A 137,789-nucleotide genomic window follows, 5' to 3' on the forward strand; every position below is an offset into this window, starting at 1 on the left:
AAGGGGAGCCAGGCGGCTAAGTCATCCAGGAAGCGGGGTATGGATCCGGGGGGCCTGTAGATCACTGCGATCCTTAGGGGGGTGGGTGAGAAGAGTCGGATGCAGTGCGCCTCAAAGGAGGGGAAGGATAGAGAGGGTGGGTTAGGGAGGACCTGGAAGGTGCTCAGCGGTGAAAGGAGCAGGCCGACACCACCACCTCTGCGATCGCTCAGTCTTGGCGAATGGGTCCAGATGAGACCTCCATGGGTGAGTGCCGCGGGGGAAGTGGAGTCGGTGGCCTGTACCCAAGTTTCGGTGATTGCTAGGAGGTTGAGGGAGCGGGAGATGAAGAGGTCGTGGATGGCGGTAAGTTTGTTGCAACTCGAACGAGCATTCAGGAGTGCAAACAAGAGATGGGGAGGAGGGGTGCATGTATGAGGTTGAGGCGGTTGCGTCGGCTGGCGTGAGCAGGGGGGGCTCTAGGGGGGGGTGAGGTGGTGAGGGGCCAGGGTTCGGGGAGATGTCTCCAGCTGATATGAGAAGGAGGAGGGTGAGGAAGGTGGCATGGGAACGGGAGGTGTAGGAGCGTGTGGGTCTGGACGTGGTGGCAAGTGGGTCAGCGGGGAAGTGGAGTAGCAGGAGGAGGTGGTGGGTGCCGTAATGAGGAGAGGGGAGAAGCGAGGGGGCGATATAGAGCTGCTTAGTGGGGGTGGGCGGGTAGAGGGAGGCGGTTTTAAGGATGGAGGAGAGGAGGACGAGGAGGAGGAGCGCGGGCGGCATGTTGGGGTGAGCGGGGTGCTGGAAAGGTCAGGGGGGTGAAGGGGTGCTGGTCAGGGATGGCAAAGTGAAGTGTCCGAAATGCCGTGGGAGGTGAGGGGGTGCAAGTCCGGGATGGTGAAGCAGAGCGTCTGAAGCGCTGTGGAGGAGACTATTGAGTTCTTCTGGGAGGGGAGAGGGAGAGTGGAGGGCAGCAAGGATAGCAGCTGGTTGGTAGTAGTCTGCGGGTGAAGTAGGTTGGTGTCCGTGGGTGCGGCAGCACGTCATCAGTGGATGTGGTGGTTCGTTGAGCGGAGGGGTCGTAGGGCGCGACGTCTGGGGTGCAGTAGGCGCGGCATCTGGTGATGCTGGCGGCTTGGAGACCGGAGAAGTTGAGGCCAGGTGTTGAGGGCTCGGTGTCGGGAGGCGCTGAGGGTGCTGAAGGGCCCGGCGTCGGGAGGAGTGGAAGGGTCGTCATCAGGAGGTGGTATGGATCGACGTCTGGAGGTGGAGTAGGCTAGGCGTTGGCAGCTGTAGTAGGGTCAGCGTCCGTGAACGAAGTGAGCCGGCGCAGGCGGATGTTGAGGGCCAGGCGCTGAGGACTCAGCGTCGGGAGGCACTGATGGTGCTGAAGGGCCCGGCATCAGGTGGTGTATGAAGGAACCGGCGTTAGGCGGTGTAGAGGGGCCGTTGGCAGGAGGTGGTGAGGACCGACGTCTGGAGGTGGAGTGGGTTAGTCGCAGTCTGGCTCAGCGTCCGTGGGTGAGGTGAGCAGCGCAGGTGGATGTTGTGGGCCAGTGACTGGGGGTGCTGGGGGACCTGCGTCGGTGGGAGCGGTAAGGCCACGTGGTAGGCTTGGCTCCGCCGAATTGGATAGGGTTTGGGCAGTTCAGTGGTAGGTGCCCCAAAGGGGAGGCTTACCCTTTCGGTGCAGGTAGCGGAGGTGCAGCGGCATCCTGGAAAGGTCCCTGGTCTGGGGCCGGCTGGTGCAGGGCAGCCCGCAGGGTACTGGGAGGCCCAAAGCAGTTCCCAGGCAGGGCCGCTGGGTGTTGGATGCTGGGTGCCCCGAGGTGGCGGCAGGGTGTCAGCAGCTGGAAGCGGGCGGTCTGGGGTGGTCCCTGAGCTAGCAGGGAGGGCTCCAGGGAGACCGTGAGGCCGTGCCGGTTCCTGGTGGTCCAGGGTAGTCAACGAGGACCCAGGGCTGATGGGGAGGGCCCTGGGCAGGCAGGCAGGTCGGTGGGACCCGGTGGGCAGAGCGGAGACAGTCCGGGTGGATGTCCGGCGATGCGGTCCGGTCGCGGCTCGGCCGCGGCAAAAATTGAGGCCCCGGCTTCAGGTGCGCGGGTAGGCCACGATTCCCAGAGCTCCGGGAAAAGGTCCAGAAGCCTTCCCTGGTGGTCGGGCTGGGCCGGGAGTGTCTTAGGGGCCCCGCTGGGGTCCGCTGCGGCCCGGATGGCAGCGGATTGGGGCTAGGAGTGCAGGAGCTCCTAACGCATGTCTGCTCCCGCCGCCATCTTGAATAAATATATTCAGGAGGAATGGATTTAGTGTTCATGACCCACCTGTGCTGATCTCTGTAGGAGTGTCCTCCTCTATAAATGTCCCCGTTATTCCATCCTCCTCCATAGACTGCTGATCATCCCTCACATACGCCTCTTCTTCTTCTGCTTTCACCTCAAATTCTATATCGATTGGATCTCCACTCTAAATCAAGGAAATGAGAGAAAATATCATCTGTAAGATATAAGGTCACAGAAAATACCCACACATTGTCTCCATGAATTCATGTTCTAGATGCTCCATCCCACCAACCTTGTAATAGTGAGGGATGGTGTGACCTTCCTGTGTGGAATCCCGGGAATACAGAGGACGGGGACATCTCTCTGGTGGGTTCCTGGTATTAGGTGGCTCCATCATATCCTTGTGTCCTTCTGAAAACTCCTCCATCACTCCATACTCCTCATCCTCCTCTTTATACTCTTCTTTAACATCAATATTATCATCCCCGAGGATTCCACTCTGAAAGATATAATAAAACATTCATTGTAACAAACATGCTGTGTATAAATCACAACTACCAATAATTGTCATCATCTACCTGATGATGGTGAGGGATGGTGTGACCTTCCTGTGTGGAATCCCGGGAATACAGAGGACGGGGACATCTCTCTGGTGGGTTCCTGTAGCTGGATGACTCCACCATGGTGTCCTGGTACAGATCTTTGTGTTCTTTTAGAAGCTCTGACTCCTCCATCCCCCCATCCTCATCCTCCTCCTCTTTTATCTCTTCTTTAACCTCAACTTTAGGATCTCTCAGGTTTCCACTCTGAATATATAATAAAAATGCCATCAATGGTAACAATGCAGATAATGTACAGATCCTAATGATACTATCAGTGATTGTTCCTCATCTACCTGATGATGGTGAGGGATGGTGTGACCTTCCTGTGTGGAATCCCGGGAATACAGAGGACGGGGACATCTCTCTGGTGGGTTCCCATGACTGGATCCATCTGTAGGAAACACACACACTGACTGAATCCATTGTTTCTATGTGTTTATCAGATGATGGGGGATCTAGGTGGATCCTCCGTACTGCTCTCTCCTTTACAATAAAGTCTCCTCTTACCCGGTGATGTGAGGGGCGGCTGATTGTCCATCATGACGTCCTTGTAGAGATCCTTGTGTCCTTCTAAATACTCCCACTCCTCCATGGAGAAATAGACAGTGACACCCTGACACCTTATAGGAACCTGACACACACAATGATACAGTCACCATCCAGACACATCCCTTGTCTGTTACTGGAGAATGTCCCAGAATTCCCGGCACCGCTCACCTCTCCTGTCAGCAGCTCAGTGATCTCTCTGGTGACTTCTAGAATCTTCTTCTTCTTTCTCTCTTCTATCAGGGAGGGAGGTGGAGGCAATGTGATGTCATATGATCTCCAGACTTCACAGGAGGAAAACTCTACATCTGAACACAAATAGTCACATCAAATGATATTCCCAGAATCCTCCTCACCTCTCCATTCAGGTCTCCATTTTATTAAAGCCCCACTTCAGGCTGAGGTATAATTCCCCCCACAGGACCCCCACACTACGCAGGGTATAGGCTTGTTGCAGCATTCTGATGTCATTACATACAACGCAGGACCAACAGTCCCACTTTACATGTGAGGATACCAAGGGGCCCCACATCCTAAGAGGAACAGGGAAAAAGACAAGATGGAGGGACATTGGGAGGAGGAGCTGTGAGGTCAGTGTGATGTCATAGGATTCTCTGACTCTGGATGGAGGGACATTGGGAGGAGGAGCTGTGAGGTCAGTGTGATGTCATAGGATTCTCTGACTCTGGATGGAAGGACATTGGGAGGAGGGGCTGTGAGGTCAGTGTGATGTCATAGGATTCTCTGACTCTGGATGGAGGGACATTGGGAGGAGGAGCTGTGAGGTCAGTCTGATGTCATAGGGTTCTCTGACTCTGGATGGGGGGACATTGGGAGGAGGGGCTGTGAGGTCATTGTGATGTCATAGGATTCTCTGACTCTGGATGGAGGGACATTGGGAGGAGGAGCTGTGAGGTCGGTGTGATGTCATAGGATTCTCTGACTCTGGATGAAGGGACATTGGGGGGAGGAGCTGTGAGGTCAGTGTGATGTCATAGGACATATAGACTCCGGATGGAGGGACATTTGGATGGGGAGATTTGAGGGGTCCTCTATATGAGACTCCCATGCAAACCAAATCATAGTTCCTGGGTGCGTCCTACCTCTCCTAAACTGAAGAGTGAACTTTGACCTTTACCATCCAGAAATCTGTCCGGAATCTGTGGCAGTAAGCGGTCATGTGATCAGGTGACGTGCGGAGGAACGGAGTGTAAATAGCAGACAATTGTCTCCAGAGCCCCTAATGGTGGGGATGGATTTGGCGGCGTGCTGGTGCCAAGTTTCCTCCCCCCAGGGTCACTGCAGGTGTGGAGAAAAGCTGTGTAAGAGGATATGGAGGAGAGATGAGGAGGAGGTCCAGGAATCAGGAGAAAGGTCAGGGCAAGCAACAGACGAGCGCATCCAAGAGACCAAGCCGGGGTCACTACACAGAAAATCAATCCAAGGAAACAACAGGCAGGACGAGGAATAGCAAGAAGGAGCTGAGAGACAAATGAGAATATTGCTCAGCCAATGGGAGATGATCTCAGCATGACTTCCATCATGAAGAAGATGAGGGGGAGGGGAGGAAGTCACTGAAGGTGACCATAGATCCATGGAAATTCAGCTGGTTCAGCAGGGATCGCTCACATTTCCATCCATGTGTGGCCACTGCCGGATAAAAGCCACTCCCCCAGCGGCTGCAGCCAATAGCTTCAGTGCTGATCTGTGTATTCTGAGAGCGGAGGAGTCCCCCCATTGTCAGAATACAAGAGTGCAGCGGGGAGGATTCCCCCATCCACCTACAATGTGTGGATGGGGGAATCACTTCAGTTTTTATGGTCATCCCGCTGGCTGAACGATAAAACTGAACCATGTAGGCCAGCTTTGGGGGCAAATATATTATCATCAACTCCTCCCCCTGAAGGGGTTCATCTACGTATTACCTCCTCTGCCGCCAGATCCAGGAATGTCTCCTCTTTGCTTCCTCCTGATTTACCTCTCCCCTAAAATGTCCTGTCTGTATCTGACATCACTTCCTGTCTTTACCTGACATCACTTCCTGTCTGACATCACTTGTTTGTCTTCCATAGAGACTTCCTCTCTGTACCTGACATCACTTCCTGTCTTCCATAGAGACCTCCTGTCTGGGTAGAAGTGAGATCCCCACCTTGTGGAGCTCAGAGGAACTGCAGCCCCGAGAAGCGTCTGGTAGTGTGACCCCGGCCTTGTGCTGGGTGTGTATGGACTGTAGATCCTTATAGAGGGGTCACCTCCAATCCCACCAAGGGGGACAGAAATATATGACTGCTCGGGGGAGGGGTTTTGGCCCCTTTGATTTTGCAGTAACATTGATTGTAGATTTAGTCCTGTAGAACATCTGGTATATGGATACAAAGCCCCCCAGCTGGGAGTAAAGGGTGGAAATGGCTGGTGACCCCCAGATTTGGGCAATGATGTCATCACTATAAATGGATAAAACCCGCGCTATGTGTAACAACTCCAAACCTACAAAAACCTTCTAGCGGACTGCTGCTGTAACAAAGGGAAGGATTCCCTGTCATCTAGAAGAGCATTATGTGTCACAGCGCTGTCCTATTGTGTGTGCACAGAAATCATCACAAATACACTACAAATATGTGGAGACATTCAGAGATAAAGAGCTCGGGGCTCCAAATCCTATTCTCTGCACATCCACTGCTTCCACTTTACACCCACTTCATTGGTCTTATGGGGTTTATCAATAAATGAAGGAAACTGAACCGTGTGCAAATCCATCCACAACATAAAGTGCTTTGTGCTCAAGATGCTGCTCCATGCAGATCCACTGCTTCCACTTTACACCCACTTCATTCATCTCATCAGATTTGCTGCTATAGGAAATCATTTAAAATGATGGTAAAAACAATTCTGCAGCTAATTGGCCACTAGGATTACTTTTACATGAAAGCCGCCCACCAGCTAAGAAACCAGCACTAGAATGATGCCTGTAGCTGCAAGCATCCTCCCGGTATAACCACTCCAAGTCCAGCGACGTTCCAGTACATTGCTGGTCCATGTTGGACATATATGTACCAGCAGAGAACACGGACATACGATGAATCGGGTCTGCGGACCAATATGACTGCAATTCATTCTTTTCTGTAATGTCCATGTTGGGGGTTCATCCCAAAAAAGTTTTAATTTCATAAACGGTGATAGAGTTCCATGTGAATTGTGTGACAAGAGCTGAATTTGGGTGTCGCCATGTATTGTGGTGTATAAATTGCCTTGGCCCACAATTGGTACAAATCTTCTGTGAAGAACAGTGGAGGGGCTGAACACTAGTGCTGGCAGTGACCGGGCCGATCCGGCTAACACTGAGTATTGGGGACACTATACAAGGCCGGCACTTCTACACATGAATTGGTTTCACTGTATATAATTCTATGATGATCACTCATTAGTATATGTTTGTATATTCAGTATTTCTATTCACTTATTATTTATATATTAGGTAGCGCTGCATCAATTTATTATGTTTTTGGTTGTTTCCCTGTCATAAGGTATATGATAGATGGCAGCAGCTTCCTCTTATTAGGAGTTTTATGTCATCAGTATTGAGTTAGGAGTGCAGGAGGTTCACACCATTAAATTCTAGGAGCAGACCTCCTCCGTACTCCATACTGATGACCTAGAAGGGGCTATAAATGTGTCCCCTATAGATAATACCGGGGACTAAAGGTTGTCACCATTTCAGCACACACAACTTAAGGTTTGACATGTTGGATATCTATTTACTCGCTGCAACCTCGGCTTTTATATTTTTACACATAAATGGGTCATTTATTGCTTTTTTGTGCCATGAAATTAACTTAAGTGTATTTTTTACTGAAATTTGGCATTTCCTAGACTTTGTGATAATATTTTCTGACATAAAACATTAGAACTGCCACTATTTTATTCTCTAAAGTCTCTACTTTCAGAAAATCAATATTTTGGGGGTTTCGTGTCATCTTTAGGGCTAAAATGATTTTTTAAATGTTTGCAAAAAGGGCTCCGGAAGTGAAAGGGAGGAAGGATAAGCCGGATACTCCCCTTTCCTGAGGAGCAGCCAATCGGTTCTCATTACACTGCAAGGTCTCTCCCCTCCCTGCTAGTCCCCGGGTGCGGTGCTGGAGACAGGCGGGGGAGGGGAGGAGGAGATAAACAGAACAATGTTACACATATTAAATGTTTTAGTCGCTATAAAGTCCCTTTCATTTTTGAAACCCCCCGGACATTCCTTAAAGAGCCTCAGATTTATATACATTTTCTGTTAAAAAGGAATGTTTCCTTCCTCCTGAGCAGCAATGTAAGGGGCTCTATGCTCCATACTCCTGACCCCGGCACTCCATCATTGTGTTGGCTGCATAGTGTAATGATTGCCCATTGGCTGCCTGTGTAGTGTCATCATTGCCCTTTGTAGGCCATGTATGGTCAGGATGGTCCTTGTCTTGTCTATTTATTGTCAGTGCTGTTTGTTTAGAGGACCATATTACTAGAATTTATCTCCACAATGAGGAGAATGTTCCGGCCCCGGAAGTGGGGGAATGTTCTGCCCCTGAAGGGGGTAATCTGGGTTCCCACACTATATATGTGTGTATCATCATCTGCTGGAGATAAAAGACGTCACAGCGACTATGGAGGAAGAGGACGGACATGACTATGGAGGAAGAGGACGGACATGACTATGGAGGAAGAGGATGGACGTGACTATGAAGGAAGAGGACGGACATGATGATGGAGGAAGAGGATGAACATGACTATGGAGGAAGAGGACGAACATGACGGGGGTTACTGGGTGTAAATAGGAAATAACATCTTATTACCTCCTCTGCTGCCAAGTGCAGCAAAATATCTCTGATCTGCTTCCTCCCAACTCACCTCTCGGAATGGCCTGTCTGTACCTGACATCACTTCCTGTCTGTACCTGACATCACTTCCTGTCTGTATCCCATAAAGAAGTCCTGTCTGGGGAGAAATGAGATCCCCATCTTGTGGATTTCAGAGAAACAGCAGCCCCAAGAAACTTCCCCTAAAGACCATTCCAGCATTGTATCTACCTTACAGGGATACCAGAGAAGATCAAAAAGAACTAAAAAACAGTAAGAAACAATAAACCTAACTCTTATGCAACCAACTGTTTAAAAAAGATATTTTACTACAGATAGAAAAGTCTTAAAGACACAGAACACAAGATAAAAACAAAATACATAATAAAACAGAGACCTCCAAAACAGATCTTTTTGGGTAAAAAAAATGCAAAAATAAATCCAAAGGCATAAAAATATGTATCAATCCACTCATAATGAAGATGTTAGACATAAATGACAAGGATGTAATGGTCACAGAGGAATGGTGGTGGAGATCTCTCACAGTAAGAACACTTCCTTGAATGGTTCTATAAATAAAGAATGAATCCTGGAGGGAATAAAGCTGTAAAGCAATAAATAATATATAAACTGGGCCATCCACTTCATCCATAAAGACATTGTGATTGAAGATCTTCTAGATCACATAGAAGGAGGACTCATCCATGATTTCATACATTTGTTTGGAAGGATAGAACAATCCTCAGAAGGGAACATGTAGGATGACAGGAAAGGCTCCTGACTGGTGAGATCCTCCAAACATAATGATGACATCCATGAACTGGAGCGAGCTCGTTGGGGTGATAAAGCCAATCTGGAAACACTGTGTAGACGTTCTCCAAGAACTCAGCACACTCCAGGTGTGGAGAAAGTCTCCAGGTGGGTTTAGCCTGTCATTTATCATAGGTAGGAATGTCCACACATGGACTTCCACAGGGGCCCCCAGACTACATATAGAACCTGTACAGTGTCCCCTGTAATGAACTGCTTCCCCCCAGGCCTATAGTAGAATGACAGCTGAGCGGGATCTCTCCCATCCTGGGTGGACATCATATGAAGTCCTCCAAGTCTAGCGACTCTGCTGTATCTTGATATGTCACCTGCTGTGTCCACTAGATGACAGATCATTGTACCAGGCCAGCCCAGTACCATGTGATTGCTATGACCAATCACAGTGATCACATGACAGTTGTACACAATAAATGTCTTTCATTCATAGCCATCCATTGTGTACTATTGTGATGATCTCTGTGATTTGTCACTGGCTCACTACCTCTACTGGAAATGTATTCCCGGCATCAACTACTCTTTCAGTAAAATAATACTTTCTGAGATTAGTTGTGAACTTTCCTCCAGTTAGTTGGAGGTCATGTCCTCATGTTCTTCATTTTGGTTTCATATTGAAAATCCTGCCCTCCTGAACCTTATTCACTCCCTTGTTGTATGTAAAGGTTTCAGTCATGTCTCCCCTTTCCCTTCTCTCCTCCAGACTGGACATGTTACGTTCCTGAAGTCTCTCCTGATATCACTATTTGTATTCCCCGTCTCTGGACTCGTTCTATCTTATCAATACCTTTATGTAAGTGAGGTCTCCAGAACTGGACACAGTATTCTACATGAGGTTGCTGGTGACCCCTCTAGTGATAGAAAGATCTATATAGAGGAATCAGGACCTCCTTCCTCCTGCCAGTGACCCCTCTAGCGATATAAAGATCTATATAGAGGAATCAGGACCTCCTTCCTCCTGCCGGAAACCCCACTAGTGATATATAGATCTATATGGAGGAATCAGGACCTCCTTCCTCCTGCCGGTGACCCCTCTAGTGATATAAAGATCTATATAGAGGAATTGGGACCTCCATCGTCTCGCCAGTGACCCCTCTAGTGATATATAGATCTATATGGAGGAATTGGGACCTACTTTCTCCTCCTGGTGACCCCTCCAGTGATATAAAGATCTATATGGAGGAATCGGGACCTCCTTCCTCCTGCTGGTGACCCCTCTAGTGATAGAAAGATCTATATGGAGGAATCAGGACCTCCTTCCTCCTGCCGGTGACCCCTCTAGTGATAGAAAGATCTATATGGAGGAATCAGGACCTCCTTCCTCCTGCCGGTGACCCCTCTAGTGATATATAGATCTATATGGAGGAATTGGGACCTCCTTCCTCCTGCCGGTGACCCCTCTAGTGATATATAGATCTATATGGAGGAATTGGGACCTCCTTCCTCCTGCCGGTGACCCCTCTAGTGATAGAAAGATCTATATAGAGGAATCGGGACCTTCTTCCTCCTGCTGGTGACCCCTCTAGTGATAGAAAGATCTATATAGAGGAATCAGGACCTCCTTCCTCCTGCCGGTGACCCCTCTAGTGATATAAAGATCTATATAGGGGAATCAGGACCTCCTTCCTCCTGCCGGTGACCCCTCTAGTGATATAAAGATCTATATAGATGAATCGGGACCTCCTTCCTCCTGACAGTGACCCACCTAGAAATGTAAAGATTTATTTAGAGGAATTAAAACCTCCTTCCTCCTGCCGGTGACCCCTCTAGTGATATAAAGATCTATATAGAGGAATCGGGAACTCCTTCCTCCTGCCGGTGACCCCTCTAGTGATAGAAAGATTTCTATAGAGGAATCAGGACCTCCTTCCTCCTGCTGGTGACCCCTCTAGTGATATAAAGATCTATATCTATAGGTGCATTATGTTACATTTAGAAACATTGAACTGCAATTTTCACTTCTCTGATCAATCATCCAGAAATGCCAAATCCTGTTCCATGTTACAGACACCTCCAGGGATATCCTCCCTATTACACATGTTTGTGTCATCAGCAAAGAGACATCCCCTTACCCAACAACCCTTTAGTTATATCCCTTACATATAGATTACATAGAACAGCTCCCAGTACAGAACCTTGGGGTACACCACTAGTGACTGCTCTCTGTTCTGAGTGATCCGCATTTACAACCACACTCTGGTATCTATAATTTAGCCAGCTGCACATCCACTGAACCCCCCAAGGGCTAAGTCCTAGCTTGTCCAACTTCTGTATTAGATCATTATGTGGAACTGTATCACATGCCTTGCTGAAATCAAGATATTCTATGTCCACAGCACCACCCTGGTCCAAATCATTGGTGATATAGTCAAAAAGTCCAATCAGATGAGTCTGCCATGATCTGCCCCCAGTAAAGCCATGCTGCTTTGGATCCAGCAAGTTGTGTGTTTTTAGGTGATCAGTGATCCTTCCTTTCAGGAGTGATTCCATTAACTTGACTACCACCGATGTTAGACTCACTGGCCTGTAATTGCCGGCTTCTACCTTGCTGCCCTTCTTGGATGGAACACACTGTGCACTCCATTACATGAACAACATTGGGAGTTCTGTAATCATCATCTGATCAGGATACACAGGGATATGAGCCAATAGTAGATCAGCAGGTGCCTACAGGTTATCACCCCACAGGGATATGAGCCAATCGTAGATCAGCAGGTGCCTACAGGTTACCACCCCACAGGGTTATGAGCCAATCGTAGATCAGCAGGTGCCTACAGGTTACCACCCCACAGGGTTATGAGCCAATCGTAGATCACCAGGTGCCTACAGGTTACCACCCCACAGGGTTATGAGCCAATCGTAGATCAGCAGGTGCCTACAGGTTACCACCCCACAGGGTTATGAGCCAATCGTAGATCAGCAGGTGCCTACAGGTTACCACCCCACAGGGTTATGAGCCAATCATAGATCACCAGGTTGTCGGAACTGTTCTGGGCTCACAGAATGAAACAGGAAGGCCTGAACTTATCATCTCTACATGGACATGCTGGAAGCCATTTTGTTCTGTATATTCTATTTCATGGTTTCTGAACACAGATTCTAAGAGCATTCCAAGGTGGTTACAGCTTATGTTCCCAGGTTATAAATCTGGGGGGGGGTATGGTGGGATCAGACGGCTACAAGATGAAGACTAGACATGACACCAAGTGGTAAGATAAATGGATGAGTCCATGTCTAGATTGAACAAAGGACACAAGAACTGGTCACAATGATTATTTCCCATGATCCTCTGGAAAGAGTGCATATTATACCTTACATTGTATATGGTGTTATTATTATGTGACAGGAATATCTGATCCAAAAATGTCACTTGTATTATTATCAGTATTACATGAAGTGAATGCTTGCTTACTTATGTCCTCCAGGTTTATATTACTAGATTCCATTTCCACATACATATATTTATATGAAATGGTTTAACAATGAATACATATTGATATATTGGGGATATTCTGTTTGTAACATTATAAAGTATCAGTTTGAGTTCATTGTATGACAACGTTGTTATGTTACAGAAGACGTGAGATAAGAAGTCTCAGTATAATGACCTCATCTTTTTGTAGGATATAAAGGTAGATTTATTTTCTTTTCTAGGATCACTTAATTAATACATTACTTGATATATATTACTAGATTTGTTTTTTCCAGAATCACTTAAAGTGGTTGTAAACCCCAAATATTTAAAAAAAATGTACTTTTTTCCATAAATGAATACATTTTAATGTAAACATACATACAGCTGTGAGCGTACCTCAGAAAAATGCTCCTTTAGCTTGTCTCAGCCCTCCAAACTGCTGGTCTGTGGGCGTGGCTTAGGACCAGAGAATAGTAGGCGGAGATATGATGTCACACAATCCCCCAGTTATACCCCCCTCCATCCTCGGCTCAAGAACAATCACTGGTGATGATGAGTGCTGAGTTGTGGATCTTGTGAAGGCAGAGACCAGCATGGAGAGGACACCCCCTCCCCCACCCCCTGCAGTGTATTACATGGAGGCTCATACTGGTCTCCTCCTCAGCACAGCCTGTCACTCACAGGAGAAGGGGAGTGGTGACACCATATTTCTGCTGGTGTCAGATTTATTCTGCTCAGAAGATCAGGTGGGATTTCTGGAGAAAGGGATTGCTTCAAGATACCAGACTAAGCTGAATGGCTCAGTAAAGGTAAAATCTACCCAACTGCAGGATTAGACGGATTTGTGTTTTTTAGGGTTACAACCACTTTCAGTAATACATTATTAGCAGTGACATGGGTACCAGTCTGTGTGACACCAAACCTGGCAGAAAAGCAGTTCTCTCTAAATGTAGTCATGTCCTTACCAGCCGAGGTTAAAGGTCAACCCTTGTCATGTTCCAGAAGACATGTCAGAGAATTCCTCATCCTATACTGCCCCCTTCAGGTCACTGAAATCAATTAGTAGAGAAAATAGCACCTAGTCTGACGTCATTGTGAGAAGAGAGAAGCTTTGCCCGCCTAGGTTTTATTTGGAGGGATAAAAGTAAGAGACGGACAGAGAAGAGGACACACATCACAAAACAAGACCTCACAAGACGGGAGACAAGGGACAACAGATGGACACAGACACCCCCTGAAGTGAGCGCACTGAAAGCTGACATCACTGACACCATACAGTCCATATTGGGAACTAGAACTTTCATTTTCCTCAGATAACTTGTACTCCCCTTATATCTCCAGATACATTGTTTAGTCCGATAACGGTTCTGGTGAGCACAGGAGGGGATGTGACGTCATTTTACCTGCAGTATAAATTATTATCATTTCCCTCCTCTGGGGAAGATTGATTTTACATATCCCTGAAGCTGATTCTGGCTTCTAGTCAATGGTTTATCCGGATGTATACAGTATATATATGACAAGGCAGACTACTTCATGTAACATTACATCTTCATCTCAGATTGTAAGCGGATTGGATTGGCCTGTGTATGGGATTCCAGATCAAGTCATGGCAAGGTACACGTTGAGCGTTGAATATCTGGCTGTAGAGAGATCACGGGGGGGATTTGTATATCTGTTGTCACATGTTGCTGAGTTACTGATTTCTTACACGACATTTCCAGACAGTTGGATGTAATTCATTAATATTTGGCAGTAATTGCTGGCTTGTATTTCTCCCCATTATTGTGGATTAGATCATTGTACTGTTATCTTGTATTGTTTATTATTTATCATCACCTATTAGATTTCATCCCCATTTTGTACTGATTTATATTATTAATAAATATATATTTTTGCACATTATTGTGTTTTATTTTGTCTTCCAATTATCACAAATACAGAACTGGGATGTCGGTTACTTTGTGAGAATTAGTAGGGAATCTCCTTCATTCCAGATCGCGCCTGTTTCCATGAATTCTATACGGATTATTTCCTCACAGATAAAGTTCTGACAATTTGTACCGTTCTGGTGTTTGTGATCCTCAGAAATGAGATCTGCCGTCATCAGACATGATGGATTTTCAGACATCTATCCCATAGTTTGTAGACGCTATAACTCTCCTACACACTGAATCATAGACACTGATTGGGGTTATTGTACCCAAGAAATGGCGCAGAATACACCTTTGTCTACATTTATAAAGAAAGACGATTTGTAAAAACAAGAAACAAGCAAAAATGGTAAAAAGTGTTTAAATACCACCAAAATAAATATCTATTTGTGTGAAAAACAATGACAAAAATATAATTTGGGTACAATGTTGCATGACTGTGTAATTGTCATTCAAAGTGTGAAAGCGCTGATAGTTACCAGTCGGCCTGGGCAGGAAGGGGGGGGGGGGGGAGTGTCCGGTATACAGGAGGTAGAAATATTTATTTTTATACAGACCTCCAAGTGTTTGTGAAATCTCCCACCACAAAACGTACTTAGCCAATCACAGGGCAGGACTCCATTTTTATTCTTCTCCTGCTATCAATGGCCAACCCGGTCCCACACTTCATCCATGTCTTTGGGGAACTCTGATCTCCTTATGGACTGTTCCTTCCATGATGAAGATCAGCCATGGAGTATATCTGAGGTGTATATCAGGGTGTGCTTCTTCCCCACATGAGAACTGGGATGTCCAGCAACATTCATCTAGAAGACATTTCCCGCACTCAAGGCACCAATACACCTCCAGGGTTGTGTGGGACCCCTGATGTACAGGAAGACAGGACTTCAGTGAGGAATATTTCCCTCACTCAGGACAGGAATATGACTTTTCTCTGTTTGAGATCTCTGATGTCTGTAAAGATCCGACTTCTGTAAAAAAAACATTTCCCACACTTAGGACAGAAATATGGCTTCTCCCCCGTGTGAGATCTCTGATGTGTGCAAAGACTGGACTTATCTGAAAAACATTTCCGGCACTCAGAACAGGAATATGGCTTTTCCCGTGTGACATCTCTGATGTGTGTAAAGATTGGACTTCCGTGAAAAACATTTCCCACACTCAGGACAGGAATACGGCTTCTCCCCCGTGTGACATCTCTGATGTGTGTAAAGATTGGACTTCTGTGAAAAACATTTCCCGCACTCAGGACAGGAATACGGCTTCTCCCCCGTGTGAGATCTATTATGCACATTAAGATGGTATTTATAATAGAACCACTTCCCACACTCAGTACAGGAGAAGCTCTTCCCTGTTGGAAGGCCGGCCCGGTCCCGCACAGTCTGAGGTTCCTCAGGATACGAGGAATCCGATGGTCCATCTACACTGGGTGGTGCCGGATGGACATTGGAGGGAGCCGGGTTTTCTCCTGGACTATACTGTGTGATGTCCTCATCTTCTACTTTCCAGTCTGGAGACAAAGTGAGACAATCCTCGGAGGTTTTCCTCATCTCCCGGCCATGGACTAAAATACAAAGACAAAGAGGATTACTAGACAGGAGCTGATTGGTTCCCCCAAACCAGGACTCCGCCCACATCAGGCAGCTTGGTCTCTGAGGATCTTACAATTCCACCCTCAAGGGAACTAGAAAATGGCTCCTCTGATCTCCTACCAGATCATTTCTTTATTCATGGACCTTAGTCAGAGAGTGAGGAAACAACCAGAACTGTCTTTTATAGGAGGGACAGTGATGAGGGGATTATAGGACGAGGGTCCCCACCCCCTCTATCACTCATCGCCATCTTCCCAACACAAGAAGTACTGCACTTCCTTATTTAGTCCATGATTTAGTCATGAAGAACAGCGGGGCTGAGCCCCACCAGAGGTCAGAGAGTGAGGATGGGGAGAACAACCAAGATGAAGACTGGACTGATCCTGAAGACCACCATCATTGGGGTATTGACTCCTCCCTCATTATCACTTTCTGTTTAAGGGTCCAAATTTGGAGGATGTTATCACATTATTATCACCATGTAAAAGTCTGTGCTCCAATCACATCATCCGATATAAAATGTCCAGCTGGGAGGAAATGGGTGCAAAATAATTAAGGCCGATGTAATGTACAACTTACCATATAGGATACAAAAGTTAGGACTATACAGTATTAGTTTTCTTGTTTAGGATTTCTTCTATATTCATCTGGTGATCTAGCCATTAAATCTGTTTTATAAAAACTCTGCAGCAGAATGTATCAGTTCCAGGGATGAGGCAGACCATTTCCCACTGACAGGGGGCTTACAATGATCAGCTTTTATTTATTAATGCAAAACCTTTATCCCAAAAGGAAAGAAATGTTTGATGTAACTGATTATGAAGTGTGATCTGGAGTTTGGCTTCAATTAGTTACTGTTTTTATATCTGCTAATACATCTAACACTCCCCTCCCCCCAGACTGACCATGCTGCTGTCTCCACAGTGGGGGCGCTCTAATACAGAAGGTGTGTTACTGGCCAGATCACCAGGTGAAAACAGGGAAAAAAGCCAAAGAAAAGGAATGCAGCCGCCACACCCAATGATTGGTAAGCTGCAATATGGGACATTTGTGGTCTAATATCCCTTTAGTTTGGTTGGTGAAATCTCATCCTATGTCCAGTGATAGCAGTGACATCTACTGGCCACAGTGAGACATCACAGGACAACCTAAACTTAGGGAGAAACCAAGTGAAGAACTATACAATCAGCCTGAGCCAAGTACAGCCCAGCCACAAACTAAACCCACATAGTACCTCTATTCAGGACAAGGGGGCCACACTAATACATAGTGTAAGGATCACATCAAATTGGTGTTTAGTAATCAGAGATCACTTACAGTGGTTGTAACCCTCAGACATGGAATATGAACAAAGCATATCCCTCTACAGTGTGTACTTGTCTCAGTCCAGAGCAATAAGAGCCATTTCTGTCTGCTGTCTCCTTCCTCTGTGATCAGCAGTTGAGTCCCTTCTGACAAGTCTTCCTGACACCAAAAGAAAAAAAGATGACGGGGAGGGAGTTCCAGCACACAGCCTGTGATTGACAGCCTCAGCTCTGTTCCTGTGTGAAAGGGGTGTGTCCATACCAACCAATCATCTCTCAGAGATCACTTCACTGAACTGAAGAGAGTGACTTCAACTCTCTTCCCCCTTTTTCTCTGACTTCTTAAAGAAGCTGTATAAATTCTGTACTTTGAACAAATATAGAGAAGAGAGTGCCACAGATAAACAGGTACAACGTATGTAGGAGGATTTGTTTTATCTCTGTGTATCACCTGAGGCCAGTCATTGCACTGGGTATATGGAGGGTTTACAACCACTTTAAATGTCTACACGAGACAAGTTGCAGAGATCCCACACCGCTGCCTCCCATCTCCTGAGACTGCACTCAGTGACTTGGGGCTGAGACACTACAGACATATCCCTCCACCCGGCACAGCCAGCAGACAACAGAGCAAGGAACCCTGGGAGAAATGTTCTGTCAGAGATCTTACTAGACCCGGGAATGGGGAAAAATGTCCAAGTCTCATACGCCAAATGCCAAGTTGAGCAACATCTATAGTAAACATCAACATTTTGCCTCCAGCTGAACCCCAGAACCTCCATAAATCCAGTCTAGAGACATAAATTGTGTCTGCAGCACAGAGAAGGAAGATTATCCGAGAGAAATCCAGGAATACAGGACGGGGAACACAGCTCAGGAAAGTGACCAGGGGATTACAGGCTGATATCACCCAGTCCCCGCCCTACTCTGGACCAATCAGTGAGCAGTATGGGTGGAGGAATGGATTTAGTGTTCATGACCCACCTGTGCTGATCTCTGTAGGAGTGTCCTCCTCTATAAATGTCCCCGTTATTCCATCCTCCTCCATAGACTGCTGATCATCCCTCACATACGCCTCTTCTTCTTCTGCTTTCACCTCAAATTCTATATCGATTGGATCTCCACTCTAAATCAAGGAAATGAGAGAAAATATCATCTGTAAAATGTAAGGTCACATAAACATCCACACATTGTCTCTATGAGTTCATGTTCTAGATGCTCCATCCCACCAACCTTGCAATGATGAGGGATGGTGTGATCTTCCTGTGTTGAATCCCGGGAATACAGAGGACGGGGACATCTCTCTGGTGGGTTCCTGGTATTAGGTGGCTCCATCATATCCTTGTGTCCTTCTGAAAACTCCTCCATCACTCCATACTCCTCATCCTCCTCTTTATACTCTTCTTTAACATCAATATTATCATCCCCGAGGATTCCACTCTGAAAGATATAATAAAACATTCATTGTAACAAACATGCTGTGTATAAATCACAACTACCAATAATTGTCATCATCTACCTGATGATGGTGAGGGATGGTGTGACCTTCCTGTGTGGAATCCCGGGAATACAGAGGACGGGGACATCTCTCTGGTGGGTTCCCATGACTGGATCCATCTGTAGGAAACACACACACTGACTGAATCCATTGTTTCTATGTGTTTATCAGATGATGGGGGATCTAGGTGGATCCTCCGTACTGCTCTCTCCTTTACAATAAAGTCTCCTCTTACCCGGTGATGTGAGGGGCGGCTGATTGTCCATCATGACGTCCTTGTAGAGATCCTTGTGTCCTTCTAAATACTCCCACTCCTCCATGGAGAAATAGACAGTGACACCCTGACACCTTATAGGAACCTGACACACACAATGATACAGTCACCATCCAGACACATCCCTTGTCTGTTACTGGAGAATGTCCCAGAATTCCCGGCACCGCTCACCTCTCCTGTCAGCAGCTCAGTGATCTCTCTGGTGACTTCTAGAATCTTCTTCTTCTTTCTCTCTTCTATCAGGGAGGGAGGTGGAGGCAATGTGATGTCATATGATCTCCAGACTTCACAGGAGGAAAACTCTACATCTGAACACAAATAGTCACATCAAATGATATTCCCAGAATCCTCCTCACCTCTCCATTCAGGTCTCCATTTTATTAAAGCCCCACTTCAGGCTGAGGTATAATTCCCCCCACAGGACCCCCACACTACGCAGGGTATAGGCTTGTTGCAGCATTCTGATGTCATTACATACAACGCAGGACCAACAGTCCCACTTTACATGTGAGGATACCAAGGGGCCCCACATCCTAAGAGCATCAGAGAAAATCAGATGGAGGGACATTGGGGGGGAGGAGCTGTGAGGTCAGTGTGATGTCATAGGATTCTCTGACTCTGGATGGAGGGACATTGGGAGGAGGAGCTGTGAGGTCAGTGTGATGTCATAGGATTATCTGACTCTGGATGGAGGGACATTGGTAGGAGGAGCTGTGAGGTCAGTGTGATGTCATAGGATTCTCTGACTCCAGATGGAGGGACATTGGGGGGAGGAGCTGTGAGGTCAGTGTGATGTCATAGGACATATAGACTCTGGATGGAGGGACATTTGGATGGGGAGATTTGAGGGGTCCTCTATATGAGGCTCCCATGCAAACCAAATCATAGTTCCTGGGTGCGTCCTACCTCTCCCAAACTGAAGAGTGACCTTTGACCTTTACCATCCAGAAATCTGTCCGGAATCTGTGGAAGTAAGCTGTCATGTGATCAGGTGACGGGCGGAGGAACAGAGTGTAAATAGCAGACAATTGTCTCCAGAGCCCCTAATGGTGGGGATGGATTTGGCGGCGTGCTGGTGCCAAGTTTCCTCCCCCCAGGGTCACTGCAGGTGTGGAGAAAAGCTGTGTAAGAGGATATGGAGGAGAGATGAGGAGGAGGTCCAGGAATCAGGAGAAAGGTCAGGGCAAGCAACAGACGAGCGCATCCAAGAGACCAAGCCGGGGTCACTACACAGAAAATCAATCCAAGGAAACAACAGGCAGGACGAGGAATAGCAAGAAGGAGCTGAGAGACAAATGAGAATATTGCTCAGCCAATGGGAGATGATCTCAGCATGACTTCCATCATGAAGGAGATGAGGGGGAGGGGAGGAAGTCACTGAAGGTGACCATAGATCCATGGAAATTCAGCTGGTTCAGCAGGGATCGCTCACATTTCCATCCATGTGTGGCCACTGCCGGATAAAAGCTACTCCCCCAGCGGCTGCAGCCAATAGCTTCAGTGCTGATCTGTGTATTCTGAGAGCGGAGGAGTCCCCCCATTGTCATAATACAAGAGTGCAGCGGGGAGGATTCCCCCATCCACCTCCAATGTGTGGATGGGGGAATCACTTCAGTTTTTATGGTCATCACGCTGGCTGAACGATGAAACTGAACCATGTAGGCCAGCTTTGGGAGCAAATATATTATCATCAACTCCTCCCCCTGAAGGGGTTCATCTACGTATTACCTCCTCCGCTGCCAGATCCAGGAATGTCTCCTCTCTACTTCCTCATTCATGGAACTTCCTGTCTGTTCCTGACATCACTTCCTGTCTGTTCCTGACATCACTTCCTGTCTGAACCTGACATCACTTTCTGTCTTCCATACAGACTTCCTGTCTGGGTAGAAGTGAGATCCCCACCTTGTGGAGCTCAGAGGAACTGCAGCCCCGAGAAGCGTCTGGTAGTGTGACCCCGGCCTTGTGCTGGGTGTGTATGGACTGTAGATCCTTATAGAGGGGTCACCTCTACTCCCACCAAGGGGGACAGAAATATATGACTCCTCGGGGGAGGGGTTTTGGCCCCTTTGATTTTGCAGTAACATTGATTGCAGATTTAGTCCTGTAGAACATCTGGTATATGGATACAAAGCCCCCCAGCTGGGAGTAAAGGGTGGAAATGGCTGGTGACCCCCAGATTTGGGCAATGATGTCATCACTATAAATGGATAAAACCCGCGCTATGTGTAACAACTCCAAACCTACAAAAACCTTCTAGCGGACTGCTGCTGTAACAAAGGGAAGGATTCCCTGTCATCTAGAAGAGCATTATGTGTCACAGCGCTGTCCTATTGTGTGTGCACAGAAATCATCACAAATACACTACAAATATGTGGAGACATTCAGAGATAAAGAGCTCGGGGCTCCAAATCCTATTCTCTGCACATCCACTGCTTCCACTTTACACCCACTTCATTGGTCTTATGGGGTTTATCAATAAATGAAGGAAACTGAACCGTGTGCAAATCCATCCACAACATAAAGTGCTTTGTGCTCAAGATGCTGCTCCCTGCACATCCACTGCTTCCACTTTACACCCACTTCATTCATCTCATCAGATTTGCTGCTATAGGAAATCTTCTCAAATCCTGTGCAAATCCATGGAGACAGACAATATTGTATGCTCAGTATAGTGTTCTCTGCAAGTCCACCGCTTCCACTTTGCATCTACTTCAATCCACTTATTTTACTCCAAAATCCACCAATCAGTGAAAAGTTGATGAGGTGTGAAAGTGCTCCGCCCTCCAAACTGTGTCAGCTGTAGTGTTGCCACGCCTTCTTCCACCTCTTGTACACGGGATGGTGAGGGCGCCCCCTAGTAGTGCTTCCCCCTCACCACACCAATAGGACTCCCAGCTTTTCAGCTCCCAGAGTCAGAAACATCCTTCACACTCTCCTCATCTCCGATGGTAAAGGAACCGGATCCTCCTCGCTCACTCCTGCAAGTCTGCTGCGGGTTCTGTCAGTCTCCCTCCTAGACTCCGCCTCCAACCGCCATTCCAGCAGGAGCTCCGCCTCTAAATACACACTCAGGGAGGAGAGAAAGGGGAACCCGACATCATGTGACACCTTTTATTACATGGAAATACGAAAATCAACGGGACTAATGCAATCACATTTACTGCAAAATCAAAGGGGCCAAAATGTGTCCCCCGAGCAGTCAGGCTGCAGGAGATCTGCTGAGACATAGAGAGGGAAATGGGTGCTAATAGGCTGCAGGAGATCCGCTGAGACATAGAGAGGGAAATGGGAGCTAATAGGCTGCAGGAGATCCGCTGAGACATAGAAAGGAAATGGGCGCTACTAGGCTGCGGGAGATCCGCTGAGACATAGAGAGGGAAATGGGTGCTAATAGGCTGCAGAAGATCTGCTGAGATATAGAGAGGGAAATGGGTGCTAATAGGCTGCGGGAGATCCGCTGAGACATAGAGAGGGAAATGGGAGCTAATAGGCTGCAGGAGATCCACGGAGACATAGAGAGGGAAATGGGAGCTAATAGGCTGCAGGAGATCCGCCGAGACATAGAGAGGGAAATGGGTGCTAATAGGCTGCAGGAGATCTGCTGAGACATAGAGAGGGAAATGGGTGCTAATAGGCTGCAGGAGATCTGCTGAGACATAGAGAGGGAAATGGGAGCTAATAGGCTGCAGGAGATCTGCTGAGACATAGAGAGGGAAATGGGAGCTAATAGGCTGCAGGGGATCTGCTGAGACATAGAAAGGGAAATGGGAGCTAACAGGCTGCAGGAGATCCGCTGAGACATAGAGAGGGAAATGGGAGCTAATAGGCTGCAGGGGATCCGCTGAGACGTAGAAAGGGAAATGGGCGCTAATAGGCTGCAGGCGATCTGCTGAGACATAGAGAGGGAAATGGGCGCTAATAGGCTGCAGGCGATCTGCTGAGACATAGAGAGGGAAATGGGAGCTAATAGGCTGCAGGAGATCTACTGAGACATAGAGAGGGAAATGGGAGCTAATAGGCTGCAGGAGATCTGCTGAGACGTAGAGAGGGAAATGGGTGCTAATAGGCTGCAGGAGATCCGCTGAGACATAGAAAGGGAATTGGGAGCTAATAGGCTGCAGGAGATCCACTGAGACATAGAGAGGGAAATGGGAGCTAATAGGCTGCAGGAGATCTGCTGAGACATAGAGAGGGAAATGGGTGCTAATAGGCTGCAGGAGATTCACTGAGACATAGAGAGGGAAATGGGAGCTAATAGGCTGCAGGAGATCCACTGAGACATAGAGAGGGAAATGGGAGCTAATAGGCTGCAGGAGATCTGCCGAGATATAGAGAGGGAAATGGGTGCTAATAGGCTGCAGGAGATCCGCTGAGACATGAAATGTGTATGAAATGGATGGATGTGCAGACACTCCCAGAAGATGATGTCATTATGAGTGGATTGATATATATTTTTGCATTGTCCCCCCCAGAAGGATCAGGTTTGGCGGGATCGCTCTCATTAGCTATACATTTGTATTTTGTGTTCTGTGTTTGTAAGACTTTTCTATATGTAATAAGAGATGTTTGTTGAACAGTTGGTTACATAAGAGTTACATTTATTTCTTCTTCCTTTATTCAGTAATGTTTCATCTCCCGTAGTATCCCTGTAAGGTACATATTATACAGGAAGGGGGATTATGGGATGGATCTCGGGGCTGCAGTTCCTCTGATCTCCACAAGGTGCTGATCTCACCTATACTAACACAGGAAGTCTCTATGGAATGCAGACAGGAAGTGATGTCAGGTACAGACAGGAAGTGATGTCAGACAGGCAGGAAGTGATGTCAGGTACAGACAGGAAGTTCCAGATGAGAGGTGAGGCGGGAAGAAGTATAGAGGAGACGGTGGTGGAAGTGGCAGCAGAGGAGGTAATAAGATGTAATTTCCTATTTACAACAAATGTATATAAATCTGAGGCTCTTTTAGGAATGTTGGGGGATTTAAGCAATGAAAGGGGCTTTATAGAAACTTAAATGTGTAATATGTGTAACATTGTTCTGTTTATCTCCTCCTCCCCTCTCCCGCCTGTCTCCAGCACCGCACCCGGGGACTAGCAGGGACAGAAGAGACCTTGCAGGATAATTAGCACCGATTGGCTGCTCCTCAGGAAAGGGGAGTGTCCTGCTTATTTTTCTCCCTTTCACTCCCAGAGACGTTTTGGCATTTTTTGCACATTTAAAAAATCATTTTATCCTGAAGATGACACAAAACCCCCAAAATATCGATTTTCTGAAAGTAGAGACTTTAGAGAATAAAATAGCGGCAGTTCTAATTTTTATGTCACAAAATATTATCACAAAGTCTAGGAAATGCCAAATTTCAGTAATAAACTATTATTATTATTACATGGAGTTTATATAGCACCAAAGGGTTTGCTCAGCGCTGTACAATAGAGGGGGGGGCAATACATGAAACATTACAGCAACTACAAACAGCACATGAGGGGTAAGAGGGCCCTACTCTTAGGAGCTTACAATCTAGGAGGGAGGGGGTAGTGGTACAGGAGGAAGTGGCTGTGGGGGATGGAGTGGTAGGAGGAATGAAGAACGGCTGTTAGGTGAGGGTGGGGTAGGCTTCCCTGAAGAGGTGGGTTTTCAGAGAGCGCCTGAAGGTGAAGAGGGAAGGTGACAGTCTGATGGATTGGGGTAGTGAGTTCCAGAGGATGGGGGAGGACCTGGAGAAGTCTTGCAGACGTGTGTGGGAGGAATTCTGAAGGACCCTCTGCACACTGGTATATACTTCAGAATTTCTAGAGTTAATGTGGTTACACCCCTTTAGCACCTGATGGATAAATGCATGCACTAGCTGTATGGATTTGAGCACAGGGATCTCTTGTTTGGTGTGTGGGAGGAGGAGACCAGGGGGCAAGACAGAAGGAGATCCTGTGAAGAGCGAAGGGTACGGGTAGGGTGGTACCTGGGAATCAGGTTGGTTAGGTAGTTAGGGGCAGTGTTGTGAATGGCTTTGTAGGTCAGAGTGAGTAGTTTGAATTTGATGCGTTGGGCAACCGGGAGCCAGTGGAGGGATAGGCAGAGGGGGGTGGCAGAGGTGGAGCGGGTGGTGAGGTGGATGAGTCTAGCCCAGCAATGGGCAAACTACGGCCCGCGGGCCGTATACAGCCCGGCGGACCTTTTAATCCTGCCCGCGGATGTGGCTGTCAGGATGTGTGTAGGCGGGGCAGCGTGACGAACGTGAGGGGAGCTAGGCTCCTCTCACAGTCCGCCCTGAAGACCGGAACAGCACGGGAACACGGCGAGAGGAACGCACGGAGCAAAGGTAAGTGAATTGACACAGGGGGGACTTGGCTTACTACTTGGGGGGGAATAGTACTGTAAGGGATAAATTACTATGGGGGATGAATTACTATATGGGGGATGAATTACTATGGGGGATAAAATAATATGGGGGATGAATTACTATATGGGGGGTGAATTACTATATGGGGGATGAAATAATATGGGGAATGAATTACTATGGGGGATGAATTACTATATGGGGGATGAATTACTATATGGGGGATGAATTACTATATGGGGGATGAATTACTATGGGGGATGAAATACTATATGGGGGATGAATTACTATATGGGGGATGAATTACTATATGGGGGGATGAAATAATATGGGGAATGAATTACTATAGGGGGGATGAATTACTATATGGGGGATGAATTACTATATGGGGAATGAATTACTATGGGGGATGAAATAATATGGGGAATGAATTACTATAGGGGGGATGAATTACTATATGGGGGATGAATTACTATGGAGGGTGAATTACTCTGGGGGATGAATTACTATGGGGGATGAATTACTATAGGGGGGATGAATTACTATGGGGGATGAATTACTATATGGGGGATGAATTACTATGGGGGATGAATTACTATATGGGGGGTGAATTACTATGGGGGATGAATTACTATAGGGGGGATGAATTACTATGGGGGATGAATTACTATATGGGGGATGAATTACTATGGGGGATGAAATAATATGGGGAATGAATTACTATAGGGGGGATGAATTACTATATGGGGGATGAATTACTATGGAGGGTGAATTACTCTGGGGGATGAATTACTATGGGGGATGAATTACTATGGGGGATGAATTACTATAGGGGGGATGAATTACTATGGGGGATGAATTACTATATGGGGGATTAGTTACTATGGGGGAATATTACTATACTTACTATGGATGACACATACACATCATTCATCTACTCTTGGTCCGGCCCCCGGGTCCAATATATGAACCCATTGCGGCCTTCAAGTCAAAAAGTTTGCCCAACCCTGGTCTAGACGCTGAGTTCAGGATGGTCTGAAGCGGGGAGAGCCTGCACTGGGGTAGGCCGGTGAGGAGGGAGTTGCAGTAGTCGAGGCGTGAGATGATGAGGGAGTGTACGAGTAGTTTGGTGGTGTCTGGGGTAAGGAAGGTACGTATCTTGGCGATGTTGCGGCGGTGGAGCCTGCATGTGTTTGTAAGTGATTTGACATGAGGTTGGAAGGAAAGGTTTGAGTCCAGAATGACGCCAAGGACTTTGGCTTGCGGGGTGGGATTGATGGTGGTGTTGTTGGTGATGATGGATAGGATGGGGGGGGGTGAGGGCAGGGGGGAAGACGAGGAGCTCGGTTCTGGAGAGGTTAATCTTGAGGAAATGGAGCGACATCCAGTCTGAGATGTCATTTAGGAGGTGATTGATGCGGGCAGAGAATGTGGGGGTGAGGTGGGGGGGTTGAGAGGTAAATTTGAGTGTCATCAGCGTGGAGGTGGTAGTTTAAGCCGTGTAAGTGTATGAGTTTGCCAAGGGAGGAGGTGTAGATGGAGAATAGAAGGGGTCCAAGGACAGAGTCTTGGGGGACCCCAACAGAGAGGGAGGGGGAGGTGGCACTGTTGTAGGAAACGCTGAAGGAGCGTCGGGATAGGTAAGAGGAGAACCAGGAGAGAGCGGTGTCTCTGATGCCAAGGGAGAGTAGTTTATTAAGGAGGAGGGGGTGGTCAACTGTGTCGAAGGCCGCGGAGAGGTCCAGGAGAAGGAGGACAGAGCAGTTGGCTTTGGCGGTTAGCAGGTCGTTAGTGATTTTGAGGAGGGCGGTTTTGGTGGAGTGTAGGGGACGGAAGCCAGACTGTAGTGGATCAAGGAGGTTGTTGTCAGTAGACTAGGCGCTCAAGGAGCTTGGAGGTGAGTGGCAGCAGGGAGATGGGTCTGAGGTTGTTTGGGTCAGTGGGGTCCAGGGAGGGCTTTTTGAGTATGGGGGTGATGTGCGCATGCTTTAGGGGGGAGGGGAATGTGCCAGTAGAGAGGGAGAGATTGAAGATGTGGGTAAGGGAGCGGATGAGGGAAGAGGGGGGTGACCGGAGGAGTTGAGAGGGGATAGGGTCCAGGGGGCAGGTAGTGAGGTGGGCTTCTGAGAAGACCCTGGTGACTTCCTCAGTGGTAGCAGGGCTGTAGGAGTGCAGTGCTGGGGGGGTTACGGTAAGCGGGGCCTTGGGTGTGGTGGGGGGCAGTGTGGTTGCGAGGTCAGGGGAGGGGAGAGAAGAGGGGGTGATGGGGGGGAGGCTAGGTGGGGAGGTAGGTTGCGAGTTGACTATGTCCTTACGGATTGCGTCAATCTTGTTGTGGAAATGAGTGGCAATCTCGTTGGCGGTGAGTGAGGTACTGAGTGGAGGAGGGGGGGAGAGAGTAGGGAGTTGAAGGTGGAGAAGAGTCAGCGAGGACAGGAGGAGAGAGTGTTGATCAGGTTTACGAAGTAGGCCTCCTTGGCGGCGTGGAGGGAGGAGGTGTAAGTGAGGAAGGCAGATTTGTAGAGGGAGAATGCATGAGGGGACCTGGTTTTGCGCCATAGTCTCTCCAGCACACGACTGCGACATTTGAGGCGTTTAGTGCTGTCATTCTGCCAGGGTTGGAGCGGTCTGGGTTTGATGTTGCGTGTGGTTAGGGGTGCCAGAGAGTCTAGGGCAGCTGACAGTGAGTCGTTGTATGTGGTGGTGGCTAGGTCAGTACATGACAGTGGAAAGATGCTGCCGTGTAGGTGGTCGGCAGCCAAGTGGAGGGGGGCCGGGTTCAGGTTGCGGCTGGTGATGGTTTGCCGCTTTTGGGGGGGAGTTGGGGGAAGGGGAGACGGAGAACATGAGGAGGTGGTAGTCGGAGAGAGGGAAGGGGGTGTTAGGGAACTGGTTGAGGGTACAGAGGTGGGAGAAGATGAGGACCAGGGTCTTCCCATCGATGTGGGTGGAGGATTGAGTGTATTGTGTGAGTGCGAAGGAGGATACACTTAAGTTAATTTCAGGGCACAAAAAAGCAATAAATGACCCATTTATTTGTAAAAATATAAAAGCCGAGGTTGCAGCGAGTAAATAGATATCCAACATGTCAAACCTTAAGTTGACATGTTGGATACCTTTTGCCATGCATATATGTGGGGGTGGGGGGTCTTAAAATTTTTCAAGGGGAGGAGTTATGTACTTGGGTGTAACTTTAATTCTTTACAATGAAAGAAAAACATTTTACTTAAGAGGACAAAGTCATCTATGTGATGACTTTTGATGAGAGGTTCTCTTTATTGAGACATCCAGGGTCTAAAAGACCCCCAATGTTTCCCCTGTACTCCATTGGATGTAATGTAGTGCACATCGCACCGCATTACATTCTTTGCCATCCTCGGTGGTCGGGAAATCTGTCATAACATCACTTCTGGGTCAGGACAAGAAGGGAGTGAACATCTCCTCCGTCCCCTCTACCCTCCGGGACCCACTGAACCGGGTCCACAAATGGGCAAGCAGAGTCAGGGAAGCATAGTAGGTACAGGGGAGGTTCACACACACGGGGTGGCAGAAGCTGGCACCTGAAAGGAGAGCCCTGCAGCTTGCCCACAGCAGGGGTAAAGATTAAAAACAATACTTGCCAGGTGGGGCTACAATACCTCTGGTGGGGCTCAGCCTCGCTGTTCTTCATGACTAAATCATGGACTAAATAAGGAAGTGCAGTACTTCTTGTGTTGGGAAGATGGCGATGAGTGATAGAGGGGGTGGGGACCCTCGTCCTATAATCCCCTCATCACTGTCCCTCCTATAAAAGACAGTTCTGGTTGTTTCCTCACTCTCTGACCTCTGGTGGGGCTCAGCCCCGCTGTTCTTCATGACTAAATCATGGACTAAATAAGGAAGTGCAGTACTTCTTGTGTTGGGAAGATGGCGATGAGTGATAGAGGGGGTGGGGACCCTCATCCTATAATTCCCTCATCACTGTCCCTCCTATAAAAGACAGTTCTGGTTGTTTCCTCACTCTCTGACCTCTGGTGGGGCTCAGCCCCGCTGTTCTTCATGACTAAATCATGGACTAAATAAGGAAGTGCAGTACTTCTTGTGTTGGGAAGATGGTGATGAGTGATAGAGGGGGTGGGGACCCTCGTCCTATAATCCCCTCATCACTGTCCCTCCTATAAAAGACAGTTCTGGTTGTTTCCTCACTCTCTGACCTCAGTACTTCTTGTGTTGGGAAGATGGCAATGAGTGATAGAGGGGGTGGCAGCTCCCTCAGGCCTCTGCAAAGCCTTCTCTGCCCTCCGGCACAGTGAGTACCTGCTCTCCTATTCCCCACTCTGACAGCCATGCAGAGGTTCCTGAACCCCCAGAACCATCGCTGAAAGAGACATTAACAGCAGTCCACACTCATGGCACATCGCTCACACAGCTTACTGTGGAATATAAATGCATGAAAGAGGACATTTTATTTATCCGCCATGATATGCACAAGATGACAGAGAGGGCGACCACCATTGAAGGCAGGGTGAGCACATTGGAGGATGAACTCCCTCCATTGTAACAAGATGTACATTCTAACACCATGAAAACATCTGAGCACCTGGCCAGATCAGAGGACATGGAGAATCACCTACGTAGGAGCAACCTTCGCCTGGTAGGCTTGCCTGAGAAAGCTGAGGGAAAGAATCCTGTGGGATTTATTGAGACTTGGTTACTGAATACATTCGGCAAAGATGACCTAACACCTTTTTTCTCAGTGGAAAGAGCCTATAGGGTCCCACCCCGTCCTCCTCCATCGGGGGCCCCTGACAGACCTTGTCTACTGAAACATTTACATTACAAGGATAGAGATGTCATCCTCCATCTTGCTAGACAACCACCTGCCATGGAAATACAAGGTGCAAAAATATCTATATTTCCAGATTTCTCAGCTGAAATCCAGCGTAAGTGAGCCAGATCTACTGATGTTAAATGCCGCCTACGTGTGATCCAAGTGTCTTACTCCATGATTTATCCTGAGAAGCTACGAGTCATAACAGATGGCTCCGTACAATTCTATGACTCCCCTGCAGCAGCAGCTACCTGGCTGGATAGGAATGAAAGGCTCTTATGTCCAGCTCCAGTATGACTTATCCATTGCCCAGCGTTCCCAACTCAAATTTCTCCTTGTCTCTCCCTTAGTATGAAAGCGGAGTTCAGGGATGAGTAGATTGCCTGTTTTGCTTTAGTAACAGATGACTCTCATGGCTACACCCTTTGGAATGTCACATATAGTCCCTTTGCTTCCCCCTTCTGCTACCCTGCAGGGCGTTTTTGAGTTGACTCAGGTTTGCCCATGTTTTGGCCTAAGCTGGTATTTTTTTATATTTTTTTTCACTTGCCATGCTGTCTCTGGACTGGAAAACATCCTACGCCAATTATCACCTACTGGAGTGTGAGAGGAGATCCATCATCTCTGGGTGTTCCCTATAATTGTATATATCGTGCTGACGATATCCCACCAAACACTTCCTTGGGACACGGAACACTACCCCGGAGGAATCACACTCCTAGTCTTCATAACCTCCTTCATAACTATGAGTAATCAAAAGGATATTGTCCTTTCTTGGAATGTCCGTGGCCTGCATGACCCAAAGAAGAGAACGTCTGTCTCCACATTCCTCAGCCATCAAGACCCTTCCATTGTATGCCTTCAGGAGACTCACATGACTTTGGATGCTCTTCATCTTTTGAAACGCTCTGAGTTCCCCCTTCAGTTCCATGCTGCACACTCTCAGTACTCTAGGGGCATGAGTATCATGGTTGTCAGAGGAGTACCTTTCATGGTTATCTCATCCAAAATAGATCCGTTGGGTCGTTATATATTTCTGTTATACAGTTGGGACTCTCATTTATGTGTTCTTGCAAATATGTATGTACCTCCACCATTTCATATGGAGACGGTGAGATGTCTGTTTCAATTTATAGCCACCCATCCACAAACACCATTATTGGTAATGGGGGACATTAACACAGTTTTGGATACTTCCTTAGATCTCTTAAAAAATTCTCCCCACTTGGCCCTACAGGAGGCTAAAGATATGGGAGGCCCTGAGGTTCCCAATCCTTCTCTTTATTATATTGTGGCCCAGTTACAACACTTTCCAGCCTGGCAGGACAATCCACACCCAGACCCGGTCAGTTCACTTCTTCTAGGGATTGTGTCCACAGATCATTTAGTGGAATGCCTGGAAGCAGGTGAGTTCAAAGCCCTAGCACAGTTCCCCACTCTAGCACTGATTGAAAGAATTTGGAGCAAGGCCAAATATTATTTCCAATCTCAAGGTTTTACCACATTCATACGTATCCTTAATAACCAGAACTACCCGGAGCTTCTTAACCCCTTCCATACCGGGCACATTACCCCCTTCCTGCCCAGGCCAATTTTCAGGTTTCAGCGCTCTCACACTTTGAATGACAATTGCACGGTCATACAACATTGTACCCAAACTAAAATATTATCATTTTCTTCACATAACTAGAACTTTCTTTTGGTGGTATTTAATCACCGCTGGGGTTTTTAATTTTTGCTAAATTAACAAAAAAAGACTGAAAATTTTGAAAAAAAAACATGTTTTTTTGTTTATGTTATAAAAGTTTGCAAATAAATAATTGTTCTTCATAAATTTAGGCCGAGATGTATTCTGCTACATGTCTTTGGTGAAAATAACCCAAATTAGTATTTACGATTTATTCTGTAGGAAAGTTATAGAGTTCACAAACTATGGGAGATATCTGAATATTGATCAATCCTGAAGTACTGACAGCCAATCTATTTTCTTGAGGTCCAAGAATGTCAGAACAGTACAGATATCCCCCAAATGTCAGGACAGTACAGATATCCCCCAAAGTCAGAACGGTACAGATATCCCCCAAATGTTCAGATGGTACAGATATCCCCCAAATGTTGGGACGGTACAGACATCCCCCAAATGTCAGGACGGTACAGATATCTTCCAAATGTTGGGACGGTACAGCTATCCCACAAATGTCAGGACAGTACAGATATCCCCCAAATGTCAGGACAGTACAGATATCCCACAAATGTCAGGACAGTACAGATATCCCCCAAATGTCAGGACAGTACAGCTATCCCACAAATGTCAGGACAGTACAGCTATCCCCCAAATGTCAGGATGGTACAGATATCCCCCAAATGTCAGGACAGTACAGATATCCCCCAAATGTCAGGACGGTACAGATATCCCCCAAATGTCAGGACGGTACAGATATCCCCCAAATGTCAGCACGGTACAGATATCCCCCAAATGTCAGGACAGTACAGATATCCCCCCCAAATGTCAGGACAGTACAGATATCCCCCAAATGTCAGGACAGTACAGATATCCCCCAAATGTCAGCACAGTACAGATATCCCCCAAATGTCAGGACAGTACAGATATCCCCCCCAAATGTCAGAACCGTACAGATATCCCCCAAATGTCAGGACAGTACAGATATCCCCCAAATGTCAGGACGGTACAGATATCCCCCAAATTTCAGGACAGTACAGATATCCCCCAAATGTCAGGACAGTACAGATCCCCCAAATGTCAGGACGGTACAGATATCCCCCAAATGTCAGGACGGTACAGATATCCCCCAAATGTAAGGACGGTACAGATATCCCGCAAATTACCTCTTTTTGCAAAGTAGACAGTCCGACGTATTTCATAAGAGGCATGGCGAGTTCTTTGAAGTTGTAACTTTTTTGTCATAAATTTCTGGAAAATGAAGAAATTAAAAAAAATGATTTTCACTATTTTTTTCACATCCTGTCACCAGTGCAGTACAGCGTCATCATATAACTGGCATGGTGGGGATCAGGGACACTGACTGGTGACAGCACAAAAAAAAAAATTAAAATTTTTTAAATTTTTTTTATTTTTGCCATATGACATCCACCTGGAGGCACGAGCTGTTCGCCTGACCGCCATCTGGCTATAGGCCGGGTGGCAATGTGTTAAACTGGAGGGGATGATCTCAGTGGAAAGAGTGTCTTGAGTGGGGGAGGGGTGACAACACTAGGGGAGATAGTGTCCTCATAAGGGGAGGGGGAAGGGTGTCCCCAGTGCAGGAAAGGAGGGGGAGGGGTGTCTTAAGAGGAGGAAAAGAGGGGAATGGAGTATCTTCAGTGGAGAGGGTGTCTTTAGTGGGGGAGGGGTGCCCTCTGTGGAGGAGGGGAACAGGGTTTTTTTTTTGTAAATTACATCAAGTTCCTAAAAAGATAACTGTCTTGTCTATGTAAAAAGATAACTTTAGCTGAATCTTAGAAAACAGCGTATTCTGAGGGGTCTAGGAGGTAAACTGACCCCAGCTTAGTTTGTGGACAGGGAGGAGTCCAGTGGTCTGTTTGTGGACAGGGAGGAGTCCAATGGTCTGTTTGTGGACAGGGAGGAGTCCAGTGGTCTGTTTGTGGACAGGGAGGAGTCCAGTGGTCTGTTTGTGGACAGGGAGGAGTCCAGTGGTCTGTTTGTGGACAGGGAGAAGTCCAGTGGTCTGTTTGTGGACAGGAAGGAGTCCAGTGGTCTGTTTACACAAGTCCTAAACAAAAGCTCCATTTTTCTCCCAGTTTCATTTCTCCAGAAGGAAGAACCTGTTCTGGCTGTACAGATCACACAGGTGGAGTCTACACTACAGTCTGCATTGTCAGCCGAGCAGCTGAAGGAGTCCAACATCTAACCATCTACTAATCAGGCGTACTCTTGGAGCACCACCTACACAAGACTCACCTCGTCCATCTAGACTGCTCACTAGAGCTTCTTCTACAGCCTCTGACCCATCACTTCCCTCCTCTGCTGGAGGCACTTTATTAGGATCTATAGAGGGACAACACTGGCTTCGTATTGTCCATCAGAATCAAGGAAACAGCAAAGATCCGGCCACAGGGGAGGTAGGAAACATCAACGCTGCAACAAGGGATCTCCCACTCATCCAACCATCCCAACAGATGATTCATCATCAACAGAAATAGACGGAATTCTCACCTTCTCCTCAGCTGGACTGACATCGGGTAAGATGGACCTTCTGGGGAAAGGTTTGGGCTTCAGCCCTAAAGGTATCATGAAGAAGTTGTTGTTGGCACAGGACTTGTATAGATGTCTCAGGAATATTAGATTGAAGGGACATTATTCTTGGAGAGGCGATATTGAGGGATCATCTGTAGTCACACCACTGAGTAGGTCTGTCTGAGGTTTACAGACAAAATGGAATTTTCCACCACCCACTACATATGCAGCAGCAGAAATGTTTCTTCATTTGGATGATAAAGATGGTGACGTATGACAGTCTATAATCAGGAACTCTGGGGTCATATCCTAATAATGGGACCATTGAGGAGAAAGGTGCATTGCCATCATTAGCAGCAAGGGGAGATATAACATTGAACCCAGCTAATAAGGGGGGATGGGTGGTCATTATGGACACAGCATATGATGACAATGAGACACTGGAGAGTGCAAAGTCTGGTGCAGCTCTGCATAGGAACCAATCACCTTCCAGGTTTATGGTCAAAACTTAATTGAACAAGCTAAAGTTAGAACCTTATTTGTCCCCCATGCACAGCTGCCCCAGATTTTGCACACTCCAGTTTTAGTAAATCAAACCCATTGTGTCCATCTGAGATGGTTTGTGCCAGATCCCGGGTTGTGAGTTCCATTCAGTACAATGTCTTTGGGTTCTCTTGCTAGTTGACTGCCCCCTTGTTAGTTGAGGTGTTTGTAGTCATAGAGGTGTTGGGTCATGATGGAATGATGTTGTGTCAGGTGAATGGTAGGCTCTGACCTGGATTTATCTGTTTGTTATGTCCATCCTTGGAATTAGGGAGGACAGTATGATGTTGGAGTGAGGACATTTTTGTTGTGCGGTCTCTGTTGGTTGTAATAGTTTATTCTCAGAGGCTTCCTTTTGTCCCTGGAGGATGTTTGGGTCGGTGTGTATGATGATATGTTTGGGTCGGTGTGTATGATGATATGTTTGGGTCGGTGTGTATGATGATATGTTTGGGTCGGTGTGTATGATGATATGTTTGGGTCGGTGTGTATGATGATATGTTTGGGTCGGTGTGTATGATGATATGTTTGGGGTCGGTGAAATACGGATCATTGATGACTCCTGTCGCTTGTTCAGTTGTTGGACTTGAATTTTGTTGTCTCTTGTTCCTGGGAAGAGCCGTTTGGTGTTTAGATATTTCCCATTGGAGTCTATTAATAACAATAAGAATCCGGAGTTTGTTGGCTGTTCTTGTGGTTTGATGATTGTTTGTTTGTAGGGATGGGCTTCATGTTCGAGTTGAACCTAAGTTTGATTTGAACATGGGCCGTTCGTGTGTTCGGTAAACACAAACGGTACGGGCATTCAGTGGGCTGTTTGCCCACCATGCCCCACAATGCACTGTGCCCTGACAATGCATTGTGATTGGACAAAGTAATGCACCTAACCACAAGTCAAGTGTAATACTTTGACCAATCACAGTGTGTGGTGATGTCACAGGGGGGTGGGGTATATAAAAGCTGTTTTCACGGCCCCAGCTGTCAGACAGCCAGGAGCCAGCATCACAAGCAGAGCTTTGTTCCCCTTTTCTGGGTAGCGGTGGTGGTGGCCGGATCGTGATTGATGTTGCATCTACTTTGGGGGACATTTTTTAAAATGTTTATTTTTAATAAAGGACTTGTCAAAGACTGACTCCTATCACTTTTTACACTACACATTTTTTTGTGAATGGGTAGCAATACCATATACCGCCTACTCATTCTCATAGGTGGGGGGCCAGGATCTTGGGGCCCCCTTGTTAAAGGGGGCTTCCAGATTCCAATAAGCCCCCCAGGCTACAGACCCCCACAACCACAAGCTATGGATGTGGGAAAGAGGCCCTTGTCCCCATCAATATGTGGACAAGGTGCTTTGGGGGGCTCCTGGCCTAAGGCACCCCCCCATGTTGAGGACATTTCCTGACCTGCCGGGCTGCATGCTAGGATAAGGGTCTGATATGGATTTTTAGGGGACCCCCATGCCATTTTTAAAAAAATAATTGGCATGGAGGGTTCCTCTCAAAATCCATACCAGTCTTGTATGTCTCACTACTAAAATACCGCGTGACTTCATCATATAACTCATGCCGGATTTTAGTAACTGAGCGGGATCTTCATACTCAGATGCGGTAAGACACCTCTCAGTTCTTTGTGTTCAACATTCACTGTAGAACATTCTGTAGGTTCAGATGTTTGACCGCGACCTGAACAGGGGGGTGTTCGGCCATCACTATTTGTGGTCTCAGGATTAGTAGAGTTGTCTTGGCTATTGCTGGTCTTTGTCTTGTTACATTTCGGAAGCTGATTGGTCTCACCGGTCTGTTGTTCCTTGATGGGTACTTTGTATAAATCATCCTCTTTGATTCTCTTTCCTGATTGTTGAGCTCCATTTGTATCTTTGGTGTCATTATCTCTTCTCTCAGTTGAGGGTTTTCTTGGTGTAATTGTTACATTTTAGACTGAATTTCTAGGATAGATCTGTGGGGTATTTTTTAGTGTTTTTTAGCTCTTCTCTCAGCTTCTCATTTACATTTTTCTCACTTGTCTTTGAAGTTTTTCTTTTAATTGAACAAAGTCTCTCCCTAGCTGAGATTAAGCTTGTAATTTTTGGATTCTTAGATGCACTTTCTGAACAAACCTGCAAATCGAATCCAAGCATTCTGGTTGTCAACTCATACTCCCACCAGGCATGGATTGAGCAGGTGAACTCCACATTAATACGTGAAAACCTAACTTCTCCTAGGAGACTTATGGCTCTCTGGCAGAACTGGCTGGATACTCCGGTACTCACTCCCCATACTTCATTTGTCATAGCTTTTTATAGGTTTAACTTTTTTAGGCCCCTAAAAATGGACCCGGCCAACTGTACCCTACTAAATGGTAACTACATTGGAGGCTGATACTTGGTGTATGATCCTGTAGACACAGGCCTACTTGAACGGAGTCAGCTATCTATGTATGTACTGGAGAGAGTTACTTGCCATGTACAGGTGAATTGTTCTACGTTGCTTCTTTTTTCTCTTTTCATTTGTTTATAGAAGGTAAAAGTGACACCAGAGACAAAGCAAGTTATTGTTCTGTATGATCTGTAACATTGCCACAACTGCTTATACATTAGAATGTATGACTCCATTGTCTGGGCTGAATGTTGGATATACTGTGTGCACTAAAACTGTCTTAAATACAATTTAATGTAATAAAAAAATATATTTTATATATATACATTGGGGATTGAAAGTTTGGGCACCCCAGCTAAAAATTGGTATTAATGTGCATAAAGAAGCCAAGGAAAGATGGAAAAATCTCCAAAAGGCATCAAATTACAAATTATACATTCTTATAATATGTCAACAAAAGTTAGATTTTATTTCCATCATTTACACTTTCAAAATAACAGAAAACAAAAAAATGGCGTCTGCAAAAGCTTGGGCACCCTGCAGAATTTATAGCCTGCACTGCCCCCTTTGCAAAGCTGAGACCTGCCAGTGTCATGGATTGTTCTCAATCATCGTCTGGGAAGACCAGGTGATGTCAATCTCAAAGGTTTTAAATGCCCAGACTCATCTGACCTTGCCCCAACAATCAGCACCATGGGTTCTTCTAAGCAGTTGTCTAGAAAACTGAAACTGAAAATAGTTGACGCTCACAAAGCTGGAGAAGGCTATAAGAAGATAGCAAAGCGTTTTCAGATGTCAATATCCTCTGTTCGGAATGTAATTAAGAAATGGCAGTCATCAGGAACAGTGGAAGTTAAAGCAAGATCTGGAAGACAAAGAAAAATATCAGACAGAACAGCTCGCAGGATTGTGAGAAAAACAATTCAAATCCCACGTTTGACGGCACGATCCCTCCAGAAAGATCTGGCAGACACTGGAGTTGTGGTCACTATTCCACTATAAAGAGATACTTGTACAAATATGGTCTTCATGGAAGAGTCATCAGAAGAAAACCTCTTCTACGTCCTCACCACAAAAATCATCGTTTGAACTTTGCAAATGAACATATAGACAAGCCTGATGCATTTTAGAAACAAGTTCTGTGGACCGATGAGGTTAAAATTGAACTTTTTGGCCGGAATGAGCAAAGGTACGTTTGGAGAAGAAGGGGCACAGAATTTAATGAAAAACCTCTGTCCAACTGTTAAGCATGGGGTTGGATCAATCATGCTTTGGGGTTGTGTTGCAGCCAGTGGCACAGGGAACATCTCACGAGTAGAAGGAAAAATGGATTCAATAAAATTTCAGCACATGGTAACTTGATGCCATCTGTGAAAAAGCTGAAGTTAAAGAGAGGATGGCTTCTACAAATGGATAATGATCCTAAACACACCTCGAAATCCATGGGGGATTAGATCAAGAGGCGTAAACTGAAGGTTTTGCCATGGCCTTCACAATCTCCTGACCTCAACATAATTGAAAATCTATGGATAGACCTTAAAAGAGCCGTGCGTGACAGACAGCCCAGAAATCTCAAAGAACTGGAAGACTTTTGTAAGGAAGAATGGGCAAAGATACCTCAAACAAGAATTGAAAGACTCTTGGCTGGCTACAAAAAGCGTTTACAAGCTGTGATACTTGCCAAAGGGGGCAGTACAAGATATTAACTCTGCAGGGGGCCCAAACTTTTGCAGACAACATTTTTTTGTTATTTTGAAAGTGTAAATGATGGAAATAAAATCTAACTTTTGTTGACATATTATAAGAATGTCTAATCTGTAATTTGATGCCTTTTGGAGATTTTTCCATCTTTCCTTGGCTTCTTTATGCACATTAATACACATTTTTAGCTGGGGTGCCCAAACTTTCCATCCCCACTGTATATACTATATATATATATATACATAATGATGTACATTGTACATATGCTTTCAATATATATCATACGTGTCAAACATCTATATCAGCTCTCTAGGTTATTTCATGTGGCCCTTGCACCTCTCCTGCAGGTACCCCCTTGTCTCCTCCCCCACCTTGTCTCAGGAGTCGGCAGCAGAGAGGAGAATAGAACTCCTCTGACAAATCCTGCACCTCTCAGTGCAGCTGCAGCATCCCCTCATCCTTGTCTCCATTGGTCTCAGCATTCAGCAGACTCTGGTAATTGACTCCACTCCTCCTCTGGTCCTCCTCCAGACCCTGCACTTTCTGCTTTCCAGCTCTTCCCCCAAAGGAGGTGCACGGTGATGTTAGGGTGGGTGTGGGGTTCTTGGCATCTGATGTAATGGGGGGGGTGAGGTGCTCTGGACATCTAGTCTTACAGTTACAACTGGTCCTTTGAGGACAACCATAATGCTGACACAGCCCGTGATGATATATAAGATATATTTAATAATGATCATTAAAAATAAAAACCAACTTTAGCCCCTTTATATAGAATTCTGATTTTTATTTTTTTTTGTACAGGTGGATTGATGAGCCACGTTTTCGGTCATGCTGGTCTTCATGAATACAACTCAGTCACATGGGAAACCAAACATCTGGGTGTCTTAATTGACTGAAAGTTTTTATTGCAGTTCACTGGAGGAGTCACACAGGACACAAGTCATATCCGTGTTCTAAATGTCATAAGTGCTTTGGGTCCTCTTCAACACTGATCCAACCTCAGAGGACAACATGAGAAAAGTCATTTCAGTGTTCTGGAAGTGACAATTGCTTTACAGTAAAGTCCAACCCATGTATACATAAGAGGAGTCATTTCAAGTGATTTCTTGTTTGAAACGTGACAAATATTTTACAATGGAGGCAAAACATATTGCACACCAGAAGGTTCACACTGGAGAGAAGCCATATCAGTGTACTGAATGTGACAAAGCTTTTACATGGAAGTCACATCTTATCAGACACCAGAGGGTTCACACTGTAGAGAAGCCATATCCATGTTCTGAATGTGACAAAGCTTTTTTAACCAAGAAAGAGCTTATCATACACCAGAGGGTTCACACTGGGGAGAAGCCATATCAGTGTACTGAATGTGACAAAGCTTTTACAAGGAAGTCACATCTTATCAGACACCAGAGGATGCACACTGGAGAGAAGCTATATCAGTGTTCTGAATGTGACAAAGCTTTTACACAGAAGTCAGATCTTATATCACACCAGAGGATCCACACTGGAGAGAAGTCATATCAATGTTCTGAATGTGACAAAGCTTTTAAATGGAAGTCACATCTTATCAGGCACCAGAGGATCCACACGGGAGAGAAGTCATATCAATGTTCTGAATGTGACAAAGCTTTTAAATGGAAGTCACATCTTATCACACACAAGAGGATCCACACTGGAGAGAAGCCATATCAGTGTTCAGAATGTGACAAAGCTTTTACACAGAAGTCAGATATTATAGCACACCAGAGGGTCCACACTGGAGAAAAGCCATATCAGTGTTCTGAATGTGGCAAAGCTTTTACACAGAAGTCACATCTTATCATACACCGGAGGATCCACACTGGAGAGAAGCCATATCAATGTTCTGAATGTGACAAAGCTTTTACACAGAAGTCAGATCTTATAGCACACCACGGGGTCCACACTGGATGGAAGAAATATCAATGTTCTGAATGTGACAAAGGTTTTACACAGAAGTCAGATATTATAGCACACCAGAGGATTCACACTGGAGAAAAACCATATCAATGTTCTGAATGTGGCAAAGCTTTTACAGTGAAGTCATATCTTATTAGGCACCAGAGGATCCACACTGGACAGAAGTCATATCAATGTTTTGAATGTCACAAAGCTTTTACACAGAAGTCATATCTTATAGCACACCAGAGGGTCCACACTGGAGAGAAGTCATATCAGTGTTCTGAATGTGATAAAACTTTTAAACGGAGAGGAAACCTTGTCATACATGAGAGGGTTCATACTGGAGAGAAGCCATATCAATGTTCAGAATGTGGCAAAGCTTTTACAGGTAATTCCGGGCTAATCTATCACCAGAGGATTCACAAGCTTGAGCTGCAGAGAGGAAACTCCAGAAGAAGGGGAAATATTAAAGAAGTCACAGCAGTCCCATTAGGCTCACAGGCCCAATGTCTTCACACAAACTAGGGAAGACATGATGCTACTTGAAAAAAAACTTTGAACAAACAGGACTCTAATCGGATTCATTGGGTTTAATGCTTATGTCCATCAGAAACACATCTAGAAGGCCTGTGAACATTTTTTCAGATAAGCAGCAATGACTGAACTGTATTCCTCATCATTCTCATCTTTATCCTTTTTTATGGAGCATTGACTGAACATGTAATTCATTTTCATCATTCACTAACTGAGCTATGTTCCCACGTGTTTTCTTTATTGCCAGAATCTGACCAACCAATACATGACCAACATTGCCTCAGTACCAGAGTCTAGGATGGGGTCCAATGGCTTCTTGCCAAGCCTCTGAAACCTCATTAGGAGAGTCCATTCCAGGTTCTTTTGAGAACTGATACATCATAAGCTAGGCTTGAGGGTTCCAGCTAAGCCCACCTTGTCCACACCTCCCATTACATGTACCACCTCCTCTCCCATGATCAATGCCTCCTTTCCATGTTCCATCTCCTCTCATGGATGACAGCTTTGCAGGCAGGTCTGTAGCTGAGATACCAGCCAGATAGAGGTCTCTGGTTAGAGAGTAACTTCTTAAGCTGGTGTAGGCCTTCCAACACGGAGTTAATGCTGTTTTAGGGGACGTATTCAACAGTACCACCTAATCCCAGCTGGCCACTTATGTTTCATCTGGTTTTCTCAAAAGGGATTCTATCAGGTGAAGATTGGATGTCCTTGTTATCTTTTTTTTTCTGTCCAGCTATTGCTCATCTCCATAAACTATTCACACGGTACAACTGCAAGAGATCTGAACTTACAAAGTGCTAAGTGTGCGGTCATATTCCTACCACTTCTTCTGGGAGACTGAAATTCCTCTTATTGGGGTTCACCTTAATGACTCTGAATGAACGGGTCCCTTTTTGGGGCAAAGTTAGCAAAGAGCACTAATTATTCCTGGAAATGCTAAGACATTGGCACTAAAGTGTAACAATGGGCAAAATCAATAATTACATAAATGGTGCAATCTGTCATTAACATAAACGTTTTATGTTTTTCCAAGTCTCCCCTTATAACATTTTTATTACCTGTTGACCCTCCTAGTAGATCTGTTTTTTCTGCTTCATGTAGAAGGCCAAGCTATTTGGCAAAAATTAAAGTGGGGGGGTTGGGAAACACCATATAACACTGCTGGGGGTGCTTACAACTGTCATCTTCCATTCATATGGGGGGTTGAACCTTATAGAAATCCTGGTGCTGTAACTGCTGTAGAAGCGTTAGCTGGAGTTGGACTTTACTTGTTGTGTGTCTTACTTATAATCTATCTAAGACTTTCCTCTACAGGGTGACAACGCTGCTGTGTAATGTTCCTACAGAATGATCAGGGTTGTCACCCTGTTACAGAAGGTGGGGAAATAACAGATCTACAGACAGGACCAACAGCTGATACAACTATGTTGCAGAGGGAACTCTGGGAATGCTAATGACAGATTGCATTACACATTCAGTTAGCAGACTTCCTGCTGTTGGTCTTCTGTTTGAATTGTGTTCTGATATTTACTGTCCTGCTGTAAAAGGTGTAAATGATTGCCCACATGTTTCCTGTATAGCAGGGACTACAAACTCATATCAGGAATATTAGCATGGGTACTTACCCAAGGGGGTCACCTTTTTGGATTTGGAAGAAACATTTCACATGGTTTCTTTCCATTAATGGCACTGACAAGGGGAGTCTCACTTACTTCACTAACAATAGGAGAGCCAATCACAGGCCAGTAACATTTCATGGTTTCTCAATGTAATTGCAGAATGTTTAATCCATATTGGTCCAATGGATTCCTAGTCCTTCCAGATAACATTTGCTTCTTGTGTGGAAGGAGCACCCTAAAATGGCTTCCCTTCAATTCCACCCATAGCTGTACTTGAGGTTATGTTGCCCCTCCCCCCATATCTGTAAGGGAAAGCCTCAATTTCTCCCAATACTCCCCTGGCCTTCCATTGAGAAGAAACATTTTCTCTGGATTGGAGCTGCTTTATGCAGTGAGCCCTTTATAGACGGGATGGGGAATCTAAGATAAGTAAGATGAACCGGAGTACTGGAGTCATGGATCAGATAACCAATGACACCATTGATGTTATAGCAGAGCTGGCAGCAGAAGTGGCTCCACCACCTAAGGTGGTGTCACAGAACTGCTTGGCAGCTGACTATCTCTTGGCAGACCAAGGTGGAGTCTACAAATGGTGTCAGATGGAGAGTGTTGTACATTTATATTAGATCATGAGGATCTCAGAAGGGGATATCTGCACAAGGTAAAGGAGTTCCAACAGGAACCTGGGTGGGAGGAGGCGGGATCCAATGTTTTGGGTGGGTTTAGTTGGAACCTGGTTGAGTAATATGGCGGGTTTGCTTCTTAAGCCATTAGTTGCTACCATAGTTTTGATTTTGAAATGTTATATATTGCTGTATTTTCTTTCACTGCCAGAGTTTATTTTGCTTTTGATTTTAGTTAATTTCACATTTTAGGCCATATGATTAGTTAAACCCCAAACATTTCTTTTATTATCTGAAATCGGAGACTCTGGAGAATATAATGGTGGTAGTTGCCATTTTTCATGTCACAGAATATTAGTACAGCTGTTTATCAAATACATATTTTCTGTAAAAAAAGATAATGTTAGTGCACAAAGAACACAATATATGACCCAATTTGTTTGGTGAAATATAAAATATGGGGTTGTCAAGTATATAGATACCAAACATGTCAAACTTTAAAAATTGTGCGTACTTGTGAAATGGTGACAAACTTCAGTACCAAAAATTGTTCAAAGGTGACGCTTTAAGAGCCTTTATAGGCTATCAGTTCAGATAGTTACCCGTGAACGATGGCCTCAGAATGATTGTTCTCACTCTCACTTGTGCAATGATATGTACAATGTGTTGTGTGATTTGTTTTGTATTTTTTTAAATTTTTATAGTGTTACTTTAATTTTTTTTCAACTCTTTTTTCACCTAACATGGCTTCTATCATATATGGGATTGATAGCTCCCCGTGATACATATTTCTGGTCACATCAGAACATTATTAGACCCCCAATGTCACCTCTGTACCCCAAGAAAGATGGTCAAGCACAGATCATGCCTAATCAGCTCCTTCCCAAACTATAGTGACTGGAGAATGACAGCGCTGAACCCAGAAATGACAATCTCCCACCTTCCACATTCATTCACTGAAGGGGAGATCAGAGATCAGATGTTTGCTGATCTCCTTCTGCCCTCACCACTGACATCCACCATGCCTGTCTTGGGCTTGCAGGAGGGACAGCTGAGCCCGGTATACATGGTGGGGGGAGGACTTTCAGTGCGGCTGAATCACTTCCACCAGAAAGCTGACAGTTGGCCTAACAAATGTAGACAACCCCCGGGTGCTGTAGCTATAAGGCCGTGCTGCTGCTGATGGAAACCTTACGTTGGCCGGAGTGAAAGGGTTCCACTAATGTACATCTGCCAAATCCGTATCTGAGGAGACCATAGAAGCAGCATTAGAAAGAAATGTGAGCATGGCTTCAGTCAGGCGATGGTCCTGGTGGTCATGGTCTTGTTCTTCTTCAGGTCCTCTCACCTTGTAGATGGTGACATGGACTTGTGTGGGAATGAGTAGGAGGGGCTCGGGGTTCTCTTGTACCCAATCAGCTTGTTGTGGATAAAAGATGAAAGTGTCTTCTGGGAATTTACAGGGATCTGGATGTTTAGAGGGATACATACGTGGGCGTGGCTTGTGTTAATGAGGGGTGTGTCATATGTTAATCATTTTTTTAGAATAGATTATATAAATGGTATAAATAGACCAACAATCTTTCTCTTTCCTTCTGTTGTTAAAGTGTCACATTTAATAAAGTTGAATTATAATTTCATCACACAATACCGTGGTCTGGGTTCTTCTACAACACATCCCCCCAAAAATGTCCTCTTCCAGTTATAGGGGTCTGGTGGAATGGGACACCAGCTGATGGTATCTCTTAGGCCCCTTGTACATGGGGGGTCCAGCCCCTGTGGGTGCAATGCTGGCATTATAATACACCTGGTAGGCACAGGTACAGCGTCCAGCCCCGCTGCCTGCAGCCTGTCAAAGTCTACACTACAGCTGGACGGGGCTCTATGCTGCACCACGTTTACCTCGTGTTTAGGGGGCTCCATGTTCAGGGAGAAATGACCGCCATCCTGATCAGACAAAGCATAAAGAAGATGTAGGCAGGTGCAGTCTGCTTCTTCTACTGTAGGGGGCACCCAACCAGGGGGACATCCCAGCCTGGAGAGGAAGTCGGGGGACACTTGGTTTCTCTGAGGTTTCCCGGTTCCTGGAGACTGTGTGGAATGAAGGGGTCCATGGAGTCCTGGAGACATTTTTAATTTTTTGTTTAAATGTTTTAAAGACCATTTATACCTTAAAATTACTTAAATCCCCCAAATATTATATATATTTCTTCAGAACAGCAGACACACTAGAGGATAAATTGTTAGTAGTTCTAATGTTTTATGATTTTTATTATTTTACACAATATTAGTGCAATGATTTATGAAAGGTACAATTTCAGTTAAAAATACAGTAAAGTTAATTTCTGGGACATAAATGTAATTTATTATCTAAGGTTTCAGTAAAATATAAAAGATACATTTCCCCGCACTGAATATAATGGGATCCCACATAACAGTCGCTGTTCATATTCAGAATTCCTTTCTTACAATGGGATCTTGTGTCCGGATAAAATCTTTTATAGATCCCTTGTGACATTGTGTTCTCATTGTAAAATCCTAGATTTGTAAATCTGTTGCTGATATTTATAATGGTTTTGTCCAGAAAAAGAATGGAGTGATGTGGATAGATGGAAACATATGTATAGATGAGAGATTGCTCTGTTGACTCCCCAGAGCTCCTTCCCATGAGAGATGTTTGTTCCCCCCCCAGAGCTGAACAATGGTACGTTCCTGAATGGCCAGGCTGCTGGTTTGTTGAATCCAGAGTCTACATACAAGATGCCTCCACAGTGTACATTGATGGTGCTGGGAAGGCTGGTACATGTTGTTCATTTGCTCCGGGTGCAGGAGATAGGACAGAATCCCATTGTTGCCGGGTGTCCTCGCTTTCCTCAATTCTGTACTCACTTCATTTACAAAAGCAAACTATGTGAGTGGAGAAGGTGATTGTATCCGGCTGGAGCTCAGACCTGACAGGGACTCGGGATTTTGGGCCTCTTACGTCTAACACAAATATAGTCTGAGTTGGAGAGAAGATAAAATATCATTTCTTCTCAGAGACATTCTGAGGGGTTTCCACAATTTGTAATTGCTGACAATTCTTTTGTGGACATTCAGCTGTCAGTGGGGAAACCTGCCGACAGATGAGGAGTCATCGGTTAGGGGTGTGACCGCCTGATTTCTGGCCAATCATTAACAACAAGATATATTTCACACAGAATTCAGATCAGTCCATCAATTGTCAACAGATGAGAATTCTAGAGAATTCAGAGAAAGCTCCACCCTCTTTCCTTCTCCACCAATCATGAATCGCCAGTTACCCAGTCATCGTGGGCATGATTTCCTTGACATCCATCATTGGTGTCAGTGAGATAAAATAAGCCCCATTGTTGGTGTCAGTGAGATAAAATAAGTTCATTGTTGGTGTCAGTGAGATAAAATAAGCCCCATTGTTGGTGTCAGTGAGATAAAATAAGCTCATTGTTGGTGTCAGTAAGATAAAAAAAAGCTTCATTGTTGGTGTCAGTGAGTTAAAATAAGCTACATTGTTGGTGTCAGTGAGATAAAATAAGCCCCATTGTTGGTGTCAGTGAGATAAAATAAGCCCCATTGTTGGTGTCAGTGAGTTAAAATAAGCTCCATTGTTGGTGTCAGTGAGATAAAATAAGCTTCATTGTTTGTGTCAGTGAGATAAAATAAGCCCCATTGTTGGTGTCAGTGAGATAAAATAAGCCCCATTGTTGGTGTCAGTGAGATAAAAAAAAAGCCCCATTGTTGGTGTCAGTGAGATAAAAACAAGCCCCATTGTTGGTGTCAGTGAGATAAAATAAGCCCCATCGTTGGTGTCAGTGAGATAAAATAAGCTCCATTGTTGGTGTCAATGAGATAAAAAAAGCCCCATTGTTGGTGTCAGTGAGATAAAATAAGCCCCATCATTGGTGTCAGTGAGATAAAATAAGCCCCATCATTGGTGTCTATGAGATAAAATAAGCTTCATTGTTAGTGTCAATGAGATAAAAATGCCCCATTGTTGGTGTCATTGAGATAAAAATAAGCCCCATCATTGGTGTCAGTGAGATAAAATAAGCTCCATCATTGGTGTCAGTGAGATAAAATAAGATCCATCATTGGTGTCAGTGAGATAAAATAAGCCCCATTGTTGGTGTCATTGAGATAAAATAAGCCCCATCATTGGTGTCAGTGAGATAAAATAAGCTCCATCATTGGTGTCAGTGAGATAAAATAAGCCCCATTGTTGGTGTCAGTGAGATAAAATAAGCTCCATTGTTGGTGTCAGTGAGAATAAAGTGTACCCCCAGCCCAGCATTGGTGGTCAGTGGTGGTACTTACCTGATCCCACCCTCCCACTACCTCTCTGCTCATGTCACAATGATACTTTCACTGTAGGAAAGGAGATGCCGGCTCCCAGCAGTTGGGTATAATTGCAGTGCCTGGTGATGGAACCCAGAGAGTGTTCCAGAGTCATCACCTCACTGCCACTCTGATGTGTCCTGGAACCTGCCAGACAAGATCATTGGAGAACACTTGGAAACAACAACAAGGTTCAAACAATGAGACATTTCTTAGAGCTGCAGTTCCTCTGAGCTCCACCACATGGTGAGCACCCTTCTACCCAGACAGGAAGTGATGTCAGGTACAGATGGAAAGTGATGTCAGGTACAGATGGAAAGTGATGTCAGGTACAGACAGGAAATAATGTCGGGTACAGATGGGAAGTGGTGTCCGGTACAGACAGGAAATTATGTCTGGTAGAGGCAGGAAGTGGTGTCAGGTACAGATGGGAAGTGATGTCAGGTACAGACAGAAAGTGATGCCAGGTACAGATGGGAAGTGATGTCAGGTACAGACAGGAAGTGATGTCAGGTACATACAGGAAGTCAGGTACAGATGGGAAGTGATGTCAGGTACAAGTGGGAAGTGATGCCAGGTACAGATGGGAAGTGATGTCAGGTACAGACAGGAAGTGATGTCAGGTACAGATGGAAAGTGATGTCAGGTACAGATGGGAAGTGATATCAGGTATAGACAGGAAGTGATGTCAGGTACAAATGGGAAGTGATGTCAGGTACACATGGGAAGTGATGTCAGGTACATACAGGAAGTCAGGTACAGACGGGAAGTGATGTCAGGTACAGACAGAAAGTAATGCCAGGTACAGATGGGAAGTGATGTCAGGTACAGACAGGAAGTGATGTCAGGTACAGACGGGAAGTGATGTCAGGTACAGATGGGAAGTGATGGCAGGTACAGATGGGAAGTGGTGTCAGGTACAGACGGGAAGTGATGTCAGGTACAGACGGGAAGTGATGTCAGGTATAGACGGGAAATGATGTCAGGTATAGACGGGAAGTGATGTCAGGTATAGACAGGAAATGATGTCAGGTATAGACGGGAAGTGATGTCAGGTATAGACAGGAAATGATGTCAGGTATAGACGGGAAGTGATGTCAGGTACAGACAGGATGCTCTGGGTGAGAGGTGAGTTGGAAGGAAGTGGAGAGGAGACATTGCTGTGTCTCCCAGTAGACAGAAGATGTCAGTAATGAGGCTCCACCTGATGCTGGCTGCTGGGAAGGTATATAATCCCCCCGTAGTTTTCATCAGTACCTCAGTGTTCTGCCTGTGAGCCGCTTCCCTGCTGGATCCTGCGTCCTGTATCTTGTATACTTTTCCCTGATTCTGGTTTCCTGCATCCTGTTCCCCCATCTCTGCTCCCCTGATTCCCAGTCCTGGGTCTGCCCGGTGTATGTCAGCTTCCCTCCATTGTACACAGTGTATTATAGTCAGGTTGTTGGGTTGGTTATTTGCTGTCACATTTATTTATCACTTTTGCTTTGTTTATGATCTGTGGGTGTCGGAGGGTGTCGTGTCCATTAGTAAATGAGACTTAAAGTGATTGTAAAGGCAACATTTTTTTTCTTTTAAAACAAACATGTCATACTGCTGTGTGTGATGGGTTTGCACAGAGCAGCCTGGATCCTCCTCTTCTCGGGTCCCCCACAGGGGCTCCCGGCCCCTCCCTCCTGTTGAGTGCCCCCACATCAAACAGCTTGTTATGGGAGTGATTTAGTCCGGACTAAGTGTCCGATGATTATCTGTTCCTGTCCTAATTAATCATGCTAGCTCTTTAGTGCACGCATGAAGAAAGCCACAATGACACACGTTTAGTCTGTGAAAACTTCTAGTTTATTGGAATGAAAAAGTGAGTTTATATATGCAAGATAATGCAAGGGTGGTGAGCAGTGTTACTAGGCTACGTATACGCTTCTAATTGGTCATGTCCATACAAGGCAAACTTCCTTCAGGGCTCGTGGTGATCTCCTCTTAGGTGTTATCTTGGAAAGGAAATATTTTTGTTCTTCCACAAAATCCTGACCATTGTACTATGCATGCTGGGCAGTATATGACATACTCCTGACCACTGCACACAATATATAGGGCAGTATATGACATGTTCCTGACCACTGCGCTCTGTACACAGGGCTGTATATGATATACTCCTGACCACTGCACTCTATACACAGGGCAGTTTATGACATACTCCTGACCACTGCACTCTATACACAGGCCTAAGATATAATCCTGACCACTGCACACTGTACACAGAGCTGTATATGATATACTCCTGACCACTGCACTCTGTACACAGGGCTGTATATGATATACTCCTGACCACTGCACTTTATACACAGGGCAGTTTATGACATACTCCTGACCTCTGCACTCTATACACAGGCCTAAGATATAATCCTGACCACTGCGCTCTGTACACAGGGCTGTATATGATATACTCCTGACCACTGCACTCTATACACAGGGCAGTTTATGACATGTTCCTGACCACTGCGCTCTGTACACAGGCCTAAGATATAATCCTGACCACTGCACACTGTACACAAGGCTGTATATGATATATTCATGGCCACTGTGCTCTGTACACAGGGCTGTATATGATATACTCCTGAACATTGCACTCTGTACACAGGGCTGTATATGATATACTCCTGACCACTGCACTCTATACACAGGGCTGTATATGATATAGTCCTGACCACTGCACTCTGTACACAGGGCTGTATATTATATACTCCTGACCACTGCACTCTGTACACAGGGCTGTATATTATATACTCCTGAACATTGCACTCTGTACACAGAACTAAGATATAAACCTGACCATTGCACTCTGTACAAAGGGCTGTACATGACAGGTTCCTGGCCTCTACACTCTGTACACGGGCCTAAGATGTACTCCTGACCACTGCACTCTGTACACAGAGCTGTATATTATGTGCTCCTGACCACTGAACTCTGTATGATGGGCTGTACATGACATGTTCCTAACCACTGCACTTTTTTTTCTGAGCCGTGTATGACATGTTCCTGACCGATGACTACTTCTAAATGCTGGGCTGTATAAGACATGATCTTACCCACTGTGCCCTGTACATGACATACTACTTCTGACTACTTCACTCTGTATAGGGACTGTATATCATATACTCCTGACCACTACACTCCTCGATGTAAATCACATACTCCTGACCACTACACTCTATACTCTGGGATGGAAATCACATACTCCTGACCACTACACTCTGTACTCTGGGATGGAAATCACATACTCCTGACCACTACATTCTGTACTCTGGGATGTAAATCACATACTCCTGACCACTACACTCTGTACTCTGGGATGTATATCACATACTCCTGACCACTACACTCTGTACTCTGAGATGGAAATCACATACTCCTGACCACTACACTCTGTACTCTGGGATGTAAATCACATACTCCTGACCACTACACTCTATACTCTGGGATGTATATCACATACTCCTGACCACTACACTCTGTACTCTGGGATGGAAATCACATACTCCTGACCACTACACTCTGTACTCTGGGATGTAACTCCTGACTACTGCACGTTTGCAGGGCTGTATGAAGTAGTCTCCTGACCCCTGCACTCTGGGCCATTATTCATGGTGAACCAGAAACTGGATGACCTGTAAAGGCTTGTAAAGTGTCTCCTGTGAGAAATGTTCGGGCCCCAAAGATCCCCATCGTGGCCCCGACACACACAATTCTTTTCACTCAATAAATTCTTTATTATAGTTTTACTTCTAACAAGATTGTAATCATAGAATCAGGAAATAACAAGGGAAGGAATCTGATTGGTCAGGAAGATTCCTTGTCTGGAATGTGGGGGCGGAGTCATTATTATTGGTGTACAATACAATACACAACGTGTTCCATTATTATAACAAAGTATTGTAGAAAAGATCCCAACATGTGACATGGCTGAATGAATGCTGGTCATATTAGCTCATCTATTCTCTAAGTGGGGCGGTATCTATTGGGCCAATCCCTTTTACAAACCACACATAATATCGCCCTTCAAAGTGAAAACAGAAACAATTTGCACAAAATCAAAGAGTAGAACTATTTTCTGGTGGATCCCCTCTACCCAGACCCCATATGTAGACATAGAACAACAAGCTGTGTTCCCTCTCGTGCCGCACTCCTCCAACCACCCAAACTCACACAGAAGCCAAGGGAAATAATGAGAGGAAAGTTCCCCCCTAGTTTGGGGCGGAGTTCTCCTTCCCTCCTGTTGGGGGATGGGAGAAGGATGGACTGAAGACAGAGAGACGCTTCGGGGTCACCACTGTTCTGTAGAGCCTTGAAATGAAGGCCATCAACTTCAGAAGTTCTTGTTGTCTGTGTAAAGTTCCCCGATAACGAGATCTGGGCTCTCCCGGCTTCTAGCTCTGTAACCCGCTATATCAATATCAGGAAACGCAACTCCGACACCCAAGAAGGGCTGAAGTTGTGTCCTTCATTTCCAGGATCTGACCACTCTGCACCCCGACATTTACTGCACTTCATCCATGTCTTTGGGGGCCTCTCATCTCCTTATGAACTGTTTCTTCCATGATGAAGATCAGCCATGGAGTATATCTGAGGTGTATATCAGGGTGTGCTTCTTCCCCACATGAGAGCTGGGATGTCCAGCAACATTCATCTAGAAGACATTTCCCGCACTCAAGGCACTAATACACCTCCAGGGTTGTGTGGGACCCCTGATGTACAGGAAGACAGGACTTCAGTGAGGAACATTTCCCTCACTCAGGACAGGAAAGTGGATTCTTCCCCATATGAGATCTCTGATGTGTGGAAAGACTGGACTTCTGTGAAAAACATTTTCCGCACACAGGACAGGAATATGGCTTCTCCCCTGTGTGAGATCTCTGATGTCTGTAAAGATGGGACTTCTGTGAAAAACATTTCCCGCACACAGGACAGGAATACGGCTTCTCCCCCCTGTGAGACCTCTGATGTCTGACAAGTTTTGATTTTTCTACAAAACATTTCCCACACTCAAGACAGGAATACGGCTTCTCCCCTCTGTGAGATCTCTGATGTATGGAAAGACTGAACTTGCGTGAAAAACTTTTCCCGCACTCAGGACAGGAATACAGCTTCTCCCCTGTGTGAGACCTCTGATGTATGATAAGTCTTGATTTTTCTACAAAACATTTCCCGCACTCAGGACAGGAATGCGGCATTTCTCCTGCATGAGATCTCTGATGTATGATAAGTTTTGATTTTTCCACAAAACATTTCCCGCATTCAGTACAAGAATACGGCTTCTCCCCCGTGTGAGATATTTTATGCTGATTAAGATGGGATTTATAACAGAAACCCTTCCCGCACTCAGTACAGGAGAAGCTCTTCCCTGTTAGAAGGCCGGCCCGGTCCCGCACAGTCTGAGGTTCCTCAGGATACGAGGAATCCGATGGTCCATCTACACTGGGTGGTGCCGGATGGACATTGGAGGGAGCCGGGTTTTCTTCTGGACTAGACTGTGTGATGTCCTCATCTTCTACTTTCCAGTCTGGAGACAAAGTGAGACAATCCTCGGAGGTTTTCCTCATCTCCCGGCCATGGACTAAAATACAAAGACAAAGAGGATTACTAGACAGGAGCTGATTGGTTCCCCCAAACCAGGACTGGCTGAGCTCCACCAGAGGTCAGAGAGTGAGGATGGGGGGAGAACAACCAAGATGAAGGCTGGACTGATCCTGAAGACCATCATCATTGGGGTATTGACTCCTCCCTCATTATCACTTTCTGTTTAAGGGTCCAAAGTTGGAGGATGTGATCACATTATTATCACCATGTAAAAGTCTGTGCTCCAATCACATCATCCGATATAAAATGTCCAGCTGGGAGGAAATGGGTGCAACAAAAGAGAATCCATATTATGTGTATATATAGCAGTGGGGGGAGGGGGAGAGAAGAAGCCAGGGCTATGGAATGTACAACACAGAGTATATAGTGCAGGGGTCAGGAGGATGTAATGTACAACACAGAGTATATAGTGCAGGGGTCAGGAGGATGTAATGTACAACACAGAGTATATAGTGCAGGGGTCAGGAGTATGTAATGTACAACATAGAGTATATAGTGCAGGGGTCAGGAGTATGTAATGTACAACATAGAGTATATAGTGCAGAGGTCAGGAGGATGTAATGTACAACATAAAGTATATAGTGCAGGGGTCAGGAGTATGTAATGCACAACATAGAGTATATAGTGCAGGGGTCAGGAGTATGTAATGTACAACATAGAGTATATAGTGCAGGGGTCAGGAGAATGTAACGTACAACATAGAGTATATAGTGCAGGGGTCAGGAGTATGTAACGTACAACATAGAGTATATAGTGCAGGGGTCAGGAGTATGTAATGTACAACATAGAGTATATAGTGCAGGGGTCAGGAGTATGTAATGTACAACATAGAGTATATAGTGCAGGGGTCAGGAGTATGTAATGTACAACATAGAGTATATAGTGCAGGGGTCAGGAGTATATAATGTACAACATAGAGTATATAGTGCAGGGGTCAGGACTATGTAATGTACAACATAGAGTATATAGTGCAGGGGTCAGGAGAATGTAACGTACAACATAGAGTATATAGTGCAGGGGTCAGGAGTATGTAAAGTACAACATAGAGTATATAGTGCTGGGGTCAGGAGTATGTAATGTACAACATAGAGTATATAGTACAGGGGTCAGGAGGATGTAATGTACAACATAGAGTATATAGTGCAGGGGTCAGGAGTATGTAATGTACAACATAGAGTATACAGTGCAGGGGTCAGGAGTATGTAATGTACAACATAGAGTATACAGTGCAGGGGTCAGGAATATGTAACGTACAACATAGAGTGGATATAAAAGGTCTGCACACCCCTGTTAAAATGTCAGGTTTTTTTGATGTAAAAAATGAGACAAAGATAAATAATTTCAGAACTTTTTCCACCTTTAATGTGACCTATAAACTGTATAACTCAGTTGAACAACAAACTGAAATCGTTTAGGCGGGGGGAAGTAAAAATAAAAAAAAAATAATCTGGTTGCATAAGTGTACACACCCTTACACTAATCCTTTGTTGAAGCCCCTTTTGATGTGATTCCAGCACTCAGTCTTTTTGGGGAGGAGTCTATCAGCACGGCACATCCTGACTTGGCAATATTTGCCCGCTCTTCCTTGAAAAAACACTCCAAATCTGTCAGATTGTGTGTCATCTCCTGTGCACAGCCCACAGATTGTCCATCAGATTCAGGTCTGGGCTCTGGCTGGGCCATTCCAAATCTTCCATCTTCTTCTGGTGAAGCCATTCCTTTGTGGATTTGGATGGATGCTTTGGGTGGTCGCAATGCTGAAAGGTGAAGCTCCTCTTTGTTCAGCTTTCTAGCAGAAGCCAGAAGGTTCGGTGCTGATATTGACTGGTATTTGGACCTGTTCATAATTCCCTCTACCTTGACTAAGGCCCCATTTCCAGCTGAAGAAAAACAGCCCCAAAGCATGATGCTGCCACCACCATGCTTCACAGTGGGTATGGTGTTCTTCTGGTGGTGTGCAGTGTTATTTTTGTGCCAAACATATCTTTTTGAAATATGTCCAGAAAGTTCATCCTTGGTTTCATCAGACCAGAACACATCTCCCCACATGCTTCTGGGAGACTTCAGATGTGTTTTTGCAGAATGTAGCCGGGCTTGGATGGTTTTCTTCCTAAGAAAAGGCTTCCATCTTCCACTCTACCCCATAGACCAGACATATGAAGAACACGGAGATTGTTGTCACATGGACCACACAGCCAGGACTTGCCACATATTCCTGCAGCTCCTTTCATGTTGCTGTAGGCCTCTTGGCCGCCTCCCAGACCAGTTTTCTTCTCGTCTTTTCATCCATTTTGGAGGGACGTCCAGTTCTTGGTGATGTCACTGTTGGTGATGTCACTGTTGGCGATGTCATTGTTGGCGATGACACTGTTGGCGATGTCACTGTTGGCGATGTCACTGTTGGTGATGTCACTGTTGGCGATGTCACTGTTGGTGATGTCACTGTTGGTGAGGTCATTGTTGGCGATGTCATTGTTGGTGATGTCACTGTTGGTGAGGTCATTGTTGGCGATGTCACTGTTGGCGATGTCACTGTTGGTGATGTCACTGTTGGTGAGGTCACTGTTGGCGATGTCACTGTTGGCGATGTCACTGTTGGCGATGTCACTGTCGGTGATGTCACTGTTGCACCATATTATCTCCACTTGATGATGACTGTCTTCACTGTGATCCATGGTATATCTAATACATCTAATGCCTTGGGAATTCTTTTGTACCCTTCTCCTGACTGATACCTTTAACAATGAGATCCCTCTGATGCTTTGGAAGCTCTCTGCGGACCATGGCTTTTGGTGTAGGATGCGACTAAGAAAATGTCAGTAAAGACAGACTAGAACAGCTGATCTTTATTTGGGGTTGATCAGAGGCATCATTCTGAACACAGCTACATCCCCAGTTATAAGAGGGTGTGCACACTTATGCAACCACATTATTTTAGTATTTTTTGTTTATTTCCCCCCTAAAAGATATCAGATTGTTTTTCAATTGAGTTGTACAGTTTGTAGGTCACATTAACCACTTGCCATCCAGAGGATTTACCCATCTTAATGACCACGCCTCTTTTTGCTACTTGGCGCTGCATTAATTCAACTGATAATTGCGCGGTCATGCAATGCTGCACCCAAACAAAATTTACGTCCTTTTTTCACACAAATAGAGCTGTCTTTTGGTGGTATTTGATCACCTGTGCGCTTTTTATTTTTCATGCTATAAAAAAAAAAAAGACCAAACATTTTGAAGAAAAACAATATATTTTTTTCAGCTATAAAAAATATATAGTAAACTCAAAGTTGGTTATAAATTTAGAGCAAAATGTATTCTGCTCCATGTTTTTGGTGAAAAAAAATCCCAATCAGTGTATATTGATTGCTTTGTGTGAAGTTATAGCGTCTACAAACTATGGGAGAGATAATGGAATTTACGACATTTCTTTGCTATACAGCGCTGCGCTAGTTTAACAGACAATTGCGCGGTCATGCAATATGGTACATAAATGAAATTTATGTCCTTTTTTACACACAAATAGAGCTTTCTTTTGGTGGTATTTGATCAACTTTGCACTTTTTATTTTTGGCGCTATAAATAAAAACATTTTTGAAGAAAAAATGTTTTTTTGAAAAAAACTATATTTTCTCATTTTGGTCATAAAAAATATCCAAAAAACCTCCCAAATTTTGTCACAAATTTAGGCCAAAATGTATTCTGCTCCATGTTTTTGGTGGAAAATCCCAATAATTGTATATTGATTGCTTTGTGTGAAAGTTATAGCGTCTACAAACTATGGGAGAGATAATGGAATTTACAGCTTTTACTCTCTGACCGCCCATCACATTTCTTGAGGTGCTAAAATACCAGGACAGTACAAACACCCCCAAATTACCCCTTTACAGAAAGAAGACACCCTAAGCTATCTGCTGAAAGGCATATTGAGTCCATGGAAGATTTATTTTTTTTCTACAAATTTCTGGAAAATGACGAAAACATTTTTTTTTACACAAAGTTGTCATTTAAATGATTTATTTCTCACACAAGCCATGGGTATATGTGGAATTACACCCCAAAATACATTCTGCTACTTCTACAGAGTATGGGGGTACCACATGTGTGAGACTTTTTGGGAGCCTAGCCACATACAGGAGCCTGAAATCCAATGACCACTTTGAAAGCCTGAAGGTGCGTAACTTCCTCATTTCTCTTCCTCACTACCTATCAGTTTCAAAGGCCCTGAAATGCCAGAAAAGCACCAACCCCCCCCCCCCCCCAAATGACCCCTTTCTGGAAAGTAGACACCCCAAGGAATTTAAAAAGAGGCATGGTGAATATTTTACAAATCTCACTTTTTCACAAGACCAAGCCTTTTCTGACACTTTTTGTTCACAAGAAAAAAATCAGTATTTTTTGCTGGGAAATTAATTGAAACTCCCAAACATTATATATTTTTTTAAAGCAAACACCCTGGTGAATAAAATGATAAAATGGTGGGTACTACAATTTTTGATGGCACATAGTACTCGCGCAGCGATTTATCAAATGCACTTTTTAAAAAAAAAATACACTGTTTTAATGCACAAAAACACAATATATTGGCCAATTATTTTGTAAAATATAAAAGATGATGGTATGCCAAGTAAATAGATACCAAACATGACATGATTTAAAACTGTACATGCCCCGTGCAATGGTGACAAACTGCATACATTTTTAATATCCATAGGCAATGTTTTAAAGCCTTTACAAGCTACCATTATAGATTTACAGAGGAGGTCTAGTGTTAAAATTACTGCCCTTCATCTGACGTTCGTGGCAATACCTCACATGCATGGTGCAACCGCTGTTTACATACTGGCACAGGATCAACGCTCTTGAACGCAGGTGCGCACGTGTGCGAGAATCGAGGGTCCTTTTTTTTGTTTTAAGTTATTTTGATTTTTTTAACTATTTTTACACTGTCCATTTTTTTTTTTATCACTTTTAATGCTATCACAGGGAATGCAAATATCCCCTATAACTTCAATGGGCATTGTCATATATTCTTTTTTGAGAAATCTGGGGTCTATCAGACTCTAGATATCTCCTCTGCCCTTACATTATCTAATCAAACCAAGATCGGTGTGATCAGATGCTTTCCCAATTTACAAATGGCGCTGTTTATATCCTGCAAAACTGAAGTGATGAAATGCTCGTAGCTTCCGAATTCTTAGACTATAGAGATAATTGGCACCATTCTGGTCTCCAATCAGCTCTATGGTCAGCTGGCAGAAACACCGGCTGCATTCTCAGGTTCCCCTGATGGCTCGGGACTGGCCGAAAAGGCCATGGAAGGAAGCGGGGGGGGGAATTGTCTCCCGCTGCTTGTAAAAGCAATCCTGCAGCTAATTAGCCACTGCGATTGCTTTTACATGAAAGCTGATCGTCAGCTGAAAAAAACGATACAAGGATGATGCCTGCAGCTGTAGCCATCATCCTGGTATAACCATTCAAAGTCCAGTAATGTACCAGTACGTCGCTGGTCCTTGTTGGGTATATATGATATGTTCTTTTTTTTTGTATGCCACAAGTGCAAGTTCCAAGATTGTACAAATGTCTAAATAGTGGAACGATTGAATAAAAATTGTCCACGTATAAGTGGTATCCCATATGGAGAAATGATGACACCAAGTCCCAAACTATCTTGTCAATGCTCCCCATGTAGTCTGGGCATCCGGGGGGCTCCACATGACTATCTTTTCCCTCGTAAATCTGAAACTTATAAGTAGAGATGAGCGAAGTATTCAAAAATTCGATTCGACTGATTCGGCGAATTCGTGGACAATATTCGATTCGAGTCGAATATATTCGCTGTGAATTTAACTTAAAAAAGGGTGTTTCTAGGCTTCAGAGAGACTTTATATTAGTGCAGAACACTGTACCTTTAATTTAAATGCCCTTGGAGTCTGCTGGGGGAGAGAAATAATACTGTCAGTCAGTATGACATGCAGATGAGTGCCGTCGATCTTAGAATCACCGCACACTTCACTCATTTGGGCAGTCACGGGGCCAAAACCAGTGTTTGGAGCCACAGTGTGGCGGTGGAGGCAGCAGCAATGGGAGGCCATACAGCAACCTATGACAAAATGGAAACCAGCAGGAGTGTGAGGAGACCTCAAAGTGGCACATGGCAGAGTGGGAGCAATGGGAGGCGGTACAGGGACCCAGGTCACACTGTGGGCCCAGCAGCAGCGTGACCAGGCGGTACGGGGGCCCATGGCAGATTTGGGGCCTGGCGGCACCTATGGGAGGCCTGTAATCTGCCAGCAACCTATGACAAAATGGAAAACCGCAGGAGTGTGAGGAGACCTCAAAGTGGCACATGGCAGAGTGGGAGCAATGGGAGGCGGTACAGGGACCCAGGTCACACTGTGGACCCAGCAGCAACGTGACCAGGCGGTACGGGGGCCCATGGCAGATTTGACCTCGTTCATCCCATAGTCCTGCCGACTTACGAATAGCGTGGCCTCCTCAAAGGGCCTGAGCAAGCGCAGGTGTCACGCATGAGCTGCCAATGGCTGACATCTAAGTTACACAGGGAGTACCTTTATCCGCTTTTAACATCAGGAAATCTGTGATGGCCTTTCGCTGTTCGTAAAGGCGGTCTAACATATGTAGGGTTGAATTCCACCTTGTTGCAACGTCACAGCATGAGGAGTCGGTACGGGGGTCCATGGCAGATTACGTGCCTGGCAGCAGCAATGGGAGGCCCGTAATCTGCCAGCACCCTATGTCAAAAAATTGAACACACCAGCAGTGTGAGGAGACCTCAAAGTGGCACATGGCAGAGTGGGAGCAATGGGAGGCAGTACAGGGACCCAGGTCACACTGTGGGCTCAGCAGCAGCGTGACCAGGCGGTACGGGGGCCCATGGCCGATTTGGGGCCTGGCGGCACCTATGGGAGGCCTGTAATCTGCCAGCAACCTATGACAAAATGGAAAACCGCAGGAGTGTGAGGAGACCTCAAAGTGGCACATGGCAGAGTGGGAGCAATGGGAGGCCGTACAGGGACCCAGGTCACACTGTGGGACCAGCAGCAGCGTTACCAGGCGGTACAGGGGCCCATGGCCGATTTGGGGCCTGGCGGCACCTATGGAAGGCCTGTAATCTGCCAGCAACCTATGACAAAATGGAAAACCGCAGGAGTGTGAGGAGACCTCAAAGTGGCACATGGCAGAGTGGGAGCAATGGGAGGCGGTACAGGGACCCAGGTCACACTGTGGGACCAGCAGCAGCGTGACCAGGCGGTACGGGGGCCCATGGCCGATTTGGGGCCTGGCGGCACCTATGGGAGGCCTGTAATCTGCCAGCAACCTATGACAAAATGGACAACCGCAGGAGTGTGAGGAGACCTCAAAGTGGCACATGGCAGAGTGGGAGCAATGGGAGGCGGTACAGGGACCCAGGTCACACTGTGGGACCAGCAGCAGCGTGACCAGGCGGTACAGGGGCCCATGGCCGATTTGGGGCCTGGCGGCACCTATGGAAGGCCTGTAATCTGCCAGCAACCTATGACAAAATGGAAAACCGCAGGAGTGTGAGGAGACCTCAAAGTGGCACATGGCAGAGTGGGAGCAATGGGAGGCGGTACAGGGACCCAGGTCACACTGTGGGACCAGCAGCAGCGTGACCAGGCGGTACGGGGGCCCATGGCCGATTTGGGGCCTGGCGGCACCTATGGAAGGCCTGTAATCTGCCAGCAACCTATGACAAAATGGAAAACCGCAGGAGTGTGAGGAGACCTCAAAGTGGCACATGGCAGAGTGGGAGCAATGGGAGGCCATACAGGGACCCAGGTCACACTGTGGGCTCAGCAGCAGCGTGACCAGGCGGTACGGGGGCCCATGGCCGATTTGGGGCCTGGCGGCACCTATGGGAGGCCTGTAATCTGCCAGCAACCTATGACAAAATGGAAAACCGCAGGAGTGTGAGGAGACCTCAAAGTGGCACATGGCAGAGTGGGAGCAATGGGAGGCCGTACAGGGACCCAGGTCACACTGTGGGACCAGCAGCAGCGTGACCAGGCGGTACGGGGGCCCATGGCCGATTTGGGGCCTGGCGGCACCTATGGAAGGCCTGTAATCTGCCAGCAACCTATGACAAAATGGAAAACCGCAGGAGTGTGAGGAGACCTCAAAGTGGCACATGGCAGAGTGGGAGCAATGGGAGGCGGTACAGGGACCCAGGTCACACTGTGGGACCAGCAGCAGCGTGACCAGGCGGTACGGGGGCCCATGGCCGATTTGGGGCCTGGCGGCACCTATGGAAGGCCTGTAATCTGCCAGCAACCTATGACAAAATGGAAAACCGCAGGAGTGTGAGGAGACCTCAAAGTGGCACATGGCAGAGTGGGAGCAATGGGAGGCGGTACAGGGACCCAGGTCACACTGTGGGACCAGCAGCAGCGTGACCAGGCGGTACGGGGGCCCATGGCCAATTTGGGACCTGGCGGCACCTATGGAAGGCCTGTAATCTGCCAGCAACCTATGACAAAATGGAAAACCGCAGGAGTGTGAGGAGACCTCAAAGTGGCACATGGCAGAGTGGGAGCAATGGGAGGCGGTACAGGGACCCAGGTCACACTGTGGGCTCAGCAGCAGCGTGACCAGGCGGTACGGGGGCCCATGGCCGATTTGGGGCCTGGCGGCACCTATGGAAGGCCTTTAATCTGCCAGCAACCTATGACAAAATGGAACCCTGGGCTGGGGCAGGCAGAACCGCCGTATCTTTATCACGGTTTTCCCAGGCCACCGAATGGCGACGCTGCATATGCTGACGCAACGCTGTAGTCCCAACATGGGCCCCCTGGCCACGCTTGACTTTCTGGCCACATAGTCGACATACGGCTACGTTTACTTCCTCGGGCGGCTTGACAAAAAATTGCCACACCGCCGAGTAGGAAACTTTGCCCCCGCTACTCCTCACTGGCTGACTGCTACTTCCTCCGTGCACACCGGCACCACTACTGGCCGTGGTGGTAGGCTGCAGTGGAGCTGGTGCTCTACTCCGTGGCCGTTTGCCTCCACTGACACTGCTGCGACCCTGCTGCCTCCTGGCAGCAGCAATGGGAGGCCGTACAGGGACCCATGACACACTCTGGACCTGGCAGCAGCATGAAGAGGCGGTACAGGGGCCCATGGCAGATTACGGGCCTGGCAGCAGCAATGGGAGGCCCGTAATCTGCCAGCACCCTATGACAAAAAATGGAACACACCAGCAGTGTGAGGAGACCTGAAAGTGGCACATGGCATGAGAGACTGTGGACCTGGCAGCAGCATGAGGAGGCGGTACAGGGGCCCATGGCAGATTAGGGGCCTGGCAGCAGCTATGGGAGGCCCGTAATCTGCCAGCACCCTATGTCAAAAAATTCAACACACCAGCAGTGTGAGGAGACCTGAAAGTGGCACATGGCAGAGTGTGGCGATGGAGACAGCAGCAATGGGAGGCCGTACAGGGACCCATGAGAGACTCTGGACTTGGCAGCAGCATGAGGAGGCGGTATATAGGGGCCCATGGCAGATTAGGGGCCTGGCAGCAGCTATGGGAGGCCCGTAATCTGCCAGCACCCTATGTCAAAAAATTGAACACACCAGCAGTGTGTGAGGAGACCTGAAAGTGGCACATGTTTGTGGCATGATTCATGGCAGATTTAGTCAGTTGTGTCAGGAACTGGTGGTTTGAAATCCAGACTAATCCACGCCTGATTCATTTTCACAAACGTGAGTCTCTCCACACTTTGGGTGGACAGTCGTGTCCTCCGCGGAGTTACAATACCTCCTGCCGCACTAAACACGCGCTCCGATGCCACGCTACTGGCCGGGCATGACAGCCTTTCAAGGGCAAATTCAGCTAGTTGGGGCCAAAGGTCAAGTTTCGTTGCCCAGTAGTCAAGGGGATTGTCTACCTCGGTTGGCAGGGTGCTGTCCAAGTAGGCCCAAGCCTGTTGTTTGAGCTCCTGCTCCAGGTCCACCTGATGCTGCTGCTGCTGCTGCGGCTGGTTAGTAGTTTCCTCACTGCGCTGGTGAAGAAAGCTACTCATCGTCGACTGCAGACTGAGGCAGCCGCTGCTGGTGGAGCTGCCACTGCTCCTACCACCCCACCCCTCCCCTGCTGCCATGGCAGCAAAACGCGAGCGCACAGGGCCCACAGTGTCTGAGGATGGACGTTGGCGCACAAAGGCAGAGACCAACTGACTACATAGGTGGTTTTTATAGTACGTAATTTTGGCCTCCCTCTCAGCAGGTGTGAAAAAGGCCACCATTTTGGAACGATAGCGAGGGTCCAACAAGGTGGACAGCCAAAAGTCATCCCTCTGTCTGATGGTTATTATTCGGCTGTCGCTACGCAAGCAACCGAGCATGCTATGGGCCATTTGCGCCAAGGAATGCGAGGGACTCCCTGCCTCCATCTCCACAGCATACTGCCACGGTGCGTCTGGGTCCTCTGTCTCCTCCTCCTCCTCCTCTACCAGATGCTCCTGCTCCTCCACTCCTGTCCGCTGAGTGGAAAAACCACCCATTTCACTGAATAATTCCTGAGCACAAATGTCCTCCTCTACCTCCTCCTCTTCTTCCTGTCCTGGCCCCACAGGGGTCATGTGGCGTTGAGATTTGTGCGCCACGTCTACCGCACCCTGACCAGCCATTGTTAACAGCATTTGTTCAAGGACGTGCAACAGAGGAATGACGTCGTTCATCCCATAGTCCTGCCGACTCACGAATAGCGTGGCCTCCTCAAAGGGCCTGAGCAAGCGGCAGGTGTCACGCATGACCTGCCAATGGCTGACATCGAAGTTACACAGGGGAGTACCTTTATCCGCTTGTAACATCAGGAAATCGGTGATGGCCTTTCGCTGCTCGTAAAGGCGGTCTAACATGTGTAGGGTTGAATTCCACCTTGTTGCAACGTCGCAGATCAGGCGATGCTGTGGAATTCCGTTCTGCCGCTGCAGCTCAAGGAGGGTGTGCTTTGCGGTGTAGGAATGGCTGAAATGCATGCAAAGTTTACGTGACATTTTAAGGATGTCTTGCAGTGGGATGGTGGATTTAAGGAACCGCTTGACAACCAGATTGAACACGTGAACCATGCATGGCGCATGGCACAACCTTCCTTGACGCAGAGCAGACACCATGTTCTTTCCGTTGTCGGTCAACATGGTTCCGATTTTCAGTTTGCGCGGAGACAGCCATCTGTCGATTTCTCTGTTCATTACACTCAGAAGTTCCTCCCCTGTGTGACTACGTTCGCCAAGGCATACCAGGTGCAGCACAGCGTGACACCGTTGCGCCCTGCACATGTGATATGCCGGTCGGGTAATGGGACTTGGCACGGGGGTGGCGGCTGAGGACACGGCGGAAGAAGAGGTGGTAGAGGCGGACATCTTTGCTGGACCAAGGACGTGCAAACGTGGAGGCAAAAGCGTCGTGACCTGTCCAAGTTGCTGGTGCGGCTGTGCCGGCACCACGTTCACCCAGTGGGCCGTAAATGACATGTACTGTCCCTGACCGTAGTTACAGCTCCACACGTCGGCGCTGCCGTGGTGCACTTTGGCAGAGACCGACATGCTCAAACCTGGCCCACCATGTCTTCTACATGTGAATGCAGGGCTGGCACTGCCTTTTTGGCGAAGAAATGCCGGCTTGGCACTCTCCACCGCGGCGCGGCACAAGCCATCATTTCTCGGAAAGGTGCTGAGTCCACCACTTGGAAAGGGAGGGACTGCAGCACCAGCAACTTGGACAGGAGGACGTTCAGCTTTTGCACCGTCGGGTGCGTGCTCGCAAACTGTTGTCTCTTGGAAACGGATTCCAAGAAAGACTGCTGACGGAATCCGAGAAGAGGAGTAGCAGGAGAAGGAGCATCTGAACGAGCGGAAGATGCCAACGAGCGACAACTCCCCTCAGCAGAGGTGTTGGAGCCTTGACTGGCTGATGGAGGGCGATTGACGTCGGGTGACGGAGCAAGTAACGGAGCGGGTGATGAGCGGGGGCTGGGGCAGGCAGAACCGCCGTATCTTTATCACGGTTTTCCCAGGCTACCAAATGGCGACGCTGCATATGCTGACGCAACGCTGTAGTCCCAACATGGGCCCCCTGGCCACGCTTGACTTTCTGGCCACATAGTCGACATACGGCTACGTTTACTTCCTCGGGCGGCTTGACGAAAAATTGCCACACATCCGAGTAGGAAACTTTTCCCCTGCTACTCCTCACTGGCTGACTGCTACTTCCTCCGTGCACACCGGCACCACTACTGGCCGTGGTGGTAGGCTGCAGTGGAGCTGGTGCTCTACTCCGTGGCCGTTTGGCTCCACTGACACTGCTGCGACCCTGCTGCCTCCTGGGCAACCCACCGACTGTTTCGCTCGCTGCCAAGCTGGCACCCTCTTCTCCTGATGATGCGGAAGAAATTACCTGATGATGACGAGGCTGCCAAGTGCGATCAACCTCCTCATCATCAAGTAGGGTCTCCGCCTCACTACTAGCCCCCTCGGCTGCGTCTGGGTCAGGAGACAGACCTGTCTCTAGACCGGCTACCGAGCCACTCTCCTCGCCAGTACTTCTTCGCCTGGCTGCTGAAGAGGCGGATGTCTCCCCCCGTTCCTGACCGCCCTCTGTTAGCTCTTCCTCACTGTACAGTGGAGCTGAGCCCACAGCATGCGATACTTCGCTTGGTGAGGGAACACCAAAGGACAGGGGCAGGTAGAGGACACGTGATTTCAGTGGGCTTGCTCCCGGGCCATGCCAACTAACGGTTGTGTCTGACGTACCCACCGACCGTTGGCTGTAGGTGTCAGAGGTGACCTGGGAAGAGGAAGACGACCGAGCCAACCAATCGATGACGGCAGGGTTGTCGGTGGAGACACGACCGCTGGATGACACCGGGAGCACTGGCCTCTGGCTGCGAATAGTGCTGCCTCGACCCCTTCCTCTGCTGCCACGTCTGCTCGCTCCAAAAACATTGCCTCCTCTGCCACTCCTCTGCATGTTGTCTGACATACTCTTTAATTCAATGATTCTGTGTCCCTGAGTAACAATTCTGTGTCCCTGAGTAACAATTCTGTGTCCCTCAGTAACAATTCTGTGTCTGTCCCTGAGTAACAATTATGTGGCCCTAAGTATCGGTTCTGTGGCCCTCAGTAACAATTCTGTGTCCCTGAGTAACAATTATGTGGCCCTAAGTAACGGTTCTGTGGCCCTCAGTAACAATTCTGTGTCCCTCAGTAACAATTCTGTGTCTGTCCCTGAGTAACAATTCTGTGGCCCTAAGTAACGGTTCTGTGGCCCTCAGTAACAATTCTGTGTCCCTGATTAACGTTTATGTGGCCCTAAGTAACGGTTCTGTGGCCCTCAGTAACAATTCTGTGTCCCTGATTAATGTTTCTGTGGCCCTAAGTAACGGTTCTGTGGCCCTCAGTAACAATTCTGTGTCCCTCAGTAACAATTCTGTGTCTGTCCCTGAGTAACAATTCTGTGGCCCTAAGAAACGGTTCTGTGGCCCTCAGTAACAATTCTGTGTCCCTGATTAACGTTTATGTGGCCCTAAGTAACGGTTCTGTGGCCCTCAGTAACAATTCTGTGTCCCTGAGTAACAATTCTGTGTCTGTCCGAGTAACAATTCTGTGGCCCTAAGTAACAGTTCTGTGGCCCTCAGTAACAATTCTGTGTCCCTGAGTAACAATTCTGTGGCCCTAAGTAACGGTTCTGTTGCCCTCAGTAACAATTCTGTGTCCCTGAGTAACAATTCTGTGGCCCTAAGTAACGGTTCTGTGGCCCTCAGTAACAATTCTGTGTCCCTCAGTAACAATTCTGTGTCTGTCCCTGATTAACGTTTACGTGGCCCTAAGTAACGGTTCTGTGGCCCTCAGTAACAATTCTGTGTCCCTGATTAACGTTTCTGTGGCCCTAAGTAACGGTTCTGTGGCCCTCAGTAACAATTCTGTGTCCCTCAAGAAACAATTCTGTGTCTGTCCCTGAGTAACAATTCTGTGGCCCTAAGTAACCGTTCTGTGGCCCTCAGTAACAATTCTGTGTCCCTCAAGAAACAATTCTGTGTCTGTCCCTGAGTAACAATTCTGTGGCCCTAAGTAACGGTTCTGTGGCCCTCAGTAACAATTCTGTGTCCCTGATTAACGTTTATGTGGCCCTAAGTAACGGTTCTGTGGCCCTCAGTAACAATTCTGTGTCCCTGATTAACGTTTCTGTGGCCCTAAGTAACGGTTCTGTGGCCCTCAGTAACAATTCTGTGTCCCTCAGTAACAATTCTGTGTCTGTCCCTGAGTAACAATTCTGTGTCCCTGAGTAACGTTTCTGTGGCCCTAAGTAACGGTTCTGTGGCCCTCAGTAACAATTCTGTGTCCCTGAGTAACAATTCTGTGTCTGTCCCTGAGTAACAATTCTGTGGCCCTAAGTAACGGTTCTGTGGCCCTCAGTAACAATTCTGTGTCCCTGAGTAACGTTTCTGTGGCCCTAAGTAACAATTCTGTGGCCCTCAGTAACAATTCTGTGTCTGTCCCTGAGTAACAATTCTGTGTCCCTAACTAACGTTTCTGTGGCCCTAAGTAACAGTTCTGTGGCCCTCAGTAACAATTCTGTGTCCCTGAGTAACGTTTCTGTGGCCCTAAGTAACAATTCTGTGTCCCTGAGTAACAATTCTGTGGCCCTAAGTAACGGTTCTGTGGCCCTCAGTAACAATTCTGTCTGTCCCTGAGTAACAATTCTGTGGTCCTAAGTAACGGTTCTGTGGCCCTAAGTAACAGTTCTGTGGCCCTCAGTAACAATTCTGTGTCTGTCCCTGAGTAACAATTCTGTGGCCCTAACTAACGTTTCTGTGGCCCTAAGTAACAATTCTCTGGCACTCAGTAACAATTCTGTCTGTCCCTGAGTAACAATTCTGTGGCCCTAATAACGTTTCTGTGGCCCTAAGTAACAGTTCTGTGGCCCTCAGTAACAATTCTGTGTCTGTCCCTGAGTAACAATTCTGTGGCCCTAACTAACATTTCTGTGGCCCTAAGTAACAATTCTCTGGCACTCAGTAACAATTCTGTCTGTCCCTGAGTAACAATTCTGTGGCCCTAATAACATTTCTGTGGCCCTAAGTAACAGTTCTGTGGCCCTCAGTAACAATTCTGTGTCTGTCCCTGAGTAACAATTCTGTGGCCCTAACTAACGTTTCTGTGGCCCTAAGTAACAATTCTCTGGCACTCAGTAACAATTCTGTCTGTCCCTGAGTAACAATTCTGTGGCCCTACTAACGTTTCTGTGGCCCTAAGTAACAGTTCTGTGGCCCTCAGTAACAATTCTGTGTCTGTCCCTGAGTAACAATTCTGTGGCCCTAACTAACGTTTCTGTGGCCCTAAGTAACAGTTCTGTGGCACTCAGTAACAATTCTGTCTGTCCCTGAGTAACAATTCTGTGGCCCTAACTAGCGTTTCTCTGTCCCCAAGTAACGTTTCTGTGGCCCTAACTCTGTCCCTAATACAGAGCGGTCTGCCTCTCTTGAATGACTGGAGGCAAATGAAGAATTCCAAAATGGCCGCTATTTATAGCTCGACCATTACACAGTGCTGGCTGGCTGGCTGCTGATTGGCTAATGCGATCACATGTCATTAAGGAATGCATTATGGGTCAGCGCGCCTTGTCTGCGCGCCTTCCCAGACATCCCCGCTCCGTCGCCGCACATGTCCGCCGCCATTTTAGGAAAAATTTAGATTCGCGCGTCCGAAGTAGGCTATTTTTCGGATTCGGCGCGAATCGAAAATTTTCCAATATTCGACTCGAATTCCACTTCGCCTACTTCGATTCGCTCATCTCTACTTATAAGTATAGCCTGTTGTCCTCTCACAGGTCTTCTACATCTTGACCCCATATCTGGCACGCTTGCTGGGGAGAATTGTTTGAATGCAAGGTGGCCAGAAAAATTAATGAAGGATTTATCAACGCAGATGTTTTGCTGGGGAGTATAGATATCTGCAAATTTTTGATTAAAGTAATTTGCGAGGGGCTGAATTTTGTGGAGCTGGTCAAATTCAGGGTCACCCCGAGGATGACAGAGTATATTGTCGCTGAAATTCAGGGTCACCCTGAGGATGACAGAGTATATTGTCGCTGAAATTCAGGGTCACCCCAAGGATGACAGAGTGTATTGTTGCTGAAATTCAGGGTCCCCCCGAGGATGACAGAGTGTATTGTCGCTGAAATGCATAAAACACATTATACTCTCATATCTATACCTGGCCATGGCAGCAGAGAACACGGCATATGATGAATGGGGTCTGCGGACCAATACAACCGCAATTCATTTCTTTTAGTAATGCCCATGTTAGGGGTTAGGCCCAAAAAAAAGTAAATTTGGAAACCGTAATGAGTTTCCATGCGAATGGTCTGGCAAGGTTTGAATTTGGGTTGGCAGCAATAAATTGTTGTGCATAGAAACTGCTTTGATCCACAATCAACGCATACAGATATTCCGTGAAAAACAGCTCCAAAAATCAAGGGAAGGAGTTAAATTTTCTATTTCCACCTGAATTCTGGGTTGGACAGTGTACAGGGGAAGTACGAGGGGCTGCAGAATTTGTGAGCTGTCAATCGGGATTTGCAAGCACATCCGGAAGGATACTAAGGGCTCTATGGGCCTGTGTGTGAATTCTTGGTGGCAGCGGGACAATACTTGTACTCACCACTGCACCAGCTTGTACTGCACTTATGGGACTCACCATGTCACCAAGTCATACTGCAGTGCTGGTATTATTATTATTATACAGGATTTATGGCGCCGACAGTTTGCTCAGTGATTTACAATATAAAGGGAGACAATACAGCAACAATACAGTTCAATACAAGAGGGAAAGGAGGGCCTGATCCTGGGAGCTTACAATCTAAGAGGCTGCATATGAGAGTCATCAAAATTTACCGGCAAGTGCTAACAGAGATCAGGCCTGATTCTGCCAACACTGCGGTTTTGTGTACAATGTATCAGTGACAGTGACCTACTGACACTGCACTTGCTGGGGGAGACGGGGGGGGTAAGCGTAGGGGCTAAACGCAGGTGTTGGCAGGTGCCGGGGCTGATCCCGCTAACGCTGCGTTTTTGGGGACACTATACTAATGTGAATGCTGATAGAGTGCTGATCTGATCAAAGATATTGACCCGTTCAGACACTATACTAGCAATGGAGGTCTATTGTACATGAGCATGCTCCTGGCAATCAAGGGGTTAAATGTGATGACTGGTGTACTGACTGGCAATCTGATGCCATCTTGGAGGGGCGTGAAAACCACGGGAGCACAAATCATGTATACTTATATATATATATGTGATTTAGCGCACCCATGCCGCCCTGTAGTAGTATTTCTGCTATAGGGCGGTCAGGAAGCCGTTACAGAAGCGGTTTGTGTTACGTCGCTGCGTTACTTTAACTGACAATTGCGCGGTCATGCATCACTGCACCCAAAATAAATTTACATCCTTTTTTTCCCCACAAATTGAGCTTTCTTTTGGTGGTATTTGATCGCCTGTGCGTTTTCTATTTTTTGCGCTATATAAAAAAAAGTCTGATAATTTTGAGACAAAAAAAACTATATTTTGGACTTTTTGCTCTAAAACATGTGCAGTAAAAAAATTTAAAAATCTAATTTTGTAATAAATTTCGGCCAAAATGTATTCTGCTCCATGTCTTTGCTAACAAAAATCCCAATACGTGTAAATTAATTGGTTTACGTGAAAGTTATAGCGTTTCAAATAGCAGGAAAGATACTGGGAATTTTTTTTTTCCATAATAATAATTGCGGCAATCAGCGACTTATGGCGGCAATCAGCGACTTATGGCGGCAATCAGCGACTTATGGCGGCAATCAGCGACTTATGGCGGCAATCAGTGACTTATGGCGGTGAACAGCGATTTATGACAGTGATCAGCGACTTATGGCGGGACTGCAGCGGACGTTCTGACGCTGGGGGGGAACTGACTTGGGGTCACTGACATCCCCAGTGACACCAATACAGTGATCAGTGAAAAAAAAAAAAACTGACACTGTACTAATGGCACTGGGGAGGAAGGGGTTAACTTTTTTATTGAATGAAAGGTTAACTGTTTTGCTCCCTGTTTTGCTAGACGCCATTTTTTAACGTGCTGTAGCACAGCGGTGCCGCCCTGCTGCAGTATAAACACTGCGGATGGTAGGACAGAAGTTAAAGGTGGAAAAGTTCTGAAATTAGTTATCCTTGTCTCATTTTTTTACATCACAGAAACCTGACATTTTAACAGGAGTGTGTAGACTTTTTATATCCACTGTAGAGTATATAATGCAGGGGTCAGGAGTATGTAATGTACAACATAGAGTATATAGTGCAGGGGTCAGGAGTATGTAATGTACAACATAGAGTATATAGTGCAGGGGTCAGGAGTATGTAATGTACAACATAGAGTATATAGTGCAGGAGTCAGGAGTATGTAATGTACAACATAGAGTATATAGTGCAGGGGTCAGGAGTATGTAATGTACAACATAGAGAATATAGTGCAGGGGTCAGGAGTATGTAATGTACAACATAGAATATATAGTGCAGGGGTCAGGAGTATGTAATGTACAACATAGAGTATATAGTGCAGGGGTCAGGAGTATGTAAAGTACAGCATAGAGTATACAGTGCAGGGGACAGAAGTATGTAAAGTACAACATAGAGTATATAGTGTAGGGGTCAGGAGTGTGTAATGTACAACATAGAGTATATAGTGCAGGGGTCAGGAGTGTGTAATGTACAACAGAGAGTATATAGTGCAGGGGTCAGGAGTATGTAATGTACAACATAGAGTATATAGTGCAGGGGTCAGGAGTATGTAATGTACAACATAGAGTATATAGTGCAGGGGTCAGGAGTATGTAATGTACAACATAGAGTATATAGTGCAGGGGTCAGGAGTATGTAATGTACAACATAGAGTATATAGTGCAGGAGTCAGGAGTATGTAATGTACAACATAGAGTATATAGTGCAGGGGTCAGGAGTATGTAATGTACAACATAGAGAATATAGTGCAGGGGTCAGGAGTATGTAATGTACAACATAGAATATATAGTGCAGGGGTCAGGAGTATGTAATGTACAACATAGAGTATATAGTGCAGGGGTCAGGAGTATGTAAAGTACAGCATAGAGTATACAGTGCAGGGGACAGAAGTATGTAAAGTACAACATAGAGTATATAGTGTAGGGGTCAGGAGTGTGTAATGTACAACATAGAGTATATAGTGCAGGGGTCAGGAGTGTGTAATGTACAACAGAGAGTATATAGTGCAGGGGTCAGGAGTATGTAATGTACAACATAGAGTATATAGTGCAGGGGTCAGGAGTATGTAATGTACAACATAGAGTATATAGTGCAGGGGTCAGGAGTATGTAATGTACAACATAGAGTATATAGTGCAGGGGTCAGGAGTATGTAATGTACAACAGAGTATATAGTGCAGGGATCAGGAGTATGTAATGTACAACATAGAGTATACAGTGCAGGAGTCAGGAGTATGTAATGTACAACATAGAGTATACAGTGCAGGGGTCAGGAGTATGTAAGGTACAACATAGAGTATATAGTGCAGGGGTCAGGAGTATGTAATGTACAACTTAGAGTATATAGTGCAGGGGTCAGGAGTATGTAATGTACAATATAAATTATACAGAGTAAGGGTCAGGACTCATAATATTGGTATTCAGTAATTAAAGATCCCTAAAGGGCTGCTTGTCTCCCATCTCCTGAGACTGCACTCAGTGACTTGGGTCTGAGACACTACAGACATATCCCTCCACCCGGCACAGCCAGCAGATAACAGAGAAGGTCCCCTGGAAGAGTCAGGCACAAGGCAGGAGACCCCAGTCACATGTCCTGGGTGCCTACATTATGCAATGCTTAGAGTAAAAATCAACATTTTCCTGCCAGCTGAACCCCAGAACCTCCATAAATCCAGTCTAGAGACATAAATTGTGTCTGCAGCACAGAGAAGGAAGATTATCCGAGAGAAATCCAGGAATACAGGACGGGGAACACAGCTCAGGAAAGTGACCAGGGGATTACAGGCTGATATCACCCAGTCCCCGCCCTACTCTGGACCAATCAGTGAGCAGTATGGGTGGAGGAATGGATTTAGTGTTCATGACCCACCTGTGCTGATCTCTGTAGGAGTGTCCTCCTCTATAAATGTCCCCGTTATTCCATCCTCCTCCATAGACTGCTGATCATCCCTCACATACGCCTCTTCTTCTTCTGCTTTCACCTCAAATTCTATATCGATTGGATCTCCACTCTAAATCAAGGAAATGAGAGAAAATATCATCTGTAAAATGTAAGGTCACATAAAAATATCCACACATTGTCTCTATGAGTCCATGTTCTAGATGCTCCATCACACCAACCTTGTAATAGTGAGGGATGGTGTGACCTTCCTGTGTGGAATCCCGGGAATACAGAGGACGGGGACATCTCTCTGGTGGGTTCCTGGTATTAGGTGGCTCCATCATATCCTTGTGTCCTTCTGAAAACTCCTCCATCACTCCATACTCCTCATCCTCCTCTTTATACTCTTCTTTAACATCAATATTATCATCCCCGAGGATTCCACTCTGAAAGATATAATAAAACATTCATTGTAACAAACATGCTGTGTATAAATCACAACTACCAATAATTGTCATCATCTACCTGATTATTATTATTATACAGTATTTATAAAGCGCCAATAGTTCACTCAGTTCTGTACATTACAAAGGGGGACAGAACATGTGACAGAACAATACCAATACAATGCAAAACATGAGGGGATCGAGGGCCCTGCTCTTTCGAGCTTACAATCTAGGAGGGAGGGGATAGTGGTACAGGAGGAGATAGCTGTGGGGGATGGAGTGGTAGGAAGAGTGGAGGAGGTCAGCAAGTTAGCAGAGGGTGGGTTAGGCTTCCCTGAAGAGATGGGTTTTCAGGGTGCGCCTAAAGGAGAGGAGAGTAGGTGATAATCTGATGGGTTGGGGCAGAGAGTTCCAGAGGATGGGTGACACCCTGGAGAAGTCCTGGAGGCGGGCATGGGAGGAGGAGACCAGGGAACTAGAGAGAAGGAGGTCTTGTGAGGAGCGGAGTGTGCGTGCTGGGCGGTACTTGGATATTAGGTCAGTGATGTAGTTCTGATGGTGATGACCTTCCTGATGATGGTGAGGGATGGTGTGACCTTCCTGTGTGGAATCCCGGGAATACAGAGGACGGGGACATCTCTCTGGTGGGTTCCCATGACTGGATCCATCTGTAGGAAACACACACACTGACTGAATCCATTGTTTCTATGTGTTTATCAGATGATGGGGGATCTAGGTGGATCCTCCGTACTGCTCTCTCCTTTACAATAAAGTCTCCTCTTACCCGGTGATGTGAGGGGCGGCTGATTGTCCATCATGACGTCCTTGTAGAGATCCTTGTGTCCTTCTAAATACTCCCACTCCTCCATGGAGAAATAGACAGTGACACCCTGACACCTTATAGGAACCTGACACACACAATGATACAGTCACCATCCAGACACATCCCTTGTCTGTTACTGGAGAATGTCCCAGAATTCCCGGCACCGCTCACCTCTCCTGTCAGCAGCTCCATCATCTTCTTGGTGACTTCTAGAATCTTCTGCATGTTGTGTCTCTCAGGGTTTAGGGAGTCACATGGAGGCACTGTGATGGTCATATGATCACCTGACTTCAGAAGAGGAAATCTCTGTATTGCGGAACCAATAGGAATATCATGTTAGACTCCCAGAATCCTCCTCACCTCTCCGGTCAGGTCTGTGTTTTATTAATAGAGATAAGAGTGATGTCATGTGACCTCCCAGAATCCTCCTCATCTCTCCGGTCAGGTCTGTTTTTTATTAATAGAGATCAGAGTGATGTCATGTGACCTCCCAGAATCCTTCTCACCTCTCCGGTCAGGTCTGTGTTTTATTAATAGAAATATAAGCGATGTCATGTGACCTCCCAGAATCCTCCTCACCTCTCCGGTCAGGTCTGTGTGTTATTAATAGAGATAAGAGTGACGTCATGTGACCTCCCAGAATCCTCCTCACCTCTCCGGTCAGCTCTGTGTTTTATTAATAGAGATAAGAGTGATGTCATGTGACCTCCCAGAATCCTCCTCACCTCTCCGGTCAGGTCTGTGTTGTATTAATAGAGATGAGAGCTATGTCATGTGACCTCCCAGAATCCCCCACACCTCTCTGGTCAGGTCTGTGTGTTATTAGTAGAGATAAGAGTGATGTCATGTGACCTCCCAGAATCCTCCTCACCTCTCCGGTCTGGTCTGTGTTTTATTAATAGAGATGAGAGTGATGTCATGTGACCTCCCAGAATCCTCCTCTCCTCTCCGGTCAGGTCTGTGTTTTATTAATAGAGATGAGAGTGATGTCATGTGACCTCCCAGAATCCTCCTCACCTCTCCGGTCAGCAGGTAGATGATCTCCAGGGTGAGGTTTAGTATCTTCTCAGTCATGTGACTCCGGTCCTCCTCCATCCTCATTGGTGCCATCATGTGATCTATACAGGTCTCCTTGTAGACGGATAACTTTGGGAAATGAAAGTAAGAATGATTTGGATGGTATTGGTCACACAATAATAGGATGTGGATGTGAGGGGGGAATAGGAGGGTTGCTGGACATTGAAGAATTACTGCCCCCATGGGAACACATTTAGTTTGGACTCAGGGAGTTACAAATTGTAACGGAACCGGAACCCAGACCGCACTGAGTTTTTCCGTTATAGCACAACTTCCCCTGTCCGAACACCATCCACGGACCACACCCTTGGAATCCCTCAGGAAAATAGACAGACAACCAGCTCTTACTAAAACAGGAAGTCAACTAACTTTATTTTACACAAAACACAGAATATATACAGAGGGCGGGGAAAGACAACCAGGGACAGGACATACATCATCAGCCCACCCTCAGTGGGAAGGGCTACAGTATAGGCAGGAAACACCTCATCACCCCTCCCCATCCAACCAGACACAGAACAATGGGATGCAACCATGTGGCCAAGGACATTGACCAACCCCCACACCAATACAAACAGTACATCCCATAATAGTTCTCTGGACAGGAAGACACAGCACAATGGGGGGTAGCACATGGCAGGGACAAAGGGACACACACTATACACAATACTGGGACATTCACATTCACATACACACCCTGTAACCCTTAACAGGCACAGGGTGGGTTAAACATAATGAGGGGGACATGAGCTGACCAAGCGGTCCCCCCACCCCCAAAAGTCACTCCCGTCACACAAATCCTATCCCCCGACTCTCGGGACATGTAGTTCCGGGCGCAGTGCAGGATGTTTTCTTACATTTATCCCTGTTGCAGGCAAGCAGCAGGCTTACTTAAGAAAGTGATTGGTAGACTCCGGGGGGGGGGGGGCAGCTGGGCACGCTCAGTGTCTGTGACACTTGTTCAGACAGCACACTTCCCCCCTCCCCGCATAGACAGGGGAGGAGAGAGATTCTGTTTTGCTCCTCCTTTTCCCGCCCCTCTGCTCTGTGACCGCTCCCATTGGCGGGATATTTGAAGATCCATCTGGTGTACAATTGGCGATTTCTGAGCCTGCAGAGAGCAGCCTGGGGGTGAGCGATCTCTGCTCTACCATGGAGCTTTCCCCACCTCCTTCCCTTCTCTCCTTATCTACCTCCCCCCTCCCTGTTCTTCCAGCAGCTTCACACTTCACTATTCCATGTCCAGTTAGCAGCTGAGCTCTGATGTAAGAGGGGACTCCGATGGGCTCTGACATAAGGGGGGGGACTACGCTGAGCTCTGATGTAAGGGGGGGACTCGGCTGAGCTCTGACGTAAGGGGGGAGACTCCGCTGAGCTCTGATGTAAGGGGGGGACTCTGCTGAGCTCTGACGTAAGGGAGGGACTCCGCTGAGCTCTGACGTAAGGGGGGACTCCGCTGAGCTCTGATGTAAGGGGGGGACTCCGCTGAGCTCTGACGTAAGGGGGGGACTCCGCTGAGCTCTGGCATAAGGGGGGACTCCGCTGAGCTCTGACATAAGGAGGGACTCCGCTGTGCTCTGACGTAAGGGGGGGTTGACTCTGCTGAGCTCTGATGTAAGAGGGGGGACTCCACTGAGCTCTGACATGAGGGGGGGGATTCCGCTGAGCTCTGACATGGGGCGGCTCCTCTGAGCTCTGACATTAGGGGGGTGGACTCTGCTGAGCTCTGACGTAAGGGGAGCAACTCTGCTGAGCTCTGACATATGGGGGGGTGGACTCCGCTGAGCTCTGATGTAAGGGGTGTGGACTCCACTGAGCTCTGACGTAAGGGGGGGTGGACTCTGCTGCGCTCTGATGTAATGGGGGTTGGACTCCGCTGAGCTCTGACGTAAGGGGGGTGGACTCCACTGAGCTCTGACGTAAGGGGGGGTGGACTCTGCTGAGCTCTGATGTAATGGGGGGGACTCCGCTGAGCTCTGACGTAAGGGGGGCATTCTGCTGGACACTGACAGAAGGGGGGACTCTGCTGAACAATGATGTAAGGGGGGCACTCCGCTGGACACTGACGTAAGAGGGGATTCTGCTTGACACTGACAAAAGGGGGGCACTCCACTGGACACTGAAGTAAGGGGGTACTCCGCTGGACATTGACGTAAGGGGGGACTCTGCTGGACACTGACGTAAGGGGGGCACTCCGCTGGACACTGACATAAGGGGGGCACTCCGCTGGACACTGAAGTAAGGGGGTACTCTGCTGGACACTGACGTAAGGGGGGCACTCCGCTGGACACTGACGTAAGGGGGGACTCTGCTGGACACTGACGTAAGGGGGGCACTCCGCTGGACACTGACATAAGGGGGCACTCTGCTGGACACTGATATAAGGGGGGACTCCGCTGGACACTGATGTAAGGGGTAAAGATGGGGACTTTGATGTCAATCTCAAAGGTTTTAAATGCTCAGACTCATCTGACCTTGCCCCAACAATCAGCACCATGGGTTCTTCTAAGCAGTTGTCTAGAAAACTGAAACTGAAAATAGTTGACACTCACAAAGCTGGAGAAGGCTATAAGAAGATAGCAAAGCGTTTTCAGATGTCAATATCCTCTGTTCGGAATGTAATTAAGAAATGGCAGTCATCAGGAACAGTGGAAGTTAAAGCAAGATCTGGAAGACCAAGAAAAATATCAGACAGAACAGCTCGCAGGATTGTGAGAAAAACAATTCAAAACCCACGTTTGACTGCACGATCCCTCCAGAAAGATCTGGCAGACACTGGAGTTGTGGTCACTATTCCACTATAAAGAGATACTTGTACAAATATGGTCTTCATGGAAGAGTCATCAGAAGAAAACCTCTTCTACATCCTCACCACAAACATCATCGTTTGAACTTTGCAAATGAACATATAGACAAGCCTGATGCATTTTGGAAACAAGTTCTGTGGACCGATGAGGTTAAAATGGAACTTTTTGGCCGGAATGAGCAGAGGTACGTTTGGAGAAGAAGGGGCACAGAATTGAATGAAAAGAACCTCTGTCCAACTGTTAAGCATGGGGTTGGATCAATCATGCTTTGGGGTTGTGTTGCAGCCAGTGGCACAGGGAACATCTCACGAGTAGAAGGAAAAATGGATTCAATAAAATTTCAGCAAATTTTGGATGGTAACTTGATGCCATCTGTGAAAAAGCTGAAGTTAAAGAGAGGATGGCTTCTACAAATGGATAATGATCCTAAACACACCTCAAAATCCACGGGGGATTACATCAAGAGGCGTAAACTGAAGGTTTTGCCATGGCCTTCACAATCTCCTGACCTCAACATCATTGAAAATCTATGGATAGACCTTAAAAGAGCCGTGCTGACAGACAGCCCAGAAATCTCAAAGAACTGGAAGACTTTTGTAAGGAAGAATGGGCAAAGATACCTCAAACAAGAATTGAAAGACTCTTGGCTGGCTACAAAAAGTGTTTACAAGCTGTGATACTTGCCAAAGGGGGCAGTACAAGATATTAACTCTGCAGGGTGCCCAAACTTTTGCAGACGCCATTTTTTTGTCTTCTGTTATTTTGAAAGTGTAAATGATGGAAATAAAATCTAACTTTTGTTGACATATTATAAGAATGTCTAATCTGTAATTTGATGCCTTTTGGAGATTTTTCCATCTTTCCTTGGCTTCTTTATGCACATTAATACAAATTGTTAGCTGGGGTGCCCAAACTTTCGATCCCCACTGTACATGCCCCCAGACTTCTCCAGGAGTTCTACTCCAAATATCCAGACAAGATGGCTCAAGTAGGCATCCAGAGGCTGCCCTTTATGGGGGGGGGAACTGTCAGGGCTCTGTCCTTGGCAGAGGTGTTAGGCGACCTGACACCCCTGCCAGTACCTTGCATGGCCGCAGAAGTTCACATCGGCTCAAATTTGGCAGCAAATAGACTTTATAAGGAAGCCCTGCACTACTCTCTGGCTCCCCAGTACCTTGTTCCTGTACTACTGTGATCTGTGATTTCCTGTTACTGACTCGGCTTGCTCCTGGACCTGTCTTCTCTGCTTAAACCCTGACCTGACCTCGGCTTGGCTAATGGATATTCTCTCTTGCTCCTCTGTGTATGACCTCGGCTATCACATCTGACTATGTCTGTTCTGATCTCCACCTGGTACGGAACCTTGGCTTTGAACCGGCTATCCAGTAATCCTCTGTTCCCCGGAAGGGCTTCCATACCTCACACAGGTGCCACCTGTCTGCATCTCAGTGCATCAGCTGTGCTCCTGAGTGGACCACCAACAAGCACTCCTACAGGCGACCTGTGCCACTTTGGTCCTGACTCCTGCTGTCCCACTCTCAGGGGAGTCTGGAACTTAGCTGCAAGGGAAGCCCTCTCTCCATTGGCCTCTCACACCAGGTAAGTGACAACGGAGGAGAGCGGACACGTTCACTCCCTTCTTGTCCTGACCCAGAAGTGACGTTATGACAGATTTCCCGACCATCGAGGCCAGCAAAGAATGTAATGCGGTGCGATGTGCTCTACATTACATCCAATGGAGTACAGGGGAACATTGGGGGTCTTTTAGACCCTGGATGTCTCAATAAAGAGAACCTGTCATCAAAAGTCATCTCATAGAGGACTTTGTCCCCTTAAGTAAAATGTGTTTTTTTTTAATTGTAAAGAATGAAAGTTACACCCAAGTACATAACTTCTTCCCTTAAAAATTTTTGAGGCTCCCCACCCCCACATATATGCACACCCAAATGTAAGAGCACACGCTGGAGCGCCTACACGTGATAACATTGATTGTGATACACGTTACATATCGCCGGTCACACCAGAATGAGAGGATAATTCTAGGAGCAGACCTCCTCCGTACTCAATACTGATGACCTAGAAGGGGCTATAAATGTGTCCCCTATAGATAATACCGGGACTAAAGGTTGTCACCATTTCAGCACACACAACTTAAGGTTTGACATGTTGGATATCTATTTACTCGCTGCAACCTCGGCTTTTATATTTTTACACATAAATGGGTCATTTATTGCTTTTTGTGCCCTGAAATTAACTTAAGTGTATTTTTTACTGAAATTTAGCATTTCCTAGACTTTGTGATAATATTTTGTGACATAAAAAATTAGAACTGCCGCTATTTTATTCTCTAAAGTCTCTACTTTCAGAAAATCTATATTTTGGGGGTTTTGTGTCATCTTCAGGACTAAAATAATTTTTTAAACATGTGCAAAAAATGCAAAAACGGCTCTGGGAGTGAAAGGAAGAAAGGATAAACAGGACACTCCCCTTTCCTGAGGAGCAGCCAATCAGTTCTCATTACACTGCAAGGTCCCTTCCCTCCCTGCTAGTCCCCGGGTGCGGTGCTGGAGACAGGTGGGGGAGGGGAAGAGGAGATAAACAGCGCAATGTTACACATATTAAATGTTTTAGTCGCTATAAAGCCCCATTAATTTTTTAAACCCCCCAACATTCCTAAAAGAGCCTCAGATTTATATACATTTCCTGTTACAAAGGAATGTTTCCTTCCTCCTGAGCAGCAATGTAAGGGGCTCTATGCTCCATACTCCTGACTCCGGCACTCCATCATTGTGTTGGCTGCATAGTGTAATGATTGCCCATTGGCTGCCTGTGTAGTGTCATCATTGTCCTTTGTAGGCCATGTATGGTCAGGATGGTCCTTGTCTTGTCTATTTATTGTCAGTGCTGTTTGTTTAGAGGACCATATTACTAGAATTTATCTCCACAATGAGGAGAATGTTCCGGCCCCGGAAGTGGGGGAATGTTCTGCCCCTGAAGGGGTTCATCTGGGTTCCCACACTATATATGTGTGTATCATCATCTGCTGGAGATAAAAGACGTCACAGTGACTATGGAGGAAGAGGACGGACATGACTAAGGAGGAAGAGGGCGGACGTGACTATGGAGGAAGAGGACGGACGTGACTATGGAGGAAGAGGACGGACGTGACTATGGAGGAAGAGGACGGACGTGACTATGGAGGAAGAGGGCGGACGTGACTATGGAGGAAGAGGACGGGCGTGACTATGGAGGAAGAGGACGGACATGACGGGGTTACTGGGTGTAAATAGGAAATAACATCTTATTACCTCCAATGCTGCCACTTCCACCAACGTCTCCTCTCTGCTTCCTGTCTGTACCTGACATCACTTCCTGCCTGTACCTGACATCACTTCCTGTCTGTCCCTGACATCACTTCCTGTCTGCATTCCATAGAGACTTCCTGTGTGAGTATAGGTGAGATCCGCACCTTGTGGAGTTCAGAGGAACTGCAGCCCCGAGATCCATCCCATAATCCCCCTTCCTGTATAATATGTACCTTACAGGGATACTACGGGAGATGAAACATTACTGAATAAAGGAAGAAGAAATAAATGTAACTCTTATGTAACCAACTGTTCAACAAACATCTCTTATTACATATAGAAAAGTCTTACAAACACAGAACACAAAATACAAATGTATAGCTAATGAGAGCGATCCCGCCAAACCTGATCCTTCTGGGGGGACAATGCAAAAATATATATCAATCCACTCATAATGACATCATCTTCTGGGAGTGTCTGCACATCCATCCATTTCATACACATTTCACTGTCTCAGCGGATCTCCTGCAGCCTATTAGCGCCCATTTCCCTTTCTATGTCTCAGCAGATCTCCTGCAGACTATTAGATCCCATTTCCCTCACTATGTCTCAGCAGATCTCCTGCAGCCTATTAGCTCCCATTTCCCTTTCTATGTCTCGGCAGATCTCCTGCAGCCTATTAGCTCCCATTTCCCTCTCTATGTGTCAGCAGATCTCCTGCAGCCTATTAGCACCCATTTCCCTTTCTGTGTTTCAGCAGATCTCCTGCAGCCTATTAGCACCCATTTCCCTCTCTATGTCTCAGCGGATCTCCTGCAGCCTATTAGCACCCATTTCCCTCTCTATGTTTCAGCAGATCTCCTGCAGCCTATTAGCACCCATTTCCCTCTCTATGTCTCAGCGGATCTCCTGCAGCCTATTAGCACCCATTTCCCTCTCTATGTCTCAGCAGATCTACTGCAGCCTGACTGCTCGGGGGACACATTTTGACCCCTTTGATTTTGCAGTAAATGTGATTGCATTAGTCCCGTTGATTTTCGTATTTCCATGTAATAAAAGGTGTCACACGATGTCGGGTTCCCCTTTCTGTCCTCCCTGAGTGTGTATTTAGAGGCGGAGCTCCTGCTGGAATGGCGGTTGGAGGCGGAGTCTAGGAGGGAGACTGACAGAACCCGCAGCAGACTTGCAGGAGTGAGCGAGGAGGATCCGGTTCCTTTACCATCGGAGATGAGGAGAGTGTGAAGGATGTTTCTGACTCTGGGAGGTGAAAAGCTGGGAGTCCTATTGGTGTGGTGAGGGGGAAAAACTACTAGGGGGCGCCCTCACCATCCCGTGTACAAGAGGTGGAAGAAGGCGGGGCTACACTACAGCTGACACAGTTTGGAAGGCGGAGCACTTTCACACCTTATCAACTTTTCACTGATTGGTGGATTTTTGTAGTAAAATAAGTGGATTGAAGTAGATGCAAAGTGGAAGCGGTGGACTTGCAGAGAACACTATACTGAGCACACAATATTGTCTGTCTCCATGGATTTGCACAGGATTTGAGATGATTTCCTATAGCAGCAAATCTGATGAGATGAATGAAGTGGGTGTAAAGTGGAAGCAGTGGATGTGCAGGGAGCAGCATCTTGAGCACAAAGCACTTTATGTTGTGGATGGATTTGCACACGATTCAGTTTCCTTCATTTATTGATAAACCCCATAAGACCAATGAAGTGGGTGTAAAGTGGAAGCAGTGGATGTGCAGAGAATAGGATTTGGAGCCCCGAGCTCTTTATCTCTGAATGTCTCCACATATTTGTAGTGTATTTGTGATGATTTCTGTGCACACACAATAGGACAGCGCTGTGACACATAATGCTCTTCTAGATGACAGGGAATCCTTCCCTTTGTTACAGCAGCAGTCCGCTAGAAGGTTTTTGTAGGTTTGGAGTTGTTACACATAGCGCGGGTTTTATCCATTTATAGTGATGACATCATTGCCCAAATCTGGGGGTCACCAGCCATTTCCACCCTTTACTCCCAGCTGGGGTTATTATTATACAGTATTTATGGCACCAACAGTCTGTGCAGCGCTGTACAATATAAGGGGGGCGGTACAATTACAATACATTTCAGTACAGAAGGAATAGGAGGGCCCGACTCGTGGAGCTTACAATCTGAAGGAAGGGGGAGGGGATATAAAAGGTGATAGCTGCGGGGGATGATCTGGTGGAGGTGATTCAAGTACAGTTCTTAGGTGGGGGTGGGGTAGGCTTCCCTGAATAAGTGAGTTTTCAAAGATCGCCTAAAGGCAGACAGGGTGGGGGCTGACCATACATACAGTGGTAGAGAGTTCCAGAGGATGGGAGAGGCTTTGGAGAAGTCCTGGAGTTGAGTGTAGGAGGAGGTGACGAGGGAGCTAGAAAGCAAGATATCGTGGGAGGAGCGGAGCCAGCGATATCTGTGGATGAGTTTGGTGATGTAGCCGGGGCAGTGTTGTGGATGGTTTTGTATGCTATGGTTAGTGAAAGACAATGAAGGATTGGCAAAGAGGGGTGGAGAACACTGAGCAGAGGCCAGTGAAGGGATTGGTAGAGAGGGGCAGCAGTCACTGATTGGTCGGTAAGGTGTATGAGTCTAGCAGCAGTCACTGATCGGTCGGTAAGGTGTATGAGTCTAGCGGCAGTCACTGATCGGTTGGTAAGGTGTATGAGTCTAGCGGCAGTCACTGATCGGTTGGTAAGGTGTATGAGTCTAGCGGCAGTCGCTGATCGGTCGGTAAGGTGTATGAGTCTAGCGGCAGTCTCTGATCGGTTGGTAAGGTGTATGAGTCTAGCAGCAGTCCCTGATCGGTCGGTAAGGTGTATGAGTCTAGCGGCAGTCCCTGATCGATCGGTAAGGTGTATGAGTCTAGCAGCAGTTGCTGATCGGTTGGTAAGGTGTATGAGTCTAGCAGCAGTCGCTGATCGGTCGGTAAGGTGTATGAGTCTAGCAGCAGTTGCTGATCGGTTGGTAAGGTGTATGAGTCTAGCGGCAGTCACTGATCGGTTGGTAAGGTGTATGAGTCTAGCAGCAGTCGCTGATCGGTTGGTAAGGTGTATGAGTCTAGCAGCAGTCGCTGATCGGTTGGTAAGGTGTATGAGTCTAGCGGCAGTCGCTGATCGGTTGGTAAGGTGTATGAGTCTAGCGGCAGTCGCTGATCAGTTGGTAAGGTGTATGAGTCTAGCAGCAGTCTCTGATCGGTTGGTAAGGTGTAAGAGTCTAGCGGCAGTCCCTGATCGGTTGGTAAGGTGTATGAGTCTAGCAGCAGTCGCTGATCGGTTGGTAAGGTGTATGAGTCTAGCAGCAGTCCCTGATCGGTCGGTAAGGTGTATGAGTCTAGCAGCAGTCCCTGATCGGTCGGTAAGGTGTATGAGTCTAGCAGCAGTCCCTGATCGATCGGTAAGGTGTATGAGTCTAGCAGCAGTCCCTGATCGGTCGGTAAGGTGTATGAGTCTAGCAGCAGTTGCTGACCGGTTGGTAAGGTGTATGAGTCTAGCAGCAGTCGCTGATCGGTTGGTAAGGTGTATGAGTCTAGCAGCAGTCGCTGATCGGTTGGTAAGGTGTATGAGTCTAGCGGCAGTCGCTGATCGGTTGGTAAGGTGTATGGGTCTAGCAGCAGTCGCTGATCGGTTGGTAAGGTGTATGAGTCTAGCGGCAGTCTCTGATCGGTTGGTAAGGTGTATGAGTCTAGCAGCAGTCACTGATCCGTTGGTAAGGTGTATGAGTCTAGCGGCAGTCTCTGATCGGTTGGTAAGGTGTATGAGTCTAGCGGCAGTCGCTGATCGGTTGGTAAGGTGTATGAGTCTAGCAGCAGTCACTGATCGGTTGGTAAGGTGTATGAGTCTAGCGGCAGTCGCTGATCAGTTGGTAAGGTGTATGAGTCTAGCGGCAGTCTCTGATCGGTTGGTGATGTGTATGAGTCTAGCGGCAGTCGCTGATTGGTTGGTAAGGTGTATGAGTCTAGCAGCAGTAGCTGATCGGATGGTAAGGTGTATGAGTCTAGCAGCAGTCGCTGATCGGTTGGTAAGGTGTATGAGTCTAGTAGCAGTCGCTGATCGGTTGGTAAGGTGTATGAGTCTAGCAGCAGTCGCTGATCGGTAGGTAAGGTGTATGAGTCTAGCGGCATTTCCTGATCGGTCGGTAAGGTGTATGAGTCTAGCAGCAGTCACTGATCGGTTGGTAAGGTGTATGAGTCTAGCAGCAGTCGCTGATCGGTCGGTAAGGTGTATGAGTCTAGCGGCAGTTCCTGATCGGTCGATAAGGTGTATGAGTCTAGCAGCAGTCACTGATCGGTCGGTAAGGTGTATGAGTCTAGCAGCAGTCCCTGATCGGTCGGTAAGGTGTATGAGTCTAGCGGCAGTCTCTGATCGGTTGGTAAGGTGTATGAGTCTACCGGCAGTCGCTGATCGGTTGGTAAGGTGTATGAGTCTAGCAGCAGTCGCTGATCAGTTGGTAAGGTGTATGAGTCTAGCGGCAGTCTCTGATCGGTTGGTAAGGTATATGAGTCTAGCAGCAGTCACTGATCGGTTGGTAAGGTGTATGAGTCTAGCGGCAGTCACTGATCAGTTGGTAAGGTGTATGAGTCTAGCGGCAGTCTCTGATCGGTTGGTGATGTGTATGAGTCTAGCGGCAGTCGCTGATCGGTTGGTAAGGTGTATGAGTCTAGCAGCAGTTGCTGATCGGATGGTAAGGTGTATGAGTCTAGCAGCAGTCGCTGATCGGTTGGTAAGGTGTATGAGTCTAGTAGCAGTCGCTGATCGGTTGGTAAGGTGTATGAGTCTAGCAGCAGTCGCTGATCGGTAGGTAAGGTGTATGAGTCTAGCGGCATTTCCTGATCGGTCGGTAAGGTGTATGAGTCTAGCAGCAGTCACTGATCGGTTGGTAAGGTGTATGAGTCTAGCAGCAGTCGCTGATCGGTCGGTAAGGTGTATGAGTCTAGCGGCAGTTCCTGATCGGTCGGTAAGGTGTATGAGTCTAGCAGCAGTCACTGATCGGTCGGTAAGGTGTATGAGTCTAGCAGCAGTCCCTGATCGGTCGGTAAGGTGTATGAGTCAAGCAGCAGTCACTGATCGGTTGGTATGGTGTATGAGTCTAGCGGCAGTCTCTGATCGGTTGGTAAGGTGTATGAGTCTACCGGCAGTCGCTGATCGGTTGGTAAGGTGTATGAGTCTAGCAGCAGTCGCTGATCAGTTGGTAAGGTGTATGAGTCTAGCGGCAGTCTCTGATCGGTTGGTAAGGTGTATGAGTCTAGCGGCAGTCGCTGATTGGTTGGTAAGGTGTATGAGTCTAGCGGCAGTCTCTGATCGGTTGGTAAGGTGTATGAGTCTAGTGGCAGTCTCTGATCGGTTGGTGATGTGTATGAGTCTAGCGGCAGTCGCTGATCAGTTGGTAAGGTGTATGAGTCTAGCAGCAGTCACTGATCGGTTGGTAAGGTGTATGAGTCTAACAGCAGTCGCTGATCGGTTGGTAAGATGTATGAGTCTAGCGGCATTTCCTGATCGGTCGGTAAGGTGTATGAGTCTAGCGGCAGTCTCTGATCGGTTGGTAAGGTGTATGAGTCTAGCGGCAGTCGCTGATCGGTTGGTAAGGTGTATGAGTCTAGCGGCAGTCGCTCATCAGTCGGTAAGGTGTATGAGTCTAGCGGCAGTCTCTGATCGGTTGGTAAGGTGTATGAGTCTAGCGGCAGTCTCTGATCGGTTGGTAAGGTGTATGAGTCTAGCAGCAGTCACTGATCGGTCGGTAAGGTGTATGAGTCTAGCAGCAGTCTCTGATCGGTTGGAAAGGTGTATGAGTCTAGCGGCAGTCTCTGATTGGTTGGTAAGGTGTATGAGTCTAGCAGCAGTCCCTGATCGGTTAGTAAGGTGTATGAGTCTAGCGGCAGTCTCTGATCGGTTGGTAAGGTGTATGAGTCTAGCGGCAGTCGCTGATCGGTTGGTAAGGTGTATGAGTCTAGCAGCAGTCGCTGATCGGTTGGTAAGGTGTATGAGTCTAGCAGCAGTCGCTAATCGGTCGGTAAGGTGTATGAGTCTAGCAGCAGTCGCTAATCGGTTGGTAAGGTGTATGAGTCTAGCAGCAGTCACTGATCGGTCGGTAAGGTGTATGAGTCTAGCAGCAGTCTCTGATCGGTTGGAAAGGTGTATGAGTCTAGCAGCAGTCTCTGATCGGTTGGTGATGTGTATGAGTCTAGCGGCAGTCGCTGATCGGTTGGTAAGGTGTATGAGTCTAGCAGCAGTCTCTGATCGGTTGGAAAGGTGTATGAGTCTAGCGGCAGTCTCTGATCGGTTGGTAAGGTGTATGAGTCTAGCGGCAGTCTCTGATCGGTTGGTAAGGTGTATGAGTCTAGCAGCAGTCCCTGATCGGTTAGTAAGGTGTATGAGTCTAGCGGCAGTCTCTGATCGGTTGGTGATGTGTATGAGTCTAGCGGCAGTCGCTGATCGGTTGGTAAGGTGTATGAGTCTAGCAGCAGTCGCTGATCGGTTGGTAAGGTGTATGAGTCTAGCAGCAGTCGCTGATCGGTTGGTAAGGTGTAAGAGTCTAGCAGCAGTCGCTGATCGGTTGGTAAGGTGTAGGAGTCTAGCAGCAGTCGCTGATCGGTAGGTAAGGTGTATGAGTCTAGCGGCATTTCCTGATCGGTCGGTAAGGTGTATGAGTCTAGCAGCAGTCGCTGATCGGTTGGTAAGGTGTATGAGTCTAGCAGCAGTCGCTGATCGGTCGGTAAGGTGTATGAGTCTAGCGGCAGTTCCTGATCGGTCGGTAAGGTGTATGAGTCTAGCAGCAGTCACTGATCGGTCGGTAAGGTGTATGAGTCTAGCAGCAGTCCCTGATCGGTCGGTAAGGTGTATGAGTCTAGCAGCAGTTGCTGATCGGTCGGTAAGGTGTATGAGTCTAGCAGCAGTTGCTGATCGGTTAGTAAGGTGTATGAGTCTAGCGGCAGTCTCTGATCGGTTGGTAAGGTGTATGAGTCTAGCGGCAGTCACTGATCCGTTGGTAAGGTGTATGAGTCTAGCGCCAGTCTCTGATCGGTTGGTAAGGTGTATGAGTCTAGCGGCAGTCGCTGATTGGTTGGTAAGGTGTATGAGTCTAGCGGCAGTCTCTGATCGGTTGGTGATGTGTATGAGTCTAGCGGCAGTCTCTGATCGGTTGGTAAGGTGTATGAGTCTAGCAGCAATCGCTGATCGGTTGGTAAGGTGTATGAGTCTAGCGGCAGTCGCTCATCGGTCGGTAAGGTGTATGAGTCTAGCGGCAGTCTCTAATCAGTTGGTAAGGTGTATGAGTCTAGCAGCAGTCGCTGATCGGTTGGTAAGGTGTATGAGTCTAGCGGCAGTCGCTCATCGGTCGGTAAGGTGTATGAGTCTAGCGGCAGTCGCTGATCGGTTGGTAAGGTGTATGAGTCTAGCGGCAGTCGCTCATCGGTCGGTAAGGTGTATGAGTCTAGCGGCAGTCACTGATCGGTCGGTAAGATGTATGAGTCTAGCAGCAGTCACTGATCGGTTGGTAAGGTGTATGAGTCTAGCGGCAGTCTCTGATCGGTTGGTAAGGTGTATGAGTCTAGCGGCAGTCACTGATCGGTTGGTAAGGTGTATGAGTCTAGCAGCAGTCACTGATCGGTCGGTAAGGTGTATGAGTCTAGCAGCAGTCACTGATCGGTCGGTAAGGTGTATGAGTCTAGCAGCAGCCTCTGATCGGTTGGAAAGGTGTATGAGTCTAGCGGCAGTCTCTGATCGGTTGGTAAGGTGTATGAGTCTAGCGGCAGTCTCTGATCGGTTGGTAAGGTGTATGAGTCTAGCAGCAGTCCCTGATCGGTTGGTAAGGTGTATGAGTCTAGCAGCAATCGCTGATCGGTTGGTAAGGTGTATGAGTCTAGCGGCAGTCGCTCATCGGTCGGTAAGGTGTATGAGTCTAGCGGCAGTCGCTGATCGGTTGGTAAGGTGTATGAGTCTAGCGGCAGTCGCTCATCGGTCGGTAAGGTGTATGAGTCTAGCGGCAGTCACTGATCGGTCGGTAAGATGTATGAGTCTAGCAGCAGTCACTGATCGGTTGGTAAGGTGTATGAGTCTAGCGGCAGTCACTGATCCGTTGGTAAGGTGTATGAGTCTAGCAGCAGCCTCTGATCGGTTGGAAAGGTGTATGAGTCTAGCGGCAGTCTCTGATCGGTTGGTGATGTGTATGAGTCTAGCGGCAGTCGCTGATCGGTTGGTAAGGTGTATGAGTCTAGCAGCAGTCGCTGATCGGTTAGTAAGGTGTATGAGTCTAGCAGCAGTCGCTGATCGGTTGGTAAGGTGTATGAGTCTAGCAGCAGTCGCTGATCGGTTGGTAAGGTGTATGAGTCTAGCAGCAGTCGCTGATCGGTAGGTAAGGTGTATGAGACTAGCGGCATTTCCTGATCGGTCGGTAAGGTGTATGAGTCTAGCAGCAGTCACTGATCGGTTGGTAAGGTGTATGAGTCTAGCAGCAGTCGCTGATCGGTCGGTAAGGTGTATGAGTCTAGCGGCAGTTCCTGATCAGTCGTTAAGGTGTATGAGTCTAGCAGCAGTCCCTGATCGGTCGGTAAGGTGTATGAGTCTAGCAACAGTCTCTGATCGGTTGGTAAGGTGTATGAGTCTAGCAGCAGTCTCTGATCGGTTGGTAAGGTGTATGAGTCTAGCAGCAGTCTCTGATCGGTTGGTAAGGTGTATGAGTCTAGCAGCAGTCCCTGATCGGTCGGTAAGGTGTATGAGTCTAGCAGCAGTTGCTGATCGGTTGGTAAGGTGTATGAGTCTAGCGGCAGTCTCTGATTGGTTGGTAAGGTGTATGAGTCTAGCGGCAGTCTCTGATCGGTTGGTAAGGTGTATGAGTCTAGCAGCAGTCACTGATCCGTTGGTAAGGTGTATGAGTCTAGCGGCAGTCGCTGATCGGTTGGTAAGGTGTATGAGTCTAGCGGCAGTCGCTGATTGGTTGGTAAGGTGTATGAGTCTAGCAGCAGTCACTGATCGGTTGGTAAGGTGTATGAGTCTAGCGGCAGTCGCTGATCGGTTAGTAAGGTGTATGAGTCTAGCGGCAGTCTCTGATCGGTTGGTGATGTGTATGAGTCTAGCGGCAGTCGCTGATCGGTTGGTAAGGTGTATGAGTCTAGCGGCAGTCGCTGATCGGTTGGTAAGGTGTATGAGTCTAGCAGCAGTCGCTGATCGGTTGGTAAGGTGTAGGAGTCTAGCAGCAGTCGCTGATCGGTAGGTAAGGTGTATGAGTCTAGCGGCATTTCCTGATCGGTCGGTAAGGTATATGAGTCTAGCAGCAGTCTCTGATCGGTTGGTAAGGTGTATGAGTCTAGCGGCAGTCGCTGATTGGTTGGTAAGGTGTATGAGTCTAGCGGCAGTCTCTGATCGGTTGGTAAGGTGTATGAGTCTAGCGGCAGTCTCTGATCGGTTGGTGATGTGTATGAGTCTAGCGGCAGTCGCTGATCGGTTGGTAAGGTGTATGAGTCTAGCAGCATTCGCTGATCGGTTGGTAAGGTGTATGAGTCTAGCAGCAGTCGCTGATCGGTCGGTAAGGTGTATGAGTCTAGCAACAGTCTCTGATCGGTTGGTAAGGTGTATGAGTCTAGCAGCAGTCTCTGATCGGTTGGTAAGGTGTATGAGTCTAGCAGCAGTCTCTGATCGGTTGGTAAGGTGTATGAGTCTAGCAGCAGTCCCTGATCGGTCGGTAAGGTGTATGAGTCTAGCAGCAGTTGCTGATCGGTTGGTAAGGTGTATGAGTCTAGCGGCAGTCTCTGATCGGTTGGTAAGGTGTATGAGTCTAGCAGCAGTCAATGATCCGTTGGTAAGGTGTATGAGTCTAGCGGCAGTCGCTGATCGGTTGGTAAGGTGTATGAGTCTAGCGGCAGTCGCTGATTGGTTGGTAAGGTGTATGAGTCTAGCAGCAGTCACTGATCGGTTGGTAAGGTGTATGAGTCTAGCGGCAGTCGCTGATCGGTTAGTAAGGTGTATGAGTCTAGCGGCAGTCTCTGATCGGTTGGTGATGTGTATGAGTCTAGCGGCAGTCGCTGATCGGTTGGTAAGGTGTATGAGTCTAGCGGCAGTCGCTGATCGGTTGGTAAGGTGTATGAGTCTAGCAGCAGTCGCTGATCGGTTGGTAAGGTGTAGGAGTCTAGCAGCAGTCGCTGATCGGTAGGTAAGGTGTATGAGTCTAGCGGCATTTCCTGATCGGTCGGTAAGGTATATGAGTCTAGCAGCAGTCTCTGATCGGTTGGTAAGGTGTATGAGTCTAGCGGCAGTCTCTGATCGGTTGGTAAGGTGTATGAGTCTAGCGGCAGTCTCTGATCGGTTGGTGATGTGTATGAGTCTAGCGGCAGTCTCTGATCGGTTGGTGATGTGTATGAGTCTAGCGGCAGTCGCTGATCGGTTGGTAAGGTGTATGAGTCTAGCAGCATTCGCTGATCGGTTGGTAAGGTGTATGAGTCTAGCAGCAGTCGCTGATCGGTTGCTAAGGTGTATGAGTCTAGCGGCATTTCCTGATCGGTCGGTAAGGTGTATGAGTCTAGCAGCAGTCACTGATCGGTTGGTAAGGTGTATGAGTCTAGCAGCAGTCGCTGATCGGTTGGTAAGGTGTATGAGTCTAGCAGCAGTCTCTGATCGGTTGGAAAGGTGTATGAGTCTAGCGGCAGTCGCTGATCGGTTGGTAAGGTGTATGAGTCTAGCGGCAGTCTCTGATCGGTTGGTAAGGTGTATGAGTCTAGCGGCAGTCTCTGATCCGTTGGTGATGTGTATGAGTCTAGCGGCAGTCGCTGATCGGTTGGTAAGGTGTATGAGTCTAGCAGCATTCGCTGATCGGTTGGTAAGGTGTATGAGTCTAGCAGCAGTCGCTGATCGGTTGGTAAGGTGTATGAGTCTAGCGGCATTTCCTGATCGGTCGGTAAGGTGTATGAGTCTAGCGGCAGTCACTGATCGGTTGGTAAGGTGTATGAGTCTAGCGGCAGTCGCTGATCAGTTGGTAAGGTGTATGAGTCTAGCAACAGTCTCTGATCGGTTGGTAAGGTGTATGAGTCTAGCAGCAGTCTCTGATCGGTTGGTAAGGTGTATGAGTCTAGCAGCAGTCTCTGATCGGTTGGTAAGGTGTATGAGTCTAGCAGCAGTCCCTGATCGGTCGGTAAGGTGTATGAGTCTAGCAGCAGTCCCTGATCGGTTGGTAAGGTGTATGAGTCTAGCAGCAGTCAATGATCCGTTGGTAAGGTGTATGAGTCTAGCGGCAGTCACTGATCGGTTGGTAAGGTGTATGAGTCTAGCAGCATTTCCTGATCGGTCGGTAAGGTGTATGAGTCTAGCAGCAGTCTCTGATCGGTTGGTAAGGTGTATGAGTCTAGCGGCAGTCGCTGATTGGTTGGTAAGGTGTATGAGTCTAGCGGCAGTCTCTGATCGGTTGGTAAGGTGTATGAGTCTAGCGGGCAGTCTCTGATCGGTTGGTGATGTGTATGAGTCTAGCGGCAGTCGCTGATCGGTTGGTAAGGTGTATGAGTCTAGCAGCATTCGCTGATCGGTTGGTAAGGTGTATGAGTCTAGCAGCAGTCGCTGATCGGTTGGTAAGGTGTATGAGTCTAGCGGCATTTCCTGATCGGTCGGTAAGGTGTATGAGTCTAGCAGCAGTCACTGATCGGTTGGTAAGGTGTATGAGTCTAGCAGCAGTCGCTGATCGGTTGGTAAGGTGTATGAGTCTAGCAGCAGTCTCTGATCGGTTGGAAAGGTGTATGAGTCTAGCGGCAGTCGCTGATCGGTTGGTAAGGTGTATGAGTCTAGCAGCAGTCGCTGATCAGTTGGTAAGGTGTATGAGTCTAGCGGCAGTCACTGATCGGTTGGTAAGGTGTATGAGTCTAGCAGCAGTCACTGATCCGTTGGTAAGGTGTATGAGTCTAGCGGCAGTCTCTGATCGGTTGGTAAGGTGTATGAGTCTAGCGGCAGTCGCTGATTGGTTAGTAAGGTGTATGAGTCTAGCGGCAGTCTCTGATCGGTTGGTAAGGTGTATGAGTCTAGCGGCAGTCTCTGATCCGTTGGTGATGTGTATGAGTCTAGCGGCAGTCGCTGATCGGTTGGTAAGGTGTATGAGTCTAGCAGCATTCGCTGATCGGTTGGTAAGGTGTATGAGTCTAGCAGCAGTCGCTGATCGGTTGGTAAGGTGTAGGAGTCTAGCGGCATTTCCTGATCGGTCGGTAAGGTGTATGAGTCTAGCAGCAGTTGCTGATCGGTTGGTAAGGTGTATGAGTCTAGCGGCAGTCTCTGATCGGTTGGTAAGGTGTATGAGTCTAGCAGCAGTCACTGATCCGTTGGTAAGGTGTATGAGTCTAGCGGCAGTCTCTGATCGGTTGGTAAGGTGTATGAGTCTAGCGGCAGTCGCTGATTGGTTGGTAAGGTGTATGAGTCTAGCAGCAGTCACTGATCGGTTGGTAAGGTGTATGAGTCTAGCGGCAGTCACTGATCCGTTGGTAAGGTGTATGAGTCTAGCAGCAGCCTCTGATCGGTTGGAAAGGTGTATGAGTCTAGCGGCAGTCTCTGATCGGTTGGTGATGTGTATGAGTCTAGCGGCAGTCGCTGATCGGTTGGTAAGGTGTATGAGTCTAGCAGCAGTCGCTGATCGGTTAGTAAGGTGTATGAGTCTAGCAGCAGTCGCTGATCGGTTGGTAAGGTGTATGAGTCTAGCAGCAGTCGCTGATCGGTTGGTAAGGTGTATGAGTCTAGCAGCAGTCGCTGATCGGTAGGTAAGGTGTATGAGACTAGCGGCATTTCCTGATCGGTCGGTAAGGTGTATGAGTCTAGCAGCAGTCACTGATCGGTTGGTAAGGTGTATGAGTCTAGCAGCAGTCGCTGATCGGTCGGTAAGGTGTATGAGTCTAGCGGCAGTTCCTGATCAGTCGTTAAGGTGTATGAGTCTAGCAGCAGTCCCTGATCGGTCGGTAAGGTGTATGAGTCTAGCAACAGTCTCTGATCGGTTGGTAAGGTGTATGAGTCTAGCAGCAGTCTCTGATCGGTTGGTAAGGTGTATGAGTCTAGCAGCAGTCTCTGATCGGTTGGTAAGGTGTATGAGTCTAGCAGCAGTCCCTGATCGGTCGGTAAGGTGTATGAGTCTAGCAGCAGTTGCTGATCGGTTGGTAAGGTGTATGAGTCTAGCGGCAGTCTCTGATTGGTTGGTAAGGTGTATGAGTCTAGCGGCAGTCTCTGATCGGTTGGTAAGGTGTATGAGTCTAGCAGCAGTCACTGATCCGTTGGTAAGGTGTATGAGTCTAGCGGCAGTCGCTGATCGGTTGGTAAGGTGTATGAGTCTAGCGGCAGTCGCTGATTGGTTGGTAAGGTGTATGAGTCTAGCAGCAGTCACTGATCGGTTGGTAAGGTGTATGAGTCTAGCGGCAGTCGCTGATCGGTTAGTAAGGTGTATGAGTCTAGCGGCAGTCTCTGATCGGTTGGTGATGTGTATGAGTCTAGCGGCAGTCGCTGATCGGTTGGTAAGGTGTATGAGTCTAGCGGCAGTCGCTGATCGGTTGGTAAGGTGTATGAGTCTAGCAGCAGTCGCTGATCGGTTGGTAAGGTGTAGGAGTCTAGCAGCAGTCGCTGATCGGTAGGTAAGGTGTATGAGTCTAGCGGCATTTCCTGATCGGTCGGTAAGGTATATGAGTCTAGCAGCAGTCTCTGATCGGTTGGTAAGGTGTATGAGTCTAGCGGCAGTCGCTGATTGGTTGGTAAGGTGTATGAGTCTAGCGGCAGTCTCTGATCGGTTGGTAAGGTGTATGAGTCTAGCGGCAGTCTCTGATCGGTTGGTGATGTGTATGAGTCTAGCGGCAGTCGCTGATCGGTTGGTAAGGTGTATGAGTCTAGCAGCAGTCGCTGATCGGTCGGTAAGGTGTATGAGTCTAGCAACAGTCTCTGATCGGTTGGTAAGGTGTATGAGTCTAGCAGCAGTCTCTGATCGGTTGGTAAGGTGTATGAGTCTAGCAGCAGTCTCTGATCGGTTGGTAAGGTGTATGAGTCTAGCAGCAGTCCTTGATCGGTCGGTAAGGTGTATGAGTCTAGCAGCAGTTGCTGATCGGTTGGTAAGGTGTATGAGTCTAGCGGCAGTCTCTGATCGGTTGGTAAGGTGTATGAGTCTAGCAGCAGTCAATGATCCGTTGGTAAGGTGTATGAGTCTAGCGGCAGTCGCTGATCGGTTGGTAAGGTGTATGAGTCTAGCGGCAGTCACTGATCGGTTGGTAAGGTGTATGAGTCTAGCGGCAGTCGCTGATCGGTTAGTAAGGTGTATGAGTCTAGCGGCAGTCTCTGATCGGTTGGTGATGTGTATGAGTCTAGCGGCAGTCGCTGATCGGTTGGTAAGGTGTATGAGTCTAGCGGCAGTCGCTGATCGGTTGGTAAGGTGTATGAGTCTAGCAGCAGTCGCTGATCGGTTGGTAAGGTGTAGGAGTCTAGCAGCAGTCGCTGATCGGTAGGTAAGGTGTATGAGTCTAGCGGCATTTCCTGATCGGTCGGTAAGGTATATGAGTCTAGCAGCAGTCTCTGATCGGTTGGTAAGGTGTATGAGTCTAGCGGCAGTCTCTGATCGGTTGGTAAGGTGTATGAGTCTAGCGGCAGTCTCTGATCGGTTGGTGATGTGTATGAGTCTAGCGGCAGTCTCTGATCGGTTGGTGATGTGTATGAGTCTAGCGGCAGTCGCTGATCGGTTGGTAAGGTGTATGAGTCTAGCAGCATTCGCTGATCGGTTGGTAAGGTGTATGAGTCTAGCAGCAGTCGCTGATCGGTTGCTAAGGTGTATGAGTCTAGCGGCATTTCCTGATCGGTCGGTAAGGTGTATGAGTCTAGCAGCAGTCACTGATCGGTTGGTAAGGTGTATGAGTCTAGCAGCAGTCGCTGATCGGTTGGTAAGGTGTATGAGTCTAGCAGCAGTCTCTGATCGGTTGGAAAGGTGTATGAGTCTAGCGGCAGTCGCTGATCGGTTGGTAAGGTGTATGAGTCTAGCGGCAGTCTCTGATCGGTTGGTAAGGTGTATGAGTCTAGCGGCAGTCTCTGATCCGTTGGTGATGTGTATGAGTCTAGCGGCAGTCGCTGATCGGTTGGTAAGGTGTATGAGTCTAGCAGCATTCGCTGATCGGTTGGTAAGGTGTATGAGTCTAGCAGCAGTCGCTGATCGGTTGGTAAGGTGTATGAGTCTAGCGGCATTTCCTGATCGGTCGGTAAGGTGTATGAGTCTAGCAGCAGTCACTGATCGGTTGGTAAGGTGTATGAGTCTAGCGGCAGTCGCTGATCAGTTGGTAAGGTGTATGAGTCTAGCAACAGTCTCTGATCGGTTGGTAAGGTGTATGAGTCTAGCAGCAGTCGCTGATCGGTTGGTAAGGTGTATGAGTCTAGCAGCAGTCTCTGATCGGTTGGTAAGGTGTATGAGTCTAGCAGCAGTCTCTGATCGGTTGGTAAGGTGTATGAGTCTAGCAGCAGTCTCTGATCGGTTGGTAAGGTGTATGAGTCTAGCAGCAGTCCCTGATCGGTCGGTAAGGTGTATGAGTCTAGCAGCAGTCCCTGATCGGTTGGTAAGGTGTATGAGTCTAGCAGCAGTCAATGATCCGTTGGTAAGGTGTATGAGTCTAGCGGCAGTCACTGATCGGTTGGTAAGGTGTATGAGTCTAGCAGCATTTCCTGATCGGTCGGTAAGGTGTATGAGTCTAGCAGCAGTCTCTGATCGGTTGGTAAGGTGTATGAGTCTAGCGGCAGTCGCTGATTGGTTGGTAAGGTGTATGAGTCTAGCGGCAGTCTCTGATCGGTTGGTAAGGTGTATGAGTCTAGCGGCAGTCTCTGATCGGTTGGTGATGTGTATGAGTCTAGCGGCAGTCGCTGATCGGTTGGTAAGGTGTATGAGTCTAGCAGCATTCGCTGATCGGTTGGTAAGGTGTATGAGTCTAGCAGCAGTCGCTGATCGGTTGGTAAGGTGTATGAGTCTAGCGGCATTTCCTGATCGGTCGGTAAGGTGTATGAGTCTAGCAGCAGTCACTGATCGGTTGGTAAGGTGTATGAGTCTAGCAGCAGTCTCTGATCGGTTGGAAAGGTGTATGAGTCTAGCGGCAGTCGCTGATCAGTTGGTAAGGTGTATGAGTCTAGCGGCAGTCACTGATCGGTTGGTAAGGTGTATGAGTCTAGCAGCAGTCACTGATCCGTTGGTAAGGTGTATGAGTCTAGCGGCAGTCTCTGATCGGTTGGTAAGGTGTATGAGTCTAGCGGCAGTCGCTGATTGGTTAGTAAGGTGTATGAGTCTAGCGGCAGTCTCTGATCGGTTGGTAAGGTGTATGAGTCTAGCGGCAGTCTCTGATCCGTTGGTGATGTGTATGAGTCTAGCGGCAGTCGCTGATCGGTTGGTAAGGTGTATGAGTCTAGCAGCATTCGCTGATCGGTTGGTAAGGTGTATGAGTCTAGCAGCAGTCGCTGATCGGTTGGTAAGGTGTAGGAGTCTAGCGGCATTTCCTGATCGGTCGGTAAGGTGTATGAGTCTAGCAGCAGTTGCTGATCGGTTGGTAAGGTGTATGAGTCTAGCGGCAGTCTCTGATCGGTTGGTAAGGTGTATGAGTCTAGCAGCAGTCACTGATCCGTTGGTAAGGTGTATGAGTCTAGCGGCAGTCTCTGATCGGTTGGTAAGGTGTATGAGTCTAGCGGCAGTCGCTGATTGGTTGGTAAGGTGTATGAGTCTAGCAGCAGTCACTGATCGGTTGGTAAGGTGTATGAGTCTAGCGGCAGTCACTGATCCGTTGGTAAGGTGTATGAGTCTAGCAGCAGCCTCTGATCGGTTGGAAAGGTGTATGAGTCTAGCGGCAGTCTCTGATCGGTTGGTGATGTGTATGAGTCTAGCGGCAGTCGCTGATCGGTTGGTAAGGTGTATGAGTCTAGCAGCAGTCGCTGATCGGTTAGTAAGGTGTATGAGTCTAGCAGCAGTCGCTGATCGGTTGGTAAGGTGTATGAGTCTAGCAGCAGTCGCTGATCGGTTGGTAAGGTGTATGAGTCTAGCAGCAGTCGCTGATCGGTAGGTAAGGTGTATGAGACTAGCGGCATTTCCTGATCGGTCGGTAAGGTGTATGAGTCTAGCAGCAGTCACTGATCGGTTGGTAAGGTGTATGAGTCTAGCAGCAGTCGCTGATCGGTCGGTAAGGTGTATGAGTCTAGCGGCAGTTCCTGATCAGTCGTTAAGGTGTATGAGTCTAGCAGCAGTCCCTGATCGGTCGGTAAGGTGTATGAGTCTAGCAACAGTCTCTGATCGGTTGGTAAGGTGTATGAGTCTAGCAGCAGTCTCTGATCGGTTGGTAAGGTGTATGAGTCTAGCAGCAGTCTCTGATCGGTTGGTAAGGTGTATGAGTCTAGCAGCAGTCCCTGATCGGTCGGTAAGGTGTATGAGTCTAGCAGCAGTTGCTGATCGGTTGGTAAGGTGTATGAGTCTAGCGGCAGTCTCTGATTGGTTGGTAAGGTGTATGAGTCTAGCGGCAGTCTCTGATCGGTTGGTAAGGTGTATGAGTCTAGCAGCAGTCACTGATCCGTTGGTAAGGTGTATGAGTCTAGCGGCAGTCGCTGATCGGTTGGTAAGGTGTATGAGTCTAGCGGCAGTCGCTGATTGGTTGGTAAGGTGTATGAGTCTAGCAGCAGTCACTGATCGGTTGGTAAGGTGTATGAGTCTAGCGGCAGTCGCTGATCGGTTAGTAAGGTGTATGAGTCTAGCGGCAGTCTCTGATCGGTTGGTGATGTGTATGAGTCTAGCGGCAGTCGCTGATCGGTTGGTAAGGTGTATGAGTCTAGCGGCAGTCGCTGATCGGTTGGTAAGGTGTATGAGTCTAGCAGCAGTCGCTGATCGGTTGGTAAGGTGTAGGAGTCTAGCAGCAGTCGCTGATCGGTAGGTAAGGTGTATGAGTCTAGCGGCATTTCCTGATCGGTCGGTAAGGTATATGAGTCTAGCAGCAGTCTCTGATCGGTTGGTAAGGTGTATGAGTCTAGCGGCAGTCGCTGATTGGTTGGTAAGGTGTATGAGTCTAGCGGCAGTCTCTGATCGGTTGGTAAGGTGTATGAGTCTAGCGGCAGTCTCTGATCGGTTGGTGATGTGTATGAGTCTAGCGGCAGTCGCTGATCGGTTGGTAAGGTGTATGAGTCTAGCAGCAGTCGCTGATCGGTCGGTAAGGTGTATGAGTCTAGCAACAGTCTCTGATCGGTTGGTAAGGTGTATGAGTCTAGCAGCAGTCTCTGATCGGTTGGTAAGGTGTATGAGTCTAGCAGCAGTCTCTGATCGGTTGGTAAGGTGTATGAGTCTAGCAGCAGTCCCTGATCGGTCGGTAAGGTGTATGAGTCTAGCAGCAGTTGCTGATCGGTTGGTAAGGTGTATGAGTCTAGCGGCAGTCTCTGATCGGTTGGTAAGGTGTATGAGTCTAGCAGCAGTCAATGATCCGTTGGTAAGGTGTATGAGTCTAGCGGCAGTCGCTGATCGGTTGGTAAGGTGTATGAGTCTAGCGGCAGTCGCTGATTGGTTGGTAAGGTGTATGAGTCTAGCAGCAGTCACTGATCGGTTGGTAAGGTGTATGAGTCTAGCGGCAGTCGCTGATCGGTTAGTAAGGTGTATGAGTCTAGCGGCAGTCTCTGATCGGTTGGTGATGTGTATGAGTCTAGCGGCAGTCGCTGATCGGTTGGTAAGGTGTATGAGTCTAGCGGCAGTCGCTGATCGGTTGGTAAGGTGTATGAGTCTAGCAGCAGTCGCTGATCGGTTGGTAAGGTGTAGGAGTCTAGCAGCAGTCGCTGATCGGTAGGTAAGGTGTATGAGTCTAGCGGCATTTCCTGATCGGTCGGTAAGGTATATGAGTCTAGCAGCAGTCTCTGATCGGTTGGTAAGGTGTATGAGTCTAGCGGCAGTCTCTGATCGGTTGGTAAGGTGTATGAGTCTAGCGGCAGTCTCTGATCGGTTGGTGATGTGTATGAGTCTAGCGGCAGTCTCTGATCGGTTGGTGATGTGTATGAGTCTAGCGGCAGTCGCTGATCGGTTGGTAAGGTGTATGAGTCTAGCAGCATTCGCTGATCGGTTGGTAAGGTGTATGAGTCTAGCAGCAGTCGCTGATCGGTTGCTAAGGTGTATGAGTCTAGCGGCATTTCCTGATCGGTCGGTAAGGTGTATGAGTCTAGCAGCAGTCACTGATCGGTTGGTAAGGTGTATGAGTCTAGCAGCAGTCGCTGATCGGTTGGTAAGGTGTATGAGTCTAGCAGCAGTCTCTGATCGGTTGGAAAGGTGTATGAGTCTAGCGGCAGTCGCTGATCGGTTGGTAAGGTGTATGAGTCTAGCGGCAGTCTCTGATCGGTTGGTAAGGTGTATGAGTCTAGCGGCAGTCTCTGATCCGTTGGTGATGTGTATGAGTCTAGCGGCAGTCGCTGATCGGTTGGTAAGGTGTATGAGTCTAGCAGCATTCGCTGATCGGTTGGTAAGGTGTATGAGTCTAGCAGCAGTCGCTGATCGGTTGGTAAGGTGTATGAGTCTAGCGGCATTTCCTGATCGGTCGGTAAGGTGTATGAGTCTAGCAGCAGTCACTGATCGGTTGGTAAGGTGTATGAGTCTAGCGGCAGTCGCTGATCAGTTGGTAAGGTGTATGAGTCTAGCAACAGTCTCTGATCGGTTGGTAAGGTGTATGAGTCTAGCAGCAGTCTCTGATCGGTTGGTAAGGTGTATGAGTCTAGCAGCAGTCTCTGATCGGTTGGTAAGGTGTATGAGTCTAGCAGCAGTCCCTGATCGGTCGGTAAGGTGTATGAGTCTAGCAGCAGTCCCTGATCGGTTGGTAAGGTGTATGAGTCTAGCAGCAGTCAATGATCCGTTGGTAAGGTGTATGAGTCTAGCGGCAGTCACTGATCGGTTGGTAAGGTGTATGAGTCTAGCAGCATTTCCTGATCGGTCGGTAAGGTGTATGAGTCTAGCAGCAGTCTCTGATCGGTTGGTAAGGTGTATGAGTCTAGCGGCAGTCGCTGATTGGTTGGTAAGGTGTATGAGTCTAGCGGCAGTCTCTGATCGGTTGGTAAGGTGTATGAGTCTAGCGGCAGTCTCTGATCGGTTGGTGATGTGTATGAGTCTAGCGGCAGTCGCTGATCGGTTGGTAAGGTGTATGAGTCTAGCAGCATTCGCTGATCGGTTGGTAAGGTGTATGAGTCTAGCAGCAGTCGCTGATCGGTTGGTAAGGTGTATGAGTCTAGCGGCATTTCCTGATCGGTCGGTAAGGTGTATGAGTCTAGCAGCAGTCACTGATCGGTTGGTAAGGTGTATGAGTCTAGCAGCAGTCGCTGATCGGTTGGTAAGGTGTATGAGTCTAGCAGCAGTCTCTGATCGGTTGGAAAGGTGTATGAGTCTAGCGGCAGTCGCTGATCGGTTGGTAAGGTGTATGAGTCTAGCAGCAGTCGCTGATCAGTTGGTAAGGTGTATGAGTCTAGCGGCAGTCACTGATCGGTTGGTAAGGTGTATGAGTCTAGCAGCAGTCACTGATCCGTTGGTAAGGTGTATGAGTCTAGCGGCAGTCTCTGATCGGTTGGTAAGGTGTATGAGTCTAGCGGCAGTCGCTGATTGGTTAGTAAGGTGTATGAGTCTAGCGGCAGTCTCTGATCGGTTGGTAAGGTGTATGAGTCTAGCGGCAGTCTCTGATCCGTTGGTGATGTGTATGAGTCTAGCGGCAGTCGCTGATCGGTTGGTAAGGTGTATGAGTCTAGCAGCATTCGCTGATCGGTTGGTAAGGTGTATGAGTCTAGCAGCAGTCGCTGATCGGTTGGTAAGGTGTAGGAGTCTAGCGGCATTTCCTGATCGGTCGGTAAGGTGTATGAGTCTAGCAGCAGTTGCTGATCGGTTGGTAAGGTGTATGAGTCTAGCGGCAGTCTCTGATCGGTTGGTAAGGTGTATGAGTCTAGCAGCAGTCACTGATCCGTTGGTAAGGTGTATGAGTCTAGCGGCAGTCTCTGATCGGTTGGTAAGGTGTATGAGTCTAGCGGCAGTCGCTGATTGGTTGGTAAGGTGTATGAGTCTAGCAGCAGTCACTGATCGGTTGGTAAGGTGTATGAGTCTAGCGGCAGTCGCTGATCGGTTAGTAAGGTGTATGAGTCTAGCGGCAGTCTCTGATCGGTTGGTGATGTGTATGAGTCTAGCGGCAGTCGCTGATCGGTTGGTAAGGTGTATGAGTCTAGCGGCAGTCGCTGATCGGTTGGTAAGGTGTATGAGTCTAGCAGCAGTCGCTGATCGGTTGGTAAGGTGTAGGAGTCTAGCAGCAGTCGCTGATCGGTAGGTAAGGTGTATGAGTCTAGCGGCATTTCCTGATCGGTCGGTAAGGTGTATGAGTCTAGCAGCAGTCTCTGATCGGTTGGTAAGGTGTATGAGTCTAGCGGCAGTCGCTGATTGGTTGGTAAGGTGTATGAGTCTAGCGGCAGTCTCTGATCGGTTGGTAAGGTGTATGAGTCTAGCGGCAGTCTCTGATCGGTTGGTGATGTGTATGAGTCTAGCGGCAGTCGCTGATCGGTTGGTAAGGTGTATGAGTCTAGCAGCATTCGCTGATCGGTTGGTAAGGTGTATGAGTCTAGCAGCAGTCGCTGATCGGTTGGTAAGGTGTATGAGTCTAGCGGCATTTCCTGATCGGTCGGTAAGGTATATGAGTCTAGCAGCAGTCACTGATCGGTTGGTAAGGTGTATGAGTCTAGCAGCAGTCGCTGATCGGTTGGTAAGGTGTATGAGTCTAGCAGCAGTCTCTGATCGGTTGGAAAGGTGTATGAGTCTAGCGGCAGTCGCTGATCGGTTGGTAAGGTGTATGAGTCTAGCAGCAGTCGCTGATCAGTTGGTAAGGTGTATGAGTCTAGCAGCAGTCACTGATCCGTTGGTAAGGTGTATGAGTCTAGCGGCAGTCTCTGATCGGTTGGTAAGGTGTATGAGTCTAGCGGCAGTCTCTGATCGGTTGGTAAGGTGTATGAGTCTAGCGGCAGTCGCTGATTGGTTAGTAAGGTGTATGAGTCTAGCGGCAGTCTCTGATCGGTTGGTAAGGTGTATGAGTCTAGCGGCAGTCGCTGATCGGTTGGTAAGGTGTATGAGTCTAGCAGCATTCGCTGATCGGTTGGTAAGGTGTATGAGTCTAGCAGCAGTCGCTGATCGGTTGGTAAGGTGTATGAGTCTAGCAGCAGTCGCTGATCGGTTGGTAAGGTGTATGAGTCTAGCGGCATTTCCTGATCGGTCGGTAAGGTGTATGAGTCTAGCAGCAGTCACTGATCGGTTGGTTAGGTGTATGAGTCTAGCGGCAGTCGCTGATCAGTTGGTAAGGTGTATGAGTCTAGCAGCAGTCGCTGATCAGTTGGTAAGGTGTATGAGTCTAGCGACAGTCACTGATCGGTTGGTAAGGTGTATTAGTCTAGCAGCAGTCGCTGATCGGTTGGTAAGGTGTATGAGTCTAGCAGCAGTCTCTTATCGGTTGGAAAGGTGTATGAGTCTAGCGGCAGTCGCTGATCGGTTGGTATGGTGTATGAGTCTAGCAGCAGTCGCTGATCAGTTGGTAAGGTGTAGGAGTCTGGCAGCAGTCGCTGATCGGTTGGTAAGCTGTATGAGTCTAGCGGCAGTCTCTGATCCGTTGGTGATGTGTATGAGTCTAGCGGCAGTCGCTGATCGGTTGGTAAGGTGTATGAGTCTAGCGGCAGTCGCTGATCAGTTGGTAAGGTGTATGAGTCTAGCAGCAGTCGCTGATCCGTTGGTGATGTGTATGAGTCTAGCGGCAGTCGCTGATCGGTTGGTAAGGTGTATGAGTCTAGCAGCATTCGCTGATCGGTTGGTAAGGTGTATGAGTCTAGCAGCAGTCGCTGATCGGTTGGTAAGGTGTATGAGTCTAGCAGCAGTCGCTGATCGGTTGGTAAGGTGTATGAGTCTAGCGGCATTTCCTGATCGGTCGGTAAGGTGTATGAGTCTAGCAGCAGTCACTGATCGGTTGGTTAGGTGTATGAGTCTAGCGGCAGTCGCTGATCAGTTGGTAAGGTGTATGAGTCTAGCAGCAGTCGCTGATCAGTTGGTAAGGTGTATGAGTCTAGCGGCAGTCACTGATCGGTTGGTAAGGTGTATTAGTCTATCAGCAGTCGCTGATCGGTTGGTAAGGTGTATGAGTCTAGCAGCAGTCTCTGATCGGTTGGAAAGGTGTATGAGTCTAGCGGCAGTCGCTGATCGGTTGGTAAGGTGTATGAGTCTAGCAGCAGTCGCTGATCAGTTGGTAAGGTGTAGGAGTCTGGCAGCAGTCGCTGATCGGTTGGTAAGCTGTATGAGTCTAGCAGCAGTCTCTGATCGGTTGGAAAGGTGTATGAGTCTAGCGGCAGTCGCTGATCGGTTGGTAAGGTGTATGAGTCTAGCAGCAGTCGCTGATCAGTTGGTAAGGTGTAGGAGTCTGGCAGCAGTCGCTGATCGGTTGGTAAGGTGTATGAGTCTAGCAGCAGTCGCTGATCAGTTGGTAAGGTGTAGGAGTCTGGCAGCAGTCGCTGATCGGTTGGTAAGGTGTATGAGTCTAGCAGCAGTCGCTGATCAGTTGGTAAGGTGTATGAGTCTAGCGGCAGTCCCTGATTGGTAGGTAAGGTGTATGAGTCTAGCAGCAGTCACTGATCAGTTGGTAAGGTGTATGAGTCTAGCGGCAGTCACTGATCGGTTGGTAAGGTGTATGAGTCTAGCGGCAGTCACTGATTGGTTGGTAAGGTGGATGAGTCTAGCGGCAGTCACTGATCGGTTGGTAAGGTGGATGAGTCTAGCGGCAGTCACTGATCGGTGGGTAAGGTGTATGAGTCTAGCAGCAGTCGCTGATCGGTTGGTAAGGTGTATGAGTCTAGCAGCAGTCACTGATCGGTTGGTAAGGTGGATGAGTCTAGCAGCAGTCGCTGATCAGTTGGTAAGGTGTAGGAGTCTGGCAGCAGTCGCTGATCGGTTGGTAAGGTGTATGAGTCTAGCAGCAGTCGCTGATCAGTTGGTAAGGTGTATGAGTCTAGCGGCAGTCCCTGATTGGTAGGTAAGGTGTATGAGTCTAGCAGCAGTCACTGATCAGTTGGTAAGGTGTATGAGTCTAGCGGCAGTCACTGATCGGTTGGTAAGGTGTATGAGTCTAGCGGCAGTCACTGATTGGTTGGTAAGGTGGATGAGTCTAGCGGCAGTCACTGATCGGTTGGTAAGGTGGATGAGTCTAGCGGCAGTCACTGATCGGTGGGTAAGGTGTATGAGTCTAGCAGCAGTCGCTGATCGGTTGGTAAGGTGTATGAGTCTAGCAGCAGTCACTGATCGGTTGGTAAGGTGGATGAGTCTAGCAGCAGTCGCTGATCGGTTGGTAAGGTGTATGAGTCTAGCGGCAGTCGCTGATCGGTTGGTAAGGTGTATGAGTCTAGCAGCAGCATTCATAATAGACTGAGGGGGGGATAGCCTGTGTAACGGTAGACCAGTGTGGAGGGAGTTGCAGTAATGGAGGCGGGATATAACCAAGGCATGGATAAGTTGTTTTGTGCTGTCATTGGTCAGGAAGGGGCGGATTTTGGAAATGTTCCGGAGGTTGAAGTGGCAGGATTTAGCCAGTGAGTGGATGTGGGGCCCAAAGGAGAGGTCAGAGTCTAGGATTACACCTAGCACCCTGGTATGAGGGGAAGGACCAATAGTTGTGCTGTTGATCTTGATGGTAAAGTCGCGAGCTGGGGATCGGGGGGAGATAATATTACAGCTTAGTTTTGGAAAGATTGAGTCTAGGGTAGTGAAGTGACATCCATGCTGATATGTCGCTCAGTAGATTTGTGATACGGGAGGAGATTGAGGGGGTGAGCTGGGGAGTGGAGACATAGATCTGGGTGTCATCAGCATAGAGGTGGTATTGGAAGCCATGGGAGGTTATCAGATGGCCCAGGGAGGAGGTATAGAGAGAGAAAAGGAGGGGCCCAAGAACAGAATCTTGGGGTACCCAACAGAAAGGAGAAGAGGAGCGGAGGAGGAGGAGTTGTATGTGACACTGAAAGTGCGCTGAGAAAGGTAAGAGGAGAACCAGGAGAGAGCAGAGTCATGGAGGCCAATGGAGTGGAGTGTACTGAGGAGGAGCGGGTGGTGCACTGTGTCAATCTATAGTCACTCGATTCTGAAGAACAGCTTTACGGGTTCCTTGGAGGTCGGGCAACAGTTCCTGCAAAGCCATAGAAGTACGATTCAGACTTTTATCCATACTACATGCTAAAGGATTAACAGTTCTACTAACATTTATAGGGAACGTTGATCCCGGGAATATCCGATTGCCTCTCCGGGGATCAGTGAGGAATTTTTTCCCCTGCAGGAGCAGATTGGATCGTGCTTTGCTGGGGTTTTTTTTTCCCTTCCTCTGGATCAGCTGTGGGTGTCGGATTATAACTTTTTTTTGTTAATGGTTGAACTGGATGGACTTTTGTCTTTTTTCAGCCAGACTAACTATGTAACTATGTCCTTGTGTTATATAATGGTAATGCTGGTCCTCCTACAATAGATCCAACTAAACTAGTGTATTCAGCTTTGGAAAGCAGTGTAATGTCTGATATACAATCTTCTGATCCAATCTCGGTCCTCCTTCTTGATCTTAGATCCTTCTCCATAGCTTTAGGATGCTCAGGCAATATCATACTCAGACGGCTCCAAGTACAAGGCCCTCCAGTAATATTCCTGGAATATATGAATATGTGGGATTTCCACAAGAAAACAACCATCCTAAAGGTAGTGTGACCTGTGACTGTGGCTGGGCTGTGATAGAACATGATGACAGCTCATTGGGTTATGTACTGAACTACATGTTCTATTAGACGTACAGAAAATCCTGTCCTGAGGAGATCGGGTTGTGTGATGTGGGCCATATGGAAATCTGAGATCCCAACTCCGGGGAATCTCTTCAGAATCACATGTCATATTGTAACACATCTCCTGGGGGAACATTCAACGTTTTCATACCAGTCATATATTCCCAGCCTTTATATGGACCTGGACAGTTCTGACAGTCCTCATACAATGACATAGATGGTCCATCATCCATTCTTACATCAGTATCATTAGTCATTACTCTGAAAATGTCCAACAAAACCGAGGTTGGGGTGGGAATGGCCATCAAACATGTAGTTAAATGATCGGCAGCATCTCTGACAGATGGAAATTGGGAACATTCATCACTCTCCTTGCCATATAAACACAGACATTCTCTGCTTGATTTACTCCCCCCTGGTAAGGTGACCCCCATGTTGTGGACATGTGGCCTGGTATGGATCAGGAGGGGGGACACACTACAGCCCCCCCCTCTGCACTCTGTATGGTGGGCTGTATATGATATACTGCTGACCCCCGCACTATGCGCCGTTATTGAAGGGTGTGAGGTGTCACCGAGGAGCAATGTTCTATATTGAAGTTTGCCGTCATTGCACCGACACACACAATAGTTTTTGTTCAATAAATGTTTTATTATAATTTTACATTTAATAAGATTGAAGCATAAAAATCAGGAAACAGTAAAGGAAGAAATCCGATTGGTCAGGAAGATCCCTTGTCTGGAATGTGGGGGCGGAGTCATTATTATTGGTGTACAAACTAACAAACTAATCTTCAGGTCCAAAATTAGCATTTTAACATTTGTGCAGAAACAGCTCTGGCAGTGAGAGGGTTAATGTGGGCTAGATGGGATCCCTCTGCTGGGGTGACATTAGAGCTCCCCCTAGCTGCAGCCTGGTAATAACATTGCTGGGAGGTCTATTCATTTCTCTGCTCCATACTTCCCGTCTTTATAGAAACGTCTCCTGACATTTGGGGGTCTATTCATAGAATGTTTGTATAGCAATTCCCTCAGTGAGAGTTCATGTCCATTCCTCCTGTGTGAATGGGGGAACCAATGTTATTAGGATCACATCTGAGCTGCTGGAATGTCTTCCATTGATGGAAAATACATTGAAAACTTCTTCTCCTGATATCAATGGCCGACCCGGTCCCACACTTCATCCATGTCTTTGGGGGCCTTTGATCTCCTTATGAACTGTTTCTTCCATGATGAAGATCAGCCATGGAGTATATCTGAGGTGTATATCAGGGTGTGCTTCTTCCCCACATGAGAGCTGGGATGTCCAGCAACATTCATCTAGAAGACATTTCCCGCACTCAAGGCACTAATACACCTCCAGGGTTGTGTGGGACCCCTGATGTACAGGAAGACAGGACTTCAGTGAGGAACATTTCCCTCTCAGGGCAGGAAAGTGGCTTCTTCCTCGTGTGACATCTCTGATGAATGCAAAGATTTGACTTCACTGAAAAACATTTCCCGCACTCAAGACAGGAACACGGATCTCTTCCATGTGAGATCTCTGATGTCTGTTAAGATTGGACTTCTGTGAAAAACATTTCCCGCACTCATGACAGGAATACGGCTTTTCCCCCGTGTGAGATCTCTGATGACTGGAAAGATGAGACTTCTGTGAAAAACATTTCCCACACTCTGGACAGGAATATGGCTTCTCCCCCGTGTGATATCTCTGATGTTTGTAAAGATCGGACTTTCGTGAAAAGCATTTCCCGCACTCAAGACAGGAATATGGCTTCTCTCCTGTGTGAGTTATTTTATGCACATTAAGATGGGATTTAAAATGGAAACCCTTCCCGCACTCAGGACAGGAATACGGCTTTTCTCCTGTGTGAGATCTTTTATGTACATTAAGATGGAATTTAGAAAAGAAAATCTTCCCACACTCAGTACAGGAGAACCTCTTCCCTGTTGGAAGGCCGGCCCGGTCCCGCACAGTCTGAGGTTCCTCAGGATACGAGGAATCCGATGGTCCATCTACACTGGGTGGTGCCGGATGGACATTGGAGGGAGCCGGGTTTTCTCCTGGACTATACTGTGTGATGTCCTCATCTTCTACTTTCCAGTCTGGAGACAAAGTGAGACAATCCTCGGAGGTTTTCCTCATCTCCCGGCCATGGACTAAAATACAAAGACAAAGAGGATTACTAGACAGGAGCTGATTGGTTCCCCCAACCAGGACTCCACCCACATCAGGCAGCTTGGTCTCTGAGGAGCTTACAATTCCACCCTCAAGGGAACTAGGAAATGGCTCCTCTGATCTCCTACCAGGTCATTTCTTTATTCATGGACCTTAGTCAGAGAGTGAGGAAACAACCAGAACTGTCTTTTATAGGAGGGACAGTGATGAGGGGATTATAGGACGAGAGTCCCCACCCCCTCTATCACTCATCGCCATCTTCCCAACACAAGAAGTACTGCACTTCCTTATTTAGTCCATGATTTAGTCATGAAGAACAGCGGGGCTGAGCCCCACCAGAGGTCAGAGAGTGAGGATGGGGGGAGAACAACCAAGATGAAGACTGGACTGATCCTGAAGACCACCATCATTGGGGTATTGACTCCTCCCTCATTATCACTTTCTGTTTAAGGGTCCAAAGTTGGAGGATGTTATCACATTATTATCACCATGTAAAAGTCTGTGCTCCAATCACATCATCCGATATAAAATGTCCAGCTGGGAGGAAATGGGGGGAACAAAAGAGAATCTATATTATGTGTATATATAGCAGTGGGGGGAGAGCAGAAGTCAGGAGTATGTAATGTACAACATAGAGTATATAGTGCAGGGGTCAGGAGTATGTAATGTACAACATAGAGTATATAGTGCAGGGGTCAGGAGTATGTAATGTACAACAGAGTATATAGTGCAGGGGTCAGGAGTATGTAATGTACAACAGAGAGTATATCGTGTATTTAGTGTTCATGACCCACCTGTGCTGATCTCTGTAGGAGTGTCCTCCTCTATAAATGTCCCCGTTATTCCATCCTCCTCCATAGACTGCTGATCATCCCTCACATACGCCTCTTCTTCTTCTGCTTTTATCTCAACTTTTATATTTATCAGATCTTCACCCTAAACCAAGAAAATTAGAAATTTCACATAATATATAAATATAAGCTCACATGAAAAATACAAATATTATCTCTACAAGTCCATGTTCTAGATTCCCCATCCCACCAACCTTGTAATAGTGAGGGATGGTGTGACCTTCCTGTGTGGAATCCCGGGAATACAGAGGACGGGGACATCTCTCTGGGGGGTTCCTGGTATTAGGTGGCTCCATCATATCCTTGTGTCCTTCTGAAAACTCCTCCATCACTCCATACTCCTCATCCTCCTCTTTATACTCTTTTTTAACATCAATATTATCATCCCCGAGGATTCCACTCTGAAAGATATAATAAAACATTCATTGTAACAAACATGCTGTGTATAAATCACAACTACCAATAATTGTCATCATCTACCTGATGATGGTGAGGGATGGTGTGACCTTCCTGTGTGGAATCCCGGGAATACAGAGGACGGGAACATCTCTCTGGTGGGTTCCTGTAGCTGGATGACTCCACCATGGTGTCCTGGTACAGATCTTTGTGTTCTTTTAGAAGATCTGACTCCTCCATCCCCCCATCCTCATCCTCCTCCTCTTTCATCTCTCCTTTAACCTCAACTTTAGGATCTCTCAGGTCTCCACTCTGAATATATAATAAAAATGACATCAATGGTAACAATGCAGAGAATGTACAGATCCTAATGATACTGATAATGATCAGTGATTGGAGAATGTCCCAGAATTCCCAGCACCGCTCACCTCTCCTGTCAGCAGCTCCATCATCTTCTTGGTGACTTCTAGAATCTTCTGCATGTTGTGTCTCTCAGGGTTTAGGGAGTCACATGGAGGCACTGTGATGGTCATATGATCACCTGACTTCAGAGGAGGAAATCTCTGCATTGAGGAACCAATAGGAATATCATGTTAGAATCCCAGAATCCTCCTCACCTCTCCGGTCAGGTCTGTGTTTATTAATAGAGATGAGAGTGATGTCATGTGACCTCCCAGAATCCTCCTCACCTCTCCGGTCAGGTCTGTGTTTTATTAATAGAGATGAGAGTGATGTCATGTGACCTCCCAGAATCCTCCTCACCTCTCCGGTCAGGTCTGTGTTTTAATAATAGAGATGAGAGTGATGTCATGTGACATCCCAGAATCCTCCTCACCTCTCCGGTCAGGTCTGTATTTTATTAATAGAGATAAGAGTGATGTCATGTGACCTCCCAGAATGCTCCTCACCTCTCCAGTCAGCAGGTAGATGATCTCCAGGGTGAGGTTTAGTATCTTCTCAGTCATGTGACTCCGGTCCCCCTCCATCCTCATTGGTGCCATCATGTGATCTATACAGGTCTCCTTGTAGACGGATAACTTTGGGAAATGAAAGTAAGAATGATTTGGATGGTATTGGTCACACAATAATAGGATGTGGATGTGAGGGGGGAATAGGAGGGTTGCTGGACATTGAAGAACTACTCCCCCCATGGGAAGACATTTTGTTTGGGCTGTTTAGTGTTTACTACAATTTTGAGGTCCGGGGCCCCTTTTCTCTGTTGGGTTTGTTTGGTCTCTGAACTGGTTTTGATGAGTATTAGATCTGCAGACAAGGAATGATAAATCTGATCCTTCCTATGACTAGTTTGCTCTGAGGCAGTGCTGTGAGGTCAATGTCGGCTCATCATGCAGGGATGGTCACTTTACATCACCTGACGCCCGGGACATGTAGTTCTGGGGGCCGGGCAAGTATTGTGTTTAATCTTTATCCCTGCTGAGGGCAAGCCGCAGGGCTCTCCTTTCAGGTGCCAGCCTCTGCTACCCCGTGTGTGTGAACCTCTCCTGTACCTACTATGCTTCTCTGGCTCTGCTTGCCCATCTGTGGGCACAGTTCAGCGGGTGCCGGAGGGTAGAGGGGACAGATGTCAGGGCTCTGTCCTTGGCAGAGGTGTTAGGAGACCTGGCACCCCTGCCAATACCTTGCATGGCTGCAGAAGTTCACATTGGCTCAAATTTGGTGGCAAACGGCCTTTATAAGGAAGCCCTGCACTACTCTCAAGTGCTGGTTGATCTTTGGCTCCCCAGTACCTTGTTCCTGTTCTACTGTTATTTCCTGTTCCTGTGCTACTGTGATTTCCTGTTACTGACTCGGCTTGCTCCTGGACCTGTCTTCTCTGCTTAAACCCTGACCTGACCTCGGCTGGCTAACAGATATTCTCTCTTGCTCCTCTGTGCCTGACCTCGGCTATCCCATCTGACTATGTCTGTTCTGATCTCCACCCAGTCGCAGACCTTGGCTTTCAACCGGCTATCCAGTAATCCTGTTCCCCGGAAGGGCTTTCATACCTCACACAGGCACCACCTGTCTGCAGACCTCATCTCAGTGCATCAGCTGTGCTCCTGGGTGGACCACCAATAAGCACTCCAACAGGTGACCTGTGCCACTTTGGTCCTGACTCCTGCTGTCCCAATCTCAGGGGAGTCTGGAACTTAGCCGCAAGGGAAGCCCTCTCTCCATTGGCATCTCTCACCAGGTACGTGACAGTATCAATCAGCCATTATGTCTGAGGCCGAGAGAGGTGCTTCCGCATTAGAAGCCCTGTGCCAACAGATGACGGCACTTACGCAAGTGGTCAAGGATCTGCAGGAGGAATATTTTCAGCTGGAGGGACATCTTCATTCGCTCACTACTGCTACGACTTCTGCAGACCAGAATCCATTGCCTAGTCCTATCCCTACAGTGGCACCAGCCAGTTCGCTTTCCACTGTTACACCCGCTGTGGTACTACTCAGGGTTACCATTCCGGAACGCTTCCTGGGGACCGACGTAAATTCCGAGCCTTCAAGAATGCTTGTGAGTTGTATTTTGCACTGCAACCCAGGACCTTCTCACTTGAGGCAGTTAAAGTGGGGTTCATCATTTCTCTCATATCTGACGAACCTCAATCATGGGCACACAGCTTTCTGGAACAAAAAGAACCAGCGCTAAACTCAGTGATCACATTCTTTGAAGCCATGGCAGCTCTTTATGATGACCCCCAGAGGACCTCTACTGCTGAATCCACCCTTCATGCTCTACAACAAGGCCGACGGCATGTGGAGGACTACATTGTGGAATTCTGCAAATGGTCCGCCAATACCGGGTTGAATGACGCAGCCCTAAAATACCAGTTCCATCTAGGTCTGTCTGAGTCCCTCAAGGACGAATTAGCTAGGGTGGAGGCTCCCTCCTCCTTGGAGAATCTAATTCAACTCGCTACCTAATTGGATCAACGGCTACAGGAGAGACATTCTGAACATACCCAGACCCTTTGCCAAGGGTTTTGCCAAGGGTTCCAAGACCAGTGGATTCTGTCCCTATTTCTCCGCCTATCAGCACTCCTGAAGTAGAACCCATGCAAATTGGCCTTCTCTGACCTGCCTTATCTCCAGAGGAAAGATTACGCAGACGGCAAGGCAACCTATGCCTTTACTGCGGGGCTGTCATGGATCCACACCGCACACACATGCCCACGGCGCCTAGCTAACCGAGGCATGCACGTCCGGCCGTGACTTGGGGTAAAGAGGGAATGAGGGGGTCTTACTTTGAGCATATAAGACTGGCCATGATACGCATTCACAGCCCGCACTGCATCTGGCCACTACTAGAGGGAGACTCCACTCCAATCCAGCTGGCTGACCACACACAGGCAGATACAAATCTTATATACAATCTGGTGCAATCTAAGGGTTGGGGAGCAGTCTAGCAATTGGCAAACACTTCTAGCATTCCTCCAGCTATCCTACAAGCTAGAACCCCGGAGTGAATGACGATTCCACTGTCCACACCCCCCCACACCAGTCACACAACAAACGGTAGCTTGCCACCATCCAACAGTTTGTCGGCAGACTGGTCTGCTAGGCCACCACACACACAGATCTCTGTCTGGCAGATCTGCTACTTTACAATCTGCATGCAATCTGCCAACACACAGTGCAATTGCATACAGATTGGCAATGAACTTAGACCGAGCATATATAGACACTGTAATACAATAATCTCTCCGGAGATATGAGCCGGAGCTTAAGTATCCAGAAGTCACTTATTAACTTTATGATTTAATATCCTGAAAGTGAGCTGTGCATAGAATATGTACAAAGTATAAAAAGTTACAAATAATACAGAAAATACAAAAAGACACACAATTGGCTATTGACTATAAAATAAAATAAAATAAAAGGGAATAAAAACAGAAATAAAACTTTTGCTAAGAGTTATCCTGTGACTGGAGCAAGTTAGAGAAAGTCCGCGATTCGCCAGTAAAATAGAAATGGCTCTGTACGAATCACCCCATCCATATCTCAGGGTCCTCAATTTATTGAAATATGGACATAGGCTGGACATTAGCCCTTGGCCAATCAACCCTTACCAGCCCACAGGACGTTCTGGGTACTGAAGTACCCAAAGTTGATTGGACCAGGAACGGTTTGAATCACCAAGTCAGGGATAGAATTTCCGACACCAGCGCATCAATCTGATCGCGACAGTACCAATCACTGTTCAGCTGTTGCAATCAGGTGCCATATAACTGTTTTCTGCATTTCTCTGGGATTCTACAGAGGCTATAAATACAGTTTTACATGCAGATGTAGCTTACAGTGTGTCCAATCAGAAGGAAGTATTTTCATCTCTCTGCAACTAATATTGTATCTTTTATGAGAGATGAAATATATTCCTCTGATCTGTGGATATAAATCACAGCTAGCAGACAAAGCGGAGCCCTCTCCTGGTCTCCTGCTGCTTCCCGAAGCCGAAATGGTTGGAGCTCTTCTTTTAGATTTCAAGAAGGTGGCAATCTCTGGCTACATAGGTGACAACGTTTTTTTGACATCTAGGTGTCACCTCAAGTCTAGAAGCTGCTCTGTGCTTTCAGATGCTAATTGGTGAACATATGTCTCTGACTGAATTCTGAACACTTATCTTTAATAACATGAACTGAAACTAAATTTACAATGACATATTTCTACTGATCACATCTCAACTACTCAAATCTTACATTTATGTCACAGGGCCATGGGCCATTTCTTAGGCAACTGCCCAGTGTGACCAAGTAAGTCCAGCCAGCCTCATCCTTCATATCTCCAGTTATCCAGAACCTTAACCACCCATGTCGTTCTACTCATGTCATTACAGGTGGCTGGAAAGGAAGTCAAGTTGTGGGCAATCATTGATTCAGGAGCCTGTAGTTTTTTCTTGGACATCAACCTTACCCAGAACCTAGGTATTCCTCTTCGTCCTAAAACACAAAGGTTTAATGTACTCCTAGCAGATGGCACCGCTCCTAGCTCAGGACCTGTTACCCAAGAAACCATTCCCATCCTAGCCACAACTGACTCTGTCCATCAGGAATTCATCTGCTTTGACATCCTGAGATCTCCCATGTTTCCAGCCATCTTAGGAATACCTTGGTTGCAAGCTCACAATCCACAAATCAACTGGCTCAAGAAAGAAGTCACCTTCCCATCAAATTACTGTATTCAGCACTGTGGCACTCCCACACCCACCAATTTCCCTGTGTGCCTCTCAGTTCAGCCTACATCAGATGCCAGTCATTCCGTTCCCCCTGCCTACCACCATTTCCTTGATGTATTTGATAAAGAGAAAGCTGACACTTTACCATCTCATCAATCATATTATTGTCCTATTGAGCAGCTTCCAGGGGCAGTCAATATTTGCCAACGTTTATCAGAAGTTCATCAAGGGCTTCTCAACCATTATAGCCCCCATTACCCAACTCACTAGCCAGCATACACATTTTCTCTGGAGCCAAGAAGCACAGACAGCCTTCGAGCAGTTAAAAAAGCAGTTCACTTCTGCTCCTGTATTACAACACCCAGAGCCAACACTTCCTTCATCCTGGAGGTAGAAGCATCGGAGGTGGCTACAGGAGCCAAGGCCCAAAAGCTCTGCTCCATCAGGTAGCGTTTTGCTCTAAGAAACTAAGCCAAGCTGAAAGGCACTACGACATAGGCAACAGGGAACTTTTGGAGATCAAAATGGCGTTCAAAGAATGGAGGTACCTTTTGGAAGGAGCTAGTCACTCAATCATGATCTTCACAGTTCATAAGAATCTAGAATATTTAAGATCTGCCAAGCGCCTAAGACCGCAGCAAGCTAGATGGGTCCTATATTTCTCCATCTTCAATTTTCACATGACCTACCGCTCAGGATCCAAGAATGGGAAAGCAGATGCTCTATCACGTATGTTCCCAGATTCAGTTGAAACTTTGCCCCTGATACCATCCTGTCGGCCCAAAATGTTTTGTTGATTCAGCCCAGTCTGAAGCTTTTGATTGAACAGGCATCTGCATGGTGTGCCGTACCTGAGCAGAACTCATTAAGAAGGCAGGATGGCTTGCTGTGGCACCAGGATAAGATCTTTGTACCTCAGGAGGTAAGATCCCAAGTTTTCAAGACATTCCACGACCATCAACTGGCTGAAAAACAATGGACCTGATCCAGCGATCGTTTTGATGGCCCAACTTATGTCAGGACTGCAGAACTTAAGTAAATCCTGCACAGTATGTCTACGTAGCAAGGGAGACAAAGCCAAGGCATGGGGGTTTCTGAGGCCCCAATCCATTCCTAATTGTCCCTGGGGAATTATCACAATGGACTTTATTGTACACTTGCCGCCCTCTGAGGGGTTTGCTACCATCCTAGTAGTGATAGATCGGCTATCCAAGATGGCCCACTTTCTGCCAATGATAGGAACTCCGTCGGTGCCTGAGACGGCACATATTTTTATTAAGGAAATCGTTAGGCTACACGAACTGCCCAGCAATATCGTGTCTGACCGAGGGGTTCAATTTACCTCCAGGTTCTGGAGAGCCTTATGTAAAACCTTGAAAGTGGAACTCTGCCTATCATCGGCCTACCACCCTCAAAGTAATGGACAAACTGAACAAACTAACCAAACGTTACTATGGAGGGAAAGGACGGACATGACTATGGAGGAAGAGGACGGGCATGACTATGGAGGGAGAGGGTGGAAGTGACTATGGAGGAAGAGGACGGGCATGACTATGGAGGGAGAAAGTGGAAGTGACTATGGAGGAAGAGGACGGGATGACTATGGAGGGAGAGGGTGGAAGTGACTATGGAGGAAGAGGACGGGCATGACTATGGAGGGAGAGGACGGACGTGACTATGGAGGAAGAGGAAGGACATGACTATGGAGGCAGAGGACAGACGTGACACTATGGAAGAAGAGGACGGACGTGACTATGGAGGGAGAGGACGGACATGACTATGGAGGAAGAGGACGGGCATGACTATGGAGGGAGAGGGTGGAAGTGACTATGGAGGAAGAGGACGGGATGACTATGGAGGGAGAGGGTGGAAGTGACTATGAAGGAAGAGGACGGGCATGACTATGGAGGGAGAGGACGGACGTGATTATGGAGGAAGAGGATGGACGTGACTATGGAGGAAGAGGACGGACATGACGGGGGGGGGGGGTTACTGGGTGTAAATAGGAAATAACATCTTATTACCTCCTCTGCTGCCACTTCCACCAACGTCTCCTCTCTGCTTCCTGTCTGCACTTGACATCACTTCCTGTCTGTACCTGACATCACTTCCTGTCTGTGCCTGACATCACTTCCTGTCTGCATTCCATAGAGACTTCCTGTGTGAGTATAGGTGAGATCCCCACCTTGTGGAGTTCAGAGGAACTGCAGCCCCGAGATCCATCCCATAATCCCCCTTCCTGTATAATATGTACCTTACAGGGATACTACGGGAGATGAAACATTACTGAATAAAGGAAGAAGAAATAAATGTAACTCTTATGTAACCAACTGTTCAACAAACATCTCTTATTACATATAGAAAAGTCTTACAAACACAGAACACAAAATACAAATGTATAGCTAATGAGAGCGATCCCGCCAAACCTGATCCTTCTGGGGGGGACAATGCAAAATATATATCAATCCACTCATAATGACATCATCTTCTGGGAGTGTCTGCACATCCATCCATTTCACACACATTTCATTGTCTCAGCAGATCTCCTGCAGCCTATTAGCACCCATTTCCCTTTCTATGTCTCAGCAGATCTCCTGCAGCCTATTAGCTCCCATTTCCCTTTCTATGTCTCAGCGGATCTCCTGCAGCCTATTAGCGCCCATTTCCCTCTTTATGTCTCAGCGGATCTCCTGCAGCCTATTAGCACCCATTTTCCTCTTTATGTCTCAGCAGATCTCCTGCAGCCTATTAGCTCCCATTTCCCTCTTTATGTCTCGGCAGATCTCCCGCAGCCTATTAGCTCCCATTTCCCTCTCTATGTCTCGGCAGATCTCCCGCAGCCTATTAGCTCCCATTTCCCTCTCTATGTCTCGGCAGATCTTCCGCAGCCTATTAGCTTCCATTTCCCTCTCTATGTCTCAGCGGATCTCCTGCAGCCTATTAGCTCCCATTTCCCTCTCTATGTCTCAGCAGATCTCCTGCAGCCTATTAGCTCCCATTTCCCTCTTTATGTCTCAGCAGATCTCCTGCAGCCTATTAGCTCCCATTTCCCTTTCTATGTGTCTGTACTCTGTGGGGGTGGGACTTGGGAGAATAAGACTCTGTGGGGGCGGGACTTGGTGAGCAGTACTCTGTGGAGGCGGGACTTGGTGAGAAGTACTCTGTGGGGGCGGGATTATGATTAGATTTACTATTCCATTCATTTTCTGCTCATATAAAGATGGAATTCAGATATAAAGACGGGAAGTATGGAGCAGAGAAATGAATAGACCTCCCAGCAATGTTATTACCAGGCTGCAGCTAGGGGGAGCTCTAATGTCACCCCAGCAGAGGGATCCCATCTAGCCCACATTAACCCTCTCACTGCCAGAGCTGGTTTTGCAGTGTGTAGGAGTCTGGGATGCGTTTTGTTGAGGTGGGGGAGGGGTTATGAATTGTTTCCATTCTCACTGTAGAATGTGCTGCAACAAAAGTGACATGAAGGCTCCTCCCACACTGATCTGCGGGACACGTATGACTTTTTGCTGCATTTCTGCCATGTTTTTACCGTGTTTGCATTGCACTTCTTAAAGATCATGTGACTCAAAATCCGCACCAAACCCTCACCGTGGGGGCATTGTTGGTTTGTTCTGCGGCGGTTTCCATTGATTTCAATGGGGAGGGGCGTTCTTGGAGCGTTTTTTTATCACCCCAAACCTGCACTAAAGATGCAACAAGCAGGACTTTGAAAAATGCAGCGGCCCCGCATCGGCTGAGTGTGAAGAGTTCTAGGAATACACGGTCACATGATGTTCTTCTACTAACACAAACCTGGGAGAACACCGGATGGGGTGACAGCAGAGTGACCGATAATGACACACATTGAGCTGCCGATAAAACTTCATTTCCAGAGTCCCCCCACAATACAGGAGGGGGCGCTACGTACTGTGGGGTCTGGGGGAAGGAATCCGGGAGGGAAATGTCATCTGCAGAACATTTCATACTCTGCTCTAGATTTATAAATGTCAGCGACGTGCGATGATTGACACCCCCTTACCCAGATAATGGGGACTTGTAATCTGACAGATTCACACAGGAATTGTTCATTGCTGAAGGAGCCCCGAGAAACCTTTGGAGTAACCCTGACTGAGAAAGGCTGGACTAGGCAGTCATATATTTCTGTCCCCCTTGGTGGGAGTGGAGGTGACCCCTCTATAAGGATCTACAGTCCATACACACCCAGCACAAGGCCGGGGTCACACTACCAGACGCTTCTCGGGGCTGCAGTTCCTCTGAGCTCCACAAGGTGGGGATCTCACTTCTACCCAGACAGGAAGTCTCTATGGAAGACAGACAGGAAGTGATGTCAGGGACAGACAGGAAGTGATGTAATGTACACACAGGAAGTTCTGGGTGAGAAGTGAGGCAGCAGGAAGCAGAGAGGAGACATTGGTGGAAGTGGCAGCAGAGGAGGTAATAAGATGTAATTATTATTATTATTCAGGATTTATGGCGCCAACAGTTTGCTCAGCACTTTACAATATAACGGGAGACAATACAGATCAATACAAGAGGGATTTGAGTGCCTGCTCCTTGGAGCTTACAATCTAGGAGATTTCCTATTTGCACCCAGTAACCCCCCCATCATGTCCATCCTCTTCCTCCATAGTCATGTCCATCCTCTTCCTCTATAGTCATGTCTGTCCTCTTCCTCCATAGTCATGTCCGTCCTCCATAGTCACTGTGACGTCTTTTATCTCCAGCAGATGATGATACACACATATATAGTGTGGGAACCCAGATTAACCCCTTCAGGGGCAGAACATTCCCCCACTTCCGGGGCCGGAACATTCTCCTCATTGTGGAGAGGTGTCACCTTCTCACCTCATCAGTCTATACTAATGGATTATATCACTTTTATAAGTTGCGGTGGATGGAGAATCCTAAAATATCACACTGACCTCACAGCTCCTCCTCCCAATGTTCCTCCATCCAGAGTCTATATGTCCTATGACATCACACTAACCTCACAGCTTCTCCTCCCAATTTCCCTCCATCCAGAGTCTATATGTCCTATGACATCACACTGACCTCACAGCTCCTCCCAATGTCCTTCCATCCAGAGTCAGAGAATCCTATGACATCACAGTGACCTCACAGCTCCTCCTCCTAATGTCCCTCTAGGAATGACCAATAAAATAAAATTACATCATATAGCGGGGTCTCCAAACTTTGTAAACAAAGGGCCAGTTTACTGTCTTCAGATTTCAGGGGGTCTGACTGTGGACAGTGATAGTAGAAAACATCCTGGCATCAGTGGGAGTAAACAGTGTCCCATCATTGGTGTCATTGGGGGACTAGTGACCTGTGGTTGATGTCAGTGGAAGGAATAGTGCCCCATCGGTGGTATTGGTGGGGGGGAGATAGTGATCTATTGTTGGTGTAAGAGTCAGAAATGATGCCCCATCATTGGTGTCAATGGGGGGAATAGTGCCCCAGGGGCTAGATAAAGGCAAGCAAAGGGCTGTTTCCGGCCCTCGGCTGCAGTTTCAAGCCGTGTTCATTTTGTTGACTAAACTATTTGAGTCAACTAAAATACGACTAAAACTAAAATAATTCAGATGACTAAAATGTATTGTAGACCAAAGACTGACAAATCCTAAATCGAAGTTTGGCATCAAAACTGGTTTGTAGGTAACTGGCATCAGGGACAGGAGAGCTAGAAAAGGACATAAATGAAGATATCTGGGAAAGGATGGAACTGAAGGCTAACATAGCAGAAACAACAAGACTGGATGGCCCCGTGGGGTTACCATGGGAACTGTGACATCACCATCACTGACATGGAACAGATGGAATTAAAAATGTATTAGACATAAAGGAATGATCTCCTAGATTGTCAGCTCTAACAAGCCGGCCCTCTGCTTCCTCTGCTACCAAATTGTATTGTAACTGTAATGTCTGCCTTCATTCTGTACAGCGCTGAGCACACTGTTGGCGCCATATAAATCCTGTATAATAATTTGGCTCCTTTCTTCTTATTCTATAGTCTTAGGATGTGGGGGACCCTTGGCATCCTCATAAGCAAATCAGAACTGTAGATCCTGTGTTGTGTTATGACGTCAGAATTCCTTATACCCTGCGTAGTGTGGGGGTCCTGTGGGGGGAATTATACCTCAGCCTGAAGTGGGGCTTTAATAAAATGGAGACCTGAATAGAGAGGTGAGGAGGATTCTGGGAATATCATTTGATGTGACTATTTGTGTTCAGATGTAGAGTTTTCCTCCTGTGAAGTCTGGAGATCATATGACATCACATTGCCTCCACCTCCCTCCCTGATAGAAGAGAGAAAGAAGAAGAAGATTCTAGAAGTCACCAGAGAGATCACTGAGCTGCTGACAGGAGAGGTGAGCGGTGCCGGGAATTCTGGGACATTCTCCAGTAACAGACAAGGGATGTGTCTGGATGGTGACTGTATCATTGTGTGTGTCAGGTTCCTATAAGGTGTCAGGGTGTCACTGTCTATTTCTCCATGGAGGAGTGGGAGTATTTAGAAGGACACAAGGATCTCTACAAGGACGTCATGATGGACAATCAGCCGCCCCTCACATCACCGGGTAAGAGGAGACTTTATTGTAAAGGAGAGAGCAGTACGGAGGATCCACCTAGATCCCCCATCATCTGATAAACACATAGAAACAATGGATTCAGTCAGTGTGTGTGTTTCCTACAGATGGATCCAGTCATGGGAACCCACCAGAGAGATGTCCCCGTCCTCTGTATTCCCGGGATTCCACACAGGAAGGTCACACCATCCCTCACCATCATCAGGTAGATGATGACAATTATTGGTAGTTGTGATTTATACACAGCATGTTTGTTACAATGAATGTTTTATTATATCTTTCAGAGTGGAATCCTCGGGGATGATAATATTGATGTTAAAGAAGAGTATAAAGAGGAGGATGAGGAGTATGGAGTGATGGAGGAGTTTTCAGAAGGACACAAGGATATGATGGAGCCACCTAATACCAGGAACCCACCAGAGAGATGTCCCCGTCCTCTGTATTCCCGGGATTCCACACAGGAAGATCACACCATCCCTCACTATTACAAGGTTGGTGGGATGGAGCATCTAGAACATGGACTTGTAAAGATGATGTGTGGATTGTTTATGTGACCTTACATTTTACAGATGATATTCTCTCTCATTTCCTTGATTTAGAGTGGAGATCCAATCGATATAGAATTTGAGGTGAAAGCAGAAGAAGAAGAGGCGTATGTGAGGGATGATCAGCAGTCTATGGAGGAGGATGGAATAACGGGGACATTTATAGAGGAGGACACTCCTACAGAGATCAGCACAGGTGGGTCATGAACACTAAATCCATTCCTCCACCCATACTGCTCACTGATTGGTCCAGAGTAGGGCGGGGACTGGGTGATATCAGCCTGTAATCCCCTGGTCACTTTCCTGAGCTGTGTTCCCCGTCCTGTATTCCTGGATTTCTCTTCCAGGGGACCTTCTCTGTTATCTGCTGGCTGTGCCGGGTGGAGGGATATGTCTGTAGTGTCTCAGACCCAAGTCACTGAGTGCAGTCTCAGGAGATGGGAGGCAGCGGTGTGGGACCTACATAGTTACATAGTTAGTCTGGCTGAAAAAAGACATTCCATCTAGTTGTACCATTAAAAATAAAAGTTATAATCCGACACCCACAGTTGATCCACCAGAAGCCAAAAACCCAGCAAAGCACGATCCGATCTCCTCCTGCAGGGGAAAAAATTCCTTCCTGACCCCCCGAGAGGCAATCGGATATTGCCTGGATCAACTTTCTCTATAAATGTTATATCCAGTTATATTCTGTGTATCCAAGAAAAGATCCAGAACTTTCCTACAGCAATCCCCCCTTATGTATTATACATGGAGATCATATCCCCCTTATATATTATACATGGAGATCATATCCCCCCTTATGTATTATACATGGAGATCATATCCCCCCTTATGTATTATACATGGAGATCACATCCCCCCCTTATGTATTATACATGGAGATCATATCCCCCCTTATGTATTATACATGGAGATCATATCCCCCCTTATGTATTATACATGGAGATCATATCCCCCCTTATGTATTATACATGGAGATCATATCCCCCCCTTATGTATTATACATGGAGATCATATCCCCCCTTATGTATTTTACATGGAGATCATATCCCCCTTATGTATTATACATGGAGATCATATCCCCCCTTATGTATTATACATGGAGATCACATCCCCCCCTTATGTATTATACATGGAGATCATATCCCCCCTTATGTATTATACATGGAGATCATATCCCCCTTATGTATTATACATGGAGATCATATCCCCTCTTATGTATTATACATGGAGATCATATCCCCTCTTATGTATTATACACGGAGATCATATCCCCCCTTATGTATTATACACGGAGATCATATCCCCCCTCATGTATTATACACGGAGATCATATCCCCCCTTATGTATTATACATGGAGATCATATCCCTCCTTATGTATTATACATGGAGATCATATCCCCCCTTATGTATTATATACGGAGATCATATCCCCCCTTATGTATTATACACGGAGATCATATCCCCCCTTATGTATTATACACGGAGATCATATCCCCCCTCATGTATTATACACGGAGATCATATCCCCCCTTATGTATTATACATGGAGATCATATCCCCCTTATGTATTATACATGGAGATCATACCCCCCCTTATGTATTATACATGGAGATCATATCCCCCTTATGTATAATACATGGAGATCATATCCCCCCCTTATGTATTATACATGGAGATCATATCCCCCTTATGTATTATAAATGGTGATCATATCCCCCCTTATGTATTATACATGGAGATCATATCCCCCCTGATGTATTATACATGGAGATCATATCCCCCTTATGTATTATACATGGAGATCATATCCCCCCCTTATGTATTATACATGGAGATCATATCCCCCTTTATGTATTATACATGGAGATCATATCCCCCCTTATGTATTATACATGGAGATCATATCCCCCTTATGTATTATACATGGAGATCATATCCCCACCCCTTATGTATTATACATGGAGATCATATCCCCCTTATGTATTATACATGGAGATCATACTCCCCCTTATGTATTATACATTCAGATCATATCCCCCCTTATGTATTATACATGGAGATCATATCCCCCCTTATGTATAATACATGGAGATCATATCCCCCCTTATGTATTATACATGGAGATCATATCCCCCTTATGTATAATACATGGAGATCATATCCCCCCCTTATGTATTATACATGGAGATCATATCCCCCTTATGTATTATAAATGGTGATCATATCCCCCCTTATGTATTATACATGGAGATCATATCCCCCCTGATGTATTATACATGGAGATCATATCCCCCTTATGTATTATACATGGAGATCATATCCCCCCCTTATGTATTATACATGGAGATCATATCCCCCTTTATGTATTATACATGGAGATCATATCCCCACCCCTTATGTATTATACATGGAGATCATATCCCCCTTATGTATTATACATGGAGATCATACTCCCCCTTATGTATTATACATTCAGATCATATCCCCCCTTATGTAATATACATGGAGATCATATCCCCCCTTATGTATAATACATGGAGATCATATCCCCCCTTATGTATTATACATGGAGATCATATCCCCCTTATGTATTATAAATGGTGATCATATCCCCCCTTATGTATTATACATGGAGATCATATCCCCCCTGATGTATTATACATGGAGATCATATCCCCCTTATGTATTATACATGGAGATCATATCCCCCCCTTATGTATTATACATGGAGATCATATCCCCCTTTATGTATTATACATGGAGATCATATCCCCACCCCTTATGTATTATACATGGAGATCATATCCCCCTTATGTATTATACATGGAGATCATACTCCCCCTTATGTATTATACATTCAGATCATATCCCCCCTTATGTATTATACATGGAGATCATATCCCCCCTTATGTATAATACATGGAGATCATATCCCCCCTTATGTATTATACATGGAGATCATATCCCCCTTATGTATTATAAATGGTGATCATATCCCCCCTGATGTATTATACATGGAGATCATATCCCCCCTGATGTATTATACATGGAGATCATATCCCCCTTATGTATTATACATGGAGATCATATCCCCCCCTTATGTATTATACATGGAGATCATATCCCCCTTTATGTATTATACATGGAGATCATATCCCCACCCCTTATGTATTATACATGGAGATCATATCCCCCTTATATATTATACATGGAGATCATACTCCCCCTTATGTATTATACATGGAGATCATATCCCCCTTATGTATTATACATTCAGATCATATCCCCCCTTATGTATTATACATGGAGATCATATCCCCCCTTATGTATTATACATGGAGATCATATCCCCCCTTATGTATTATACATGGAGATCATATCCCCCCCCTTATGTTTTATACATGGAGATCATATCCCCCCTTATGTATTATACATGGAGATCATATCCCCCTTATATATTATACATGGAGATCATATACCCCCTTATGTATTATACATGGAGATCATATCCCCCTTATGTATTATACATGGAGATCATATCCCCCCCCTTATGTATTATACATGGAGATCATATCCCCCTTATGTATTATACATGGAGATCCTATCCCCCTTATGTATTATACATGGAGATCATATCCCCCCTTATGTATTATACATGGAGGTCATACCCCCCCCCCTTATGTATTATACATGGAGATCATATCCCCCCTTATGTATTATACATGGAGGTCATACCCCCCCTTATGTATTATACATGGAGATCATATCCCCCCTTATGTATTATACATGGAGATCAGATCCCCCCTTATGTATTATACATGGAGATCATATCCCCCTTATGTATTATACATGGAGATCATATCCCCCCTTATGTATTATACATGGAAATCATATCCCCCCCTTATGTATTATACATGGAGATCATATCCCCCCTTATGTATTATACATGGAGATCATATCCCCCCCTTATGTATTATACATGGAGATCATATCCCCCCCTTATGTATTATACATGGAGATCATATCCCCACCCCTTATGTATTATACATGGAGATCATATCCCCACCCCTTATGTATTATACATGGAGATCATATCCCCCTTATGTATTATACATGGAGATCATATCCCCCCTTATGTATTATACATGGAGATCATATCCCCCCTTATGTATTATACATGGAGATCACATCCCCCCCTTATGTATTATACATGGAGATCATATCCCCCCTTATGTATTATACATGGAGATCATATCCCCCTTATGTATTATACATGGAGATCATATCCCCTCTTATGTATTATACATGGAGATCATATCCCCTCTTATGTATTATACATGGAGATCATATCCCCCCTTATGTATTATACATGGAGATCATATCCCCCTTATGTATTATACATGGAGATCATATTCCCCTTATGTATTATACATGGAGATCATATCCCCCCTTATGTATTATACATGGAGATCATATCCCCCCCTTATGTATTATACATGGAGATCATATCCCCCCTTATGTATTATACATGGAGATCATATCCCCCCTTATGTATTATACATGGAGATCATATCCCCCCTTATGTATTATACATGGAGATCATATCCCTCCTTATGTATTATACATGGAGATCATATCCCCCCCCTTATGCATTATACATGGAGATCATATCCCCCCCTTATGTATTATACATGGAGATCATATCCCCCCTTATGTATTATACATGGAGATCATATCCCCCTTATGTATTATACATGGAGATCATATCCCCCCTTATGTATTATATACGGAGATCATATCCCCCCTTATGTATTATACACGGAGATCATATCCCCCCTTATGTATTATACACGGAGATCATATCCCCCCTCATGTATTATACACGGAGATCATATCCCCCCTTATGTATTATACATGGAGATCATATCCCCCTTATGTATTATACATGGAGATCATATCCCCCCTTATGTATTATATACGGAGATCATATCCCCCCTTATGTATTATACACGGAGATCATATCCCCCCTTATGTATTATACACGGAGATCATATCCCCCCTCATGTATTATACACGGAGATCATATCCCCCCTTATGTATTATACATGGAGATCATATCCCCCTTATGTATTATACATGGAGATCATATCCCCACCCCTTATGTATTATACATGGAGATCATATCCCCCTTATGTATTATACATGGAGATCATACTCCCCCTTATGTATTATACATTCAGATCATATCCCCCCTTATGTATTATACATGGAGATCATATCCCCCCTTATGTATAATACATGGAGATCATATCCCCCCTTATGTATTATACATGGAGATGATATCCCCCCCTTATGTATTATACATGGAGATCATATCCCCCTTATGTATTATAAATGGTGATCATATCCCCCCTTATGTATTATACATGGAGATCATATCCCCCCTGATGTATTATACATGGAGATCATATCCCCCTTATGTATTATACATGGAGATCATATCCCCCCCTTATGTATTATACATGGAGATCATATCCCCCTTTATGTATTATACATGGAGATCATATCCCCCCTTATGTATTATACATGGAGATCATATCCCCCTTATGTATTATACATGGAGATCATACTCCCCCTTATGTATTATACATTCAGATCATATCCCCCCTTATGTATTATACATGGAGATTATATCCCCCATTATGTATAATACATGGAGATCATATCCCCCCTTATGTATTATACATGGAGATCATATCCCCCCTTATGTATTATAAATGGTGATCATATCCCCCCTTATGTATTATACATGGAGATCATATCCCCCCTGATGTATTATACATGGAGATCATATCCCCCTTATGTATTATACATGGAGATCATATCCCCCCCTTATGTATTATACATGGAGATCATATCCCCCTTTATGTATTATACATGGAGATCATATCCCCACCCCTTATGTATTATACATGGAGATCATATCCCCCTTATGTATTATACATGGAGATCATACTCCCCCTTATGTATTATACATTCAGATCATATCCCCCCTTATGTATTATACATGGAGATCATATCCCCCCTTATGTATAATACATGGAGATCATATCCCCCCTTATGTATTATACATGGAGATCATATCCCCCTTATGTATTATAAATGGTGATCATATCCCCCCTTATGTATTATACATGGAGATCATATCCCCCCTGATGTATTATACATGGAGATCATATCCCCCTTATGTATTATACATGGAGATCATATCCCCCCCTTATGTATTATACATGGAGATCATATCCCCCTTTATGTATTATACATGGAGATCATATCCCCACCCCTTATGTATTATACATGGAGATCATATCCCCCTTATGTATTATACATGGAGATCATACTCCCCCTTATGTATTATACATGGAGATCATATCCCCCTTATGTATTATACATTCAGATCATATCCCCCCTTATGTATTATACATGGAGATCATACCCCCCCCTTATGTATTATACATGGAGATCATATCCCCCTTATGTATAATACATGGAGATCATATCCCCCCCTTATGTATTATACATGGAGATCATATCCCCCTTATGTATTATAAATGGTGATCATATCCCCCCTTATGTATTATACATGGAGATCATATCCCCCCTGATGTATTATACATGGAGATCATATCCCCCTTATGTATTATACATGGAGATCATATCCCCCCCTTATGTATTATACATGGAGATCATATCCCCCTTTATGTATTATACATGGAGATCATATCCCCACCCCTTATGTATTATACATGGAGATCATATCCCCCTTATGTATTATACATGGAGATAATACTCCCCCTTATGTATTATACATTCAGATCATATCCCCCCTTATGTATTATACATGGAGATCATATCCCCCCTTATGTATAATACATGGAGATCATATCCCCCCTTATGTATTATACATGGAGATCATATCCCCCTTATATATTATACATGGAGATCATATCCCCCCTTATGTATTATACATGGAGATCATATCCCCCTTATGTATTATACATGGAGATCATACTCCCCCTTATGTATTATACATGGAGATCATATCCCCCTTATATATTATACATGGAGATCATATCCCCCCTTATATATTATACATGGAGATCATATCCCCCCTTATGTATTATACATGGAGATCATATCCCCCCTTATGTATTATACATTCAGATCATATCCCCCCTTATGTATTATACATGGAGATCATATCCCCCCTTATGTATTATACATGGAGATCATATCCCCCCTTATGTATTATACATGGAGATCATATCCCCCCTTATGTATTATACATGGAGATCATATCCCCCCCCTTATGTTTTATACATGGAGATCATATCCCCCCTTATGTATTATACATGGAGATCATATCCCCCTTATATATTATACATGGAGATCATATACCCCCTTATGTATTATACATGGAGATCATATCCCCCTTATGTATTATACTGGAGATCATATCCCCCCCCTTATGTATTATACATGGAGATCATATCACCCTTATGTTTTATACATGGAGATCCTATCCCCCTTATGTATTATACATGGAGATCATATCCCTCCTTATGTATTATACATGGAGGTCATACCCCCCCCTTATGTATTATACATGGAGATCATATCCCCCCTTATGTATTATACATGGAGGTCATACCCCCCCTTATGTATTATACATGGAGATCATATCCCCCCTTATGTATTATACATGGAGATCATATCCCCACCCCTTATGTATTATACATGGAGATCATATCCCCCTTATGTATTATACATGGAGATCATATCCCCCCTTATGTATTATACATGGAGATCATATCCCCCCCTTATGTATTATACATGGAGATCATATCCCCCCTTATGTATTATACATGGAGATCATATCCCCCCCTTATGTATTATACATGGAGATCATATCCCCCCCTTATGTATTATACATGGAGATCATATCCCCCTTATGTATTATACATGGTGATCATATCCCCCCTTATGTATTATACATAGAGATCATATCCCCCCTTATGTATTATACATAGAGATCATATCCCCCCTTATGTATTATACATGGAGATCATATCCCCACCCCTTATGTATTATATATGGAGATCATATCCCCACCCCTTATGTATTATATATGGAGATCATATCCCCCTTATGTATTATACATGGAGATCATATCCCCCCTTATGTATTATACATGGAGATCATATCCCCCCTTATGCATTATACATGGAGATCATATCCCCCTTATGTATTATACATGGAGATCATATCCCCCCTTATGTATTATACATGGAGATCATATCCCCCCTTATGCATTATACATGGAGATCATATCCCCCTTATGTATTATACATGGAGATCATATCCCCCCCTTATGTATTATACATGGAGATCATATCCCCCTTTATGTATTATACATGGAGATCATATCCCCACCCCTTATGTATTATACATGGAGATCATATCCCCCTTATGTATTATACATGGAGATCATACTCCCCCTTATGTATTATACATTCAGATCATATCCCCCCTTATGTATTATACATGGAGATCATATCCCCCCTTATGTATAATACATGGAGATCATATCCCCCCTTATGTATTATACATGGAGATCATATCCCCCTTATGTATTATAAATGGTGATCATATCCCCCCTTATGTATTATACATGGAGATCATATCCCCCCTGATGTATTATACATGGAGATCATATCCCCCTTATGTATTATACATGGAGATCATATCCCCCCCTTATGTATTATACATGGAGATCATATCCCCCTTTATGTATTATACATGGAGATCATATCCCCACCCCTTATGTATTATACATGGAGATCATATCCCCCTTATGTATTATACATGGAGACCATATCCCCCTTATGTATTATACATGGAGATCATATCCCCCCTTATGTATTATACATGGAGATCGTATCCCCCCTTATGTATTATACATGGAGATCGTATCCCCCCTTATGTATTATACATGGAGATCATATCCCCCCCTTATGTATTATACATGGAGATCATATCCCCCCCCTTATGTATTATACATGGAGATCATATCTCCCCTTATGTATTATACATGGAGATCATATCCCCCCCTTATGTATTATACATGGAGATCATATCCCCCCTTATGTATTATACATGGAGATCATATCCCCCTTATGTATTATACATGGAGATCATATCCCCCCCTTATGTATTATGCATGGAGATCATATCCCCCCTTATGTATTATAAATGGAGATCATATCCCCCCTTATGTATTATACATGAAGATCATATCCCCCCTTATGTATTATACATGGAGATCATATCCCCCCCCCTTATGTATTATACATGGAGATCATATCTCCCCTTATGTATTATGCATGGAGATCATATCCCCCCTTATGTATTATACATGGTGATCATATCCCCCCTTATGTATTATACATGGAGATCATATCCCCCTTATGTATTATACATGGAGATCATATCCCCCCTTATGTATTATACATGGTGATCATATCCCCCCTTATGTATTATACATGGAGATCATATCCCCCCTTATGTATTATGCATGGAGATCATATCCCCCCTTATGTGTTATACATGGAGATCATATCCCCCCTTATGTATTATACATGGAGTTCATATCCCCCCTTATGTATTATACATGGAGATCATATCCCCCCTTATGTATTATGCATGGAGATCATATCCCCCCTTATGTATTATACATGGAGATCATATCCCCCCTTATGTATTATACATGGAGATCATATCCCCCCTTATGTATTATACACGGTGATCATATCCCCCTTATGTATTATACATGGAGATCATATCCCCCCTTATGTATTATACATGGAGATCATATCCCCCCTTATGTATTATACATGGTGATCATATCCCCCCTTATGTATTATACACGGTGATCATATCCCCCCTAATGTATTATACACGGAGATCATATCCCCCCCTTATGTATTATACATGGAGATCATATCTCCCCTTATGTATTATACATGGAGATCATATCCCCCCCCTTATGTATTATACATGGAGATCATATCCCCCTTATGTATTATACATGGAGATCATATCCCCCCTTATGTATTATACATGGAGATCATATCCCCCCTTATGTATTATACATGGAGATCATATCTCCCCTTATGTATTATACATGGAGATCATATCCCCCCCTTATGTATTATACATGGAGATCATATCCCCCTTATGTATTATACATGGAGATCATATCCCCCTTATGTATTATACATGGAGATCATATCCCCCTTATGTATTATACATGGAGATCATATCCCCCCTATGTATTATACATGGTGATCATATCCCCCCTTATGTATTATACATGGAGATCATATCCCCCTTATGTATTATACATGGAGATCATATCCCCCTTATTTATTATACATGGAGATCATATCTCCCCTTATGTATTATACATGGAGATCATATCCCCCCCTTATGTATTATACATGGAGATCATATCCCCCTTATGTATTATACATGGTGATCATATCCCCCCTTATGTATTATACATGGTGATCATATCCCCCCCTTATGTATTATACATGGAGATCATATCCCCCCTTATGTATTATACATGGAGATCATATCCCCCCTTATGTATTATACATGGAGATCATATCCCCCCTTATGTATTATACATGGAGATCATATCCCCCCTTATGTATTATACATGGAGATCATATCCCCCCCCTTATGTATTATACATGGAGATCATATCCCCCCTTATGTATTATACATGGAGATTATATCACCCCTTATGTATTATACATGGAGATCATATCCCCCCTTATGTATTATACATGGAGATCATATCCCCCCTTATGTATTATACATGGAGATTATATCCCCCCTTATGTATTATACATGGAGATCATATCCCCCCTTATGTATTATACATGGAGATCATATCCCCCTTATGTATTATACATGGAGATCATATCCCCCCCTTATGTATTATACATGGAGATCATATCCCCCCTTATGTATTATACATGGTGATCATATCCCCCCTTATGTATTATACATGGAGATCATATCCCCCCCTTATGTATTATACATGGAGATCATATCCCCCCTTATGTATTATACATGGAGATCATATCCCCCCTTATGTATTATACATGGAGATCATATCCCCCCTTATGTATTATACATGGAGATCATATCCCCCCTTATGTATTATACATGGAGATCATATCCCCCCTTATGTGTTATACATGGAGATCATATCCCCCCTTATGTGTTATACATGGAGATCATATCCCCCCTTATGTATTATACATGGAGATCATATCCCCCTTATGTATTATACATGGAGATCATATCCCCCCCTTATGTATTATACATGGAGATCATATCCCCCCCTTATGTATTATACATGGAGATCATATCCCCCTTATGTATTATACATGGAGATCATATCCCCCCTTATGTATTATACATGGAGATCATATCCCCCCTTATGTATTATACATGGAGATCATATCCCCCTTATGTATTATACATGGAGATCATATCCCCCCTTATGTATTATACATGGAGATCATATCCCCCCTTATGTATTATACATGGAGATCATACCCCCCCCCTTATGTATTATACATGGAGATCATATCCCCCCTTTTGTATTATACATGGTGATCATATCCCCCCCTCTTATGTATTATACATGGAGATCATATCCCCCCTTAATCTCCTCTTCTCAGTAGAGAATACATTCAGTTCCTCTACTCTTTCCTCATAGCTGATCTCCTCCATGCCTCGTATCAGTTTGGTTGCCTTTCTTTGTTCTTTCTCCAGTTCCCCAAAGTTCTTTGACCCCCCAAATCCTTCTCCACCATTGACTCCCCCCCAGATCCTTCACCATTGACCCCCCCAGATCCTGCACCATTGACCCCTCAGATCCTTCTCCACCATTGACCCCCCAGTTGTACCCCCCTAGTATGTATGATGCATATTCGTAGCCCCCCAAGTGCAGAGCCTTACATTTATCACCATTAGCCCTCATTGGCCCCATAGCCCCCCAATTACACAGAGCATTGAGGTCGGCTTGTAAGTTGGAGACATCCTGTAAGGACGTTATTCCCCGGCACAGCTTGGTGTCATCTGCAAAGACTGGAATGGGATTTATAATCTCACACCCCATATTGTTTATATATATATTAAATAGTAAGGGTCCCAACACTGAACCCTGGGGTACCCCACTAATGACACTGAACCTTGGGGTACCCCACTAATAACACTGAACCTTGGGGTACACCACTAATAACACTGAACCCTAAAGTACCCCACTAATAACACTGAACCCTGGGGTACCCCACTAATAACACTGAACCTTGGGGTACACCACTAATAACACTGAACCTTGGGGTACCCCACTAATAATACTGAACCTTGGGGTACCCCACTAATAACACTGAACCTTGGGGTACCCCACTAATAACACTGAACCCTGGGGTACCCCACTAATAACATGGAACCTTGGGGTACCCCACTAATAACACTGAACCTTGGGGTACCCCACTAATAACACTGAACCCTGGGGTACCCCACTAATAACACTGAACCCTGGGGTACCCCACTAATACTGAACCTTGGGGTTCCCCACTAATACCACTGAACCTTGGGGTTCCCCACTAATACCACTGAACCCTGGTGTACCCCACTAATAACACTGAACCCTGGAGTACCCCACTAATAAGACTGAACCTTGGGGTACCCCACTAATAACACTGAACCTTGGGGTACACCACTAATAACACTGAACCCTGGGGTACCCCACTAATAACACTGAACCTTGGGGTACCCCACTAATAACACTGAACCTTGGGGTACCCCACTAATAACACTGAACCTTGGGGTACACCACTAATAACACTGAACCTTGGGGTACCCCACTAATAACACTGAACCTTGGAGTACCCCACTAATAACACTGAACCTTGGAGTACCCCACTAATAACACTGAACCTTGGGGTACCCCACTAATAACACTGAACCTTGGGGTACACCACTAATAACACTGAACCCTGGGGTACCCCACTAATAACACTGAACCCTGGGGTACCCCACTAATAACACTGAACCCTGGGGTACCCCACTAATACTGAACCTTGGGGTTCCCCACTAATACCACTGAACCCTGGTGTACCCCACTAATACCACTGAACCCTGGAGTACCCCACTAATAAGACTGAACCTTGGGGTGCTCCACTGACACCCCCAGACCATTCAGAGTATGAATCATTAACCACTACTCTCTGAATACGATCTTTTAGCCAGTTTTCTATCCATTTACATTCAGATTTCTCTGTCCAAGTATACCACGTCCACCGCCACCCCTCTGTCCAAGTATGCCACGGCCATAATCACCTCTCTGTCCTTGTATATCATGTCCACCGCCACCCCTCTGTCCAAGGATTTGGTCACCTCCAATCTAACCTGTTTCATGATGGTTTAATCCCAGCTCACCTCTACATGTTGTCTACAGTAAACATTTAAGCTTCCACTGATTACAGAATACTAATACTGAGAGTCCTGACCCTTATACTATATAACTTGTACATTACATACTCCTGACCCCTGCACTATATACTCTGTTGTACATTACATACTCCTGACCCCACTACTATATACTCTGTTGTACATTACATACTCCTGACCCCTGCACTATATACTCTATGTTGTACATTACATACTCCTGACCCCTGCACTATATACTCT

The 137,789-nt window shown here is 46.5% G+C and overlaps 2 protein-coding genes across 2 annotated transcripts in view; both read right to left on the reverse strand.

Moving 5' to 3' along the window:
* Positions 1-1,690, reverse strand: part of LOC149468099 (uncharacterized) — an 8,318-nt gene extending 6,628 nt beyond the window's left edge. The window contains exon 1 of the mRNA XM_089670668.1: positions 1,657-1,690. Coding sequence (XP_089526794.1) covers positions 1,657-1,690 — 34 coding nt within the window. The remainder of the gene's footprint in view (positions 1-1,656) is intronic.
* Positions 1,691-2,809: 1,119 nt separating this feature from the next.
* Positions 2,810-111,812, reverse strand: LOC149468100 (uncharacterized). The gene is made up of 2 exons (XM_089670669.1): positions 111,708-111,812; positions 2,810-3,061 (listed from the first exon to the last, which is right to left on the reverse strand). Exons 1-2 carry the CDS (start codon positions 111,810-111,812, stop codon positions 2,810-2,812), a joined length of 357 nt encoding a protein of 118 aa, XP_089526795.1.
* Between the last annotated feature and the right edge of the window lie 25,977 nt (positions 111,813-137,789).

Source organism: Staurois parvus, unplaced genomic scaffold (genome assembly GCF_062004578.1).
Source record: "Staurois parvus isolate SC_StPar_1 unplaced genomic scaffold, SC_StPar_1.0 ptg000092l, whole genome shotgun sequence".
In the NCBI taxonomy this organism is placed as follows: Eukaryota; Metazoa; Chordata; class Amphibia; order Anura; family Ranidae; genus Staurois; species Staurois parvus.

Coding starts and splice junctions, on each gene's coding strand:
- LOC149468100 (XM_089670669.1), bottom strand. CDS start 111,812: ATGGTGGAGTCATCCAGCTACAGGAACCCACCAGAGAGATGTTCCCGT. Junction 3,062..111,707: donor CCATCCCTCACCATCATCAG/GTAGATGATGAC, acceptor TTATATATTCAG/AGTGGAAACCTGAGAGATCC.